The sequence below is a fragment of the Canis lupus genome, chromosome 38 (assembly GCF_048164855.1).
Source record: "Canis lupus baileyi chromosome 38, mCanLup2.hap1, whole genome shotgun sequence".
NCBI classification, from domain to species: Eukaryota; Metazoa; Chordata; class Mammalia; order Carnivora; family Canidae; genus Canis; species Canis lupus.
In genome coordinates, this window is record NC_132875.1 from 2,003,738 (window position 1) to 2,109,280 (window position 105,543).

General features: G+C 49.2%; 4 protein-coding genes across 8 annotated transcripts; 2 read left to right on the forward strand and 2 right to left on the reverse strand.

Annotated features, from left to right (window-relative positions):
• Positions 1–4,888: 4,888 nt before the first annotated feature.
• On the reverse strand, positions 4,889–11,139 carry PEX19 (peroxisomal biogenesis factor 19). 2 transcript variants are annotated; one of them, XM_072814684.1, is made up of 9 exons: positions 11,014–11,098; positions 10,150–10,454; positions 9,624–9,733; positions 9,034–9,199; positions 8,278–8,363; positions 7,422–7,583; positions 6,448–6,624; positions 6,171–6,215; positions 4,889–5,996 (listed from the first exon to the last, which is right to left on the reverse strand). In XM_072814684.1, exons 2-9 carry the CDS (start codon positions 10,196–10,198, stop codon positions 5,913–5,915), a joined length of 879 nt encoding a protein of 292 aa, XP_072670785.1. In that variant the 5' UTR covers positions 10,199–10,454; positions 11,014–11,098; the 3' UTR covers positions 4,889–5,912. The 2 variants fall into 2 exon arrangements, with proteins under 2 accessions (XP_072670785.1, XP_072670784.1); XM_072814683.1 differs by lacking the exon at positions 10,150–10,454 and having other exon boundaries at positions 11,014–11,139.
• A 3,036-nt stretch (positions 11,140–14,175) lies between these two features.
• Positions 14,176–56,807, reverse strand: COPA (COPI coat complex subunit alpha). Of its 4 annotated transcripts, none has more exons than XM_072814559.1 (33): positions 56,654–56,807; positions 53,938–54,051; positions 53,686–53,759; positions 49,665–49,745; positions 47,397–47,473; positions 46,597–46,706; positions 40,897–41,006; positions 39,025–39,124; positions 38,361–38,496; positions 37,749–37,831; positions 34,730–34,880; positions 33,704–33,770; positions 32,516–32,591; positions 30,529–30,611; positions 29,739–29,878; positions 29,094–29,179; positions 28,840–28,978; positions 23,770–23,932; positions 23,521–23,667; positions 22,200–22,389; positions 21,987–22,082; positions 20,747–20,835; positions 20,435–20,558; positions 19,291–19,380; positions 18,998–19,107; positions 18,526–18,603; positions 18,291–18,359; positions 17,588–17,724; positions 17,183–17,369; positions 16,988–17,098; positions 16,510–16,671; positions 15,679–15,873; positions 14,176–15,405 (listed from the first exon to the last, which is right to left on the reverse strand). In XM_072814559.1, exons 1-33 carry the CDS (start codon positions 56,691–56,693, stop codon positions 15,346–15,348), a joined length of 3,675 nt encoding a protein of 1,224 aa, XP_072670660.1. In that variant the 5' UTR covers positions 56,694–56,807; the 3' UTR covers positions 14,176–15,345. The 4 variants fall into 4 exon arrangements, with proteins under 4 accessions (XP_072670660.1, XP_072670657.1, XP_072670658.1 ...); XM_072814556.1 differs by having other exon boundaries at positions 28,840–29,005; XM_072814557.1 differs by lacking the exon at positions 56,654–56,807 and adding an exon at positions 55,924–56,052 and having other exon boundaries at positions 28,840–29,005.
• Positions 56,808–56,836: 29 nt separating this feature from the next.
• On the forward strand, positions 56,837–71,673 carry NCSTN (nicastrin). Its single transcript, XM_072814561.1, has 17 exons — positions 56,837–56,992; positions 58,367–58,471; positions 62,734–62,857; positions 63,350–63,471; positions 63,896–64,041; positions 64,705–64,855; positions 65,082–65,191; positions 65,538–65,690; positions 66,344–66,448; positions 66,608–66,685; positions 67,381–67,553; positions 68,877–68,979; positions 69,069–69,164; positions 69,419–69,506; positions 69,726–69,880; positions 70,106–70,318; positions 70,878–71,673. The coding sequence occupies exons 1-17, from the start codon at positions 56,908–56,910 to the stop codon at positions 70,998–71,000; spliced, it is 2,130 nt and encodes a 709-aa protein (XP_072670662.1). The 5' UTR covers positions 56,837–56,907; the 3' UTR covers positions 71,001–71,673.
• A 9,111-nt stretch (positions 71,674–80,784) lies between these two features.
• On the forward strand, positions 80,785–82,105 carry NHLH1 (nescient helix-loop-helix 1). Its single transcript, XM_072814601.1, has one exon. The coding sequence runs from the start codon at positions 81,548–81,550 to the stop codon at positions 81,944–81,946; it is 399 nt and encodes a 132-aa protein (XP_072670702.1). The 5' UTR covers positions 80,785–81,547; the 3' UTR covers positions 81,947–82,105.
• Positions 82,106–105,543: the final 23,438 nt, after the last annotated feature.

Below are 105,543 nucleotides of genomic sequence, written 5' to 3' on the forward strand. Positions count from 1 at the left end.
AGAGAAGAGTCCAATGCTAATAGGTGGATAAATAGCTCCATCTCTGCCAATAAAGTGATTTGAATCATGAGCACACTGTGCAAGAACCAAGAACTGGGCTAGGTGAGGCTCCTGACTAAATTATCCTGTCTCTCTGGTTATTAGTTAACACTTTTCTGGTGAATACTGTGACAAGTCCCACTCTCACAGCCTCACCGAGAGGCTCTTCACCAGACCTTCTTGCACATTTTCTTATCTTGTACCTTCTGGGCCCTTGACCAACCAGCCCACCAACTGATTCATGTATACCCTTGCCTTAGGCCACTTCTCTCTTTCCCAAAGTGGATGATCAGCTACATTGCCTAAAGACCTGCGGGTTGGGGCGCCTGGGTGACTCCGTTAAGCATCTGCCTTTAGCTCGGGTCATGATCCCAGGGTCCTGGGATTGAGCCCCAAGTTGGGCTCCCTGCTCAGCAGGGAACCTGCTTCTCCCTCTGCCCCTCCCCCTGTTCGGGCTCTCTCTCAAAAATAAGTTAATTTAATTAAAAAAAAAAACAAACAAACATAAAAAGACCTACTGGTTGAGAATTTCTCCTCACTGACTTTCAAGACCACTCCAGATGGGGCTGTTGAGAAGCAGTAGTCCTTATTTGGATTGCCCTTACATATCAAACCAACTCACCCACAAACCAGACCTAGATTTTTTTCCTCCTCTGTCAAATGGTTGTAGGAATTCTTTTTTTTTTTTTTTTTTTTTTTTTGTAGGAATTCTTATAATGCCACAGGCAGGAGCTGGGACAAAGCTATCAGTGCAACAGATGTAGGTAATATGGAGGTCTGGGGACCCTTGTTCACCAAGGATAAACTTACTTGTGCCCACCAAGTGTGTTTGGGCTTCTTCTCAAATGTACCACTTCCACTGTAAGATGGATTGCTATTGTACCCAATCTTATGACTTGACTGGTCTCACAATAACCAACTGGTTATATGGCCAACTGATCAAAGTCACTTGACATTTTGTGGTTAGGTACTGACTGAGTCTCTATCAGGGCCTAATCATATGCCAGGAGATGCTTTTCAAATGATGAAACTTTCTTTACTGCAGACAGCATAACCTTATTCCAGAACCCTAGAGATCTATGCTGGAACTCTCCTACTGTGGATTGCCATAGAATCCACACACCTTCTTTCCCTACCACAGATAACTCAGTACCATAGAACTTTCCAAGCTATTTGGCCCATGCAGCAGGGCTGCCTGTATCTTAGCCTGGATCTGCTGCAAAGGCTGATCTTGTAGTCCACATTCCCAAGTACAGAATATGGTGTCTCCGAAGAGGCCTACCAAGACACTGTGCTTCTTTCTTGCAGTAAAGCACATAACATGCAATAACTTAATCTTTACAGAGAATGTCCCAGAATACTCCAGATCACTGGACTCCTAAAAACTTAACCAATGTGTAGGACCCTGTAGTTTCACAGGATTTATCTTCTACCCTCTGGAGTCTATGTGTCACATCAAGGAATCCAGAACACTTGACACTGCTTGTTCATCAGGTCCGATTAGCATATCCTTAATTCCTGAGTGGCGTAAGCTTAATAAAGCATACAAATGTGATATTCTGTAGAATGTCCAGCTCCCTTCGGACTACACTGTGTCAAAGGGGGAGAATGGACAGAGCTCTAGTCAGGATTGTGAGTATACACTGGTGGCCACCACTTGCGAATGCAAACTGCTTCTGATACTCTTTAATGGGTACTGAAAAACACATTCACTGGAACACAGAGTCAGCAAACTTTCTGCAAAGGGTCAGACGGTACACATTAACTAACAACCGTATACCTGTGACAAAAGCTGTAGTACTTTCTCTAGTAGAGAAAACACACCCAACACAATATTGCAATTGGGACAACTACCTACTGTAGTTTGCTGTAGTCCACGGCAATCCAGTAGTTACAAGAGCCAGACAGGTCAAACTAAAGGAGGCAAAGATGGAAACCCACATCCCTGCATCCTTCTACCTTTTTAAGCATTGAACTAATCACTGCCATTTTCCCCAGAATGCAATATTATTTTTTATTTTCTATCTTGCCAGAGTGAGGGTACAGTTTCAGGGACTTCTATTGGGACTTTCTACCAACTGCCAAATATGTCCATTCTGATTATACATTTGGAAACTGAAAAGATGATCATAAAGTGGTTTTTTGGACCCACTGTGAGACTGACTTGGGCAAGCACTCCATTCTGATCCCATATTTCCCTGCTGCAATAGGGATAGGGTGTAAGGAGGGAAGAGCTGTGGTGGTGCTAATTTAGGTCCCTGGGTATCAGAGTTAAATCCCAGTTTTCTAACTTAAAAAATCTAGTAATCTTCCCCAATGGTTAATTAAGTATATGGTTCTTTCAGACGATAGGTTGAGTCTGAAAACTATCCTAGGCATAGGAAACAGGCAAAGAATTTTGATTTTTTTGTTGGAGTTACTGACCTCCTTCTGTTCAATCATTCTTCATCTCTCTTAATTAACTATAAATCAATACATTCCTTGGCTGTCCATTTATCTGGTCCCTACAACCACCCACGTTCCATTAGCCATCTCCACTTTGAACACATTGCCCTTTTGGGAATCCACCCACCCTGCATCTGAGAGTTAAGTGTTGCCACTTGGCCTCTGCTATGCCAGGATCCTATCATCCTCACTGTTCTAAAGGAAACCAGTTTTTAAACATCCCCTTCCATCAGCCTCCACCCACAGAGCCACTTCTAAACTTCTCAAAGATGCTGGTGACCCATTCATTAGTGCCTTTCCTTAAAAAAAAAAAAAAAAAAATTTGTCCCTAGGCCTTCCTGTGGAACATGGTCAGTGGTGGGTTTTCCAGCGTAATATACATTCATTCTTGCATGCCCACTTCCTCTAAACCTTTTGATGATTTCTTATATGGTGTATCATCTAAGCTTCATTTACTGCAAGCTATCATTGTTTCCAAGTTCCCCAAAGCCATCTCAACAGCTTATTTATAAGCACTTCTTGGGGCCCTTGCTAAAATATCATTATCACAAATTCTATATGAATTCAATTCTTAATTCATTAAACCATCCAAACAACTACAAATTTATTATCTAACATACAGAATTTCGGAACAAAAAGGCACCTCCTTTAAAGTTTGCGAGTGGCATAAAAACTCCATATACAGCTTAAACCTAAACTCTGTGATGGCTATTTTTAAGCAAGAGAAAAGGCTAGAAAAATACTATAAATATCTTTACAGTGAAATACCTTGCCAAAGAAAAAAGTTCACTAGGAGCAATCCTCAAGTGAGAGAGAACAGGTACAGAAATGTATCAGTGCAGCTGATGGAGCTATGGAAACGGGGGGGGGGGGGGGGCAGAGCAGTGCTACTCAAGATGGTTCAAGACTTGTACTGGTCCATGAACACTTTTTTTAACAGTCTATGAGATGATGAGTTAGAAACTGAGTGTTTAGAAACCTTTGAGCATTGTGACCCTGCTGTAATATCCAGATGCCTAATCACTGGATTTCTCCTGAAAAGGGTGCGGTCAATTCAGGTGTGGCCAAGCCTGCGTAGTGGGCTGTGTACCGTGTGAACTGCACACTTGTCACAGGCAACAGGAACACATCTTAGGGTACAAAGGACTGGATATTTATAAAGCAAAAAGCCTGGTCCTTTACCACAGACAGTTTGAGAAGGACTGCTCTGTCCTTTCATGAGTCCCAGAATCACTCAAATAGTAACTTTTGGAACAGAGTGTAAGTGGAGGTCAATTTGCTTATGTTCAATGAAATGAAAACAAATGGCTTGGTAACTAAAGTAAACTGGACTAGGGCATCTGTTAGATTCCTGGAGGAAGCCCTGACTAGGCCAGCAGGAGTGACAATTGGTAAAAGAAAACTGCCAGTATGGTAGGCACTTGGTTCAAGGGACAGGGTTTGTTCTTCCCCTTTCCTCTCTATCCTCGTCCACCTTTTGGCTAGAGCTAGGAGAGAATTTTGGCCATTGAGGCCCTGTGCCCACCATCGCAAGTCCACCTACACTGCTCCCACCTCCTCCAGAGTAGAGGAGTCTCAGCCTGGGACCAGGACTCTTCCCTACTCTGATAAGGTACAGTAGCAGGGGCAGCCTGGGTGGCTTAGCAGTTTAGCGCCGCCTTTAGCCTAGGGAGTGATCCTGGAGACTCAGGATTGAGTCCCGCGTCGGGCTTCCTGTGTGGAGCCTGCTTCTCCCTCTGCCTGTGTCTCTGCGCCTCCCTCTCTCTCTCTCTCGCTCATGAATAAATAAAAAAAAAAAAATCTTAAAAAAAAAAAATAAAAAGGTACAGTAGCAGGACTTTCCCAAACAGCTTGAGGCCCTCACAGTATTTCCTTCCTTGCCAATACCCTGGAACATGCAGGATCATTTTAAGGGGTGAAAAGCTTAATCTGAGGTAAGTGGCATGTCAGGAGCACAAAGTGTCTCGGGCTGAATGTACACTTGCTCTGTGCATTATCTTCCAAGTGCAGAAACGGGATGCCAGCTGGTCTGACCAGAGTATCCACTGACACGTGGCAGCCAAGGTCCATGGACTGGCTCCCCAAGAAAAGGGCAAGGTCAACTCAAAAAAAAAAAAAAGAAGTAATAAAAAAAAAAAAAAACCATGTTAACGATATATTACTAACAATAAGAATACCAAACGTTAGGGTATGGTACCAATTGAAGGGCTTCCCAGATTGAAACACCCAGAGGGAATGAGGCAAGATGGCGACTCAGTCTCCATTGCCAACTGAGGTGCAGACTGAGCTGAGGAAGGGGGGTGGTGGTAAAAGCCAGAACTAGCAGGCAAACATTCCTCACATGGCAGCTTACAGAAGGTGAGGAAGATCAGAGAAAGACCTGAATGAAAAACAGGCCACACTCTTCAATCAGAATATTTATTAGTCAAGAAAAAGGACCCAGGCTGCACCCCACTCCCGTTCCCAAGTCACTTGCTTAATCAAGGGACAGGATTCAAAGAAATCAGAGGTCTCAAATAAGCCAGAACATACCTGGATCTGGGGAAGAACAGTCATTCATTTCCTAGACCTGACACTGTAATTATATGTTTTCCAGGGAGAGGGGCCAATGAGAGTGGTGGATGGCCCTTCTTTGTCACAGCTTGGGTTCAGAGAAGAGTTGGAATAAACAGGTATTTAAAAAGAGAGAAGAGGAGGAGGCAGGGGCGCAGGAAGGTCAAGGGCTGGTTTCACCCAGATCACACAGCATTGTACAAAGAACCAAGGTAGCACCTTGAGTTCTCGGGCTGGAACAAGGAGCTGAAGGCTCAGCACCCAGAGAGAGGAGAATCCCAGGGCTTCTCTTTCAGTCCTACTGTGATGAGATGCAAAAGCCCCCACCTCCGTTTCCTTCACAGAGTTCACAACGGTCTGTCCGAAGGCAAGAGGGAATGGTGACAGACCTAGAGCCCCAGCCCAGGTGAAGTTTCTCCCCATTCATTCCCAAAGGCCCTGCCCCAAAGAACTAGAGAAATACAGAGTCCCAGGACTCTGTCTCTGCTCCCCAGGTCCAAGAGGGAGTAGAGACAAGGCACGAAGACCCTGGATGCAAAAGTGAACATTTGTGTGGCCATATATAACATTATTTGGGAGGGAAGAAAGTGCATGCCCCACAAGGGGTGCCTTCCTTCATCTGGTAGGTAGCTGGGCCTTTGCTAGCAGCAGAAACCACATGGATGGGGCTCACAGAAATGGCCTGCACAATAGGCCTTATTACTAGAAAGAGAGAGTAAAAGCCTCAGCTGGTATGGCACGATCTCAGCTGGGATGACAGAGGGAGGAGGGCAGACTGCTCTCGCAGATGACACTCCAGCCTCAGGTCCCAGTGGTCCTGCTGACTCCAGACGTTCCCCAGGGCTGGGAATCAGGGACAAAACACGTGTTGTGTTTCACATGATCAGACACTGTTCGCCATTGGCACCTGGTGGGCCTGACAGATTGAGGGCGTCCAGGTCAAAGTTGAGGCCAGGAGGCTGGAGAAGAGACGGGGGGGGGGGGGGGACTGAGATTACTGTTCTTACTTCAAATGAGAGCTTCTGACGGTACCTCCCCTGTAGCCATGGTGATCACCTCACATGCAATCATTAACAATTACAGAATTCCAGAAACTTGGACTCAGATTCAAATCTAGGGAAACATATACTCACCATCTCCCCAGCCAGCTCTTTTGGAGGATGGCCCAAATCCTGTAGCTGGAAAATAAGAGGAATTTGAGAAAGAGAAAATCCTGGAAGACAATACAGCACACCAATTAAGAATTTGAGCCATAGTCTCTCACCTTTCTTCTGAGGACCAGGCTATGTGACCTCGCTTGGGCACCCTCCTCCACCCAGGTGTGGCAGTGCGGCATGCCTCCCTGATACCTCCTCCACTGAACACCCAAACACACAGCACCAGGAGACAGACGGCAAGGGGAGGCCTTACCTGCTGCATAAGATCCAGCACTAACTCAAAACGAGCCTTCTGAGTGGCCTCACTGTCTGTGGGGGTCTCTGCCTCAAACTGTTCACATATCTTGCCCATGACGCTATGTTGCTCCTGATATTTTTCAAACTGTTCTGGAGGAAGAGATTCCCGGTGACTCTGCAACCATTCTGGATACTAAGGAAAGAGAGAATGGGTGGGGAAGAATTAATGAACAATAGCCTGGGAAGGGCAATTAAATATAAAAAACAATATAACTTGAAGAAACGAAGAAAATATTGAGGAAGGAAATACTAAAGAAGCGAGTACAGTGTGAGAAGCAGCACTGACTCCACCCACATCACCTGGCTGTGCTACCAGGAATATTTGAGCCCTTACAGGTCATATGTGATCTGTCACATATCCTTTCTTTTTTCTGTTCTGACTTTACAACCTTTAACTGTGTAAGAACCATTCTTAGCTTGAGAGTTGGATTTGGTCCACCCAGACCCTGGTCTATTGTCTCCTGGTCCACACTGTTCACATCACACTTGACCACACGTGGCACTGAAGAGCTACTATTCCTGTATTTTGTTTCTTCAGTGAAACCGTAAGCTCTTTGACAGCAGGGGCCATCCTTCACACTACTCTTAAACTGTTTGTAGCATAAATCAGTAAATCCTCAGTGAAACTTTGTTGGAGAAACAAATGAAGTTATTACAACTATGTAAGAAAGGGTTGGTCAGCAACAGTCTCAAACCAGATTACAGGAACGAGAGCTGAAGGACTTCCCTTTCTATCTTAAACATCTTCGGTGTGGTACCTTTATTCCCAGAGACACAGCTCCTCCCAGCTCTCCTGCTCCAAATAAACAAGAGTGAATGGATCATGCACTGGAGTTACTCTAGCTCTGTATGCTCTAGCAGACAAAGTAGCCCACAGGGGTTGATGCAATGGAAAACAAAGAGGGAAAGCAGAAATCTAAGTCCACAAACCTTTTCTGTAATCTCCTTCAGTGACGGGTACAGCACATCCTTGGACAGTAGGTTCTGCATGATACTCTGCATAATGGGGAGAATGTTCCCTTCCCCATCCCCTTCGTCCATGCCCAGCCCTTCCATGGCCTTGGTCAGTTCCTCCTCTGACATGCCTGAGTTCTAGAAAGGCCAGGAGAGAGGTGAGCAAATACAGATAGTCCCTAACTTAGGACCATTTTTTAACTTCATAATGGTGTGAAAGGAATGCACATTTAGTAGAAATTGTACTTCACATTTTGAGTTTGGATCTTTTCCCAGGCTAGCGAAACACAGATGATACTCTCCTGTGATGCTGGGCAGCAGCTGTGACTCCCAGGCCACCACGTGATCACCGGGGTCAACAACCGATGCACTAACAGCCATTCTATCTGCTTACAACCGTTCTGTTTTTCACATTCAGCACAGCATTCAATAAATTACATGAGATACTCAATACTTTATTAGAAAATAGGCTTTGTGGTGGATGATTCTGCCCAACTCTAGGCTTGTGTAAGTGTTCTGTAGTGTTTAAGGTAGACGAGGCTAAGCTGTCACGTTCAGTAGGGTAGGTGTATTAAATGCATTTTCAACTTATGTTATTTCCAGCCTATGATGGATTTATCAGGCTGTAGCCCCATTATAAGTTGAGGAAGATCTGTATATTGCCTTCTTGAGATGCTTACCACCCTTTCAGGTGGGAGAAAACGATTTACACTTGCAACAAAACAGTGTGGCAGGAACAGACTTTAGATGCTACCCAACAAAGTCTGTCTTTTGAGACTCTGCTGCTGATATGCCTGAGGGGTCCCTCGTGGACCCCACCCCTTTCCCTCACCTGAAGATCAGTAGCATTTTTGGCAAGTCCACTTAGTGTCTCCTTCAGGCAAGACGTAAATTCTTGTTGGGATGTCGCATCACTGCCTAAGAAAGATCAAGAAAGCCATATTAGGGGACACCTGGTGGCTCAGCGGTTGAGCATCTGCCTTTGGTTCAGGGCGTGACCCCGGGGTCCTGGGATCGAGTCCCACGTCGGGCTCTCTGCAGGGAGCCTGCTTCTCCCTCTGCCTGTGTCTCTGTCTCTCTCTCTCTCATGAATAAATAAATAATCTTAAAATAAAAAGCCATTTTAGATTTTAACTGTCTGCTTACCCAGACTGACTTGGTTATCAAGTAGATATAGATATATCTATAGATATATAGATATAGAAGATATAGAGATCTTCTATATAGTAGATATAGATACAGAACATTTACTAGTGGATCACTAGCACACCAATCTCTTGAATCTTCTGTGATTCCTAGTCATTTTCATGAAGCTACATGAACTGCGCATGTCAGTTTATTCTCCACGATGACACCCACAACACTACGACCTTTAAAATGGTCAGTCTTCAGTCATCTTTTCAATGTCTTTTCAGCCTCCTCCCTTTCATCATACCACGTTCCCATCCCTCTTCCCACCTCCCGGCCCCTCCCCACAGCAGCGATATGATGAGTGCTATCAGCTTTACTAAGAGACCTAGTGTTCTCAGGCAACACAGATGTCAGGACTTGGTTCACAGAGTTCCAGCCCTCTGGGCTGCCTTCTCACCCACTCTCCCTGCAGCCTCTGAGAGCTTCTGGAACTGCTCCACCAGGTGGGGCTCTTCCTCAGCCAACTCCTTCATTGCCTTCTCGAACTCTGCAGTGGCTTGGGAAGCCAGCTCGCTGTCGAACAGTTCCTGGAAAAACTTCTCTTGGGAGGCGAAGAGGGCATCCTGCAGGGAAGGGGTGGCCAAAATGCATCTCTTATTTGGCACCCCTCTGACACAAGCCACAGGCAGTGGCTCTGGGAAATGCAGTGCTTCCCTCCTGCCCGCCTCCACTGGACATTCTAACTACCTCTCTTAAGGAGAACAGTAAAAAAGGCATCTGGCCACTGAGGAAAGGGTATATATAGGATGGCATTCCCAAAACAATCATGTAAACCTACTCTTTTTTTTTTCAAAGAACTGCCTTGAGAACCCACCTCTTCATCATGGAAAGTCCCTGTTTACCAGGACTAAGGCCTGCAAGAGCACTCAGCACTCTAAGGCCGAGGCCTCCTCCCCCCATCCTCTCCAACCCACAGGGGCCTGCCCCACGTCTGCTCAGAGATGCACGCCCATCCCCTCCCATCCCTTAAAAGGGTGGAATTTATACTTTGGCAGTGTCTCCTGGCGATCTCTTCTGGGCCCCCGAAGCATCAGGGGCCGTGGTGGTAGGAGGGGGTGCTGGGGAGGGTTTGGCCTTATCGAAATCATCAAGAGCACCTTCAGAGACAAGAGACACAGTGTGTGTGTTGGGGGGTGGATGAGGATGCAAGGCTGCGGTGCGGGGGGGGGGGGGGGCGCGTTCTGGGCAAAGCATTAGGAGAACAATCAATGTGCCAACCTTCCTAAAAAAAAAATTTTTTTTTGAGTCTCCCTCTCCTGGCCCACCCTTCAATCAGCTTCCCCACCTCCCTCCTCATCTACCCACCCAATTTATGGTGATCAACGGTAAAAGGAATCCCTTAGGGTGGAAGAGGAGGCATCTCTCCCAGAGCCGGGAGGAGAGAATTAAGAGTTGTGCAAACGCATCTCCCACTACACAGAGGCCTCCTTGCCACACTGTAACGATTTCCCAGAAATCCCATATAAACGTCTAAGGGCAGAGAGCACACATGTCCCTCAACCCCTGGACTCACTCTGGAGACCTTCAGAGAATGATTTTTGGCAAGGAAGCGGCAGCCACATGATGTTCCACCCGGCGTCCCCTGGGTCCTGGTGTGGCACAGACTTGAGGGCTAGCACACCGGACTCCCCGGAGGGCACTGAGGTCTCTCCTCTTACCCTCCGACTCAGCCCTGCCTCAGCCCTGCCGGGGAGGGGGGCGGAGCTCCCGGAGTTCCCCGCAGCCGGCTCGCCCCTGCAGAGAATGTGCCAATGCACAGGGCCACCTGGCGCTCCTCACCGTGTCTGACCGTCCTTCTGTCTGCCCACGTCTCTGTGACTGGGCAGGAGACAGAACGTGTTCACCTCTGCCCTGAACACCTGAGTCCTCACCGCCATCCCGCCTGCCAGGCTGGGGGAGGAGGGGAGGAGGAGGGGTGGCGGGCACGACACGGGCCCTTGTGGGCAAGCAACCACCCGAGGACGGGAGGGCCGGGGCGGGCAGGAAAGAACATGCGGCCTGAGTGGGGGCGCGGGGGCGGCTCTGACGTGGCGAAGGGCAGGTGAGCGGCGGCCGCCGACCCCAGGCGCCGAAAGCCGCTGCCGGCGGGAAGTTCGGTCCCGGCACCTGCGCGGCGAGGCCAAGGCGGGCTGGGGTCGGGCCGTCCCGCGCGCTGCCGCTCCCCCTGCGGCCCGGGCACCGCCGGTCTGACCCGCCGCCGAGGACGGAGACCGCGGCCCGCGCGGCCCAGGGGCTCGCTCCGGGGTCGCAAGGAGACCCGCCGCCCCCGCCAACCCTGCGGGAGCCTCCCCCGCCCCCAGGACCTCGGGGCTCGCTTTGCCCCGGAGCGAGCCCTCACGACCGCCCGCGTCGGGCCTCTCGTCCCACGAGCTCTTACTTTCCAGGAGCTCTTCCAGTTCCCGGTCCGCGTCGGCACCGGCAGCACAGCCCTCCTCGGCGGCGGCCATCTTGCTCTGTCCGGCTTGCCGTAGGGGGCGGGGCTCCGCGGCGCTCGGCCCGCCCCTCGCCCCGCCCCGCCCCGCCCCCTCGGGCAGCCAATAGCAGAGCGGGCCGGTGCGGAGCCGCCATCTTTAAAGGGACAGGAAGCTTCGTGGGCTTGTGTTGTTGTTTTCGGTGTGGGTTTTTTTTTTTTTTTTTTTCCCCTTCTCCTCCTTTCTGGCCGGGAACCGTTGAACTAACGGCATGGGTCACTTAGCAGCCCGGCTCCCTTTACCGCCGCCTCTGGCACTCTCCGGGAAGCAGCCGTTTCCTCGTCTCGCCCAGGGCACCCGGCGTTCGGGCCGCTTTCCCCCGCGGCCTGCCCGGCTCCCCGCCGCCGCCCCGCCCCGCCCCGAATTCAACCACCACGCGGGCCGGGACTCGCTCACTGCGGGGCCCTGGCGCCCTGCACCCCGCCCTGCACCTGCCCGGACCCCGGCGGGGCGCCCCCTCCCCCCCTCCCCCCCCCCCGTTCCCCAGCGGCGGGGCCGGGCGGGACCGGACGATCCAGGCCCGGCAACTGGGAAGCCGGCGCCGGCGGAGGCAGCCCCGGCAGGAAAAGCCAGTGTGCGCGCCTGGACCGAGCCGGGGACCCCGCAGACCCCGCAGCGGCGCCCCGGCCTCCCCCGAACCATCTCCTTTGCTCAGAACCCAGCGCCCAACCCAGGGATGCTGGGGCGCTCGCGTGGACGCAGGCGGACACCTGCCTTCCCTGCCGACACAGGGCGCCCCTGCCTCAGATGGAGGCCTGCGTTAGCACTTTGGGGGCATCCATTGCCTTTGGGACCCCGTGCTGGGCTCCGCGGACGTAGGGGGGTGGGGACCGCTGCTCGGGGATGAGGCTGGAGGCGGCCCGGACCGGCACACGGAGGTGTGGTGCCAGGTCCACGGCTTCGGAGAACCGTCGAGTGCTGCGGGGCGTAAAATGGGGAAATCACATCTAAATGAAGTCCCTTGGTGGCTTTCGTCCTTGGCTTCCCGAGAACACGCTGGAATGTGTGTCGAGCACCAGCTTAGGTACTCTCTGCTTCCCAGACAGGGCGCAGACTTTTTTTTTTTTAATTATTTCATGAGAGAGAGAGGCAGGCTCCCTGCAGGGAGCCTGACGTGGGATCTGGGACTCGTTCTGGGTCTCCAGGATCAGGCCCTGGGCCTAAGGCGGTGCTGAACCGCTGAGCCCCCCAGGGATCCCCCAGACTCCTACCTAAATCACACCTGTGCAACACGCGCTGTATTGTTCCGCCCCAAGGGCTGTGACTGAGGACAAAACATCCTGAACCCAAAGTCAGCTGAGCTAAGTCCCAGTCCCAATTCTGTAACCAACTGCTTTTGTTCAAAACCCTTCACCACTCAAGACCTCAGATGGCAACTACGTAACGTTAAAGTTCTTTTCAATTCTAAATTTCCATAAGGGATCCCTCTGATTAACCCCTTTCTCCCCAACACCTGCAGAATCTATCCCAGGCTTCCTTCCTTCAACTCCAAACCACTTACATGTATCTTTCGAATGTGACTATAGTTACATCAATCATGTTACAGGTATTTCTATTGGTTTCACATTAATGTGGTAACATTAGCATGTTAATAAGCAAAGTACCAGAAATAAATGAGAACATGAAGTTGAAAACAAGCACGATTCTTCCTTTGCCTCATTTCTTAAACTTGCTCTGCTTTTCTCTCACTAGGGATACTCCTAAAACCTCATCTCCACATTTATTCATCACCTGCCTTTCTAATGTATACTGAATACTGTTGCAAAATAGTATTTTACAGCATTTTTTTTTAAAAGTAAGACTCCATGCCCAGCATGCAGCCCAACACAGGGCTTGAACTCACAACCCTGAGATCAAGACCTGAGCTGAGATCAAGAGTTGGACCCTTAACCAACTGACCCACCCAGACACCCCTACAGCATTTTCTTTATACCATCCTCTCACTTAAGGACTTAACGGCTCCTCATTGTTTATTGCCCAACTGCAAATTCTTGCCTGATATTCACAGTTATTTTACATTTATCCATTTTGTTTCCCCAACAACTTGAGCTTCAGGAAGCATAGATTGTCCTCCTTTTGTTATATCCCTCAGTTCAGAATAAAGTTTGTTTGTATCAGAGTTAGTTTTGAGGGGATCCCTGGGTGGCTCAGTGATTTAACACCTGCCTCTGGCCCAGGGAGTGATCCTGGAGACCCGGGATCAAGTCCCACATCGGGCTCCCTGCATGGAGCCTGCCTCTCCCTCTGCCTGCGTCTCTGCCTCTCTCTCTCTCTCTGTGTCTCTCATGAATAAATAAAATCTTTAAATGAAGTTTTGTAATATAACTTTTAAACTTATAAAAAGTGTTTTGTGGGGTTTTTTTTGCCAAAATTTATCACCAACTTGCCTCTGTTTACAGAAAGAATGTTGACAGCTTGAGAATGTCATCAAAGCAGTATGCAAGTTCTTGAGGAGGCAAACTTTGGGGATACTAAGTTTAAGCAAGCAACTTTTAAAGCTAAAAAACACCAAGCCCTGTGTTCTTTGACGCAGGATTCCATTTCGAGGAGATTGTCCTACAGACACACTTCCCTAAACTGTACAATGTATGTTAAAGTTACTCATTGCAGCACTGTTTATAATAGCCAAAGATGGAAAACAATCCAAATACCCATCAACAAAGCAGGCAATTTACATAAACCACAGTAAATCATACAAGGGTACACTAGGCAGAGAAGAAAAGCAAGGGAAGCTAATATACGATACAAATATCTTAAATATGGTACATGATAAAACTAACAAGGTGCAAAATGATTTAGTATCGTGCTGCATTATGTAGAGCAGGGGAGCAGTGAAGAACGTATTTCTATCTGCTTGTGTATAGATAAACTGCTGGTACGTACAAGGACGCCCAAAGAGCAGCTCCTGGGGGAAGGCGACAGGAACTGGGTAGCTGAGGGAAAGAGTGGGAGAAGGATGTCACAATACTTATTACCTTTACTGAGTTTTGAATTAGATGAATGTATTTTATTGAAAACATGAGTTTAAAATGAAAAAAGGTACAAACTGTAATCACAGGCACAATATATCAACTCTATCCAACTGTAGTCTTATTTTATTTATTTATTTATTTATTTATATTTATGATAGACACAGAGAGAGAGAGAAAGAGGCAGAGACCCAGGAGGAGGGAGAAGCAGGCTCCGTGCACCGGGAGCCCGACATGGGATTCGATCCCGGGTCTCCAGGATCGTGCCCTGGGCCAAAGGCAGGTGCCAAACCGCTGAGCCACCCAGGGATCCCCCAACTGTAGTCTTAAAGCCACAAGCAAACTACTGTATTGCCAATGTAACCACTGTAAGATAATACAACGTATTGTATTACTAATTAATATACACATATGAATAACCTGTAAAACATCTAGAACAGCTCAGTAGGTACTGGCTGTAACTAGCAAAAGGGGGAAGGCTGCCCTCAGTAATGGAACAGGGGAGCTACTTGTTTTCTACACTCTCAGTTTAATATGTGAATAATATATGCTTTAAAAATGGGCATTTATTACTTTTTTAATTAAAAAAAGCTATCTGCTTTGGGGAGGCAGCTACATGGAATAGGAACATGAGGGTGTCTGAGAAACAAATGGGGTCACAAAATTCTCATAAGAAATTTATTAAGGATGAGAAACAAAACACAAGAACAATGGGTATAGAGAACAAATCAATAAAAGGTGATATGCATTTTTGGAAAACAAGTTTCTTCTCACATTTTAAAGTTTCTGGGCACACAGAGGGTACCTGCCTGGAAGGTCCAAGATAAACGGGGGATGGCAAGAGTTTGCTGTGGCTGAGCAAAAGATGGGATATTATTTATTTATGACACCCTGCTTCTTTTCAAAAGAAGATACAAAAAAAAAAAAAAAAAAAAAGAAGATACAAAGGTGATGGGGAGGGAAAGAATAAATGCTGAAGGAATTTAGTAAGCAAATGCGCATCACTGAGTCTTCATTTATTCCTTGAAAGATCTAAGCCGGGAAGGCAAGACCAACTGTGATCATAACTGTAGTCACCTTGAGACAATGACAAATAGTGTAGACATTTTGATTAGTCATAGAAGACGAGAAAGGGATACTAGGACTTAGAGCAGGTGATCTAAATGTCAATAATTTGAAGGGTAATTGAGGAAGAAGGCGCTAGAAGGACAGAGATGCTGCTTCTCCGGAGGAAAATATGGTGATTGACCTGCACACACCAAAGGGGCCTCAACGGAACTGCAAAGGGCTGATCCTTAAACCAATGACGTCTCTGCCAATCTCTGTCACCTGCGGAAAAGGAGACGGAGGGAAAAGTTAGGGATCTGTGAGGGCGAGAAACCCAGAAAGCTTACTCCCTCCGGTCCTCAGGGAGCACAGGAAAGTACGCTGTTAATGTCTGTGACTCATCAGTAAACAGCAGTGGGAGTAGCTCAAGCTTTCTTCAATACTGCTGCCCCAAGGAGCTCGAGGCAAATCCAGGAGAAAAAAAGGACCAACATGCCTCTTTCTCTTTCCTCTTCTCTCAATGGCGCGGATGCACTTTTGGAGGATGGTACTTACTGTAGTGACCTTGCAGATTTGACCCTTGAACTCAGGGGAATAGCAGGCCCCGCTGAGCGGACATTTCTCTACTGGCTTTCCACGGTAGATGGGCCGGTAGGATGCAGCACAGATGTCAAAAGGGTTGTGCATGTCATAATTGAGCTGGTAGGCATCCGTGGGGTTCTTCTCACAGGCAGACAGAATTTTGCGGGTCTGAAGGAAGGGAAAAAAGATTTTATTTAAGACGACTGCAAGTTGCACACTGCAACTCAAATGATCTCAGCGCCATGCTTTAGTAGTTTCTTTGATTCAAGATCCAACTGCACCAAGTGAATACAGAATATGTCTTTCGTACAGGACATATGTGAGGGGTCACAATCACCATTCCTGCCACGTCAGGATTTCCCCTTCTCGATAACAAAGCGGTTCCACAGATCTAGACCCATATTCCTCCACCCAAGTCTGAGAAATATCAGGGTCAGGACTCTAAGGGTTAAGATTGGCTTCCATTACCCAAGAGGAATGCTTTTAGTGAACACAAGTGCTGGCACGTGTCGGGGGGTGGGTAGCAGTGGTGGTACTGGGTGGCAGAGCTTAGGGACAGGAAGAGTGGACTCTACTGGTAGTAGGTCCCTCTTACACCTGCACCGTGTCTGAATGAGTTAGAAGTTCACTTTCCAGGAACAGAAGGAGGCACCCGTGCCACTAAGGAAAGAGAAGATGGCATTGTGTTGGTTCCTTTTGTGGAATGTTGCTATTCAGTGCTTTGTTTCAGAGGCAATGGCCTTGGCCCCTCCACATAAGAGCAAATCTGGTTCCTTTATGCTTATGGAATGATTTCCCATATACCTGTTGAGCCACCTCTGGCTTGGGCCCCAGTTCCAATAGGCGCCGAGCAAAGGTGGCAGCTGTCTTAAAGTTCTTGAGCTTGAAGAAGAGGTTGAGGGCCGTACGCAGCACCAGGATCATGTGCACAGGCTGCAGGTTTGAGTGGGTGAAATAGGCCGCCATCTGGTGGACAGAAGGAGGGACACATGCCAGGCTGACGCTACAGCAGAAGTAGGTCATTTACAGGCTGCTGCCGGTGCATTAAACAGGATACACAGCAAACAAAACTAGGACTATACAGCAGAGGAGCTTCTGCCCCTTGGGTATGGAGGACTGAGGGAATGAAGAAGCGCAGAAGATACATCCTCTCCTCACAGAAGTGAGCCCAAATCTCTCGTTCTCCCCACACTGAAATCTGGGTTTAGAATTCAAGAATTCAAATCTACTGAAGGGGAAGGGGAAGACGCCTCTGTACGGTGCAGAGGCCCAGAGATCGTACCTCACAGATGCGCTTCTGCTGTTCCAGAGTCTCCTTGGGCAGCTTCTTCCTTTCTATCTCCATGCACAAACCCACGATGTACTCACGGCAGATGGTGATGAGCTGCTGGGCCTACAGAGAGGGGCGAAGCAAGGTCACGGTGCAGAGGCCAGGATATGAGGGTGCCCAGACTGGGACAAGCGGTGCCCCTCCTACCTCTGCAATTTCCTGTTTGTTGTCCACAACAAGAAGAGGCACGCTGAGAAGAATGGAACGGAACTTTTCCACAGCCTCCTCAAACTTGCCGACCGTGGTGAGCTGGTAGCAGAGCTGCAGCCGCTGAATGAGGTCGTTAAGCTTCAGGCCCACAGCCGGCACACCATTCTTCAGGCCTGCATCCTTCCTGGGAGTTTGGAGAAGTAGGAAGAAGAAAGGACAATGGGAAACCCACTCGGCTCAAAGGGGAGCAGGATGCAGATGTGTAAACCAAACCTCACGGGGCTTCCAGCCCTAGTTCTCTTCCTACTAGGGGACCTCAGCTCTGGGGCTTAACTGTTCCCCAGGCTGCTGTCTGAAATACCTCCCCGAGCTGGAGACAGCAGCTAGCAGCAAGGGCCTTACCAATTGCGATGAGGATAGCCATACATGGAGGGCAGGCAGGGCAGGGCCTGATAGGTGGTACGGCCGCGGGCATATGTCTGCAGGAACAGTTGCTTGTAGGGGCCGAACTGGGTCACCCCCACCTGGTCGTGAAGAAGCTGGAATACAAGAGGAAAGAAACACAAAAATTGCAATCCCACCACTGAAAAACTAGCTGACTTTAGGCAAGGTACCTAACTTCTCTGTACTCGTTTCCTCACCAGTAAATTACACTTAATTATAGGACCTGCCTTATTTAATAATACCTATAAAGTAGTTAGGGTAGTGCCTGACACACAGCCAACACTGAGGAAGCATTCGAGGCTACTGCATTTGTAGCTACTGTTAACTGCCATCATAACATACAGCTTAGTGTTCAAAACCCACACCTGTTCCTTCAGGGGTGCTGATTTCGCTGATGTGAGCCAGAAAGCAGACTACACATGAGGGGGAGGTGGTTGCGAAGACCCACCTGAAGAGATTACTAAGCCAAATGGAAAGCATGGAAGGGGAAGGCCTTATGAGGCAAGTTTCCTTAGGCAACACCAGGGTTCCCATGATAAAGACACACCTCTGCCCTTGTGGATATATATTAATTTCCACTTGGTGAAGATGAGTCAACCGTCTTCCTGGGGACCCTGAATGAGGAACACTCAACAAAAGCCAACGTTATTGCAAGACTTACCCGCATGGCTGTTTCAAAGGAGCCTGCCAGGATGTGATCAACTGGAAGCTGAGAGTTATTGCACCAGATCTAACAAGAAACGGAAAACCCAAGCCAAGTGAAACTTTGCCCTTTCTCCTCCTAAACTATCCAACTCTGTCTCTAGAGCAGAGGAGTACAGATGCTCTTGACACACTAACCCGGCAGGGCCAGCTCATAAACAGTCATGCCCACGAGGCCGTGCCTCCCTGCTTACCTGAGCTGGGCTGGTTCCCTTGGTGGGGGGTACAAAGAACCCATCCTCAGCACCCCCAGCTGCCCCAGGGGGTATATCCTAGGCAAAAAACAGGTCAGTCATCTTATAAGCCATTCAAGCACTTTGTCCTGATAAATCTAAACATAGCCCTCTGCCTTGTTCCCAGCCTCAACTGCGGAGGAAGGGGGTGGTTGTGGGAGAAGACCCTCAAAATAGGAGCAGCTTCACCAGCAAAATGATACCCCAAAAGTTCCAATTCAGACAACAAAGCCTGCTGCCTTTTCATTAACTGCTGTTGGCACAACCTAATTACCTCCTGCTTTCTTTCAAATTGAGAGACAAGCATCAGATCAGGAGGGTCTAGACCCCCCTCCCTTTCAGGAGCCTCAGGAAGGGGGAGAGGGGCAGTAAGGATACCGGCTTGCACAGGGAGAAGCAGAGGGACCCTTCTAAGGGTGAGAACCCCACGCACCAGCTCAGGAGGGAGCTCCAGGTCCTCTTCGACATCCCAGCCGCCTCCTTCTTCCTGTCCCTTGCCAAGAGCATCGTCCCCCAGACCTTCTGTAGCTTCCACAAACCCGTCTGTAAGAAAATCCAGGCTCAAAGTGGATTTGCAAAGTGATACAATCTTAGCCCAAAGAAATCACAATGCTGGGATCTTTGTGGGTCCCATGGTCTGGAACCCTGGGACCAGGGTTCACCCCATGACCCAGCCCCTGTCCAGGCCACCATCCTGCTAGGAGAGTCCAAGAAGCACACTCTTACCTTCATCCAGCTGCAGCTCTGCATCCTCTCCCCAACCCTCGGTGCCAACAGTGTCTATGTCAATGTCAGCCGCCAGTGCTCCTCCCTTGCCTATGGAGGGAAGGAACAAAAAGGAGCTGGTTATAGCCAAGCAAGTCTGAAATCTGGCTTCTTCTACAGGCAAGCTGCATCCTTACCAACGCAGGTGCCAAGGCTCTGTCCACTTAACGTTCTTATTTTTTATTTTTGTAGTATATATGCTATGCTAACTTGCAGTAGGTTTCAAAGTGAGAGGGAATAGAAAAAAGATGGAAACAACTGGCCTTCCTGCTCCCAAACCCTGCCTCTAAAACCATTTTTTTTTTAAGATTTTATTTATTTACTTGAAAGAGAGAGTGAGCATGTATACGAGCAAGGGGGTGGGGCAGAGAGAGAGGGAGAAGTAGGCTCCCCAACTGAGCAGGGAGACCAATGCACGGCTCAATCCCAGGACCCCAGGATCATGACCTGAGCCAAAGGCAGGCGCTTAACTGAGGCGCCCCTCTTAACCCACTTTTTCCTTAGCAACTCTTAGACTAAGTTTCCTGCTGAGATCTCTGCTAAGCTACCACCACCACAAGTGCATACGGGGCATGGGGACACAGGGTTGGTGAGAGATGGAGGAACAAGCAGGACTGGGCACAAGACGCCCAGGAGTCTATCGAGGCTGTCAGCCAAGAAAAACAAGCCAGTAGACATATCCAAGAAAACAGGAGCAGGTAAGGATGGGAGTGGTGGCAGGTGGTAGCACATGTCTGCATACACCCACATGCCAGAGCCTGAGGTCATTGCCCTGATGCCTTAAGACTGCACATCATGAATGACGAAATACTGATTGGGACTGAGTGACCACATGTACATGGAAAAGCCTGAAGATGCACCTAAATGTTCAGAGTGGTGTTGGAGGCCTGGACTAAGACACAACATTCTTTTCTCTCTTTTCCAAATTTTAATGATCTCATAATGCTCCTACTTCATTTTTAAAAGCAGGTACCACAGCTCAGATTGGAGGCTCAGTGCTCCACAACGCTCACACAGAAGAAAGGACAGAGGAGCTGACGGCACTCTGTAGGCAGCTCTTCACAAAACAAATGACTACAAAAACACTACGGAAGGGGGCACTTACCCTTGCTGGCAATGGAGCCTTCAAAGAAGCCTTTAGATACAGTCAGTAAGGGCCAATTGGTATCCAATGGCATGATAGGTGCAGGTGGCTGGAGCAGCTTGGCATTAGGATCAATGTCTGGGATCTAAAAGGCAGAAGATTAAAAGCAAACAGCTCTCAGGAATCATGTAGGGAACGTTACAGAGCCTCCCTTGATCTCATTTCTCTGCCTCTCCTGGTAACCAGGTGGGAGACTAACGTCTCTAGATTTAAACTGTCCTGAGATCTCAGAGTTACTCCTATAACCAGACACTCATGTAAATAAAGACTCACCGTCTCTTTCTCTGGGTCAAATGTCTCCTTCAGGCTCTCAGCTTCTTCATCTAAGCCGTGAGTGGCAGCTGTGAGATAGGCCAGTGACTCTGCAAAGAGAGACTTGTGGCAGACAGCCTCCAAGATGTCCCCCAGCAATCCCTGCCTCCCGGTATTTAAGCCTGTGCAAAATCCATCCACCCCCCACCACACACACACCTTAAGGGTGGAACAGACTTGGTGATGCACTTCTACTGAACAAGACACAGCAGAAGTGATGGGCTGTCACTTCCAAGGCTAGGATACAAAGCCCGTGGCCTCCACCCGGATGCCATCGCCGGCTCGGAGAGAAACCAACTGCCATGCTGTAAACTGCCCTAAGGAGACGCCTACGTGGCAGAGAATTGACACTTCCCAGCCAACGGCCCACAAGGACCTGAGGCCAGCCTGCAGCCATGTGGAGAGTGTGGGAGGGGGATCCTCCCCCACTTCAGCCTTGAGATATCTGCAGCCTGGCCAACACCCTGACCACAGACTCCTGAGAAACACTGAGCCAGAGGCAACCAGCTAAGCCATGCCACAGAGATAATCAGCATTTGTTGTTTTAAACTACTCAGCTTTGGGGTAATTTGCTACACAGCAGTAAGGAACTAATACAGTCGCTTGTCCTTAAGCTCACTCATCAGCGCTGACAAGAATCTTGGAATCATTCCTGACTTCTCTCGTCACATACCTAACCCTTCAATAAATCATGTTGTTTCCACATTTACAACATACGCCAAGTCTGACCCCTTCACAGCTTAGCACCTTTGTGCAAATCACATCTTTCACCTTTCTTTTTTCCTAGCATATCTTAAACGCTAGTATTGTGCTTGGTACACTCTGAGTTCTCTGAAAATATCCCTTCAATATACAAACAAATAAATAAGTAAATGAGTAAAACCTCCAGACCTGAAGCAAAACGATAAAATTTTAATGGCATCCAACTATTTACTAATGTCTCTGCTTCAGGACCTTTTAAAACCTCCTAGCTCTACATGACTATTAACTGTTTTCCTAGGAGTGCTTGGTCAGACTGAATACTCTGGCTGTAGCCCCACCTGGCTCTGAAGAAATGTTCTCCGAGCAGGATGGGAGCATGCTTCCTCTCCTGGAAAAATGCACAACAAAGGGAAATACCTCATCCCTACACCTGGTAACTCACCACGAAGAGAAAATACTAAGCCCCAAAAGAGCTGATGAGTCCCGCGTGCTGACTTACTCTGCCCACAGTTCTTCAGGATCCGCACCCGCTCAGACACGTCCCCCAGGTAGAGGGCGTTCTGATAATGGCCACTCATGTCCTTTCGGATCTCAGCTGCATCAAGACAGGAAGAGATACCATGTTAGCTCTTTTAAGTTTTCATGTTCCTCTATTTGCCTTCCTCCCTCCCCCAAGGACCACTCTTCCCATCCTTAGTTGCTGGGGACTCACCAATCTTCATCATCTTGCGAAGTTTCTCTAGGTTGCCAGTGATGAGGTACAAGAAAGAAAGTTTGTCAAAGTTCTTGGTGCGCTGATAACACATTTCTACAATCTGGTGGTTCCCCTGTAGCAAGGCCACTTCTCCTAGCTTTTCCCAGCAGTTCTTGTCATCCAGTGCTTTGGCTGCTTCCAGAGCAATCTAAAGAATCCCGAGGGTCAGAGTTAACAGGTTGGCAGATACTGTGACTCAAAACCAGGGACTACAAAGTATCTGCCTCTACATAAATTTCCCACAGGCTCTCTATAGCTGTAATCACTCCCAGTTTTCAGTTTAATTCTACTGAAAATTCCTACCACCACACAGAGTCCCTCTGGCTCCATGGAAAGAATCACATCACACTATCCTTCTCCTCAGCAATTTACTTTTAGGGGATCCCTGGGTGGCTCAGTGGTTTAGCGCCTGCCTTAGGCCCAGGCCGTGATCCTGGAGTCCTGGGATCGAGTCCCGCATCAGGCTCCCTTCATGGGAGCCTTAAAAAAAAAAAAAAAAAAAAAAAAAGATGTTTACTTTTACAGAAAATAGAACTAGAAAATTAACTCACCTAAGCCCTCCTCCCATTTAAAAATAATGCCTGTACACTCTAGGTCCCCACTTTTTTTTTTTTTAAAGATTTTATTTATTTCTTTGACAGAAAGAGTGCAAGCTGCGTGCAACAGGCAGAGGGTGAGGGAGAAGCAGGCTCCCCACAGAGCAAGAACTCAAGGTGGGGCTTGATCCAGGACCTTGGAACTTATGACCTGAGCCGAAGGCAGACACCTAACCAACTGAGCCACCTAGGCGCCCCTCAACAATTTTTTAAGATTTTATTTTATCGTTAGGCAGGCTCCGCATCCAGCCTGGAGCCCAACACAGGACTTGAACTCACTAAGCTGAGATCGAGTCAGATGCTGACTGAGCCACCCAAGTACCCCTCCAGGTCCCAATATATCATAAGTACTACTACATCTAAGCAGCCAATCAGGAAGTAAAAGGTGAAGGAAATAATGAGACTTTTCAGATTCCATGCTCTGTTCCTCCAATTCTAGAAGTTAATGAATTCAGAATGACTGATAATGATGACAGTAGCAATGCTATGGCAGAAGCAGAGACAGGAAGTAGCAGAGATGGGCAAACAGCAACAGGAAGACAGCTCTACCTAACAACTAAAAAAATCTCAAATTGCATCATACTTGCTGAAGAAGCGGCCTAGAATAATGTCCTCACAATGTGACCATAACCCTCTCAACCTTCTCTGCAATGACATGGGGCTCATGACCACGTCTCCCTCACCTCAATATTTCCACATTCGAGTGCCAGACTAAAGCGAGTTTTCTCATCCTTGACGAAATGCAGTGCCACTTCCGGGTAGCCCTTCTTCTGCAGGTAAGCAATGATAGACTGGCCTACTAGTTTGGCATTCCTCACCATGTGCAGTACCTAGACATTTGGGGTGGGGTCGGGCAGAAAAAGAGATCATGCAGAGGAAAAAAGGAGTGCCAGCCCTCTCTCACACCCCCCAGTGTGCACTCTCGTTTATACCTCATCATATTTTCTGTTGATCAGGGCCAGCTTGAACTTGAACTCAGTGGGATCAATGGTGAGCACTCGAGGACGACATTCCCGGTCCAGGCAATACACATTGTTGCCCTTCACCCGCGTAACATAGATTGGTAAATCCAGGGTTCGGATGATTCCATAGTCCCTGCAAACAGGAATTAGAGGGCACAAGTTTCAGCAAGTGATGGGGAAAACACAACCTGTAAGGACCTGGAACAAGCCAAGGACACAACTTTTCAGCTTGTCACTGCTCTTTTGCCAAGTGCTATTTGCACAATGGTATAGATGGGAAGCAAGTCAAAAAAGAACAGAACTAAATGCCACATTTACTTATTCTTTTGTATGAAGTAGGAAGAGATGGGGCACATTATATGATCTCCCTTCATAAGCTATTATTCTGGAAGCCAACAGACACGGCTACAGGAATCAGGCCTAAAGCTAAATCTTTTTTTTTTTTTCTCTCCCTAAAGTTAAATCTTAACTTCTAATATATAGTCACCGGGCCAGTTAAATCCTTCCTTGCAGCTACAAGTGAAAGTAGAAGAGCAGGAGATGCAAACTTCTGACACATGAAGAAATAAACAAAAAGCAAAAATATTTTAAATTGAACAAAAATTAAGAGTTTATCAAACTGGGACGCCTGGGTGGCTCAGTGATAGAGCATCTGCCTTCGGCTCGGGGCACGGTCCCAGGGGGTCCGGGATTGAGTCCCACATCAGGCTCCCCGCAGGGAGCCTGCTTCTCCCTCTGCCTTGTGTCTCTGCCTTTCTGTCTCTCATGAATAAATAAATAAAATCTTAAAAAAAAAAAAAAGTTTATCAAACTTATGGGCACAGCTAACACAATACACGACTGATAATCTAGGATGCTAAGTGCACACACTGTACTAAAAGAAACACTGAAGACTAATGAGCTCTACGTACATACATTAGAGAATCAATATAAGACAAAAAATTAAAATGTAGTGAAAATTAATAAGCACTTGGCTCAAAAACTTTGTTCTTTTAAGTTAAATCAAAGAATATACTTAAAAAAAAATGAAGCCAATCATAATTTTAAGAAATGGAAAACAAAAATACAACACAGAAGTTCAATAAAGGCAAAAGCTAAATAAAATTGATAAACCTCTCATTAGGCTAATTAAGAAAAAAGAACAGCAAAAATAGGAATGGAAAATGGGGTATTCCTCTGGCTCTTGTAGGATGAGGATAGGCATACACTTTTTTAAATGATCAAATTCCAAGAAAAGTAAAATTTACCAAAACTGACTAAAAAGAATTAGAAAACCCCATACAGTCCTGTAACTATTACACAAGATAAACTGAATCATAAAAAAAAATCTTCCTATAAAAGAAAGCCCCAGGCCTGGATGACTTCACAGGCAAATTCTACCTAACATTTCCGGAAAAAAAATTTTTTTAAAGATTTAATTTATTCATGAGAGAGAGAGAGAGAGGGAGAGAGAGAGAGAGAGAGGCAGAGACACAGGCAGAGGGAGAAACAGGCTCCATGCAGGGAGCCTGACGTGGGACTCAATCCCAGGTCCCCAGGATCACACCCTGGGCCAAAGGCAGCGCTAAACCGCTGAGCCACCCAGGCCGCCCCATCTCAGGAAGAATTAAATTGAAATTTATTACAAACTCACTGAGAGTTGTACTCTCTGTGTATTCTCATGAATAAATAAATAAAAAATCTTAAAAAAAATAAATGAATTATCCTCGGTAATTTTAGGAGCTTTTCATATATTTGAGTATGTGTCCTCTGTTAGGGCTACACATTGCAAATCTTAATGTCTCTTTCCATTCTGTAGCTTGTCTCTTGATTCTGTTTATGATACCCTTTAATGAACAGGTGTTCTTATTTTAATATTGTTGAATTTATGAATCTTATCTTTTATGGATATTAGGTTTTGTATTTCATGTAAGAAATCATTATCGACTCCAAGGTTATAAAGGCATTATTTTATGTTCTCTTGTAGAAACTTTATAATTCTGTTTTTATATCTAGAACTGTGATCTCCTTGAAGTTGATTTTTGTGTGGCATGTGAGGTACAGGGAGCTCAGTTTCACATTTTACTTATGGACATTCAGCTGTCCAATGTCATTTACTGAAAAGAGAGCCTTTATTCTCTAGCCCTGCAATGCCATCTTTGTCACATATGAATCATCTTTACAAAAATGCAAGGACCGGTTTCTTGTGCTGTATGTCTTCTGTCTTAAGTATTTAAAGCATTAGGAGTCTTCGCATCTACTAAAGCAACTCTTCACATCTTTCCCACTTTCAGTTTTTGAAGTTATTAGGCTATTTTCTAATTTTGCCTTGAAAAGGCAAATTGTCACATTTTTTTTTCCTTAAAAAAGTATGTTGGGGCAGCCCGGGTGGCTCAGCGGTTTAGCGCCACCTTCAGCCCAGGACGTGATCCTGGAGACCAGGGATCGAGTCCCGCATCGGGCTCCCTGCATGGAGCCTGCTTCTCCCTCTGCCTGTGTCTCTGCCTCTCTCTCTCTCTCTCTCTCGAATAAATAAATAAAATCTTTAAAAAAAAAAAGTATGTTAGAATCAGCCTGTGAAATTCCATGCAGAATAAAACAAACAAAACACACTATTGTGATTTCAGTTGGGATTGTATTGGATCTGTTTATCATTTTGGGCCTAGCTGAATCTTTGCAGTATTAAATTTCCTGATCTGTGAATGTGGTGTAGTAACTCTTCATTTATTTAGGTCTTCCAAAAGCTTTTTCAATAAAGTTTTTACAATTTTCTCCATAGAGATCTTGCATTTCTTTAGATTATTCTTAGGCCCTTGGTAATTTCAATGAGATTTGTAAGTGGATAGTATCCATTTAAGAATTTAATTTTCTAATTTTTTATGATATTTAGAAACACAAGTAAATTTTTAGGTTGATTTTATTTCAGAGACCTTGCTAGACTTTTGTCTTTTTTTCACAGATAATCATAGCATCTGTGGGTGATAACAATTTGTTTCTTCTTTTCTAGTACTTATACTTTCATGTGTTTTTCTTGTACTGACCAGAATCTCCAGCATAGTTTTGAATAAATGTGGTGATGGCAAATTTTCTTTTCTTGTTCCCAATTTTAAAGAGTGAGCTTTGAGATGCCTGGGTGGTTCAGTTGGTTAAGTGTCTGACTAATGATTTTAGCTTGGGTTGTGATTTCGGGGTTGTGAGATTGAGCACAACGTTGGGCACCGTACTTGGCTTGGAATCTGCTTGAGATTCCTCAATCTACTCCTCCTGCTTATGTGCCCACCCCACCCTCTGCCCGTAAACAAAATCTTTAAGAACAAGAGCGAGCTTTGAGTGTATTGGCATTATGTAAGCTTGTTGTAGATATCTTTAGAGATAGCTTTTATTTATTAAGGAATTTTCTTGCTATATTTCAGGTGAATATTGAGTTTTATTAGATACTTTTTCTGCATATGCTGACGTAATCATAGGATTTTTCTTTTATTGATTAGTGAATTAAATTGATTTTTTAAAAAATGTTAGACCAACATTGTATTCCTGATACATATCTTTTTTCTTTTTTTAAAAAAGATTTATTTATTTATTTATTCAGAGAGAGCGAGAGAGAGGCAGAGGGAGAAGCAGGCTCCATGCAGGAAGCCTGATGTCGGACTCGATCCCGGATCTCCAGGATCACACCCCCGGCTTCAGGCGGCGCTAAACCGCTGCGCCACCGGGGCTGCCCCTCCTGATACACATCTAACTTGGTCATGATGTTTCTGATACTGCTTGATCACCCATTTCTTTTTTTTCTTAAGATTTTATTTATTTATTCATAGAAACACAGAGAGAGAGGCAGAGACACAGGCAGAGGGAGAAACAGGCTCCATGCAGGGAGCCCGATATGGGACTCGATCCCGGGTCTCCAGGATCACGTCCCCCGCCATAGGCGGCGCTAAACCGCTGAGCCACCGGGGCTGCCCAGGATAATTCATTAAAAAAAAAAAAAAAAAAAAAGATAAAAGGCCTGAACAGAATTCACAAAGAGAAAATCCTGATGGATGGTCAGCTGAAAAGTTGCTCAATCTCAGGAATCAGAGAATAGCAAAGTAAAATGACAATGAGATGCCATTACACACCCATCAGACAGACACAAATAGGTGGCAAAGACACAAATAAGTTGGCCAGGAAGACAAGCAAGGACCTTTTTATAGTATGCTAGTAGACATGCAAACTGGTATAGCCACTTTGGAGTGCAGTTTCACGTTATCTAGTAAACATAAAGATACACATACTCTATGATCCGGCAATTCAACTCTGGGTGGACACTCTAGAGAAACGTTATGTGCATACGCACCAGAACATATAAAGAAATGCTTAAAAGAACACTGTTCATCATAGCAGCCAAATTCTAGAAATCACTCAAATAACCCTGTAGAGTACAACTGATAAACTGTGGTATGTTCATATAAGAGAATATGACACAACAATGAAAATAAATAAATTAGAGCTATAACATGGATGCATCTTACAAACAAAATAGTAAACAAAATAAGCAAAATATGGAACAATACACTCAGTATGATTTACATGACATTCAAAACAAGGCAAAATTAAGATACTATTTTAAGACACATATTGGGTGGTAAAATTACAAAGAATAGCTAGGTCAAAATTTCCTTAAAAATCAGAATAATGTGATCTTTAGGTGGGAAGTGGACATGGTTGTGATCAGTAACAACCACGTGGCCAAGGGCTTCTGGCCGCTGGCACTGCCCTAGCTCCTGACTTGAGTGGCAGGTACATGGACGTCCACAATCTGCTATTGTGGACTATATTGTGTGCTATAGCCCCTCTGACAATCTGCTATTTTCTACATATGTACTCCATGCATTTCTCTTTGAGTCATATGTCACAATTTTTTTAAGAGTTGAAAAAGACTGGTCAGCAGTGCCCAGTACATATGTGCCCGAGAACGATTTCCCACGAAGCAAGTTCAAGGAGGATTCAGTTACGTCCCTCGAGACAGGACAGTGATTTCAAGAGCTACCTTCTCCCTCTCTGTGTATCAGATAATTCACTTACCCGGTGGTGACGGCATATTTGATGTGGTTGCTTGTGGTATAGATAAATACCCCACTCTCATCCCAGGCCCCACTCTTGACGCGAATGTTCTCATGAATGTTACACAGAGCCTCCAGTTTGCGGTTACAGATCACAATGGCTGTAAGAGGCAAAGGGCATGAGTGCTCTGCTGGACAGGGTGAGTGAAGCAGACTGGCAGGGATGGGGAGGGAAGGGCTGATCTCTAAATCAGGGTGGATACAATGAAGACTTACCATGTTTGGCCAGTAGTGCTACATGGGACATGTCTGCAGACCAGATAACATATTTCACCTTGGAAATCTTCACAGAGGCCAGAGTTCTGGGGCAGAGAAAGGTGAATGAATGTGAGTAGACTCAATTCTCTCGTCCCAGGTTGAGACCTACATCCTTTTATCTCCAAATTAACATAAGCCCCAGTTTCTTAAAATAATGCCAAATGAACGCTCTCTGTATTGTAGCTGAGTGACTGAAACATTTTGGCTCACACTGTACACTTTGCCATCCCTCAACTCCCTGCCCCTCATTCCCACATACTACTAGGGATTTGTGTATGTCTGGGCTCACCAGTGGACTGTAAGCTCCTTTAAGGATAAGAATTGTGCTATTCATCCCTATGTGCCTATAGTTCTGTCTCCAAAACATTCTTTGTTCAGGTAAGTGCTCCAAAAACAGATAAATAAGCCCCTCATTGTAATGCTAGTGTGTACAGACAGGATGGAAAGTGACCCAGAGGAGAAAGTGGTGAAAAAGAGTCTTGGAGTTAGAGCACACAAGTGGCCAAGCCTAAGGTAGAGTCACTGGGAGGAAAACCTCCCACTACAGATGTCCACTCTCACCCCACATATGCCTATCTGCTTTAGGGGCACCTAACACGTTACCGCTTCTGTTGTACATCAAACAGCGTGATGGATTCTGCGTCTCGAAGTAGGAGATTGCCTGTGCCAGCGTAAAAGATCTCATCACAGTTGGGCACCTGTACCTTTTTGGTGATCTCATTCTTCAGATTCTTGATCAGAAGCTGAAATAATGATCACAGGTGGTGTTATCAGAAATGCACATTCGTAAGCTGCAGTTGACAATGTGCCTCAGCAACTGTTCCTTAGCTTCAAGAAACCAAGTCTGGGTCGTTTCCTATCCAGGTAAGTCACCACGCCGGGCAGACCACCCCAACCAAGACCCTCTTCAGGGGCCTTGAGAGCTTCTGTTTCTTCCCCCAACTGAAACATCCTGAGAAAACCAACTAAAGTCTGAATTCCTCCTTCAAACAGAGAACAGCACTTTTGGGGCTTAAATTTTTGTTACATATTTTCTTGATAGAGTTTTGGCTGTCTTGTTGAGGACGGCTTACATTTTAATACCAGTGGGAATAACTAGGATAAGGAAGAGGATTTACTCCTTGTCCAATCCACCTATTTCACATTTGATGGCTTTTGTCTTCTGTATTATCAAGAGTGATATTAGCTTGGTTCTCAAGCTCAGACCCACAGTGATCATCAACCCAGTCAAATCAATTTTAAGGTTTATTTCCTAAGGGGACTAGGGTATCTGCACGATGATCACAGCTCCCCAGGTGGTGAGCAGAGAAAAAACATGCTCTTTCTTCATGCAATACATAGACCACTGCTACCACACTGCCTGTATCAGTTTCCCCTTTTAGGCTTAACTCACCGAATGCATCCGATCTAGGACAGCAAACCGATTTCTAGCAACCCAAACGGCTGTCAGGCCTGAAGATCGTTTCCCTTCAGGAGCTGAGAACAAAACCAAAGGGTGGGAGCATGTGGTGAACCACTGGCAGGTGACAGAGTCAGGTGCCACGGAGCTGCCAGTCTTGCTGGCTGCCATGTTGGCTTCGCCAGTTCAGCTGCTTCCTAACTAATTCAGCTGTAACCTGAGGCTATTGTCAGTGACTTTCCCCACCAGTCCCCTCCAAACTCCAACCTCCACCCCTGCCAAGCCTCTTTTCTCTAGGCCAAGTGGCTGCATTTCAGCCAACACCATGTACTGGCAGAAGGACCGCCCATCTTGGGAGACAGCACACTCCATCAAGCTAACGAGCAGGGCCTTGCTGGCCAAGCCGCGGAGCGCTGCAAGCAGCCTGTCAGTGTCTAGGACCTCCTATCTCAACAAGCTGGAGTAGAGACAGAGCCCCCTCCCCAGGACGCAGCTGCTCTACTGCTTTTAACATGCAAATGCAGACCTCCGGGTAGAGCAGGGTGGGGCACAGCACTCCCCCAACTAAATCTTGACAGGCAGATGAGCTCTGTGTGGGCAGTATTTAGCACCAAGCTGTTGCTCTATAAATGTCAATCACTCTTATTACCCTGAAGAAAGTTATAAAATGCTCCTCAGTTCCCCAACATTTCACTGGCTGATGAGAATTCTGAATGGGCTCTCTACTCTTGGGGAAACTTCAACAGTCACACACAGAAGGCTGCACGAAATACTCTTTGATCTATAGCATCAGCAGAAAAGTAAACAAAACATGCTGGCCAGCCTTGCTCTGTACACCTCTCTAGCACCTGTGGGTGACAGGCAATTCTTATCACAACCAACACCCCCATTCTGCAGGGCCTAGGGACCCACGCTGAGTCAAGCTTTTGCTCTTTCTCTTCCTCTCTGCTCCCTGTCACCGGGCTGCACCTTTACTCCTTTACTATTCTCTCCCTTGAAAGAGGAAGAAAATAGAAGTGGTAGGAAAACAGAACTAAGATATTTTAAACTCTATTAATTGTAACAGATGGGGAAAAAGAGCAAGGGGGTGGATAGGGAGGGACTTAATCATAAAATTTGGTCAGAAATGACTTAACTGTTTAATTTATAGAGAAACTGATTTATGGATACCAAAGACTGACAGATTTCCCCTCCTCTCACCAGAACCACACTTTTTTTTTTTTTTTTAAAGAGTACATCATATTAGCAACACTAAGGACACAGTAGCACTAACAACAGGGACAGAACTAGCACAATGACTTCTCACGTTCTGCTGACAGGAGTCTAAAATATCATGGAAGTGTGCTAGTAAGGTGGGGACCCAAGGAACAAACCCTCTGTAAAGCAACGGGAGGAAGTGGACTGAAAGGAGCTTAGGCAAGACCTGTCCATTCTGAGAAGGCTGTCAGCGAATTCTAACAGGAAGGACTCAACCAGGGGTGGTGGTGATGGAAGAGGTAGACAGGGGTCTCAGCTGGATCCTGGGATCCCTGGTGGGGCATGGGGCTGCGAATAGCCTCATCTCTCTGACATGCAAAAGGATGCCAATCGGATCTGGATGTGGATGGGAGAGCATAAATCCCTAGTCCCAGGATGAGACACTGCAAGATTGGAACCACATTCTTAAATAAATGAAACTACCAGGGTGAAAGTCATATCAGCTGACAATAAACTAAGATAACATGCTGTGCTGAAAGAGAAAATGGAGAGTTTCTAATAACCAAATTATAAAAAATATATATCTAGCTGGAGTAATAAAATGGAGGAGGAACATGAATATTTCACACCATGGTCGCCTCTGATGCAACTGTCAGCGGCACCTGCCAACAGACATGAGTGATGTGGCCGCAGGCTGGGGATGGAAAGTGAAAAACCTGAAGAGGCGTGACGGCGCGGGAGACGGGAGCTGTGCGCAAAGCCTGCAGACACAGGAAGCACCTACCATCAGGATTCTGTGAGTCTGCATCCTTGGGGATGGTGTACAGGTCATAGGTACTGTTCTCTAAATTGCTGGCTCTCTGTAAAGGAGAAAGAAGTCAAATCATTAGCGAGGGGAACAAAGATAGCAGTTTATTCCGACAGAGAAAACTGTGCCATTGTACAACAGTCTGAAGCTATCCCTTCCTTTTCCTTCACCCAGAGGGCAAGCAAATGTTTCTACTGCTAAAAATTCTCAGGCTCAGAATTCACAGCACCTTATTTTTTGTATCCTCCAAAAACGCAGATGTTATTTGAAAGGAAGCAAGGATTGCTCTTGCCTCCAAAACTTAATGAACCAAATCCCCAGTATTCTGGTTGCTCTACCTGTGTATACTCATCAACTTAAAAATCTGTTCAAAGGAAAAAAAAAATCAAAGAAAAGATAATAAAGACAACTGTGAGGAAAAAAATGTTCTTAGATACTGAACAAGAACAGGGTTAGACTAGAAGTCATATGGGGAAAGACAAGTTTTCATTCTTTTTAACTTGGCAAACAGGGGCACTAAAAGTAAAATGTCATTTCCTTTTTCTCCCAAATTATATGAAGAAATGTGGGGGCTACCTGCTGGCCCTAAAGGCAACTCCAAGGAAAGCAACCCTCTTCCAAGTCAGCCCTACAATTTTTACCCACATGAAGGAATCAAGATAAGCATCATCTTTGCATAGAATATATATACTTGTAGTGATTTGGGTCACTCATCTTTTTTTTTTTTTTTTTTAAGAAATCCAAAGAGGATTTTCACTTTTTAAAAAAATTTTTTTAAATTTTTATTTATTTATGATAGAGAGAGAGAGGCAGAGATATAGGCAGAGGGAGAAGCAGGCTCCATGCACCGGGAGCCCGATGTGGGATTCGATCCCGGGTCTCCAGGATCGCGCCCTGGGCCAAAGGCAGGCGCCACCCAGGGATCCCTGGGTCACTCATCTTGATGCTCTGTTAAGTTTAGAAATTGTCAGACTTATGAAAGTTCATAAACCCTAACATGCTGGTATCACTGGAGTGGACCTGGTTTGAGCCTGTTCACTATGTTAGCTCTTTTAAAATGACCACTACATAGTTTCTAAACAGCCACTAGAGGTTCCCTAAAAGCATGAGAAAGAAAGTTACGGGAAATAGGACAATCATAAGAGGACACCATGGGTTACATACCGTACACAATAGGACTGCATTTTCTGCTGGATTGTATGACATATTGAACACTGGAAACTTGGAACCACTGGAGTTATACATGGAAAAAAAGAGAAAATAAGGAAGAGGAATAAGGACGGAAGAATGGAATTACTCCCAAAATTCCTACTTATCCAGTCTTTATACATATACTCATCACTTTTATAATCAGGAATAAAAATAAATATTGCATCTACTCTCTTCCTTCCTTTAACGCTTGAGGACATCCCTAACTCAGCTTTGACAAACAGTTTAAAAAAGGCAAACCCTACTACAAGCCCAATTATTCAACAGAAGGTAGGGTTAGCACTCATTCTACTGAGTGGGACTGGTTCCTCTTGGGTACAAATTCCTACACATAATTGCAGAGGACACCACAGAGTAACATGATGTGCTCTTTCTCTGGCTAATTTCTCCTGTCCCTTGGAGTGTTCACATAAACCCATCTTTTTATTGTAGTAATGCTGGAGGCTGGTTATCAAACCCTCATGCCAGAGTTTGCCACCATGAATGTTTCAGCATGCTGATGCAGCTGGCTTTCCAAGAGGACAGTTCTTTTTGCCAGACATCCCAGAGGTTATCGTATCTTCAGAGTTAAGAGCTTCCAGAGACATATATTCTAGTTTAGAGATGTGTGCATTTTGCTGGAAAGCAAAGAAGAGTTACAGAAATGCCAAATAGAGGCAAAAATGCCTGTCACCAAGTTTGGCTGCTCTCTACCAGGAAACTTTCTCTGGTTTGCAAGAGACCTGGCAGACAGTGGAAGTATGATCTCCTCTGCACAGGGTCACTAGCATTCTCATTAGGGAAACTCTCATTCTCCTCATGGCCTCTGTGCCTACCGTGCTCTTGGGGTTTAAACTGAGCAGTCTCCCCAATAGGGATTCAATCTGTGAGAGGAGAGGAGATCCAAAATGCAAAATGTTGTTGAAAGACAGAGTCCAGTTCGTAGCTATCACATCGTGGTGACAGATGAGGGTGTGGAGGGAGGGAACAGGTCTGATTTACCTCCGCAACTGCATCACAGCTACATCTTTGGAGCTGTTGAAATCCAACTGACGTAAGAATCGGTCTTTGACATAATGTAGCATATTGCCATGAACAGCATAGGCTGGCCGTTCCCGTTCTAGTTTAAACACGATCATGCCACCATCATGGCCTGGAGCACAGTGAGAAGAGGAAAGAATTAGCTGTAGGCAAGAAAGCTGGAAACAGGAGATACACAAGGACGAGGGCTGTATGTGTACTAAAAACAAAGATGCCTAAATGCATTTTTGCCTAAATTCTCACAGTTATTAGATTTCTTATTCAAAAAATCTGTGAATCCTTTCCTAATGCTTTATCATACTGTCACAGTTAGACACACCCTCCTCTGTGTTCTCCTAACACTCTGTACAAAGTTCCATTGTACCTAAGATAAACACATGGAGTTGCATCAAACTAAAAGGCTTCAGCACACTGAAGCAAATCATCAAGATGAAAGGACAACCTGCTGAATGGAAGAAAATATCTGCAAATCACGTATCTGATAAGAGGTTAATATCCAAAATACATAAAGAATGCAACTCAATATAAAAAAAGAAAACCACACACAAACAAACAATTAAAAACCAGACAGAGGGATCCCTGGGTGGCGCAGCTGTTTGGCGCCTGCCTTTCGCCCAGGGCGCAATCCTGGAGACCCGGGATCGAATCCCACATCGGGCTCCCAGTGCATGGAGCCTGCTTCTCCCTCTGCCTGTGTCTCTGCCTCTTTCTCTCTCTCTGTGACTATCATAAAATAATAAAAAATAAAAAAAAAAATAAAAACCAGACAGAGGACTCGAACAGACATTTCTCCAAAGACACAGAAACGGCCAACAGACACATGGAGAGATGCTCCACATCATTTATCATCAGGGAAATGCAAATCAAAAACCACAATGAGTATCAGCTCACACCAGTTAAGAACGGCTAGTTAACAAAATGACAAGAAATAACAAGTATTGGTGAGGATGTGGAGAAAAGAAAACTCTCCTTGTGCCCGGCTGGTGGGGATGTAAATTGTTGCAGCCCCCAAGGAAAACAGTATGGAGATTCCTCAAAAAATTAAAAATAGAACCACCATATGATCCAGCAATTCCACTAGTGGGTATCCATCTGAAGAAAATTAAACACCAGTTTGAAGAGATATATGTACTCCCACATTCACATTATTTATAGTAGCCAAGAGATATAGAAGCAATGGTAAGTTTCCACTGATAAATGGATAAAGAAAATGTTTTACACACATACACACACAAAATGGCACATTACTCAGCCATAAAAAAGAATGAGATCTTGCATTTACAACAATATGGACTTAGAGGAATTATGCTAAGTGAAATACTCAGACACAGAATGACAGATACTGTAAAAGATCACTAATATATGGAATCTAAAAAAAACCCAAATGAACAAAAACAAAAAAACCCAAAACTGAAACAGCACAGATACAGAGAACAAACAAGCTACCAGAGGCTGGAGGAGGTGGAGAGTGATCCAAATAGATAAAGGAGATTATGAGGTATAAATATTCAGTTACAAAATAAGTTAGTCATGGGGATGTAATGAATAGCATAAAGAATACAGTCAATGATACTCTAAGAACTGTGTGGCGACCGATGGTAACTAGATTTAATCAAGGAGACTATTTTGTCCCCTATTCCATATATCAATTTGTCGACTATATCAAATCACTATGATGTTCACCTAAAACTAATAAGATAGAGTATACTTGTCCATTATGCTTCAATTAAAAATACAAAAAACAACAACAAAAAAAAACCCTCTAGTATAGCACTGAACACCCTGCACTGTGATTGTTTAAGTCCACCAGCTCTACCGGTAGAGCTCCATTCTACCGTAATGGAAATTATGGTAATTTCCATCCTTCCCCCGTCCCTAGCATATAGCAAGAACATAAAAGTTTTTGCTGAACAGGGATGCTAGTTTAAAAAGCCTGTCCAGGGACGCCTGGGTGGCTTGGCGGTTGGGCATCTGCCTTTGGCTCAGGGTGTGATCCTGGGGTCTGGAATTGAGTCTCGCATCGGGCTCCCTGCATGGGGCTCAATTCTCCCTCTGCCTATGTCTCTGCCTCTCCCTTTCTCTCTCTCATGAAAAAAAAAAAAAAAAAAAAAAAAAGCCTGTCCAGTTGTTTTTTAAAAATATTTTGCTTTTTTCCTACTAGCATCATCAACCTCTGACCTTTGTCATCCTAGTCAGCTCTCCACACACAAACCAGCTCATTTACTTCCCTATCCAGTACCTTCCAATGGCTCTCCACCCATTAATAAAATCTTGAATCTGAGCCTGGCCCGTAAGGTGGAGCCACAACCGAGCCTGCTCTTCCGTCCCATGACTCAGCCTCCACTGGCTGTACCCTCCTGGCCTCCGATGCCACTCACACGGGTCCAGCACTGCTCACAGCACTGTCAGTGAGTGGGTGACCCCTCACTTCGTTCAACACCCAGTAGGAAGCAGCAGTGCCCTACATGCATCCCTCTTCATGCCCCTTCCTTTTGCCTTACTTTTCTCAAAGTATTTTCCACATTTGTTTTATATATTTACAGTTTATGGTCTCTCTCCCTTCACTACAAATCAAAGTTCCATAATGTCAGGGATACTGCTTGAGGCTGCTCTCACACCAACACCCAGACTAGGGCCTGAGGCTCCGTTTGTATCAGCTAAACGAATGACAGAAGCTCTGCCTCTAGCTTCTCACTTCCTCTGTCAGAGAATCCTGAGTGTCCACCACTGGCCTTCTAAATGATCAAACGTAATGGGCTTTATTGGCAAATGGATCCAGGTGGACAATGAACACTGAAAGAATGGTTCTCCAGGAAGGTAAAGGAGAGCAAAGGAGAAAAGCTTCAACTGCACAGCTCTGAGAACCCTCCTTCTCCTCCCCGCCATCCTGCTATGCATCAATCAGAGAAAACTAATGCAGAATCACTCTCACATCTTACAAACTTTGAACTCAAGGAAAAAGAGAAGAAATGGCCCTTACCTGCCGCAAAAAGGTTCAGATTAGGGTGGGCAGCCAGGACCCAGAAACGATCGTGGTCCCTGCGGAAGGTCTGAACCCCAGTCCTAGGAAAGCAAAAGGTACACAAATGAAAGAGTTCATTTCTGAGAAATCCTCAGCCCATCATATATGAGAGCACTGACTGTAAGCCAGCACACTGATTAAAGATTAAATCAGGGACAGCAAATTGCATATACTAAGTAAAGGGGAGTCTTGATAAATTCTACCAAGAAGACAAAGACCCTACTATTTTGGGATTTCAATTTCCCCTTATTCATCATGATTTCTTGTAATACCACCTTCATTCCATATAATACTACCATACATTCCTTCTGTAGTTATTTCTCTAACTACAGAAGAACACCCTTAAATTTGGAGAAAAAGAATGCACGTGGAGACTGTACTAGAGGGGAGATCTGTAAATGCTGGCTGTTGCTAGGCTCCTTAAAGCTTCCATTACATCGGACCTGGTGTCTCTATATGCTGAAGATGAAGAGATGCACAGAAGCTCTCTAATCTAACTTTTAGGACAGAATGAGAGAAAGGAGGGGCCTTTCCCTGGCTTTGGTCACACACCCATCAAAACCCCCTTACCGCTTGGACATATCCCAGACTCGGATACTCTTGTCCTCAGAATTGCTGAGGATCAGCTCTTGGCGAGGGTGGAAGACAGCACAAGATACATTGTTGTAATGACCACGGCAGGTGTCAACCTCCCACGCCTTTGACTCTGAAGGATGGAGAAGAATTAGATTACCACAACTCTCTACTATTACAAATCCAGGACTTAAAATCACAGCATCTGTCATCAAATGCTAGGTGCTACTCCAAAAGCTGCATCAGCAACTTCTCTCGAACAGAGTAATTTTCTTCATTTAAGCCTCAGAATCTATACATGTTTCTTTGTTCTTTCATTTGGACCTTCCTACCAGTGACAGCACCTCTTCTCCATCATCCTTTATCCTCTTGCTTACCCTGTCTTATTTGTCACCAGCTGTCATGATAGAACAAATATAAGCTCCATGTGTTTTAGTCACCATTGTAACTCCAAAGCAGGTACCCAATAAATATTTTTTGAATGAATGAATGGTTACTCTTAACTATGCTTAGACTCCTCAAAACTAGGATGCCTCAAAAACAGGAAAAAAGAACCTAAGGTAGGAAAATGGGTCACTAAGTGCAGAAGACCCAGCTACTTCACCTTGCTGCTCAGCAGTCAATTTTTTAGACACGGTGATTTGGTCACTGGTCTACTCACCATTCATGCGCCAGATCTTCACCTGACGGTCATCTGCTCCAGAGACAATAAGGGGCATAGTCGGGTGAAAGGCAGCCCAGTTTACTCCACGATCATGACCCTGTGGCAAAAAAGAAGTGGTTCTTCTGAAATGGCTTTGTACTATTACTGAAAGAAAATTTATGGGCCATGCAGGTGATTATAAAAAATGTCTGATTTTTGTTCTTCCTGTGAAAAGACTCAAGGGATTATGCTATTCTAAGATATAAACATGACAGGTACGTCAACCCATTCAGTATTACACCCAAATTTTCATGCCAATTCCCAAATCTTTCTACTCCCAAATTTAGTGTCATCTCCATTTGGGATATACTGCCTTGCTTTGTTGTCTACTTATATGTTATTTCCTCAACTAATTATTAATGATTAGTTCAAGGGATCCCTGGGTGGTGCAGCGGTTTAGCGCCTGCCTTTGGCCCAGGGCGCGATCCTGGAGACCTGGGATCGAATCCCACATCAGGCTCTCGGTGCATGGAGCCTGCTTCTCCTTCTGCCTGTGTCTCTGCCTGTGTCTCTGCCTCTCTCTGTGTGTGACTATCATAAATAAATAAAAATAAAAAAAAAATAAAAAAAATTAATGATTAGTTCAAGAATAAAAAACAATCTCATAACATAACAAGGAAATATGGTTGGGAAACTCTCAGATGAGTGAGGAAATATGCAAGGTCAAAACTATTTTCATAGTAACATTAAGATGTTATTTGCCTTTTTCACTCTTATTCTCTCCCAAGGATAAAGTTTTCCAGAGGCTACATGACATGATGTCATTGCTTTGATGGTTAACAGAATATGTGCTTAATATATTTTGTGTTTTTAAGTGTTCTTAGCTTTAATTTCAGATATGGTAAAAACTGAAAGATATAAACCACATAAACAAGAACTCTTTGAGGTCCTCAGTAAGTCTTAAGAGGATAAAGAGGTTCTCAGACCACAAAGTTTAAGAACTGCTTATTATAGGGGATCCCTTGTTTAGCGGTTTAGCGCCTGCCTTCGGCCCAGGGCCTGATCCTGGGGTCCCAGGATTAAGTCCCACATGAGGTCCCCTGCATAGAGCCTGCTTCTCCCTCTGCCTATGTCTCTGACTCTGTGTGTCTCTCATGGATAAATAAAATCTTAAAAAAAAAAAAAAAGAACTGCTAATTTTAATATATCTTATACTTCATTTATCTAGTTGTACTCAGCACTACAGCAGAATCATAGATAAGGTAGTTTCAAATCACCAGTGTTTCTGAGAGACTTCATGCTGTGGGCAAAGTCTCCTGGGTTCGGAATCCAATCCAAGTTCAAATCCTAGTTCTTCCATTTACTAGATACATGTGGATTTTGGTATACTGCTCAATTTCTCTAAGTCTCAATTTTTTTCATCTGTAAAATGAGGTTACTAATATCTACTTCAGAGGATAGCTGTGAGGATTAAATTAGATGTTTTTTTAAAATCTAGTTTCTTTCTCTAGCGCTTTTCTATTTTCTCACCACGCACACAAATTACTTACACATGGCTGGTCCTCAATAACTCCGATTAAATCCTCCCACCCCCCACCCCAACTCTCACAAGAGGCGTGTGAACGGACTCTGCTTTGGAATGGTGACGGAGCCTACGCCAGCGTTCTCCTGCTCTCCCCGCTGGGTTTAGGAGGTAATGTGACTCTCCCTTAGGTGGCACAGGAGCCTCCTTTCTCCTGGCTCACGGGATATTCTGCTTCCAGCGCCTCAAAACAGTGCCATTTCATAAGCACCACACAATTCTGTTGCAGGAATGAACAAACGAGTGGCATGCTGTCACCATTTCCCGGAGAAGAGCCCATGTGAGTTGCAGGCTGTGAAGACAAGTACCTCCAGCACGTGCTTCACCACTGCATCTGTCGTTCCAAATAGATCAACCCCAGTTATTCCTCTCACGTCGGACTCCACTGCACCAGGGGACAAGTTTTTTTTCCTTAGACCTTTGAAGGGATAAGGAGTGGGATGGAAGACACAAAATAGTGTTACCAAAAAGAACACAGTAAGAGAGGCACAGGAAGGGACAGGGATAGACTAACGAGAATGAAAAAGGAGGGGAAAAGAAATCTAGAGAGACTCAAGAAAGAAGTCAAGAGCTCCTATCTCTCTCTTTCTAAAAATGTTCCAGATGTTGAAGCACTTTCACTATCCTCTCTTTTCTTCCCTTGACACTTAACAGACCTGCTACGGTGTTTCCTCCCAGAGGACGACAATCTAAACTTCTAACACAGCTAACTTCCTCCGCAAGCCTTGCCTCAGGAGCAGCCTACTTGAGAAAATTTCTAGTCTTTATTGTTCTGGAAATGCAGACTCAAATGGTAAGCGTCCCATTTCCACTCTCAACTTTATGACAACTACAGCAACTTCTCTTCCATCACTTCAAAAACTTTTAAAAGAAAAGTCATTTGGGGAAGCCATGGCTCTTTGTTTCTCAAACCAGAAGCTGTTCGGCAATTCATGGGGAAGTTCCAGGGCAGGAGAGGAAACCAAACAGCTACCTTGTGGAAGAGAGTATAAAACTACAACTTTCGCAGCAAGTGTACTCTTCTATGTGACTCTTGGGCACAGAACAAAATGATTTAAACTATCATGTCCTTATGCACAACAGTACTTTATAAATGTATTCAACAAAAAGATTGCCAGATGAACGTAACTTCTTTCTTTTAGATCATGACTAATAAAATCTAGTTCAGGTACATATGTATGTATGTATGTATGTATAAATAACCATCGTGTCCTTTTAAGCTCTTACTTAAAAAGGCTATTTACAGATCTGAATACGTGTATTTTGCCAGTAAAACTTTTGGAGGCTAGTGTCACTGGGAGGAACTGCCCTTAATTTGAAAATAGAAAAAAGACACCAAGGTAAGAAGAATCGTATAGGACCCAAACTTACAACTCATCCACACCTTTTAAAACTATCTGTGGTACAGTCACAAGCAAAGCTATGCAAACAATACAACTGCTTTACACTGGAAAAGCATTCCGTGATTTTCAAAGTGCTAATATATGTTCTGTAATTTGATCCTGATAACAACCCTTGAGACAGACTAGCAGGTATGATTATATATAAATAGGAAAATAAAATTGGGACTAAAATTCTATCTTTTGAAGTATTTGTGGGGAAAAGAGGAAATTCAAGCAACTGGCACTTGTAAAATAAAAAGCAAGTATTCATCAAAATTGAGGGGAAAATAAAAGCCATCACTGAAAATAAAACCTAAGTCACTTTAAGCCTAAATTTTGGAATCTCTAGGGAAATATGAACATTTAAGAGTAATGATTATATTTATCTGTGTTGTTTTAAAATCACAATATTCATGTAAACTCTCTTCCAAGGGCATGCAGACAGCAGCATCGGAGAGGGAGGCCTTCACAATGGCCTGACAATGTTGATCATCTCGTCCTCTGTCCAAGGTGAGCAGTTAACAGGTAAGAGGAATAAAGCCACACTTGAACAAAAATGCACCCTCCCAGGCTTCATAAATACATTATCACAGGGATGTCTCTTCTCACTTACTTCGCTTGTCTCTTTAATAGGATCTGTCAATCTGAAACAGATTCAGAGGAAGGTGCAAAGACAGACACCTGTGAGGAACTTCACCTCTAATAACCTTCAACACACACACATTAAAAGGAAAGCCGTATGACAGAATGCAAGCCTCTGCTGCACTCGCTGTCACGACGGAGGGGGAGGGAGAGCAAAAACAGACAGATGAATAGTGACAGGCAGTGAAAAGATACTTAGAGAAGTATTTGAGCCTGTGACAAACATCTCGCTATGACTGAACGACAGATGGAAAATTTCTACAGCAGCTACTCAAATCCAGAGGGAAGGGAGTTCACTCTCAGACTGGACCAGTTTGACGCACGCTTCCCAACGGGGGCCAGGGGCAGGAGTAAAAAGAGAGGAATAAGGATAGGAATTGGCAGCAAATTAATACTTTTTTAGTTGTCATTTCAAAGATTAAGCCTAAATTACATGGGCTTGACATGCAAAGGTGTAAGCACATTAAGATCATTTTACTGTCAGTTTACTTGGAAAATCAAGCTAAAAAAAATAATCTATCTTCTAGAACTAGATTATAAATATATTCTCTTTTAAATACATGTTTTTTGCCAGGCTAACAGAAAAGATTCAGGTTAAGTAAGCCCTACAGGGCTCAATTCTCATGGGACAGATAACAAGAAGACAGGTTTTCTTTTAAAGATCTGTTTTCTCATTGTATACTGAGCTCCAACAGCTAGACATTCCGAACAATTAGGATTTCCAGCAGTCCTTTAAATGTGGGTATTCATTCTCTGACTCAGAACTAACTTTTCCTCTCTCAGAATTACTACTCTGGTCCCTAACAGACTTAAAAGTTAATTCCTCTTCCTGTGTTCAGACTTATTTGAACCCAGGCAAACATAACTCTGCTAAAAAGAGTATGCTGATTTCCAGAAAAGGAAAGAATAAATGCAAAAGTCTAACTTAAAGCTCCATTTGGCTAAAGACTAAAACATCTTTTACTCTGATTAAGGCGTTACTGGAAGTCAAGAGAGTTGTGAGTAGAGAAAAACACGTAGAAATGGTAAAGAGAACATTAACCTTAGTACAGCAAGTTAGTGCAAAATTCTCAGCATCACACATGCCAAACAAGTACAGCTACTGCAATATTATTATATAGTGACCCAGGCACTGCACACATTCAAGAGCAAGTGTGACCCACAAGCAACTGGGGCCACACTCCCTCTCTTCTCTAAGGTCCTTAATTCTGATATAAAAATGATCTTCAACCTACAAAAGCAAAGAAAGGATTTCTTGCCTTGGGCATTTCAGGTTATCGGTGAGAATCCATCCACCCAACTGCCCCAATCGCTGTAGCGTGGGCCACAGGTACCTGCTGTGCTAGCATCAGGTAGCATGAACAGTACTCTCAGAGGAGGGCAGTAAGAGGCCCTTCTCAGCCCAGTGCTCTGAGGAAAGAATTAAGTCCTAACGGCCAAACCATCCCTTTTATGTGTGTGATGAGTAAACTTCTTTATGATCTGCATTGCCATTAGCTATACACTGTTCTCATAAGAACTGAGAAAACAGCCACTCAAAGTATTTGAGTGGTGCTTTCTTCTGTCACGGAGCTCTGGCTGGGAAACGCTATTCCAAAAACTGGCTGCTAATCAGCAAGAATAGCATGAGCCAGATCCAACCCCACCAGGCTCCTATATCCTGAGACAGAGAGGGGGCTTTGAATGTGTGCACAGCAAAAAAACATGGAAAGCCACAGCTAGGTTACTGAGAGAGTAAACAAGGAGCTCCCTGGCACTAGCGGTGAGGAGAGAGCACAGGCTCGTAGGGCCTGTGCTTAACTCCTGTCGGCAAGGCTGGTCACATCTGGGTGTACTTCAAAAAGCCTCATCAGTCTGACGAAAAACTGCAATGGCAAAAACTCTAGTGGAAAGAGTTCAACTTTCCTATCTCCAACACAGTCTTGTTGATACCATTCCCTTCTAATTCCGACCCTCTGAAAACTGCACGAGATTCTAGAAATCCTAAGATGAGAGTCATCACAATGGTTCATGGGGACACAGGACTCAAGACTGTCATCCCTGAATTCAAGACCACACCTAACATACACTGAATTTTTGTCAAAAACTCTTCTCATGGTTGAGAAGGAAAGGGGGCTGGAGAGATATGTAAGAGCACTTGGGCCACCTAAATTAGTTTTCAGCTCTTCAGATCTCTGCTGCACCAAAATACATAACCATCAGAAAGTCAAAAAGTGAAAAAAGAAAGAACCCAAAGGTTCTGCTCTCCCACCGTCCTCCTCCCTTGGTTGCTCTCTTGCTGCATGAATCTTAACCAACTACTATTACAACATTCCAAGTGCTGCACCCGGAAATCCAGATTTCTGACTTGCTATTCATTTGTGGCTTATAAGGACAGCAAGTACCATACTGCTCTAGCCCACCCTCTCATCTTGGCCACACAATTCAGATGCGTGATACCTTTACCACCATAAAGAACCAGGCAAGGTGGGATCCCTGGGTGGCGCAGCGGTTTGGCGCCTGCCTTTGGCCCAGGGCGAGATCCTGGAGACCCAGGATCGAATCCCACATCGGGCTCCCGGTGCATGGAGCCTGCTTCTCCCTCTGCCTGTGTCTCTGCCCCTCTCTCTCTCTCTCTCTGTGTGTGACTATCATAAATAAATAAAAATTAAAAAAAAAAAAAAAAAAAAACCAGAACCAGGCAAGGGCCTCTGAAGGGCCTTCCTTTTATAGAACGAAGCAAGTGTTTTGCAGTGTAGCAACTGACCTTCCCCAGAACCCCAAACTCTGAGAATTCCAAAGGCAATAAACAAATAAAGGAGACAATTCAACAAGTGATAAGGCAGATTTGACTGGGCAGGAAACCACAGCACTTAGGAGTTCCTTTTCCATATTCCAACCGTCCACAAAGCACTTCCAGGGAGCCAGCCGGCCTGACAGCTTCACAAGGGCCGTCCTTCCCTCAAATTTACAATCTCAACTTAGCAACTTCTCACATTTCCTCTCCATAGCACTAAACATACAAATCCTTATCCCAAAATCAAGATACATAAACTGTGAAAAGAGGGATTATCCCTACTATCCAAAATGTACAAATCTGGATGCCTGGGGGGCTCAGTGGCTGAGCGTCTGTCTGCCTTTGGCTTAGGGCATGATCCCGCAGTCCCAGTATCGAGTCCCACATCAAGTCCTACTTCTCCCTCTACCTATGTCTCTGCCCCTCTCTCTGCATCTCTCATGAATAAATAAATTTTATAAAAAAATGTACAAATCTATTTTAATTTCTAGAAGTCTGCCCACTGAAAGGTGTTCTGGACATAAAAATCCCACCCTCCCCTGTACTCTCTACACTAGAAGAAAGAGAGGGGTTTTCCTATTTCTAAATGAGCCCACATGACCCCAGAGTCCTGTTTCCAGCACTGAGCTATTCCTAAAATTCATTTTTGTGGAAGATGCATTTCTTGCTTTATTTTACTGGAAAGCACGAATCTTAATCAAATACCCCCAACTTGGGGATCCCTGGGTGGCTCAGCAGTTTGGTGTCTGCCTTCGGCCCAGGGCGTGATCCTAGAGTCCCAGGATTGAGTCCCTCATCAGGCTCCCTACATGGAGCCTGATTCTCCCTCTGCCTGTCTCTCTGCCTCTCTCTCTCTCTGTCTCTCATGAATAAATAAAATCTTAAAAAAAAAAATACCCCCAACTATACAGATTCTATAAACTATACTAGATATGGTATCCACAAACTTAAACTACAAACTGTAACAAACTACAAAGTGAAATTTTCTTCAAGTTAAATGCACTTTCTAGAGCAGCCACTTTTCTCCAGAATACTAACATAAAGAACAACCAAAAGCAGATTTAATACCCTCATAAGCAGAGATACTATTATACAAGAACAGAATAGTCTAACTTTTCCTGTTCTAAGCCAACTACCCTCACTATTTTCAGCAATTGCAGTTTTGCGTCAGATGTGATGAGACTGTCCCCTGAACTTGGGCAGCTCACCAGAAATATCCCAAACGCGCACAGTCTGGTCCAGGCTGGCTGACACAACCAGGTCTTCCGAGGGGTGAAACTGAGCACACATTACATAATGGTTGTGTCCCGTTAACACACTGCAAGAAGAAAAAAGACAATACCAAGTTAGAGGCAGGACTCAACAGAAGCCTACACACACAGATAACATACCCAAGTATTCTTGGAGGCAAAGGCAAGTCATCCTAACAATTCTGAATCAGTAACAATAAACAAGGTCAGCTGTTTTACCAAAAGTCCTCTTTTATCCCCGATGCTTCAGTATTTAAATATTACCAATTTCAAGAGAAGTGAAATTGCACAACTCTCCTCTCATGTTAAAGACGTTCAAAGATCAAAATAAATGGAATCTAGTAATTTACACAAAAAACTACCAGTTACATTTTGGTAGGATATCCCTCTTAAATGGCATCATTTTCAATGGTCCTTATATCTTCATGGAAAGCTCAAGGCCTGAACACAAAGCAGAATGGAGGTCTAGACCTTAACTCAGATTTCATAGGAACAGAACTGAAAACCAGCAAAAACCTAGTGCTATGACCTCCCTTCTTTGGCAAGAAACGATCAGAAAATCCAGATTCATACATTATTAACAAGATTGCCTCTGTATTTATCATTTTGTACGTAAAAGCATCCTACAGGGACAATCAGGAATTAATCGGCAGGCAGGGCCTACTGGGAAAGGGAAATGATTGCTCTGAAGAGAAAAGCTCATTATGAATATAGGAGGCAGAATGAAGCCTCTCTCTCAGCTGCATCTTCTGCTTTACCAGACACAGGTTCTAGACTGCCAGTTCCACACCCTGATGGTCTGATCATCCGAGGCGCTCAGAATCCAGGGATATTCCTAAAAGATAATCCAGACAAAGGGTTGTTTTGCTTTGTTTTCAGACAAAGGGTTTTAACACTAAACAAACATGTACTTTCAGGCTCTGAAACACTCCACTACTGGGTGTCTCAGCTGAACCAGCAAAGGGATCCCATCTTCGGATTCACAGCCTCGCTGTGTCCCCCCCACCATTCTACCAGCTTCTCCCACAATGGCACTTTCACCTGGAGATTTCAGAAGAGAAGTCAGGCAAAAGCATAAAGGATTCTGAGAGACAAATAATACATACCATACCTACTTTTATTTATATGTGTGTGCATAAATGTATTTCTATTTATACACTACTAGTCCTGTAAATTAAGATCCTTTGAGAGGGTCTTCTCTAACTCTAGGATTAGAACATTGTTATTTTTATTGCTTTATTTAAATTCAATTAACTAACATATAATGTATCACCCAATTACCGCATACCCCCCCCAACAACCCTCATTTGTTTCCTATGATTAAGAGTCTCTTATGGTTTGTCTCCCTCTCTGATTTCATCTTGTTTTATTTTTCCCTCCCTTCCCATATGATCCTCTATAAGAAACTTCTATGATCAGATTTCTTGTCAGACCATCCAGTCTCAAAATATTCCCATCTCAGGAACTGAAGCAGAAAATAACATGTAAAAACAATTGGTTTGGTTTGGTTTGGTTTTGAAGTAGGTGCCACACCAGTGTGGAGCCCAATGTAGGGCTTAAACTCACAACCCTGAGGTCAAGACCTGAGCTGAGATCAAGAGTCAGCCACTTAACCGACTGAGCCACCCAGGCACCATCTTCAAGGATTTTTATGGTTTCAGGTCTCATGTTTAGGTCTCTAATCCATTTGGAGTTTACTTTTGTCTATGGTGAAAGGAAATGGTCATGTTTCATTCTTTTGCATGTAGCTGTCCAGTTTTCCCAAGACCATTTGTTGAAGAGACTGTCCCACTGTATATTCATTTTTATTTTGTCCAAGATTAATTGACCTTATAATTGTGTGTTTTACTTCTGGGCTCTCTATTCTATTCCAATGATCAATGTGTCTATTTTTATGCCAGCACCATACTGTTTTAATTACTACTACTTTGTAATAAATTTGAAGTCTGAAATTGTGATACCTCTAGTTTTCTTTTCTTTTCTTTTTACCTCTAGCTTTCTTTTTCAAAATTACTTTGGCTACTCAGGGGTCTTATGTAGTTCCATACAAATTTTAAGATTGTTTGTTCTTGTACTGTGAAAAATGATGCTGGTATTTTGATAGGGATTGCATTAAATCTTTAGATTACTTTGGGGAATATAGATATTTTATTTTATTTTTTTTGAATATAGATATTTTAACAGTATTTGTTCTTCCAAACTATGTGCACGGAATGTCTTTCCATTTCTTTGTGTCATTTCCAATTTCTTTCATCAGTGCTTTATAGTTTTCAGAATATAATTATTTTGCCTCTTTGGCTAATCATTCTCAAATGTTTTAGCTATAATTTTACAATCATTTTACCCTAATTTCTTTTTAATATTACAAAAAAATAAAGTATACTTAGAAACTCTTATTTCATTACATTCTAACTTAACTCAAGAGACTTAAGGTTTACTGAGAATAAAAACAACAGTATAAATTAAATCTAATAGCATAGAATTATAGACTGGATTAAGAGGCTGGAATCTCTAATCTACATATAAATCAGTATCTGTCTTCTAGGATATCTGACAGATCAAGGAGGGTAGAAAGCCTGGCTAGAGGAACAGCCTCTACTATAGCCTAAAATCCTAGGATAGAATTGATTGTTAGTGCCTCAAAACATTAGCTCATCACAATGGCATCTAACCTCTACATCCCTCCAGACCCACCTACTTAATAACACTCCACATGGGATTAGTCTGTAAACTTTCGTTCACTAGCTCAGGAAACCTGAAATCAAATCTCTACTTTTCCCTATAGAGAACCAATGTCTTCCTTACACAGTCCAATGAATCCAATTAAGTTAAATTCAATATAACCCTGAGTACCTCCTTTTGCAGAAGGAAAACAAAGCAGAAAGGTCAACACCACACAGAGTCTAGAAGAGCCACTTAAAGAACTCCAGTAATTCTGTTATCAAAGCATGGCTTCTTGAGAAGTAGAAGATTCCCACAACGAAACTGAAGAATGCTCTACAACTAGAGCCACCATGGCTACTTACATGATGAAAAAATGTGGTGCGAATGTAGTCTAAATGCCCAAGCAATGTGAAGAGACAGCGCCGCAGCTTGTAATTCCACACCTGCAAAGAGAAATCCAAGTAAGCAATAGTATATTGCTTGGGGAGAAGCCATCTCTATTTAATAACATGAAACAAGAGGTTTATCCAGGGCTTAACTTTTCTTTCTACTGCATAATTGTGTTCTTAGCTTGAACACTGACCCCCTAGTACATTACCTACTACCTTAGCTCAGGATGAAAAAAGTAGGACAAACACCATGACTCTAAAGGAAACAATAATATAACATATGGCATCATCTTCACTTAGACTGCTAACTTGGTGGCAAATGATGACCATATATTCATGGTCTGTACTTGGCAGACAGACTTTAATTCGTCACTATGGAAAATACTACATCGCTCAGCTAGGATAAGCTAACCAAAAAGACATCATATTCAGATATAAAGTTGAGCCAACTACCAAAGTAGCAGATATCAATGCACATAACTGAGGAAGATGCTAAACCAGGACCAGAAACCTAAAAGTATGCACTCCCATCCAGAAAACCACCCAAAAAGCGCACAATTACGAGACCAGTTGGCTTTTTGGCTTTCTATATTTTTAACATTTAAAATTTTCTTATAATCTACCATCCCTAAACTAACTAGTTACTATTTTTACTTAAACTTTCAGGGCAGCCCAGGTGGCCCAGCAGTTTAGCGCTGCCTTCAGCCCAGGGCTTGATCCTGAAGACCCAGGATCAAGTCCCATGTCAGGCTCCCTGCATGGAGCATGCTTCTCCCTCTGCCTGTGTCTGTGCCTCTCTCTCTCTGTCTCTCATGAATAAATACGTAAAATCTTTTTAAAAAATTTTTTTTTCAATTTTTTGGGCAAATTACAAAAGGTAATACCATTTCCTGTAACAAATTCAAACAACCTGAAAGTATGATTGTCCAAACGAGAATGTGAAATCCCTAAAGGCAGAGTCCTTGTCCACCATGCTCAGCACTATTTCCCTAGTACCTAATACAGCAGCTAACACTTAGAGGAGGTGCTCAACAGGTATTTGTAGAAATGAGAAAAGAGAACACGAAACATGAAAGTATCCCAATACTTTCACTGTCATCTGCTGAATTATGTATAAATAAAATACATGTACCCAATGGAGTTTGAGTGCCACACAGAAATTAGATCATATCATAAATACCATTCTCTTAACTTTTTTCCTCCTTACAGAGTTCAGTGTCCTAAACTTCCACATTTCCAGCTTCAAACTATCTTGACTCCTTTATAGTCCTCTACCAAACTCCAGAACATGAATTCTTATAAAGACCTAAAGGGTTTTTAAACTCTGGCTATCTGTGGCTTCCTGTAGTAACACCGCACACCTGCCAGCTAGCTAATTTCTTTATTTAATGGCTTTACTGAAATAATTCAAATCCCCCCAAATTTGCCCATTTAAAATATAAAATTCAATGTTTCTAGTACACTCAGAGCTGTGCCACCATCATCACCACCAATTTTAGAACACATTATCATCATCCCCTTCAAAACAATACCCTATAGCTGTGACTCCCCATTTCCTTCCAACCCCTCCAACTTCAGACAACCACTAATCTACCTCCGTCTCTACTGACTTGCCTATCTATGTGGACATTTCATATTAATGAAAAATAATCCTCTTTTAAAAATATGATTTTTGGGGAAATCTTTTTCCTTAAATGTCACCCAGTCTTTCCTTTCTTAAACAGATTAAAGGAACCCAAGTTAACCATTCTGGATAGTCAATGGTCATCAATATAAATAACAAATACTTTATTAAAAATATTACAATAAAGTGAAATCCCTAAGAGCTTTTGAGGTCTCTATCAGGTGGTTTGAGCCTCCACTAGCTGTGCCCAGGATGCAGGGCCAAAATCTAAGAAACAGGACTGTCCTTCCTATAATCCTAACACCTCCTTTCTCTGTGGGCAGCCCTCACTTGTCATGCCTGTCACCTCGGTTCTGCTGTGTAATCTAAAGCATAACCTTCTGAACTGGCTTCTGAAAAAACTGTCAACTTTTTTCGTGAAGTAAATTTCACTAGTTTGATTGGATACACATGCTTTAATGAAAACATCTTGTAAAGTAAAAAGAAATTTTTGATTTTTTTTTACATATTCCAAGCCTCTTGCTCTAGTTTTGCCTTTATCAGTCAAGCTTCTTCAAAGAATCTCCTATATTCTGTTCCCTCACTTTATGTTAAGGTGCCGGATCACTAAGATCTTCCTAATTAAGCAATCCAAAGGTTATTGGGTCCGTATCTTATTCCGACCACTTTCTCCTTCCCAAAATTCTCTCTTTCCTTGGCATCTCACAGGCTTCTGCCTGTTCCATCTCCAACCTCTAAAATCATTCTTTCCTATACAACTCTACTTCCTCTAGCTCTTAAATGACAGCTTATCTTCCCATTCAACATAATCCCAGAGGGATACCTTATACCACCTCTGCTTTGGCTCACTCCTTCACAATGCCAGGTCCCAGAGAGGACTCCAGCACAGGTGCATTTTTCCCCTTACATACCTTAAACTCATGTTTCAAGACAGTATTCATTACCCATCTGCTATGGACTGAATGTCTATGTCCTGCCCAGAATTCTTACGTTAAAATCCTTCCACCCAATGTTTAGGAATGAGGAGGTGGGGCCTTTGAGGAGTGCTTAGGTCCTGAGGGTGGAGCCCTCCTAAAGGGGGTTAGTGTCCTTATCAGAGAGACTCTGCAGAGATCCCTCACTCTTCCTCCATGTGAAGACACAGAGAGAAGTCAGCCATCTGCAACCTAGAAGAGGGACCTTACCAGAAGCTGACTATGCTAGCACCCTAATCTTGGACTTGCAGCCTCCAAAATCGTGAGACGTTTCTGTTGTTTATAAGGCGCCCACATTGTGGTATTTTGTTACAGTAGCCCCAACAGACCAAGACACCATCCTCTCTCCCAACACTCCAGAAACTATATCTCCTTGTTTTTCCTTTCCTGATGAATGGCACCCAGTGACCTAGGCTAGATATCTGCAATAAATTTCATCTCATTTGTTTCCCCCACCATCCCTCCAGCAGACTCACTGATGCCGTTCCCTAAGCTCTCATCTCCACCTCTCCATTCTGCAACGCTACCTCCTGAGGTCAGGTCCTGCCCAACTACCAACTGGGTTATACAATGGTCTCCTAATTGGCATCTTTGCCTTGAGGCTTGTCCACTTCATCCAATCCTTTCTCTATACTACCACTCAAGCAATCTTTAAAAAAAACGAATCTGATGTCGCTTCTCTACTTAAAGCCCTATAACGGCTCTTTGTTATCTATATGATGACACCCAAACTTCTGAGCACTGCAAATAGGTACCCATGATCCAGCCCCTCTCATCTTCTGGCCCTTATCTCACCTTTTCTTCAGAGTTTATTCACACAAAATTACTGTTTCTCATATGTATTCACCTATGTATGTCACCTATGCCTTTTTGTCTTTGGATGTGGACTGTCTTTCCCAATTTCACTTTCATTATCTATTGTATCACCCACCAAACTATATGTCTATTATTTTGGGTATATGTGTATCTCCTCCATTAGGATAAAAGTTCTTGAGAACAGAGATCATTTAATTTTTGAATTCCCAAAAAATAATACAGTGTCTGGCACACAGTAAGTATTCAGTAAATGTTTGCTGGGTAAGGGTCCCTGATAACATCAGAAGCCTGAGCTTTGTATGAATGACATCCTGGTTTTAGTCCCTTCCATAATTGCCAAATCCCAAATCCTATCCTTACTCCCAGTCATAACAGATCCCTTGTAACTTAATCTTTTTTTTTTTTTTAAGATTTTATTTATTTACTCATGAGAGACACACAGAGAGACAGAGACATAGGCAGAGGGACAAACAGGCTCCCTGTGGGGAACCTGATGTGGGACTCAATCCCGGAACCCCAGGATCACCCCCTGAGTCAAAGGCAGACGCTCAACCACTGAGCCACCCAGGTGCCCCTGTACCTTAATCTTATAGTCATCTCCTCCAGAGACAAACAATGGCTGCTGCTTATGGAAGTCAATCCCTCGTACTGGACCTGGGGAAGAAAGCAGGCAATATATGTTTAAGAGAGCTGTATAATCTCTAAGGTAATTCTTATTCAGGAGTTTTCAGATCCAGTCCTTCCATATTCTTTAATCTTAAAGCTTAAACCACTCCAGAAGACAATAAATACTTATAGTTCTTTAATTTTCTCCAAGAAACTGTTATCTTACCATCATGTTCATCAAACTTGTCAATAAGGGTACACATCCGGTAGTCCCATAACTGGATGACCCCATTGTGTAAACTGGTCAGGATCCAGGGTCTTTTGGGGTGAAAACTGAGCCCTAGGGAGGAAAAAACAAACAGGGAATGATCCAATTAGCTAAGTATGGGCCACAATTTAGAGAAGAAAACAAAGAGCTCGGTTAATCCTAGGAATTCACTGGATGCCAGACGTTATGAATTTTATGCTGTTAGGCACTGGATTTTTGTTATATTCCCTTAAAGACAGATAAACTTTGTTTTAAGATATTGTGAGGTTACTTGTTTTATAGTGTGCTTTTAGTTTTGTTAGTGTCGTCCGTAAGAGCCTTTAGTCTAGGTCTAATTTGGAACCACTATTAAGGTGATAGCACCCGAGGTCTCGAGATGACGCCTTGCAGTAAGTATCAGGAGGCCTTTCCATTCCGGCTAGCAGGAACACAAAACTATTCCCAGCTCTAAGAGAGTTCAGGGGATTACTCTGCCTTCTCTCCAAAGGTTCCTTCCCAGGCTTTGGGTCATTTCCTCACATGCATATGCAGATTAGGACTCAAAGGCCTGCAGAGGGTTCCACGTGGTATTTGCTATTCTGTCCAGCAAATTATAGCTGTCCTGACCTCCCTGAACTCTAAACTGTCTCCTCCATGAGGTCACAGCGCTCTTCCCCCTCCCATATGTCACGGCCTGGAAACTCTCCAGGTAGAAACAATCATAGGAGTCACCTTATTTCTCTTCTCTCAAGAATCACTCTCCTACACTGCCTGTCATACCTGAAAACCTTTGTTTCACAATTTTGTTTAGTTGTGCAGCTGTTTAAAGGTGAAAAGGTAACTCTGGTCTCTTACTCCATCACAACTGGAAATGGAAGTCTACAGAAGTAACAACTGTTAAGAGTCTGGAGTGTATCCTTTCAGATTTCTTTTTTTTTTTTTTTTTTATTTATTCATGAGAGACAGAGACAGAGAGAGAGAGAGAGGCAGAGACACAGGCAGAGGGAGAAGCAGGCTCCATGCAGGGAGCCCGATGTGGGACTTGATCCTGGGTCTCCAGGATCACACCCTGGGCTGAAGGCAGGGGCTAAACCATTGAGCCACCCAGGATCCCCTCCTTCCAGATTTCTAATGCAAACCTTATCATTTTGTGAAAATGGAAATATGTTGTGCCAATGTCTTTTCTTGCTTAGCTATATACCCTGGATCTCATTAAGTATGTATAAACATAACCTCATTCTTTCTAACAGCAAAACACAAATGTGTAGCACGTTTTATTTTTATTATTCTTTCTTTTCTTTTTTTTTTTTGTAGCACATTTTAAAATTATTCTAGTGACAATGGATCCCTAAAGTAGGATTGAAAGTAGGATTGCTCAGGAATAGCGAACGTGCATTTAACATTTTTGTAGATACTACCTGATTGCAAAAAGACTAGGGGTTTACAGTCTCACCAGGTTTTCAAAGATATGAATCTGCATACGTCACTGAACCCAGGTGTTAATTGGTTATTTGTTGTTTTGTTTTATTAACCTAAAATTTTAAAAAATATTTTACTTATTTATTCATGAGAGACAGAGAGAGAGGCAGAGACACAGGCAGAGGGAGAAGCAGGCTCCATGCGGGGATCCTCACGCGGGACTCGATCCCAGGACCCCGGGGTCACACCCTGGGCCGAAGGCAGGTGCTGAACCGCTGAGCCCCCCAGGGATCCCCTGATTATCTTATTCTAATTCTCTCTGTAAGAGAAAACTATTTGCATTTTAGGGATGAGAAAGTAGAGGCTCGGGAACCTTAAGTAGGTCCCCCAAGATCATACTTCTTGCTGCGGGATGTTCAGGATTCCAGAGCAAGCAAGCCAGCCCGTGGGACTCCAAACACCCACGCTCCCATACACCTTGTTCTACTGCATCTTACTAAATATTCCAGACGTACGTACATACGTTTCAACATCTCAAGACCTTACTTCTGTGTCCTTCCCCCTCTGACATCCTAAGGGACCGACTACTGCGACTTCGGCGACTCCGGCCACTCCGGCCACTTTGCCCGCAGCCTCCCTCTGCTAATAACTCAAAGCCTGGGCGTTGCCATTATTTAGGGAACAAGAATGAAGACGCCGCGTTAAACTTAAAGGTCGGATTAACTTAACAGCGGACAGTACTCGGGGATCCCTTCGCGGTTCATCTGAAGTTCTAACTGCAGGTGTCCACGCGGCAACCGTACAGACTTCACCGGGGTCGCGGGCCTCGCAGGAAACCACGGTCCGTGGGAGGCACCGGACTTGGACGTGGACGTGGACGTGGACGTGGCGCCGCCGAGCTCGAGCAAACGCTGAACCTGGATGCGAGCGGGACGCCTGCAGGCCCGGTCCCTACATCGCCGGGTCACCGCAGGGTCACCGCAGGGTCATCGCCGGCCCGGGCGGCGGGAGCAAAGCCGCGAGCGGCGGCCCCAGGAGGGGGGACCCGAGGGGAGCACCGGGGGGCACCGGGGGGCACCGGGGGCAGGCCGAGGCGGCCTCGGAGGTCAGCCGCGCGCACCCCCGGGCCGCTCCGGAGAAAGCGGCAGCAGAAGCCCCGCCAGGCCGGCCCGCCCCGCCCCCCGGGCCCCGGGCCCCGCTCGGCCTCTCTCGCCCCCCGCCACAGCGCCGCGGCCCACCCCCCGCGCCCGCAGCGCCCCCGGGCCCGCGCCACTACCTTTGACCCGCGCGCTCTTGGTCTCGAATTTGGTTAGCATTCTTCAGGCCCGCCGCGGCCGGCCGCCCCCGGCTCCCTCCACGTCAGCGCCGCTCCGCCGCGGCTCCCGGAAGCTCCGCCGACACGAACTTCCGGTCCCAGGCGCCCCCACCCACCCCACCTCCGGACCACAGAGACGGCGGCGGCCTAGAGAAGCCGGCCGCCCGGAAGGGGCGGGGCGTGGCGGGGCGGCTTCCGCTCGGCCCAGAGGCAAGATGGCCGCGGCTGGGGGCGGCTCCGCGGCCGGCCCGGGCAGTCGGAGTCCTCTCCGCCTGGTGTCCTTCTGCGTCCTGCTGGCGGGTGAGTCCTCCGCGCGCGAGCTGCGGTGCGTGCGCAGAAGCGCCGGGATGGGCCAGGCCGCGAGCGCCGCCGGCCGGGCCCCCCTCTGGTCCCCGCGCCCTGTGAATCCTCTTTCTCTTTCGTCCCCGCGACAGACGTTCCCCCCGATTTGCCTCCCCCCCAGCCCCCCGCGGCGCGCCGTGTCTCCCCAGGTCCTCCCCGGGCCTCTCCCTGGACGTCCTGGGAGCGTCTCACCTGAGCGCTCCCTCCACCTGCACCTCCCTGCACCTCCCTCCTCCTCCCTCCTCCTCCCTCCTCCGCACCCACCTGTCAGCCAGGACAGGTGTGGCTCCAGCTGCCGCGAGAGCTCGGGGGCCGCTCGAGGTGGACGCGGCCTGGCTCTCTGCGTGCGGTGCCGCCGAAACCCGCGTCCCTGCGTTTTGCCTTCGTTTGTCTCATCAGTAAAGTGGGACGAAGGTGGCCGTGGCTGCTCCTAAGCGCTGAGACCGCGGAATAACGAACGAACGACTCAAGGAACTGGAGGCGCTGGAGGCTTGGTTTAGGCGCTCGGATGCCGCGGTGTAGACCTTGCTGGGTGGGTGGGCCAAGCCCTAAGATGCAAACACTCCTGGATGCGACCGACCGTCACTACCTGCCCCCAAACTCGCGCTGTCTCTGAAGATTCCCGGAGGAGAAAGGATAGTCGGTCGCCCCACCCCGCAGCCACATACCGGGGACCGAGGGCTGGCACACCGACTGGTGGATCTGTGGCAGGAGGTTGCTCCCAATTCTGCCCAGATTCCTGCAAACATGGCTCAAAAAGCTTTTTTTTTTTTTTTTTTTTTTTTTTACGATTTTATTTATTCATCAGAGACACAGAGAGAGAGAGAGAGGCAGAGAAGCAGGCCCCATGCAGGGAGCCCAACGTGGGACTCGATCCCGGGACTCCAGGATCACGCCCTGGGCTGAAGGCGGCTGAGCCACCCGGGCTGCCCCTCAAAAAGCTTTTTATTGTAATCTCCATTCTTGGCCCTGGCATCCTTTTGTTAAGTAGGTAGATACAGACATACAGGATAGGAAGCAGAAGCGTGCTGGCCCGTCCGGGACCAGAAGCTGGTACATCCTGAGGTTTCGTGCTTCTCCTTTAGGAAGTGAAGCTTGCTTGCTTTTAGCTTTGATATCAGTTGCCCTAAGTGAAATTTGTAATGACTCTCTGGCACCCAGCTGGGTGCATTCATCCGTCCCCCCCATACCGCGTCCAGGACATGAGAAGAGTGGACATTAGTTAGCCCCATTTCAGAAAGTGTGATATACCCAAGCCGTACAGCGAGCAAATGACTTGATACTGGCAATATCTCTCGGTTTTTCCTAACTCTCTTTTTATCTTCCTATCAGGTTTCTGCAGGGGCAATTCAGTGGAGAGGAAGATCTACATCTCCTTAAATAAAACAGCTCCTTGTGTCCGTCTGCTCAATGCCACTCACCAGATTGGCTGCCAGTGTGAGTTGAGGTTGGATTTGTGTTTGTGGCCATTGGTATTTCTGTGCCCTCGGTATAAAGATCTAGGTTTTTTTTTTTTTTAATATTTTATTTATTTATTTATTCATGAGAGACACACATAGAGAGGCAGAGACACAGGCAGAGGGAGAAGCAGGCTCCATGAGGGAGCCCGACGTGGGACTCAATCCCAGGACTCCAGGATCACGCCCTGAGCTGAAGGCGGCGCTAAACTGCTGGGCCCCCTGGGCTGCCCAAGATCCGCGTTATTGCTTCAGAGTCTCAGCACACAAATTAGTCCACGTGTGTAGGAGATGATAGAGAACCGTTTGTCAAGTCAGGCAAGATAATGAGTAAATGCTGCATACTTAAGCTTCTTCTAGAGCATCTCGTTTAACCACCTCAGCCCCATGGAGTAGATTCACTTATTAGCCCTGTTTTACAAATCACAAAACTGAAACTGAGAGAAGTTGAGTAACTTTTCCAAGATCATCATGCTATTAAGTGATGAAACTTGGAATTGAGCCTCATGGTCCAAGTTCTAAGCCGGGACTCTTAACCATCCACTAGTTAAGGTAGAAAACTACTGTCTTCTAAGGAAAAGGAAGCCTCGTATATTATGGAGCCCACTGTCACCAGCACTCTGAATAATCTTTTTGGAACCAAAATGGGCTTCGTTAAGGCAGTGGACTCTTTGAAGAGAAGACGTTGAGAAAGCCAAACAGTTGCAAGAGGAATTAGTAAAGCATTTAGATTTGTCTTTATGCCTTTATGCCCAAAACAGGGCACCGTGACAATATGGTTATAAAACTATGCAAGGGGAGAAAGCCTGATTCCTCTGCTGCTTCACCTGCTGTCTTCAGTCTTCAGATATTGTTCTTCTGTGAATAGTTGCTCTGTCAGAATGTAATTGGGCAGTAAGCAGGAAACTTAGAGTCAGGTCTTGGCTGCCTTTTTTTTTTTGAGAGAGAGAGAGTCCATAAGTGGGGTGGGGAGCAGCTGAGGGAGAAGGAGAAGCCGACTCCCAACTGAGCAGGGAGCCCAACATGGGGTTCAATCCCAGGGCCTTAAGATCATGACCTGAGCCAAAGGAAGACCCTTAACAGAGTTACCCAGGCACCCCAGATCTTGGCTGCTTCATCATTAAATTGGTTACGTATGAATTTCAATACCTGTAAAAAAAGCTAAAATACATGTGCACAAAGCTGAAAGTCAAACTACCTTGTATAGACTCTAATTGATGATGATGCATAAGCAGCGTGGTCCCAGGAGTTCTATGATTGCCTGAAACCTTCCAGATTGGTAGGAGGATACACACTGGGGAGGACCCATCCTTCCCAGAGCTGTACTCTGTGTTAATTGTGCTGTGTCCTTGTCACAGAACGCTCTGGAGGTAGATTAACTGGCTCCAGACAGTTCCGAATAAAATATCCGGACATCATTCTTTTTTTTTTTTTTTTTAAGACTTGATTTTTTTTAAATTTATTTATGATAGTCACAGAGAGAGAGACAGAGACAGAGACATAGGCAGAAGGAGAAGCAGGCTCCATACACCAGGAGCCCGACGTGGGATTCGATCCCGGGACTCCAGGATCGCGCCCTGGGCCAAAGGCAGGCGCTAAACCGCTGCACCACCCAGGGATCCCTGGACATCATTCTTAAACTGGATTTGTGGGTGGAGGAGAGCCAGGTCCAGTGTGGGCTGAGATCAGACTGCTGGGCTTGCTGGAGCTCCACTCTCCTGCCAAAAGGCTAGGGCCCCCATCCTCCCAGAGGTGTGTGCTAAGATAACCTCTTTGGAATGAGTCATTCTGCTTCATGTTCTTAGAGCAGCTCTGTAGGAAGCAAAGCAGTAGCCTGTAGAAGTAAGCCAAGTGCCAGTACGAGAAACGAGAGGGGTGGGGTTGGACTCTGGCCACTTCCTCATGGAGAGCTTGTCTCCTTTTCAACTTCTTTCTAAGTCTTACTTCACATTTGTCCATCCCAAGCAAGCCACACCCTCTTTAATTAGGATTGCTAGCACAATAAACTTAAGGAAAAAAGATGTAGGTCTGATTTTCTAATTATAATGCTCTGCTTCTCTTGGCTCCTTTTATTTATTTTAAAGATTTTATTTTGAAGTAATCTTTACACCCAACATGGGGCTCCAGCCTCCAACACAGAGATCAAGAGTCACATGCTCTACCGGCTGAGCCAGTCAGGTGCCCCTTTTGGCCTCTTTAAAAGTGCTCAGAGGAGGCTTTATGTAGGTTTCTTTCCTTTCCTTCCTTCCTTTCCTTTTTTAATCTGCCTCCACTATATAAGATGAATAAGGCCTGAGAACGTTTCTCCTCATCAAAGGCCCAGAGAAAGTGAGCAAGCTACTCCAGACTACACAGTCACCAACTGCAATCCAGATTAGAATCCAGGTGTTTCATTCCAGCGTCCTGGCTCGTCTTCTCTGTGTGCTCCTTGGGCCTGCAGTGATACACATTGTTTTGCCTGAACAGCTTTTCCTTTTTCGGTGATTCATGTGGCAAGGACTGTTGCCTTTTATTGAAATGAGAACTGCCATTTCATAGCTAGATCTTTATTGTAGCCAATCCACATTCTGATATTCCTCTTAAGTTTATTATTATCATCTCTCATGAACTTATTAGGTACTTATTCTGTGTAAGACATAGTTGAAGGTTGGGGACTTGCTTCCATGTCTACAGTTTACCAGTTTCCACAAAAGAAACCTACTTGGCTGGAGGTCAGAATGTGGGTAAAGTTTTTGTGTCGTGCCAGTTAGAAATATTTCACGGCCTTGACCTAGAACCATAATTCTCATGACTGGCTTCGTATAATAACCATATGGGGGCGCCTAACTGGTGTAGTTGGTTAAGTGTCAGACTCTTGGTTTTGGCTCACATTGTAATCTCAGGGCTGTGAGATTGAGTCCTGTGTCAGGCTCCACGCCCAGCGTGGAATATGTTGGAGATTCTCTCTCTGCCCCTCCCAGTCATGTGTGCTTGCTGGCTCTCTGTCTCTCTAAAATAAATCTTTAAAAAAAAAAAACAAAAAAAAAACCTATATGTAGCAACTTTGGAAAGTGCACATACCTTGGCTTCAGCTTTAGAGACTTTAATTTAGTAGATCTGAGATGAAGCCCAAGTACCTGTTTTTTTAAAACTCCACAAAATGTTCCACAACCAGAGTCAAGAATTACTGCTCTAAGACAATATGCAAATAACACATCCAATTTTCCCTGGGTTGAAGGCTCATGGGGAGACCGTAGAATGTCTCTACGTGAATCACTAGGGACTTGACAGGCATTCAGGACTGTGAACCGCCCATCCTCTACTGCAGTGCTTCCCAATCTTTGTCATTCTTGAGACACATAGAAAATGTTATTTGTGTGGCATCCTGGCATATATGGAAATGGATGATATTTGTAGGGCATCCTGGGGTAATGGATGAGTCTGCTGGGGGTGACCAGTCTAGGGCCTTTGGAAAACCTAGGTCCCCAGAAATGAGGGGGAGGTCAGTATCATCTCATTGCTAATCTAGCAAAGCCCATCAGTTGGGAAGCCGTCTTCTAGAGACCTCAAAGTTCTTGATTAACCTTACCTAAAACTGGCTAAAAGCAAGTAAAGTCATTCCCAAATAGGGCAAAGGAATGGAGACCCAGGGGGCATCTGGCTCAGTCGGTTCAACATCTACCTTCAGCTCAGGTCATGATGCCAGAGGCCTGGAATTGAGCCCCACGTCATGCTCCCTGCTCAGTGGGGAGCCTGCTTCTCCCTTTGCCCCTCCCCTGCTTGTGTTCACTCTCTGTCTCTGTCAAATAAATAAATTAAATCTTTGGAAAATAAAAGAAGCCAAAGGAGTCTACATATGTGTTCTCACAAAGAAGATTCGTGCTAGAACTTTGAACTAGATTTAGGAATCTAGAACCTGCCATTTCCTAGAGAAAATACAGGTTTGAAAACTTTGGTGTCTGCTTTCTAGAAATTTCAATGTATGGCCAAATGAGGTTGAAGGAAGAGGGCAAGAAAACGATCGTACAACCTTTCTGAGATTTAGCGAATGAAACCTCTAATGAGTAGACTTCTTGGGCTCTCTGGTGGCCCTCAGACAGAGCCGGGTGACTCAGCCTTCAGTTCAAGTCTAAGGCTGGCGATGGCGGCATTCATCCAACGTCCTGTGCCACGTTTGGGGGATAAACGATCTGCAGAATCAGTGAAGCAAAGTCAAAATCGTCAGCTGTGAGAGCTTTAATGTGACCCGTTCCATCCTGGCAGCTTCCGTCAGCGGGGACACGGGGGTCATCCACGTCGTGGAGAAGGAAGAGGACCTGCAGTGGGTGCTGACCGACGGCCCCAACCCTCCGTACGTGGTTCTGCTGGAGGGCGCGCTTTTCACCAGGTAGGGGCTGTGTGTGGCTGCTGGGAAACCATGGCCAAAGAGGGGAAGATTTGAGGGATTGTCCTCACCCCTGTGAATGGAAACATCCTTTGGCTGCCCAGCTCTGGTCGGGGCAGGGGTGGGAGTGAGTCGCAGGAGAAAATATGCACTTGCAAAGGAATCATCTTGGTGACCTTATAAATAGAGCTCCAGGGAGGAAGGAGGGGTCCATAGGGTCCCTCAGAGATTAAACCCTGAGCTCAGGTTGCATCATAGTCCTCACTTAGGAGTTAGAGGCGGAGAACGCAAGAAATGAGTCAAAGGTTGTGGGGGGGTTAGTTTTTTTTTTTTTATGTGTATAGTTGACACACAGTGTTACGTTAGTTTTAGGCAGACAAGGAGTCAACAGGTTGGATTCCATTAGTTCCCCATTTGTTTCCATCCTTGGGGGCAAGATATTGGGCCTCTGATAACCTGTCCATCTTTCTTCATGGTGTTGCCTCCCTATTCCAGGAATCTGATGGAGAAGCTGAAAGGGAGAACCAGCCGAATTGCTGGCCTGGCAGTGTCCGTGGCCAAACCCAGTCCCACAGCAGGCTTCTCTCCCAGTGTGCAGTGTCCTAATGATGGGTTTGGTAAGAGCCCCAAAGGATCAGGGGACCTCCTGTCACCCAGAGCTCGCTGTTGCTTCGGCCTCATGTCTTTGGAGGAGTTGAGGGCATGCGTCTGTCCGTGTGCGGTGGGGGCCACTGATTCCCATATAGAGGATAGTGTTTCTCTGTGCCATTCATCCCCTCACTCTGGCACTTCCCCTTCTTTCACTTCCCTTCTATCCTCCTTTTCTGTCACATACCAAGATCCCTAATCACCCAGCCTCGGGCTCCCTGATAGCTTTGTCTGATTTACTGTAGGTGGTGACAGGTTGATGCTTCCTTCCATGAGTCACCTTTTCCTCCGAGACTCTTGGTCAACCCTGGTATCCTACCTAGCCTTTCTCCCTCACTCAGTCCCTAAGTGCTTAGTGTCCCAACAGCCTGTCCTCCCCGTCCACTCCTTCAGGCGTTTACTCCAACTCCTACGGACCAGAATTTGCTCACTGCAGAGAAATCCAGTGGAACCCCTTGGGCGATGGCTTGGCTTATGAAGACTTCAGTTTCCCCATTTTCCTTCTTGAAGATGAGAATGAAACCAAGGTCATCAAGCAGGTATTGACTGCCAGCTCATAGCAATTGCAGTTGCACAGAGAAGTTTTGTAGGCTCTTCGCTTGTTGGGAGGGACCACATCTACCAGCATGCCCTCTGGAAGCTGCTGCAAGAAGAGCCACCACATTTATTTTTCTCACGTTTTCTTTCCCATTTCTGTCCTGCCTGCTCTTATGGTGTTGACGGCTGGAAGAAAATGTAAACGGTGTTTGATGTGAAATAGGTGTAGAGCCCTAGTTAGGAGCTGTGAACATGATAAAAAGACTAGGAATTGAAGATTCAGTTCAGACACTTCTGACATGCTTTTTAGTTGCAGTAATCTCTGATCCTGGTTTAGCTTCTTGGTATTTACATGCATATCAGTTAAGAGGTTTGTTCCAAAGTTACACTGCTCTTTACATCAGATCACAGTAGGAACCTGGGCTGGGCCGTTCGGGATAGGGTTGTGTCATCTGTCCCCAATGAAGTCATGGAGTCTGGGCCCCTTCATGCCTCTTGGTGAGGTTTGCTCTGGGGCCTCATATACCCTGGTTTTGTCCCAAGACAATGGAAGCTCAGGGACAAATGTGAGGGTGGCATCGGGAAGATGGAGCCAGGCCCTCCTTCTGGGAAGTGTGGGCGGGATTCCACGCAAGCTGCCTCAGTGGGCTCCATCTCCCTTCTAGTGCTACCACGATCACAACCTGAGTCCAAATGGCTCCGTGCCCACCTTCCCGCTGTGCGCCATGCAACTCTTCTCCCACATGCATGCCGTCATCAGCACTGTCACCTGCATGCGGCGCAGCTCCATCCAGAGCACCTTCAGCATCAACCCAGGTGGGACGGATCCGAGGCAGGGCAGGTGTCCTGGGGGAGCAGGGAATGTCGGAGGGACAACCTCAGGGAAGGAGAGAGCATGGGCAGCGAGCGTGCGGTGGGAGAAGCAGAGACGAATCTAAATAGTAGGGGAGATGGTCCATGGGGCCTTGGGCAGCAGTGTCTTCCAGGCCCCGTGTGTGCTGCGGTCTCCCTTACTTCTGTTGTCTCCCTGTGTCCTGCTCAGAAATCGTCTGTGACCCCCTGTCCGACTACAACGTATGGAGCCTGCTTAAGCCTATAAATATATCTGGGGCATTGGAGCCTGACGACAGGGTTGTGGTTGCTGCCACCCGGGTGAGCATTGGCCGCAGGTCAGGGTGGACAGGACAGAGCTGGCGGACAGCGGGCGGCAGGCCTCTTGTAGGCACGCCAGCTCCCAGAGTTCTGCAGTGGGGGGGGCTCCCATGGAGAGGAGCCAGGGGACCTCCCGTGGAGAGGGGTCTGGGCTCATCCCAGGGTACGCGCGTTCTCCTGGCTGGACGGGGCTCGGGGGCTGGGGGGGCGCCTCCCGTGGAGAGGGGCCTGGGCTCATCCCAGGGTACGCTCGTTCTTCTGGCTGGACGGGGCTGGGGGCCTGGAGGGCCTTGTCCTAATTGTCATTATCACAGCCTTTCTCCCCTGTCTTTTCTGCTGTGCCCAGCTGGACAGCCGTTCCTTTTTCTGGAATGTGGCCCCAGGGGCAGAGAGCGCCGTTGCCTCCTTCGTCACCCAGCTGGCTGCCGCTGAAGCTTTGCAGAAGGCCCCTGATGTGGCCACCCTTCCGCGCAATGTCATGTTCGTCTTCTTCCAAGGGGTATGGGCTCTTTGGCTGGGGGGTGGGGGAAGGCGGGACCGCGGGCAGGGTCATTGTAGGCGTGGCTATTGTTTGAGGAAGATATGGGCATTTGACCTTGGCAGAGAGCTCCTGGGTGTGTCTCCATGTGTTTCCCAAGCTGAGTCCATATTTTAGGAAGCCTTTGCACCCTGACCTGCAATCGTGCCGCAGCCAGTCTCCTCACTCCCCTCCTGGTGATCTTTTGGAGGCAGCCATTTACTTTTATTTTCTGGCCCCTTTTACTGCTGTTCCCACCCAAGGGCCCTGAGGCTCCTGCCTCTCCCCACTGCCACCACAGCCTGGCCCTGGAATCAGGGAACAGCAGCCGTGGCTGAGTCGGCGGAGGGGAGGGTGAGGCTAGGAGCAGACACATGACAGCTGATGTTCGCCTCGGGCCTGTGACAAGGCTGCCCTCCTCCTTTCTGGGCTCGAGAAGTCCTGTGATACACACGTGTGAGGGAGAGTCACAGCTGGGAGGCAGGGTAGGGAGGAGGGTGAAGTCACGTGACTGCCTGAGCCGACATGAGGCTGACGCCTTTGCGCCTGGAGCCTGGGTGATCTGGCCTCCGGGACGGAGCCTGCCCTGACCCTTGGGCATCTCTGCTCCCTTTCCCACCCATCTTTACTCTCAGGAAACGTTTGACTACATTGGCAGCTCAAGAATGGTCTACGACATGGAGAAGGGCAAGTTCCCTGTGCAGTTAGAGAACATTGACTCATTCGTGGAGCTGGGACAGGTGTGCAGCACGTGTCCATCTCCCCCTTCCCTCCTCCTTCACGTCCCGCTGCTGGGGCCACACCTCTCTGCTTGACCTTTTTCTGCCCTCACTCCTCTCTTCCGGGTGTGGGCCACGGTGGACGCAGGTGATGACTCTTGCTTCCTCATCTTCCCCCAGGTGGCTTTGAGAAATTCACTAGAGCTTTGGATGCACACAGACCCCATGTCTCAGAAAAACGAGTCTGTACAGAATCAGGTAATCTGAGCATGCTTCCTCACTTCATGTTTCAAAAACTCAGAATACGGGCACCCCTTGCCCAGGCCCTGTCCCCCCACACTCCTCAGCCCCCAGGGCCTGTGAGGCAGGACCTCGGGTTAGGCAGCCACTGAAGGATGAACAGCGTGGCTGTCACAGCTCCTGGGGAGGAACTGGAGCTCAGCCCGTGTGTCTGCGTCCCTGAGACAGGCAGTTCTGCCTCGGTACCCTAGCAGTGGATGGGGGGTGACTAGCTCCTTTCTCCCTGCGGCCCCACGGGTCCAGTTGTCCAGGCTGCCCAGCCCGTGTCCTGGCTGTGTTAGACTCTGCACCCGGATCGTCCTCCACATCCTCGCTACATTCCTCTCAGGGTCTTGCTTTAGGCCTGTTTTTCTCCCGAAGTGGTCTTCCTGCCATTCCAGTGTCCACATCCACTCTGCTCTGGGCTCCCCTGTGGCATTCAGTGTAGTTTTGTGGTATCAACGTCCTCCTCCGATTCTGCACAAGTAGGAAGTTGAGCATCTGTGAGGATGAGACTGTGAGCTGCAAGACACTCAGCCTCGACCCCAAAGGCTTGAGGAATGGGGGTGCAGGAGGGCTGTGGGCAGCTCCCCAAGCTGGGGACTTGAGGTAGGGGGCAGGGTGGGCCTTGAAGAGACCCCCTCCAGCCTCCCTGTGCTAATCCCCCCCACCAGGTGGAGGCCCTCCTGAGCACCCTGGAGAGAAGTGGTGCTGGCGTCCCTGCCGTGGAGCTCCGGAGGCTGAACCAGTCCCAGCCCCTCCCACCGTCCTCCCTGCAGCGCTTCCTTCGGGCCCGGAACATCTCCGGCGTCGTTCTTGCGGACCACTCCACGGTCTTCCATAACCGGTAAGTTACCCAGGCTGCGTTCTTGTCGTTCTAGGAGAGAATAGACTCGACTCTATTCTGAGGTCTGGGGTCCGTAGAGGGGAAGAGTTCTGTGTCGAGAAAGATCACCACGCTCCCCTGTCCAGATGCCGGGTCAGTTGTGTTCTTGGTCAGTGGCCCGCTCACATGTAGGCAGGTTGCTGTCATCTGAGAGAACAGGCTCCCCGCCCAGCCTTCCCTGGCACAGAGCATCCTTGCTTGGCCGGCCTCCCCAGCTCTCCCGAGGCCTGGGTCCCTGGGGCCGCCAGCAGAGGGCAGCATCCCCAACAGGAGCGCCCGTGGCTGGAGGACGGGCTGCCGCTGGTCTGGGGCCGCCTGGAGCGCTGCACTGTCGGCAGACAGTTTTTGTACTCTGCTCCATAGCATGTTCTTGTTGTTGGGGTACAAGTGTCCCCTACAGATGAAGGCACTCCAGAGATAAGGGGGGAGGCCTTGTGGGTCCCTCTCTTGGTTTTGGGCGCCCCAAGCTGCTGCTAACCTAAGCCTGGAGCTAAGAGGGGACTTCTCACTAGGGCTAGACTGCTAGGCCCCCAGCTTCCCTTCCCTCTGCCAGGAGTCAGATGGGTTTCTGAGTAAAAATGCGAAAGCTCTGGTCCTCTGACCCCAGCCTAGCAGCACCTTCCCATCCGCTTAGGGCAGGGATGCTGCGGTACCCGAGGCCAGCCCTTTCCTCCCTGCCTGACCTCTGCAGCACTTTGGGGGGCGGGATAGTCCTCATTTGCAGACATCAAGCCTGGTTCTGTGCAGGCCGGCAAGGACTGGTGCTGAAGGCTGGGAGCGCTCCTCCTAGCTTCCTTTCTGAGACCCGCCTCCGCAGGGCTCCCCGAGGAGCATAGGGTGGCTGACCCAGCGCAGTGTTGTGCGTCTGGGAGCAGACCCCTCATCTCCCTCTGCGCCCCCCTCAACGTTAATGTTCATTGAAACCGTCAGGAGCTCAGGTGATGGGGGCGTGCCCCCGAAAGTCCTCTCCGCCATCCTGCGGTCTCCAGCCCAAACAGTGCGGAAGCGTGTCTTCTGGTTGGAGATCTCCCAGGCAGGGAGACACCCGCAGGGATCTATGCGCCTTCCCACCTTGTCTGTCAGGAAGGTCCTTGTGTTTCCCTCTCTCCTCCCATCTCCGGTCCCCACGCCGTCTTTAGTACGGAAGCCTCATCGTCTCTTCCTTCCCCCTGGCAGTTGAAGAGACAAGCAGGCTCCGGCAGGAAGGGCCTGTGGGGGAGGCCGGGCGGGCCGCCCAAGTGTGGCCGACGCTCACGCCGACGTTCACGGTGGCTCTCCCGGCAGCTATTACCAGAGCATTTACGACACCGCAGAGAGCATTAACGTGAGCTACCCGGAGTCGCAGAGCCCTGAGGAGGACCTGAACTTTGTGACAGACACTGCCAAGGTAGCCCCTGGGCTGGGGGCGGGTGCGGAGAGCACGGCCGTACCGAGGTGAGAAGAGGTGGCCATTCAGCGCCCGCTCACCTGCCGCAGGCCCTGGCAGATGTGGCCACGGTGGTGGGACGTGCCCTGTACCAGCTTGCGGGAGGAACCAACTTCAGCGACACCATTCAGGCCGACCCCCGCACGGTAAGAGCATGGACCCTGCCTCCCCTCCGGCTCCTCCCTCGTCCGCTGCCCCATTCTTTCTGTCACTTGCCTCTTCTCCCAAACGTGAGAGCCCAGTGCAGATCCCCAATGCCCTAGGACCCCTGGCTGGGCCTCATCTGTGCCCTGGTGAGCCGGCCTTGCTTCCCCAGCTCCCAGCCCCCAGCAGGGTCTCCATGGAGAACTCTCCCTGGGCCCCGGGGCACAAGGCTGTCTCTTCTCACTCCCGATCCTAGGTCACCCGCCTGCTCTACGGCTTCCTGGTCAGAGCCAACAACTCCTGGTTCCAGTCCATCCTCAGGCAGGACCTGCGGTCCTACTTGGGTAAGCACCTGCTGCAGGAATGACCCCTCAGCCAAGGAGGGGATTTTGTTTTCCCTTGTCTCCTTTTCTTCTCCCCTGTTTTTTCTTTCTCCTGATCCGTGTGGGATCCGTTTTCCTGATCTTCTCTGTGGCTCCTGCCCACCGTGGGCTCTTCTTCTGTCTTCCGCCCGCATCCACCTTCCACCCCCCAACCCTCCCTTCCCTGCGGTCTCCGCTCAGGGGACGGGCCTCTGCAGCACTACATCGCCGTCTCCAGCCCCACCAACACCACTTACGTGGTCCAGTACGCCTTGGCAAATCTGACTGGCCAGGTGGTCGACCTCACCCGAGAGCAGTGCCAGGATCCAAGTAAAGTTCCCAATGAAAACAAGGACGTGAGTGGTAGTGGGTGTGGGAGGTCCCCCCAGGGCCCCTTTCCCCCAGGGAGGTCCGAGAACATCCTAGGCCCAGAGGGCCCCAGGGGGCTGGGATGGAGAGGTGGAGGGATGCAGCCCTTTGGACTGGCTTGCTGGGGAGGCTGCAGCCTGGGTGGAGGCCCCCCGTGCCTGGGGTGAGGGAGGATCGCCTCGGCCCCCACCATGGCCCGCGTTTCCATGCAGCTGTATGAGTACGCGTGGGTCCAGGGCCCCCTGAATTCCAACGAGACGGACCGGCTGCCCCACTGCGTGCGTTCCACAGCGCGCCTGGCCAGGGCCCTGTCCCCTGCCTTTGAACTGAGGCAGTGGGGCTCCACCGAGTACTCCACGTGGACCGAGAGCCGCTGGAAAGACATCCGGGCCCGCATATTTCTGATCGCCAGCAGAGAGCTGGAGGTGAGCCGCAAGGGCCCTGGAGATCGGAGGTCGCCTTACCCTGTCCTCTGCTGCCTCTTGCCTCACACCCCCTCTTTTGTCCCATCTGCCCCACATTGCCACAGAAACCTCCCGCAGCTCTGTCCCCCGTCAGCCCGCATGCCCCATTAGGAAGCCCGTTTCACACAGTTCTGGTGTGCATGCATGCCGGAGACAGGCTCCCAGGAGGTGCGCCTCACCCCGGGCCCCCCACGGCTCCACTCCCAGCCAGCATTCCCACCTGCCGGCGCTGGGATATGTGGGATCCCACAGCTACGGAGTCCGTGTCAGGGGAAGTCAGTGATGTAACAGCCTCCAGAGAGTCAAAGCCGTGGGTCCTGACTTCAAGATGCTTAAAATCTAAGACAAGGTGGAAGGAAGAACAGGGATCCCTTCTCTCTCCAAATGGAGAGACTCAGGCTCCCTGTTGGGAAGATGTTACTTATGATTGCTCAGGACTCGGTGCTTGGAGCCAGCTCCAGAATTTGATGAAAGTGGGTCGAGTTCTGAGAGCACCTTTGTCCTTCCCTGCCCCCCGCAGTTCATCACCCTGATGGTGGGCTTCGGCATCCTCGTCTTCTCTCTCGTCGTCACCTACTGCATCAACGCCAAGGCTGACGTCCTTTTCATTGCCCCCCGGGAGCCAGGAGCTGTGTCTTACTGAAGAGGAACCCAGCTTTTCCTGCCAGCTCCCCCATTGAGGTCCTGGATCACTTGTCCCATGGGGACATAGCCAGTAGTTTGTCACCAGAGCCTCCGTGGGCTTGCTCAGCCTGCAGTCAATGTAAAGAAGTGGAATTGCCCAAAAGAGATGGGGAGGGAGAAACAAGTCACCTGTCCTCTCCGGCTCCCCCTTCCCGGTTCCCCTGGGTCCCACCCCCGCCAGGATCTGGGATGGCAGAGAAGCTTCTTGCTCCTGTTGGACTGCTAGCTGCACACCCTGACGACCTCCTTACGGCCCCTCTTCTGCCCTTTCCATCCTGCCCAGGACCGCCCCCTGCTCCCCACCCTACCCTGTGCCCAAGCATTTCCTGTTTCCTGACCGGGAAGGACAGGAAGGCCGAATGCCTGGAACAGACTCCAAGGAAGCCCTGAGGAGCAGGCCTGGCCATCTGGGCCATGCCCGCTGCCTCCCTCCTGCTGTCCTGTCTGCCGACCCCTAGATGGCACAGCCGGGGGGGCGCTGCTGGGTGGGTGTCCCACCGCCTGCCCACAGTGCCCAGTTGTAATTTTATTAAGCTGTAATATCTATTTTTGTTTTGTGTGTGTGCGCGCGCATGTGTATGTGTGTAAATATATAAATAGCAACTTTCATTAAAACAGACTGTCCCACGTAACCCGGACGCATTACTGTTCCATGGGCTGCTGGGTGCCCTGGACTGCAGGCCCTCTCTGGGTCCCCAGGGGCCCAGAGGGTGAGGCTCTGTCAGGAGCGGTGCATGTCCTGGAAGCAGGGCTCCCGGGGAGCCTTGGAGCCCCTGGTGTCCCTCCTGTGAGAGCCACCAGGTGTTTGACAGGCGCCCCTGTTCAGTGTGAGACGCGGGGCTGGGGGACAGAAATGGAGGGAACCAGCCCGACCCTGAGTGACTCGCGGTTGGGGTGAGGGGGGGAAACAGGTGCGATCCCGTGTGATGGCGTGCGATTTACCCGAGCGCGGAAGGATTCGGGGCACATGGGGGGCATTCGAGTGGCGGCTTGGAGTTCAGCCGTGGAAGCACAAAGCCTTGAGGGCGCAGCCACATTTGGTGGGAAGGACAAGCTTTTCGGGGCGCGGCAGGAGTGAGGCCGGGCCAGGGGGGCCAGGGGCGAGCGGAGGCATTGGGCCTGCTGCTGCGGGCGGGCGTCCTGCAGGCCCAAGCCAGCGAGGCTGCGACTCCCCTCGACAGAGACCCTGGCGCCTGTTCTGGGTCCTCCTGGGAGCACAGCTAGGGTGGGCGCGTCGCCGCTCAACGACGGGGAGGCCTGCTCCTGACCCAGGCTGAGCGGCGGATTTTCCCTCGGGCCCCTCCGGCCCCCCAGCTCCCCGGGGGGGGGGCAGGTCTGGGCTCCGGGATGTGGCCACGAAGCCTGCCCCCCCCCCAGGCCCAGGCCCGTGCTGGCGGCGGGCAGGGCGCAGCTGCCACCGGTGCCGGCCGCCTCCGCGCCTCCCGCGGCCAACAGGCGTCCCGGCGGGCCGGGCACTGAGCGCCGCGTCCTGGTCCTGCTGGCAGCTCGGGAAGCACAGGCGGGGTCCCAGCGTGGGGGCTGAGCAGGGTGGGCGCCGTGCCCACCAGCTCACTGCTGCCTTCCCTGCCACCCCCCCACAGCCCCCCAGAGACCAGCGATACGCCGGGCTCTTCCCGTGGCTTCTGGGGAGGCGAGCTCTGCAGAGGGGCACAGAGCCCGGGCTGATGCCCTGAGGGCCCCTTTTCTGAGACCTGGGTCCAGCTCCTGCCCGGGGCGACACCCCATGGGACTGGCTGGCAGCAGGTCAGGGCCACAGGCTGAGTCCTCACCTGGCTGCCCCGCCTCGCTTGGGGCCTGGCACAACCCGGGCAACATGTGTCCCCTCCCTACGCCCACCGCCCACCCACGGGGGCTGACTTGCTGACCCCTGCCCCAGGGCTGCTGTCTCTGCCTCCCGCAGCCCCTGTCTCCACGCCCAAGGCTGCCCTGACAGCTGCTGTTTCTCCCCCGGCTTCTCTGAGCGAAGGGCCTACTCCCGCGGTCCCCACATCTGGGTCACCACTCCCGAGGGCACAGCCCGCGAGGAGGCGTTTCATCCAGAGTCTGCTGCTCGCCCGACATCCCACCGTATTCAGCAGGACTCTGTTTCTTCACAGAACCACAGAAATTGAAAATGCACGGTCTAACTCGTTTAATAAACAGAGGGAACCGTTTGCCAGAGGAGTGAGTGGCTCGCCCAAGGTCACAGCAAATTAGAGCTGAGCCGAGACTAGAACACTTCACGTGCACTGGCAGGCACGGCAGTGACGAATGTGGATCGAGCTCGGCTGTGGGCAAGGGCGCTGCCCCCGGGTCGCAAACGGCTATGATGAGATCCTGAGATCCGGCGCCTTCCCTGGGATGCAGGGCCTAGACGGCAGGTGGGAGGCCACACCAGACAAACATCAGGGCAGCACGTGCCCCATGCACAACCCGCACTAGGACCAGGTTCTAGGTGAGCTCAGGGTGCAGAAGGTCGGCTTGGGCCGGGCCCACTGTCACCGGGGAGCTCAGGGCCACTCTGTGGGGCCACAGACAGGGCATCCTGGCTCTGGGCCTCCCGTCCCCTCCATGCCGCCTGCACTATGGGGAGGTGGACTGCGCGGCTGCGTGGCTGCTGTCCTGGGCCCTGCCGCTTGCTCGGATGGCAGGATTAAAAGGCTCATCAATTGTTGGGGCACCAGGGTGGCTCAGCCGGCTAAGCCTGCTAAGCAGCAAACACGTTGGGTTGCAGCTCAGGTCACGATCTAGGGTCATGATCTCAGGCTGGTGAGATCCAGCCCCTGGTCGCTCCGTGGGTGGGTCCGTCGGTTGGCTCCATGCTCGGCATGAATCTGCTTCTCCCTCTGCCTCCTCAAGCTCTTTCTCTCAAATAAAGAAACTCTTAAAAAAGAAAAAAGGGGGTTGATCAATTCTTGAACTTTCTAAGGTAGTTAGGAAGTTTTCCTTCCGGGGGAGAGGGAGGCCTGGGGGGCACCTATGTCCTGGAACCCCGGGACCCAGAGAGGAGTCTGGGGGCGGGGTGGGATTGAAGCTAAAGTGACTCTGAGACTGGGCATCCCATCCTGGGACCGAGCCCCATGCAGGCTGCGGTTCAGAGGCGCCTCAGGTCTGACCCCTCTCCCCACCTGAAGGCACATGCAGAAGGGGCAGGGGGCCCACAGTCCCGCGTGCAGACGGGTGGAGACAGGCAGCCCGGAGCCCCGGCCCCCGCGTGGGCAGGAGCGCAGGGGCCACTCAGGAGGCCCAGAGATGATGCAACGGCGAGTAAGTCTCGGGCTCCTGCGGGCAGGCTGCGCGGGGGCGGGGCCGGGGACCCTGGGGTCCCCTCCTGCCCACCCCTCCAGAGGGGACCTAGAGAGCCGGCGGGAGGGAAGGAGAAACGGGGCTGCAGGGCCACCTGCGAAGAATAAAGTGTTCAGGGAAACAGGAAGTGGGGCGGCCCGAGCCGGCAAGGGGACGGGGACGGGAGCCGAGGGGGGGACGGCCGGCGGGCGTGGCTGCGAGGGGACTGGGCCCGGGGCTGCTGGTGACAGATGGGTGGACACAAAGAGCAGAGCTGCGGGGAAGACAGATGGAGGGGGAGGGGGAGGGGAGGCTGGAGGGGCAGTGGTTGGAGGCCCTAATGAGATTGGAGCTGGGCTGGGGCTGAGGAGAGGTGAGCGCGGAGGCGAGAAGAAAGACGGGGCCGCCTCGGGAGACAAAGGCAGCGAGGCCGGGGGCCGGCGGCGGGCGGAGCGGGCCGGCGGCCGCGGGAGAGGGGGGCCTCCAGCCGGGCTGGCCGCCGAGAGAGTGACAGATTGCGCGGTGCACCCGAGTGGAGACCCGCTGTCACCTTCCCGAGGCACAGAGAGGGGAGCCGGGGGAGGCCGGCGGGACGGGCCGGGCGGGGGCCCGGGGAGGTGAGAAGGGCCGGGCGCCCCCGGGAGCCCCGCCGGGAGCCTCGGCCCCGCCGCTCCGGACCCACCGGGACGCGAACCGGCTCTCGCGGCGCAGCGCAGCGGGGCCACTGCCGGGGCAGGTCTGGCGGTGCGGCGCGGCGAGGGTTAACGCCGTCTGCTCGCCCCGCCAGCCGCTGCCTGGGCGGGTCCCCAGGGCTCCCCACATATGTCACCCCCTCTCCTGCCAACGCCACTGCCTCCCAGCTCCTCCAGGCCCTCCCCACTCCGGGGGCGCCCTCCCCGCACTCCAGCCTCCAGCCGGCCTCGCCCCCAAGGCTGTGCCCCGGGCCAGGCGGGGCCACCCGAGGAAGCGACTCCCAGGGCCCGCACACGCAGGGCGGCAGCGCACCCCCGCCCAGGCCCCCGCTCCAGGTCTGGCCACCCTCAAGTCGCGCCCGGGTGTCGGGGTGGGGTGAGCACGCTGCCCGGCACGTCCCCTGTGAGGGCGACAGCACCTCCCCATGTCGCCGGGGACTAGATGGCCTCAGTCAAGATCAATGAGCTGGCCAAGGTCACCAGGCTGGGGACCCAGGTCCACAGGCTCCCAGTTGCCTAGAATTATTCTTTGCAGCAAGGGCTCCGCGCTCGTGGCTCCCGTTGACCTCGGGCCTGCCTCCCTCTTGGCGACTCCCCGGAAGGAACAGAAGTTGAATCCCTGAGAGAAGACAGGGGCCGGGGGAGCCCAGGGTCTGGGTGACGCGCGCGGGCCCCAGGGCAGGCCCCAGCCCCTCAGCAGCAGCGGCCCTGGAGAGGGGACAGCTGGGGGCTGGCTGGGGCGACGGGCTCTCGGGCCTCACTCATCAGAGCCAAGCAGCCACAAGGAGGGAAGCCGCCGGCCGGTCCTCCCTGCCTTCCGCCCCCCACCCCAGCAGCCCCCTGCTTCCCTTCCCCCACCCCTCGGGTCCCAGGCCTTGTCTCCCGTCCTTGGCATTTTTTGTTCCCTCACCACCTCGGTGGCTGCCTCCTCCCGTCTGCATCTCCCCAGCACCCTGCAGGGTCATCCCTGACTCCCCGGGTCTCCCCCCCCCCCCCCCCCCGCACCCCGGCGGTTCCCCGGTGTCTCTCATGTCCCCCTGCCCACCCGCCTCCCGCGCGTGTCACCCACCGACAGTGCTCGCACCGCCCCACCCCTGCCCGCTCCCCTCCTCTCCCCCCCACCCTGCGCTCTCTCCCTCTCTCCTGGGTCTCTCCGTCTCCCAGTTTCTTGGACGGGGCTGAGGGCAGGGGGCGGGGGAGGTAGAGTCGCTGTTGCTGGGGGCTCATTAGGTGGAGATTGGTTTTTAATCAGCACCATGGCAATGATGATGCAAGATCTGAGCCGCCACCTGATCCCCTGCCCCCGGCCCCCTCGGCAAGCTCCTCTCCCCTCCGGCTCGGCCCATCTGCTGGCGCCTGGGCACCTGTCTGGGCCTGCCCAGGTGGGAGCTGGCTCCTCCCAGACCTGGGGCTGAGGAGGGTGGGGAGCCCGGGGAGGATTCGCAGGACTCCCCTTGGGGAAGCCTCGCCCGCAGAAAGCCCAGAGGGGGTGGATCAGCAACAGGGAGAGGCGATGCCGCCAACAACCTGCAGGTGGGCTGTGCCCCTCCTAAGGGGGGGCGCCCTTTATGCGGTGACTCAATCTCCACGGCAACCTAAGAAGCAGCTACAGTTGACCCCATTTTACAGACAAGGACGGCTGAGGCTCAAGGGGCTCTGGCCCCCGCAGCAGCCCGCTGCCCCGCGAGTGCTCCCAGCCCCTCCACCCTGGAAACTCACTGGCGCCTGGGGAAGACACCCCCTGGCCGGGCCGGGGTGAGGGGGACAGAGCTAGACACCCGAACCCACCCGCACCGCCCTGCGCTTCCCTCGCTCCCAGCTCCTGCCGCCCTGCAGCACACACGCACCCTCGCGCTTGCACGCGCGTGCACACGCACACACGGGCTGCAGGCAGCCGGGCTGCCCGCGTGGACGTCATCGATGCCTGTTTGCAGACAGTTCTGTCGCTGCTTTTCCTGCCGCTGTCTGCTGCCCCGGCACCTCCCTGCTGCCGCCCGCCACGCCTTGTCCCCGTCCTTCCTCCTCCCTGGGCCCTTGCTTTTCTCCCAGGAGCCCCTCGTCCCCGGGGGGGGGGGGGGCCGCCCAGAGAAACTCCTGGCGGGCTGTGTCAGGAAGACGACCCCGCTCCTCTGGGCGCCGGGGTGGGAGGGAGAACAGGGCTGGGATGGAGGGCGTGGGGGACCGAGTCCCCGGGGGACGGGCACGGGGGCAGGGCCCCGGCAGGAGCCAGGGCAGCCTGCCCACGGGTCCGCGGGCACCGGCTCGGCGAAGGCGGAGAGCTGGGCGACAGCGAGGCCCCTCGGGTCCCCTCCGGCGTTTGGGTGCTGCCCGCACGCACTTTTCTAGCTTTCCCTGTGCCGGGCTCGGGGAAGCCTCCCCCGGGGTAAGGACGAGGGGGAAGGGGCCGCCAGAGTCACGCTGGGCCTCAGAATGGGCCCTGGGCTCTTAGCTCTGGCCTGCTGGGGGCTGTGTCCCTGCCGCCTCGGGTGGGGAGGACGGGGTTCATCTGTGATCCTGCCCTGGCTCTCGCCCCAGCCCCACCCCTTCCCCCGGCTCTCCATTTCTTGCTTATGAAATATGCATGGAGAACAGATGTCCCCGCTCCCCTACTCCCTGCCCCCCCCAGGGCCAGCCCCCACCCCCAGCTCCCCGGAGGTGCGGTGGGGGGTGTTCCCAGGTCCCCCTGCCAATGGCTGCCCGGCCTGGCTGTTTAATATTGATGGCGGGGGGGCCGGGCCAGCCAATGGAGAGCCGGGGGTGTGTGTGTGTATCTCCATATATATACATAGGGCTGGGCCAGCTCAGGTGTGTATGCGTGTCTGTGAGTGCGTGCGGGTGTATGTGTGTGTGTTCGAGTGCGCTGGCCCCGTACCTGGCCAAGCCCTCCCCCTCCCCCTGGGCCCTCAGTCCCCACCATGTGTACCCCTCTCATCTGCCCCGGAGCCTGTACAGCCGCGCCGCGAGGCCGCCCCCGAGAGCTCTAGAAAGCTGGTCACTAACTTTGCAGACGGATGAGCTCTGAGCAGCCAGAGGAGCCTGGGGCCGTCAGCGCTGCCCCCTGTCCTGCCAGCGTGGATCCCCTCCCAGGGTCTTCCTAGGTAAAGGGAGAACTGTGGGCTGGGGAGGGGTGGGTGAGCCCCCTCCCAGCCCTCCCCAGTGCCTCGCCCCTGCGTCCCTGCACGCCCTCTTCCCCATTCCTCCCCTTGGACTCTCTGCGTCTGTCCCCAGTCCGGGGGCGGGGAGCACGGCAGGCAGACGTGGGGCTGGAGGTCCTCCCCGGCTGCTTGGGATTGCCGCTTTCCCCATCCTTGGAGCCTGGAACTTTGGGACCAGAAGTGGCTGTGGGGTGAGGACTGAACGGGTAAACAGAAGCTGCTGCCAGGACTGGAGCTGGGGGGAACAGCGGGGCCAGGTGGAGGTGGGACGGGGGTCACACTAGGGTGTGGCGGGGAGGGCAGGGCAGGGCCATCAGAGGGGAAGGACCGCCGGCCCAGGGCAGGGGCAGGACCGCGCTGTGATAGCCGCGCTTGAGGCCCGCAGGATGGGCAGTCGGGACAGTGACCACGTACTGGAAGGTACTGCCCCGGGGCTTGTCACGCTGCTGTCATCCCTCTTGTTCCCTTGGAGCTGGGAATGCGCAGCGTGTCCTGAATTTCAGCGCTGACCACCTTCTGTTTTGTGTGATGGTTGTGCGTGTGCGTGTGCGTGTCAGACGAGGATGCCCCCGCACCCACCACCCTCCCGCACTTAGTAACCTGTCAGCTACAACTGAGCCTGTCTCCCCTGAGGGGGTGGGGACCCCGGGGAGGAGTCCAGCAGGCAGGAGAACCAGGCTGCAGGGGAAGGGACGGCAGCTCAGCACTCCTGCTTCCTGGGCTCACGCGAGTGGCCCACTCTCCCCGCTCAACACTTCTCCCAAGCAAAGCCTTTCCCAGCCCCTTGCCTGCTGCCTCACCCTAACCTCCGCTGGCCCCAGGGACAAGCAGACCTTAGCCAAGTCTCCTAGAAGCTGGCACATCCCCCCCCCACCCCCCACCCCCCGCTGCAGGCCACATCTGAACTGATGCTGGGCTGTGGGAGGACTCCAGGATTCCTTCCCCTCATCGCCTTTGTGGAGTCCCCAAGAGCACCAGGGAGTGGCAGCCCAGGGCTGAGGGTGTTGAGGACCGAGGGAGAGGCCGGCTGACCCTGAGCAGGGCATCGTGGTCAGAAGAGATACCATCCCTTGACTCTAGTGGACAGGGCGGTCGGATCAGGTGTCGCGGCGGTCATGCTGGGGGTGGGGGCCGGCAGAGATGGCGCCGGGGCAGCTGTGCCGAGCTCCATATGTCCCAGTCCACCCTACAATGGGCAATCTGCGTGCGTATCCCCTCCCCCCCCCCAGAGGCCGCGAGGCTGGAGAGGGGCCCTGGGAGGGAGGGGAGGCAAGGCCACAGCTCTCCCATCACAACTGGGGCAGGTGTAGGGGCACGGCCAACCTCTCCTGAGCTGTGACCCCAGTTTTGCTCAGTTATTTTTTCTTTCTTTTTATTATCATAAAATATTTGTATGATGGTTAAAAAAGCAAAACAAAACATGGAACATAAAATGTACCATTTGAAGTGCAGAGTTCAGTAGTGTTAAGTATCCTCGCACGGTGATGAAAGAGATTCCCCAGAACTTTTTCATTTTCCAAATCTGAAACTCTACACCCTTTGAACACTTCCCTTTTCCCCCCACTCCCCTCAGGCCCTGGGAACCACCATTCTGCTTTCTGTTTCTGTAAGGCTGACTGCTTAGACACCTCAGATCCGTGGCATCATACGGTGTTGGTCTCTTCATGACAGGCTCCTCTCTTTTAGTACAATGTCCTCAAGTTGCGTCTATGCTGCAGCATGTGATCAGATCTCCTTCCTTTTTAAGGCTGAATAATATTCCACTGAATGTCTCCACATCTCTATGTGGCCAGCTGTGGATGGACGAAGATAACCCAGCTGGGTTGTTTCCGTACCTTCGTTATTCTGAGTAGCACTACAGTGACATGGAAGTGCAGATTTCCTCCTTTTTTTTTTTTTTTTTTTTTTGGCTACTATCCAGAAGTGGGATTGCTAGATCATCTGGTAGTTCTATTTTTAACTTTTGGGGGAAGCCTCCATTAGGTTTTCCATAGTGGCTGCACCATTTCACAGTCCCACCAACACAGCACAAGGGACTCGGTTTCTCCACGTCCTCACCAACACCTATTATCTTGTCTTGTTTTTGTTTTGATGGCAGCTGTCCTCATGGGGGTGACATTTTAGCTCATGGTGGGTTTTTGTTTGTTTTGTTTTAAAAAGATTTATTTATTGGAGAGAGAGAGAGAGAGAGAGAGAATAAGCAGGGGGAGCAGCAGAGGGAGAGGGACAAGCAGGCTCCCTACGGAGCCCAGCGGCCTGGAGCGGGGAGCCTGATGCGGGGCTTGATCCCAGGACCCCGGTATCATGACCTGAGCCAAAGGCAGAAGCTTCATCGACTGAGCCACCCAGGACCCCCTCTTTGTGGTTTTGATTTGCTTTTCTCTAGTGATGAGGATGTTGGGCATCTTCTCATGCCTGCTGGCCATCTGTGTATCATCTTTGGAGAAATGTCCATTCAAGTCCTCTGCCCATTTTTTAATCGAGTGGTCTGATGTTTTGTTGCTGTCGGAGTTCTTTTTTTTTAAGATTTTATTTATTTATTCATGAGAGATGAGAGACAGAGAGAGGCAGAGGGAGAAGCAGGCTCCATGCAGGGAGCCCGACGTGGGACTCGATCCTGCGTCTCCAGGATCACGCCCTGGGCCGAAGTCAGCGCTAAACCACTGAGCCACCCGGGCTGCCCCAGAGTTCTTTATAATATTCCAGATACTCACCCCTTATCAGATGCATGATTTGCACGTGTTTTCTCCCGCAGCTCTTGCCTTTTCACTCCCCTGCTTGTGTCCCTTGACTTGGAAAACTTTTCAAGTTCGACAGAATCCCATTTGTCCACTTTTGCTTTGTTGCCTTCCTTTGGGCGTCCTAGCCAAGAAATCACTGACTGCCAAGTCCGATGTCAGGACGCTTCCCGGTGTTTCCTTCTAGGAGCTGCCCAGCCTGGGGACTTTAATCCTCCTGCTGGGTTTTACCCTCCCCCGCCCCTCCTCACCCCTCCTCCTTTCCTGTTGCTCCCTTCTAGGATTCTCTCCCCTTCTTACCATCTTTCCTCCTTCCTACGCCTTTGCGCCTGTCCACCGGCCTGTCCCCTCGGCGCCTTTCTGCTGTTCCCCCACTCTTACAGCACCCTCCTCTGCTCCCCCATCTGCCGAGCTGCCCCTTCTTCCTCCCTCCGCCCCAATCAATCCCCCCTTCTCTCCTCCAGGCTCCGGACTGGACACCTGACCATGGGACCTTGAAGTGGCTCTGACCTCCTCAGCTCAGTGGCCGACCCCAGTCCCTCAGGCCCTTCCTGCCCCTCCCACAAGCGGCTCGCAGGCTCCCAGCGGGAGGGGTGGGGAGGGGACCCCGATCTTCCTGGGCAGGGGCCTTCCATCATGATGCTCAACTCAGACGCGGTGGAGCTGGACCTGCCTCCCACCCACTCCGAGACCGAGTCGGGCTTCAGCGACTGCGGGGGCGGGGCGGGCCCCGACGGGGCTGGGCCTGGGGGTCCGGCTGGCCAGGCCCGGGGGCTGGAGCCGGGGGAGGCGGCCCGCAAAGACCTGCAGCACCTGAGCCGCGAGGAGCGGCGGCGCCGGCGCCGGGCCACAGCCAAGTACCGCACAGCACACGCCACGCGGGAGCGCATCCGTGTGGAAGCCTTCAACCTGGCCTTCGCCGAGCTGCGCAAGCTGCTGCCCACGCTGCCCCCCGACAAGAAGCTGTCCAAGATCGAGATCCTGCGCCTGGCCATCTGCTACATCTCCTACCTGAACCACGTGCTGGACGTCTGACCGGGCCTGCCTCCCGCCTCCACGGGCCCCTGCACCCGGCGCGCGCACCCAGTCCCCCAGGCCCCCGGGGTGCAGGCAGGGCGCCCTGGGCTGGGGCTGGGGCTGGTGGAGCACGACCTGGGCTCACCTCGGTCCTGTCCCCACCCCCAAGGCGATGCTCGGTACCTCCCACCATCTGCAGTGGGCCCCCCCACCCCGCCACCCCCCCCACCCCACCCCCGCTGGTCACAAGTGTTTGCCAGGGTCCAGTCCTTGCAGGGCCTCCTAAGCACCCCCCCTCCCCGGCTCTCTCCAGGGCTGCCCCCTCTCCCACCCAGGACCCTGTCTCTGTGTCCCATCCCTTCTCTGCCTCTCCTGCCCCTGGGAGGGAGGGAGGGGGCCTGGGCCCAGGAAGGGGGCTGCTTCTCAGACCTCTGGGCCCCACGCTGCTGGCCAGGGGGGACAGGCAAGGCCACGCAGGGCTCTCCGGAGCAACAACTGCCAGGGGAGGCTTAGTGGCCGCGAGTGACGGGGAGTTTTCTCTCTCGGAGGCTCAGCACATGCAGACCTCGGATCTTACTTGGTACTGAGTGCCTTGTCCTCTCTGAGCTCCCTGCCCCCTCCCGCCCAGCCTCCCAATTTTCTCCCTCCCTGTGTGCAGCCACAGAAAGGAAACCCTAGGTCCTGGAGGATGGATGCTGGCCCCGAGCTCAGCAGAGGGCCCGGGCAGTGGGGGAGCCAGACCTCACAGCTGCTTCCTCCTCCCAGCCCCCTGGGAACAAGCGCAAAACCCACAGGGCTTCCTCCCTCAGCTGCAGGGGGGATGCTCGGCTCCCTGGGACCTAGGGCCAGTTCATTTGATATATACTTTTTCCCTTCCTTCAGCTCGCCTTCAGCAAAGGAAGACACCCCCCATCCCGCTCCCCACCCCCAGGCTCTCTGTATCCCCCCAATGTGGCTTTGCCCGTCTGCTCACGGCAGCCCAGGGTCAGCAGTGGAATGAAGGGCCGAGGCCCGGCATAGAAGAAGTGAGCCCACTGCCCTTCCCACGCTCCCTCCTCCCTCACACCAGACTCTGTGCTCTACAAGGATATTATTTATTTACGTATTTATTTATTTATTTGTCTATTTATTTACTTATTTATTTATAAATATTACTATTTATTGCCGAGTTGTGCACTTTGGGGTAGAGTGAGGGAGCTCCTGGCAGCCCTAGCTGGGCCTCTCTTGCTTCCTCCCTGGTTCTCCTTCCTCTTTCTTACTCCTTCTGCAACTCCAGGAGTGTGTGTGGGGAGATCCTCTCTGCTCACCACACCCACACCTCTTCCTCAGATCCACATGTCCGGACACCCAGTCCTCTGGGATGGTGCCCCTGCCCCAGCTCCAGGGCTCCTGGGCCCTTCCGTAGCTCCCTCCCCCCCAGACAGTTCCACCCCGTCCTGCCTGCCTTTTTCTCTCTCTGGCCCTCTCCCATGACCTCTCACTTCTTCCTCATACCCCCAACAGTGGGCCTCCAGGCTCTGTGTCCTGTGTCCTGTGTGTGAACCCCTCCCGTTGCATTTCCAATTTCATACAAAAAAAAAATTAAAGTGACCTCGTTCTAGCACCAGGTATGGCTGTGGATCATTCGATTGGGTTGGGAAGCTAGCCTAGGCATGGAGGGTCCTCGGCTTTGAAGGCTGTTTGATGGGGCCCTGAGAGCTCAGCGTGGTGGGTAAACGGGGAGAGAGTAGGAGGGGCCACAGAGTAAAGAGGTTGCAGGGAAGGGTGTAACACACTGGTCCCAGTCCCACCCCACCCCCCAGGCCCATGTCCCTCCATCTTGGTATGCACTGGGTGCCACTTTCTGGCCCTTCTGATATTGCGCTTCTGCTCTGCTCTCTATGGGCCTGAGAAAGAGCTCGAGTTCCCAGTGGAACCCAAGTAAAACATGTGTCTGTAAGTCCATGCTGCTGGGAAAAGCCATGACACGAAGCCTCTCCTCCACGTTGTCTGTGAGCTGGGTGGGTGCCCAGAGAGGAGGTGGGCCTCGTCCAAGGTCACACAGTCAGGCAGGGACAGAGGTCAAGTTCAAACCTCGGTTCCTCCTGTGGGGCCCTGCAACGCCCTGCTTCCCTGGAGTGACCCAGGCCACCAGGTGAGAGTCCGTGGGCCTCACAGTCTAACAAGAACGTGGATAAACGAGCGAGTATTCCGTTTGGTGGCCAAGATGGCAAAAGGTCTGGAGACAACCGTGCAGGAGGACAGCTCCCCGGAGGATTCAGCGTCCTCCCGGTAGGGGCAGGAGGCCCTCACCTGCAGCCGCGGGTGGGGAACAGCCCGGGCCGCCCTGGGGAGCCAACCACACCGGCGGGAGGACGTTGCGGGAAGTGGATTTTAACTCTAGGAACAACCTCTCAACCGGTGCGGCCATCGGGCGGCGGAAGTGCCGTGGGGCCAGGAACCAGGACCGGCTGGAGCAGCGACGGACCGAGGCAGGCGGACATTCCTGGTGGCCTGGTGGTGGGGCTCGCGGGTGGCTGGGGTGTGACGGGAGCAGGGGGGCAGGACCACCCCGCGCACCCCTGCCCTTGCCCGTTGGGCTGGAGGAGGTGCTGAGCCCGGGGATGAGGACACAGGGCGGCGGGTGGCAGGGCACGCGGGCCCTGGGGGGTCACTGAATCCGGCCCCTCTGTTGTGGAGGCAGGTAAGCGGACCCCCGCTGCGGGCGGCCGGGCCTCCTCTGCTGGCCCGCGGCCCCCTGCCCCCCTTGTGGCTCGGCCCGCTGGAAGGCAGCCGGGCTCCCGGGCCCTGTGCTGGGGGCTCCCTCGGGGCCTGGGGCGGGGAGGGGCGGGGCGGGGAGGGGCGGCTGCAGCTGTTCCGGCAGCTCCAAATTTCTTCAGATAATCAATTGGCCTCGGCTGCGCTCTGCTCCGCGGGACCGACCGAGAAGCTGGGGGCAGGGGCTGCCTGGGAGATGGAAGGACCGACCGACGGGGGAGCCCGGGGCTACCACGCAGGGAGGGGGGGAGGAGGGACTGTGGGAGGGCCAGGCGTCCCAGCAGGTGGGCCGGTGGAGGGGGGACCCGGACCGTCCCCCCAGGCTGCCCTCGTCGGGCCCTGCCAGCCCCCGCCAGCCGTCGGGCTGCCTCCTAGCCACGGACCCCGGCCTCTGCCCTCGCTCAGCAAGGCCCCCCAGTTGCGGAGCCCCCAGCAGGCCCAGGGGCCTGAGCGTGAGGGGGCTCTCGGCCACTCCTCCCCGTCCACACGCACTCACACTCGCGCGCACACCCCCGCACGCTGCGTAGGCTACCGGGCATATGGGCTCTTTGTGCCACACAATGGACGCCCTGCCTGTGCCCCTTCCCAGGCTGGGCACGGGGGCTCCTCCCTCTCGCCCACCTCCCTCCCGCCCGGGTCCCCTGTCGTCCTGGCTGGGCCTCCCCCCTTCCTCTTTCTGCCGCTCGCTCCCTCCTCGCGTCCTTTCCGGAGCTCGTGGGTCTGGGCGCAGCCTGTGCCCGGGAGGAGGGAGGTAAGGGGCGGCCACGTCGGAGGCTGGTCTGGGAGGGAGCCGGGAGGAGGGAGGCGGCGCGGAGGCAGCAACAGCGCGTCGTGATGGAGGGGACAGCAAGGCCACAGCCCGCACCACGGGACCTGCATCCAGACTCCAGGTTCACCTCACTCTTTGTGCCGTAACAGGCCGACCGCACGCCCTCCCCGGGTCCAGGTTCCTCACCTGTAAAGTGGGGGGCATAGAAAGCCCTGCCTCCCAGGGGTGTTAGAGGATGAAATGAGATCCTCTAAGCGGCACAGCAGGGGGCAGCAAGTAGCACGGGCGACCTGTACTGTTGGACAGTTGTGCACTGCACAGGGTGCCAGGCCAAGGCGGTGAAGGGGCCTGACATCCAGCCAGAGCCACGGGTCCGCCCTGGCGCCCGTGGGGGTACAGCATCCCCCCCAAGAGGGGGCGCCCTGGAATCAAGCCCGGGTGTGGGTTCCCCACGTTCAGGAGTCCAACCAAAAGCTCAGCGTCCCGACAACCTTGGACACCAAGACAGAGCGGGAGGGGACAAGAGGCTGGGGGTGGCGGAGGGGGTCCCGAAGCTGGGTCTCCTGGAAGGTGAGCCTGGAGAGCTGAGCCAGGAAGTGGGCTAGGTGCCCGCGGGGGGATGGGGTCACCGTTCGCGGGGTGGGGACCCGGCTTGTCCGCCCTGTGGCCAGCCCGACGCCCGGTTCCCGGCTCTCTAACGATCGCCTGTTGGACACCGCCCCCTGCTGGAGGCCAGCGGAGCCGTCCCGCCTGCCTGTGGGCCCAGTGTCCCAAACCGCGGCCCCCCAGGTGAGGACAAAGGGTGAGGGTAGGGGGGTGGGGGGGTGGAGGGGTGGGGGGGGGCTGTGACGGGAGCCGCAGTTGGAGGGATGTTCTTGTCAAGAGTTTCTGGAAGGTGCATGGGGACTGGAGGGAGGAGAGGGCCTGGGGGTCACGGGGGTCTCGTTTAAATGTGTTAATGCTGTACCGGTTCCCGGGGGATTTCTTCCTGGCTGTGTCCGTGTCACTTGGTGCGTGTCCGTGTGCATGTCCATGTGCATGTCCTGGCTGTGGGGCGCTCGCTGCTTCTGCGCACTGCCCTGGGGCACAGGTGCACTTGCTCCTGTGTCGGGTCACGGAGGAGTGAGGGTGCCTTCCAGGTGCGGGACAAGCTGGCCGCGCTTTCCTTTCCTCCCCTCGCCCCACGCGGCTCTCCACGGGTGACAGTGATTGGCCGGCACCTGCCCACCTGCCCACAGCTCAGAGCCTTGCTCTGGCTCTCCGTGGGGTTCTCGGGGCCCCCTAAGCTGGGCCTCGGCTTCATGCCCAAGTGCAGGGGGCGGCGGGGAGGGCCCTGAACCCAGAGCCACCTCCCTCCCCTCCATCCCTACTCATGTGGCGCGCCTACCTTTGCCTCCTGTGACCCGTGTCTGTCTCCTCCGTCAGCCAGTCCCATGTCATTCAGTGCACCATCCGCTTAGTGACCGGCCAGCGCGACCCACTCTAGGTTCTGAACCACCAGACGGCGCCCTGGGGGGCGCACAAGGACACCCGCCACCATCCCGTGCTACCATCCAGCGGAGAGGAAGGAGCCACCCACCGGAGGAGGTGCTGGTGAGGGAGGGGTCAGGTCCCATCCGGGTTGGGCTCTGGAGACGGGAGGGGTTGGCGGTCCCGAAGGTGTTTGCAGAGATTCTGTGCCCCGGGGCTGTGCTGCCGAGTCCCCGCCCCCCCAGTCTCCTCCTTCTCTGGACGGGGCACCCGCTTCCCCAGCTGCAGGAGCGCGACTCCCTGCTTGTGCCTCCTCAGGAGAGGCTGGGAGGAAGGCAGCTGCCGTGTGAGGCCGTGCTCCCTCCCTGGAGCAGTCGCGTGCAAGGACTGTTGGGGGGGGTCAGAGTCCCTGGACGGCCAAGGGCTGGCTCGGCTGCAGGCCCCCAGCGTGCCGGCCAGGGCATCGCATCGCAGCCTCCCCCTCTGCTCGCTGCAGCCTCTCTTACAGCGGACAGGTGCTCCAGGTGTTCCCGAGAGCGCACCTGACAGGCCTCTCCTGCCCCAGCCTGAGACTGTTGCCCAGAGAAGCTACCCCGCGTCACGGTCACCACCATCACCGTGAGACTAGCTGCCCAGAGGGATGGGCTGAGCCGAGACCCGCGGGAGCAGTGTTAGGAGGTCACGGCAAGGTCACGGCAAGGTCAGCAGGCGAGACGGGAGCGTGGACTGAAGCGGTGGCAGAGGGAGTAGAGAAGAGAGGCCGTGGACGAGGCTTGTGGAGCAGAGTGGGGGGCGCGTTGAGCAGAGTGGGGTACAGGGATCCCTGCGTGTCTGTGGACGAAGTGCTCCCCTCCAAAACGGACCACAGAGGAGGAGAGGCTGGTGGGGAATTGTGGGGCTGCGGTGGCCGTGGCGGGGACAGTCCAAGGTGCGCGGGACAAAGGCCTGGGATGCCGTCATGGGGCGGGTCTGGGAGGAAGCTGGCTCTCTGGGTTTTTGCCAAACCGCTGGACCTGTTTCCTAGGACGCCTCCCAGAAATCTGCAACGCCTATACCCCAAAGGGGCCTTCCTCTCCTCTCGTCCCTCAACCCCACTTCTCCCGGGGTGTTCCTCACACAGATCAGTGACACCCTCCACATTCAGGCGCCCAGGCTGCACACTTGTGTCCCTCTACTGCCATCTCCGACCCATCACCAACATCGACCCATCTTCTAAACCCGACTCCCAGCTCTTTCTCTGTGTCCACCCGTCTACCCTTGCTCTCCTGCGCTGGTCTCCTCGCCCCTTGGCTTCCTCCCTGACATCTGCCCTCCAGACCCTCCGTCGCAGTGACCCGCCCAAACTGCAGATCTCATCACAACGGTTCTATACCCGCATTCTTTTAATGGCTCCCCATTATTTCTCAAATAAAATCCGAATTCTTCAACGTGGCACGGAGTCCCTTTGGGGAGCGTCTCCTGCTGGTCTGTCTGCCCCCCCCAACACCACCATCCAGCTTCCCACTTTGTGCTCTAAGGCTCTAGGAGTCTGAAGCTCTCTGGCACACTCTGTATGGTTCCCCACTTCCCGGCCTCTGCTCACGTGACTCCTCCTCCTACCTTACCTGCTGAGGTACTCCACGGGGATGCAGAGGGATACCATGACTTGGTGTGCCTTCCAACTGCCCCATGCTCAGCACCTCCTGAGCCTCTCAGCGTCTCTTAAGACTGCCCTCCCCACCTTGAATTGCACTGAAATCATCTATCAACTCCCATGTGGGTTTTAGTGTGACCTGGGTTTGAACTCCTTGAAATCTCTGAGCAACGGTTTCCTCATCAGACATAGCATGTAGAGCCCTTACCCAATGCTAGTGCATAACAATGTTCAATAAATGGTAGTTATATTGGGATAATCATCACTTTCATTACTTTGCTCCTCAATTTGCTGAGTTGTCCCAATGTCCACCTGTTGCCATTTTTAATTTTTTTTTTAATTTTTAGAAAAGATTTTATTTTTCAGTAATCTTCTCTACGTCTGACATGGGGCTGGAACTCACAACCCTAAGATCAGGAGTCACACAGTCTACCAGCTGAGCCACCACCTGTTACCATTTTACCTTGAGAATATGTATTTGTTCATATATTCCAGTCCTTTTGACATTTCAGATGGGGTTCTTATAAGCTATTTCTCCAGAAGCTTTGCCTTATCTTATCTTTTTTTTTTTTAAAGACTTTATTTATTTATTCATGAGAGACAGAGAAAGAGGCAGAGACACAGCCAGAGGGAGAAGCAGGCTCCATGCAGGGAGCCCGATGTGGGACTTGATCCCAGGACTCCAGGATCACACCCTGGGCCAAAGGCAGGTGTTAAACTGCTGAGCCACCCAGGGATCCTTTTGCCTTATCTTTTCAACTTTACTAGAAACCATAGAATTTCTTATTTTATTTATTTGTTATTTATTTATTTTGAGAGGGACAGAGACAGTGTGATCTGGATTTCTCTTTCTAAAAAAATGTTTCAAAAAGTACCAAAGTAAGATATGGCCTATCCTAACAATTTCAAATAATACTAAATTATGTAGAGTTAAAGGGTGCCTGGGTGGCTCAGTCATCCAACTCTTTTTTTTTTTTTTAAATTTATTCATGAGAGACACAGAGAGAGAGAGGCAGAGACACAGGCAGAGGGAGAAGCAGGCTCCACGCGGGGAGCCCGACACGGGACTCGATCCTGGGACTCCAGGATCACGCTCTAGGCCGAAGGCAGACTCTAAACCGCTGAGCCACCCAGGGAACCCCAGTCATCCAACTGTTGATCTCAGCTCAGGTCTTAATCTCAGTGTCAGGAGTTCAAGCCCTGCTTTGGGCTTCATGCTGGGCATGGAGCTTACTTAAATATATATATATATATATATATATATATATATATATTAAATATATAATTTTTATATAAAATATATAAATTTTTTTAAAAATATATTTTTTACCAGTATATTTGGTATATATATATATATATATATATATATATATATATATATATTTGACCCCTCCATACCAATTGTGTAGGTATGAATTGAACATCCCTCTGCAAAAGTAAATTCATTATTAACCGTTTGGTCTGTATCCTTTAAGACTTTACATTTTGCAGATACATATAAATGTACAGATGCATGCATTTAAAATTATATTGTACATTTACCATTAGAATTTTTTTAAGATTATTTATTTATTCATAGAAACACACAGAGAGAGAGAGAGAGAGGCAGAGACACAGGCACAGGGAGAAGCAGGCTCCATGCAGAGAGCCTTATGTGAGACTCGATCCAGGGTCCCCAGGATCACACCCTAGGCTGCTGGCGGCGCTAAACCGCTGTGCCACCAGGGCTGCCCTACCATTAGAATTAAACTTAATATGTACTGCTAACTTACTTTTTTAAAAACAATTCGTTATAAACATCTTTTTTGTATCTGTACATATAGACTAACTTCACTTTTTAAACTTCTCCATGGGACATATGTATTATAATTCATATAACCATCCTCCTGCTGCTGGACATTTAGGTTAATTCCAGTCTTTTGTTCTAAATAATGCTGCAGTGTACCGCACTGTTCTATGCATATATAGTTGTATACTTATGGGAGAATTTTAGGAAGGTAGATTCTTAGAAGTGGAACTGCTGGATTAAAGAGAATAGACCTTTAAAATTTTGGTAGATACTTCCAAACTTCCCTCCAAAAAGTACAGTACTTCCAACCACACATGAGAATCTACATTTTTTCACATCCTTCATAGCAATGAATATTATCATTCTTTTAAATTTGTTCCAATTTTTTTAAAGATTTTATTTATTCATAAGAGACACAGAGAGAGACAGAGACACAGGCAGAGAGAGAAGCAGGCTCCCTGCAGGGGGGCCTGATGTGGGACTTGATCCCAGGATCACGCCCTGAGCCTAAGGCAGATGCTCAACCACTGAGCCACCCAGATGTCCTAAATTTGTTCCAATTTGATGGGCATAGGGAATATTGAATATTTAACTAAGGTTTTCTTTGAGATTGATAATAGTTTTAAATGCTTCTAAGATGCTTGTATTTCTTCTGTGAATCACCTTGTTCATATCCTTGGTCTCTCGAAAAAAAAAAAAAAGGTTTAATTCATCTTCTTCCTTTTATTCTACATTTTTTCTTTAAAAAATACAATGTGTTTTAAGTAAAACAATGCTTTTGTTCTTTTGTTTAGCTGGTATAATGAATTAAACCCCTCAGTTCTTTTTTTTTTTTTTTTTTTTTAATGATAGTCATACAGAGAGAGAGAGAGAGGCAGAGACACAGGCAGAGGGAGAAGCAGGTTCCATGCACCGGGAGCCCGATGTGGGATTCGATCCCGGGTCTCCAGGATCGCACCCTGGGCCAAAGGCAGGCGCTAAACCGCTGCGCCACCCAGGGATCCCAACCCCTCAGTTCTTTAGGCACACTAAATAATCCATCCACACCTCCCTTTTTACTATCTTCTCTTTTCCCCTCCCTGTTCCCATGTTCCTTGCCACCGCTGCCATAGGCATATATTCATTTATTGTCATCTTTTTTTCACCCTAGATCAACCCACACACACCCCATATGTGTATCTCTGATCAGTACATTATTTTGTGTGTTTTGGATTTCAGGACAATCCTGTGGAATACTATCTTATTCTGTTCCTTTTACTTTTCTTTTTTCTTCTGACTAAATATTGTGCTTTAAAATACTATCCTGGGGAAGCCTGGGTGGCTCAGTCGATGAAGCGTCTGCCTTTGGCTCAGGTCATGATCCCGGGATCCTGGGATGGAGCCCTGCCTAGGGCTCTCTGCTCTGTGGGGAGCCTGCTTCTCCCTCTCCCTCTGCCTGCTGGTCACCCTGTTTGTGTGCGTGCTCTCTCTGTTAAATAAATAAAAATCTTTGAGAAATAAAACACTATTCTGCTATTGCTATGGTATGACTAAGTCATGGGATGAAAGGCACAGCATACGGATCATAGTCACTGATATTGTAACAGGGCTGTAAGGGGACAGGGTGGCTATACTTGCAGTGCGCACAGTAGGTCCAGACTTGGATCACTATATTGCACACCTGAAACTAATGTAACATTGTGCAGCAATCATATTTCAATAAAAAGACTGAAATATCGAAAAAGCCTCTACTAAGGCTTTTTGTCCTCATTTCTTGCTGCTTGCTGTGCCCTCCCCTGTGCCCCTCGTAGCCATGCCTTGCAAAATTGGAAGAAATCAAGGACTCTCTGTTCAGCGCCAGCCTTAGGATGCCAAATCTGTCAAGATCAAGAAAAATCAGGATAATGTGAAGCTTAAAGTTCAGGGAAGCAGATCCCTTTATACCTCGGTCATCATGGACAGAGAGAAGGCAGGGAAACCAGAGCAGTCCCTGGTCCCCTTGCTCCGGCAGTGAAGGAGCTCAAAGGAACCTAGCCGCGGATCTTGCTGCAGGGTTTCAGGGTTCTGGTCTGACGGAGCTCAAGAATGAGCTTGGGGCTAAAAGGGTGAAGCAGAGTGAAAGTTTATTAAATGAAGGTGAGAACAGAAAGGAAAGAAAAGAGCTCTCTAAAACCAGAGGGGCGCAGGAGGGTTTGTCACTGAGGGCTTTTATGTTCTGGCTTTTATAAGAAACTGACCAGGGAACTTGATAAATTTCTTGTTGCTATCATGGGGGGGGGGGTTGTGAGTATCATGTCTATATTTAGGTGGATTTGTAACTATCATGAGAACAAACAGAGGTGTTCCTGTAAATATCATGTCTATTTCTCTACCTCTGGGATTCCTTGAGCCTGGTTACAGAGTCCCCTGTGTGACCCTAGGCAGTGGCCCCCTACCTGTCTCTCCCCACCTAGCCTCACCTGTCCCTTCCTCAATTTGAACTGTCTTAAAATTTTAAAAACTCTTTGAAAAACATACACACACACACATACACACACACACACACAAACTTCTACTCCACTTTTATGTATGAGATGGAATTTATTTTTTTAAATTTTTTTTGAGATGGAATTAATAAAAATTAATTATTAATTGTTTAATAAAAACAATATATGGTCATCAGGCTCCCTGCATGGAATGGAGCCTGCTTCTCCCTCTGCCTGTGTCTCTGCCTCTCTCTCTGTTTCTTTCATGAATAAATAAATAAAATATATATTTTTTAAAAAAACAATATATGGTGAACGAGTACTTTTTTTAATCTACATATACCTTGTGCATGTTCTACCTACCGTGTGTGTATTATCCAAGGTTGTTTCCCAGTTTTTTGCAGCAATGAGTTTCCTTGAATATATCATTTTATGTATCCTTTGTAGGGTTATTTTTGTGACATATTCCGAGAAGTAGAACCAGATTACAGACACTTTTTAAATTCTTTTTATTTATTTTTTTCAGACACTTTTTTAAAAAGATTTTTTAAAATTTATTCATGAGAAACACAGAGAGGCAGAGAGACAAGGGCAGAGGGAGAAGCAGGCTCCCCAAGAGGAGCCTGATGCAGGACTTGATCTGGAACTCCAGGATCACACACTGGGCTGAAGGCGTCGCTAAACTGCTGAGCCACCCAGGCGCCCCAGTTTAAAGACACTTTTAAGTTGCTCTACGGGACCTATCAGTTTAGATTCACACCAGCAACTCAGGATTATCCTGTTCCCCACTTCCCCATGAGCACGTGATGCTTACCAACTTCTAAATTTTGCTACTGCTGTAGTTGTATAGGCATTTTTTTTTCCTCTTTGGTTTGATTTTGGGGAATTTTCTTTTTTATTATTATTATTATTTATTTATTTATTATTTTTTGGGGGGGTAGTTTTCTAATTGATTGTATGATCTCTAGAAATATAGGACGGTAGGATCTGTAGGATTATGTAGGTGTTTTGCCATGCAGACTTTTTTTTTTTTTTTTAAAGATTTTATTTGGGGATCTCTGGGTGGCGCAGCGGTTTAGCGCCTGCCTTTGGCCCAGGGCGCGATCCTGGAGACCCGGGATTGAATCCCACATCGGGCTCCCGGTGCATGGAGCCTGCTTCTCCCTCTGCCTATGTCTCTGCCTCTCTCTCTCTCTCTGTGACTATCATAAATAAATAAAAATTAAAAAAAAATAAAAAAAATAAAGATTTTATTTATTTACTCATGAGAGACACAGAGAGAGATGCAGAGACACAGGCAGAGGGAGAAGCAGGCTCCATGCAGGGAGCCTGACATGGGACTCGATCCAGGGTCTCCAGGATCACGTTCTGGGCTGAAGGCAGGCGCTAAACCGCTGAGCCACCTGGGCTGCCCCCGCTGAGCCACCTGGGCTGCCCATGCAGACATTTTTAATCAAATTTATCATCTTTTCTTCTATGGCTTCTGTATTTTAGGCCTTGGACTTCCCTACTTCAAGAGAAAAGAAAAGAAAGAAAGAAAGAGAGAAAGAGAGAAAGAGAGAAAAGAGAGAAAGGGAAAGAAAAAAAAAGAAAGGAAGAAATTCCATTGCTTTTGTCAACCAAAAGGAGAGGCTGTAAAGCAACCAAAAGCATGTATTTGGGGTCTTAGGGATTGTAATTCCCAAGGCACAAGGCTTGGAATTGATCGAAATTGTGTATTCCCAATTTTGAGAGTGGCCTGCAGGCTTATAAAGACAAAAGCCACAAAACTTGTTTTGAAAGAGTTACAATTGGTGCTGCAGAGATGAATTTAGAAATACATGGCTGTTCGCTAACAGGTGTTACATTCTCTCTATTTCAGTCTGAAGTAGAAGGATGTGTTCCAGGAGGACCCAGGTGCAAATGACAAGTTGCAATGGACAAAAAATAAGAGTTCATGATGTTCCAAGAATTGAAACAGGAGAAGCCACAGGCCCTGCTTCCCCAGTATCTTCCTTAGCCTGTTCTGAATGACTTTACTTCACTTAGGAACTTTCTTTCACAGTCTCTTCTAATATTTCTATTATTATTGCTTTGGGGTTGTTGTTGTTTACCTTCGGCCCTTTGTTCTATCTGGATTTCATTAGACATAAGAAATGAGGTAGGAACCCAAGTTTACTTTTTTCCAAATAGTTACGCAGTTATCCTAATACCATTTGTTGAACAATCTCTTTTCTTTATTGAAAGAACAATTTTCTTTGATTTGCAATACAGCTATATATTATTTCCTATTTCCTTTTCTTTTTTTAGTTCTGAGAGTTCTTTATATAATCTAAAACAAGTCCTTTTTTTTAAGATTTTATTTATTTTTTCATAAGAGACACAGAGAGAGGCAGAGACTCAGGCAGAGGGAGAAGCAGGCTCCCTGCAGGGAGCCCAATGCCCAGCTCTATCCCAGGACCCCAGGGTCACGACCTCAGCCAAAAGCAGACAATCAACCACTGAGCCACCCGGATGCCCCACAAGTTCTTTATCAAATATACAACGTGCAAATATTTTCTCCCAGTTTGTGACTCATCTTTTCACTTCTTAAACGAATCTTTTGAAAACAGAAGTCCTCAATTTTGGTAAAGTTAAATTTATCATTTTGTATTTTGTGAAAAAATTTTTTTAATAAATTAAGTTTTTATTGGTGTTCAGTATTTTGTGAAAATTAATAAAGGGAAACTTTATTAACATGGAATCCAGAGCCTAGAAGGGGGAGCCATACCACTAATGCCAAATACAAGAAGAATTGTCCATTAAAGGTCCCAGCAAAAGGGTCATCAATAGGAAAGAATGATCAATGACAGGCCCCAACAGGAAAAGTTGTACATCGAATCTTCTACAAGAAATCACCCACTACTACAGCTCAGCCAATCTGTGACCTTCATTGCCCGCAACTCTTACTTTCCTTTCATAGACTTTGAATCAAAACAACACCTGCCAACTTCCTTCTCTATAAAATAACATTCCTCTTCCTTGTTGGGCTTGCCTATGATTTGGAAATAGTTTGAATGTCCCCAATTTCAATTCCCTGTTATTGAGTAAGCCCATTTTTTTCTGGTAATATAACTGACTTTTATTTTTAAGATTAATTATCTTTTATGCATCATGCTTTTAGTGTTGTATGTAAGAAATCTTTGCCTAACTGAAAGTTGCAAACATTTTCTCCTATGTTTTCTTCTGGAAGTTTTTTTATTTTTTTTTAAAGGTCTCATTTATTTATTCATGAGAGACACAGAGAGAGAAACAGAGACCCAGACAGAAGAAGAAGCAGGCTCCCTGTGGGGAACCAACGCAGGACTCAATCCCAGGACCCCGGGGTCACGACCTGAGCCAAAAGCAGATGATTAACTACCAAGCCACCCACCCACTTCTGGAAGTTTTATGTTTTACATTTAATTTTATGATCAATTTTGAGTTACTTTTTGTGTATGATGCCAGGTATAGATTGATGTTCTTATTTTCCTTCTTCCTCTTATTCTTTTCCTTTATTTTATTTTATTTTATTGACATGTAGTTATCCAACTAATCTATATTGAAAAGGCTATCCCTTCTCTACTGCTTAGCCTTGCACATTTGTCAAAAATCAATTGACCATATGTATGTGGATGTATATGAACTCTCTCTTCTGTTCCATTGATCTTTTTTTATGCCTATATTATACTATCTTAATTACTGTAGCTTTATAATAAATCTTGGACTTATACAAGTCTTTCATTTGTTTTTTTAAAGATTTTGTTAATTTATTCATGAAAGACACAGAGAGAGAGAGAGAGGCAGAGACACAGGCAGAGGGAGAAGCAGGCTCCATGCCGGGAGCCTGACACGGGACTCGATCCCGGGAATCCAGGATCAGGCCCTGGGCTTAAGGCGGTGCTAAACCACTGGGCCACCTGGGCTGCCCTGTGAGTATAATCTTATTTGTAAGTAGGGTCTTTGCAGATACAGAGTTAAGATGAGGTCATACTAGGTAGGGTGGGCCCTCAATCCGTTATGATTGGTGTCCTTATAAGTCTGAAACTAGAGGGACAACCCCGGTGGCCCAGCGGTTTAGTGCCGCCTTCCGCCCAGGGCGTGCGTGATCCTGGAGACCCGGGATCGAGACCCACATTGGGCTCCCTGCATGGAGCCTGCTTCTCCCTCTGCCTGTGTCTCTGTCTCTCTCTCTGTGTCTCTCATGAATAAATGATTAAAATGTTAAAAAAAATGAAACTTGGACACAGACATGAAGAGAGGGGAAAATGATATAAAAACCCACTGGTAGGGGATCCCTGGGTGGCTCAGAGGTTGAGCGCCTGCCTTCGGGCCAGGGTATGGTCCTGGAGTCCCAGGATCGAGTCCCACGTCCGGCTCTCTCCCTCTCTCTGTGTATCTCATGAATAAATAAATAAAATCTTTAAAAAAAATAAACCACTGGGAAAAGACAGTCATGTGACAATGGAGGTAGAAATCGGAGTGATGCATTTAGAAGCCAAGGAACACATGGATTACCAGAAGATACTGGAAGCTAGGGCACCTGGGTGGCTCAATAGGTTCAGGTCATGATTCCGGGGGCCCTGGGATTGAGCCCGATGTTGGCCTCCCTGCCCCACAGGAGTCTGCAGTCTGCTTAGCCCTCTGCTCCTCCCCCACCCATTCTCTCTCTCTCTCTCTCAAACAACAAATCTCTTTAAAAAATGGAAAAGAGGGATCCCTGGGTGGCGCAGCGGTTTGGCGCCTGCCTTTGCCCCAGGGCACGATCCTGGAGACCCGGGATCGAATCGCACGTCAGGCTCCCGGTGCATGGAGCCTGCTTCTCCCTCTGCCTGCCTCTGCCTGTGTCTCTGCCTCTCTCTCTCTCTCTCTCTCTCTCTCTGTGTATTACTATCATAAATAAATTTAAAAAAATTTTAAAAAAATGGAAAAGACACTAGAAGCTATAAGAGGCAAGGTGGGATTCTTCCCTCTATCCTTTAGTGAGAGTATGGCCCTACCAATACCTTGATACCAGACTTCTAGCATCTAGAACTGTGAGAGAATCTATTTCTGCTGTTTTAAGCCATTCTAGTTTGTGAGATTTTGTTATGGCAGCTAAGGGAAACTAATGCCACTAGTAGGTAGGAACACAATTGATTTCTGCATATTGATCTTATATCTTGAAAACTTGCTAAACTTAGCTGTTAGATCCAATAACTTTTTTGTAGATTCCATTGATTTTTCTGTATAGATGATTATGTCATCTCTGAATAAAAACAATTTTATTCTCCCTTTCCAATCTGGATGCCATTATTTATCTTTCTTGCCTTATCACACTGGCTAAAACCTCCAGTATAGGGATCCCTGGGTGGCGCAGCAGTTTAGCGCCTGCCTTTGGCCCAGGGCGTGATCCTGGAGACCTGGCATCAAATCCCACGTCGGGCTCCCGGTGCACGGAGCCTGCTTCTCCCTCTGCCTGTGTCTCTGCCTCTCTCTCTGTGTGTGACTATCATAAATAAATAAAAATTAAAAAAAAATAAAACCTCCAGTATAATGCTGAAGAAAAGTGGTGAGAGCAGATATCCTTGCCTTGTTCCTCATCTTAGGAGGAAGGTATTCAATCTTTTACTATGATGTTTTTATTTTTATTTTTTAAAATTTTATTTACTCATGAGAGATACAGAGCGAGAGAGAGAGAGAGAGAGAGAGAGAGGCAGAGACGAAGGCAGAGGGAGAAGCAGGCTCCACGCAGGGAGCCCGACGTGGGACTCGTGGGACTGGATTCCGGGTCTCCAGGATCATGCTGTGGGCTGCAGGTGGCGCTAAACCGCTGCGCCACCAGGGCTGCCCTACTATGATGTTTTTATATGATGTTATCCATATTTGTGTGTGTTTATAGATGCTTCTATCTGGTTGGAGAAGTTTTCTTATATTCCACATTTGTTGAGAGGTTTTCTCTTTAATCATAAATTTGTATTGGATTTTCATCAAATGTTTTTTTTTAAGGTCTTATTTATTTATTCATGAGACACAGAGAGAGAGGCAAGGACATAGGCAGAGGCAGAAGCAGACTCCCCATTGAGCAGGGACTCATTGAGCCCGGAGCCCAGTGACATGGACCTTGATCCCAAGGTCCTGGGATCATGACCTGAGCAGATGGCAGATGCTTGACCAACTGAACCACCCAGGTGCCCTTTTGTGGGAAGGCTTTAACTACAATTTAATCTGCTTAATAGCTATAAGGTAATTCAGGTGATCTATTTTTCTTGAGTAAATTTGATATTTTATTATTTTCTTTTTTTTAAAGATTTTATTTATTTATTCATGAGAGATACAGAGAAAGGCAGAGACACAGGCAGAGGGAGAAGCAGGCTCCCTGCGGGGAGCCTGACCCGGAGCTCGATCCCGGGACTCCAGGATCACACCCCGGGCCAAAGGCAGGCGCTAAACTGCTGAGCCACCCAGGGATCCCCTATTTATTTATTTTTAAAGGTTTTATTTTATTTATTTATTTTTTAAGTTTTTATTTATTTATTCATGAGAGAGAGAGAGAGAGAGGCAGAGACACAGGCAGAGGGAGAAGCAGGCCCCACACAGGGAGCCTGATGAGGGACTTGATCCCAGGTCTCCAGGATCACACTGTAGGACCGAAGGCGGCGCTAAACCGCTGTGCTATCCGGGTCGCCCTAAAGATTTTATTTTATTTTTATTAAGATTTTAGTTATTTATTCATGAGAGACACACAGAGAGAGGCAGAGACACAGGCAGAGGGAGAAGCAGGCTCTACACAGGGAGCCCAATGTGGGACTTGATCCCTGGTCCCCAGGATCAGGCCCTGGGCTGAAGGTGGCGCTAAACCGCTGAGCCACCTGGGCTGCCCTAAAGATTTTATTTTAAAGCCATCTCTACATCCAATGTGGGACTTGAACTCACAATCCCAAGATCAAGAGTCCAGTGCTCTACCAACTCAGCCAGGCAGGTGCCCCTCAAATTGTTATGCCTTCTGATGAATTGACCTGTTTATCATTATGAAATGACCCTCTTTATTCCTGGTAATACTCTTTGCTCTGAAATCTACTCTATCTAGTTTTAATATAGCCATTCCAACTTTACTTTGATTAGTGTTAGCATGGTAAACATTTTTCCAGCCTTTTACCTCTAACTTATGCATGTCCTTATATAGTGAAAGGGGTTTCTTGTAGGCAGTATATAGTTAGATATTGCTTTTATGGTTCAACCTGATAAACTTTTTTTTTAAAGATTTTATTTATTTATTCATGAGAGAGAGAGAGAGAGAGAGAGAGAGAGGCAGAGACACAGGCAGAAGGAGAAGCAGGCTCCATGCACGAAGCCCGACGTGGGACTCGATCCTGGGTCCCCAGGAACACACCCTGGGCTGAAGGCAGGCACTAAACCGCTGAGCCACCCAGGGATCCCCAAACTCTGTCTTTTAATTGGTGTGTTTAGATCATTTACATTTAATGTGATTATTGACAGTTGAGTTTAATTTTCCATCTTGCTACTTGTTATCTATTTGCATTCTTTTTTTTGCTTTTCTGCCTTTTTCTCAATAATGTAAATCAGTGAAATTCAAAATATAATATATGGTAAGAGAGGTTCAGAAAAAGGCTTGGGATTTTACAGATGGAACTGATAGTGTCAGGAATGGCTTAAGAGAGAAAATATCGTTTGAACTGGACCTTGAAATATTTTGGATAAGGGTGTTGGTGGATGGAAGGCATACCATGTTGAGGCAATAGGACAAGCAAAGGGGATGGAGGCAGGAAAGTATGTGCTTGGTTCAGGAAAAAAATAGATTATCCAGATGGTCAGAGGAAGATGGCAGGAGAAGATGTGGAAGGTGCTTGTGCTGTTGCCAGCTTCCTATGGACATCCCCACCCTGATGGCCTGCAGATATCTAAGACTGCCGTCAAATGAAACATACTATCTGCCTTCAAACCTGCTCTCTGTCAGTAGCCCATAATTTGATGTGTGGCATCACCATTTTCCTTTACATCTATACCAGAAGCCTCTGAGTCATCCTAAATGCCTTGTTGTTCCTCAACTCTGTCCATCCCACCTGCAGGTCACCTCTCAAATTTGAACTTTCCTTTCTCTCCCCCTGGTCTTGGAGACAGCACTTCCTTGCTGTCATTCTTGTGCTCTCTCTCTCTCTCTCTCTCTCTCCCCTCAATTACTGCGTTAGCCTTCTCACTGGTCTCTCCATTTCCAGATACTTCTTCCTTCACACCATCTTTCACACAACCACTAACTCCCTGTCACCCTGAAAATGGATGTGAAATTCTACATGTGTTTTTTTCTGGGGGACACTTGTAGCTTTCCTTAAAGTCTCAAAGACAGCGCCGTCCACAGAAAGCTAAGCATGACTGCCTGTATCTTTATTTCAAATGAAACAATTAATGCTCAGTTCATATAGTGCAGTTGACAGACTACTGAACAAGAAGTCAGGAGCCCTAGGGCGCCTGGGAGGCTTAGTCAGTTAAGTGTCCGACTCTTGACTCCGACTCAGGTCACGAGTTCAGGATCTCAGGGTTATGAGCTTAAGCCCTGCATCGGGCTCCGCACTGGGTGTAGAGCCTGCTTAGGATTCTCTCTCTCCCTCTCCCTCTGCCCCTGCCCCTGCCCATGCCTCTCTCTTCCTCTCTTAAAAAAAAAGAAAGAAAAAGGCAAGAGACCTAGGTTCTAACTCTGGTGCTGCCACGAGCCCGCTATATGATTTGGGGGCAAAGTGTTACCTGCTGTGCACCTTTTCCTCATCTGTAAGATAGAGAACAGAACAATCTCTTCCAGTCTCAAAATAAGATTATTTTATTACTTACAAGTGGTTCCTTTAACATCAAATATTCCACAGTTTATTTCCTCTTGGGCTCTTCTCTGTTCTGATTCCACCAGACAAACATTTACTGTCCTGTGCCTCACTGAGCTAAGTTCTGCTTTAAAGAATAAATAAAGCCCTGTTTCTTCCACTTCAGAGACTCACAGACCAGCTGGGAGGACAGCTATGTAAATGAGAAATTACCATACAATGTCATAAAATGCAGAGCTGGGGAGCTCAAAGGAGGCCCTCTGGGGGAGGGGCATCTAAGTTTGCTTGGGAAAGTAGGGGAGGCCTCAAAGAGGAGACCCCAGCTAAGTCTTGAGGGATGAACAGAACTTTCTAAGCAGAGAAGGAGGGGGGATGACATTTTAGGCAAAGGAAACACCATCTGAAGGTAGAGGGAGGCAGTAATAGAGTCTCAAGTGGCAGAACAAGGATCGTTTGAATATGTGTCGGTTGAATGCTTGGGTTCTGGATGCACAGGAAGTAACAGGAGAGAAGGCTGGAGGATCGTGATCAGGTGCTCAGGGCCCTCGCACGGAGCGCCAAGGAGTTTTGACCTCATCCTGTAGACAGTGGGGGACCCTTGGATTGGTTTTGGTAGGGAAGTGACTGTCTGATTTCTCTTTTGGAAAACTCACGTTGGCGGTGGAAAGGAAGGTGGATTCGAAGGCCACGATACAAGTTTGGAAGTGAGAAAGGCCTGAATAAGCCAAGGGGGTGGAGGGTAGAGGGAAGATAATCTGTTCCCTTTAAACCTGTTATACCCAAAGAAGAGCCTAGTTAAAATGTCCAGCAGGGTGCTGGAAATACGAGCCTGGTGCTCGAGGAGAGATCTGGATTTAGGAGCATTAATAAGCAAGCAGTGATGGAAGCCACGAGAGAGGATGACAGTACCTTGGGAGAGCCTGGAGGGAGAGGTGTCAAGAGGCCAAAGGCTGGGTCCGGGGAAATATCAGTGTTTGAAGTCAGGAGGACAAGAGATGGGGAGGATGAGTGAGATGCAGAACGCCAAGAAGTGAAGGGAGGAGGAATGATGGGGATGAGGAAACTGTTCTTTTAAGAGGGTTCGAGAAGGAGGGGAGAGCAGGGCTGCAGCAGAGAGAGCCTGCAGAGTGGAGGGACCTATTTTACGTTGTTCTGCCAGCGAGGCAGGGATGAGCCAGGAGGCCCAAGTCAGACACAGGAGAGACTGGGGAAAACAGATGGACGCGGGAGAGGACGGCACCTAAGGCAAACCTGCAGGAAGTGGTCCTTGGCAAGGGACGTGGGGCATTTATTCTGCCGAGGAAGAAGGAAGGGAATCAGGAGGAGTTTGATTTCATGGTTCTCATGTTAGAATCACCGAGGTAACTTAAAAAAAAAATGTCGATAGTTGGGTGCACCTCAGAAATTTCTGGTTTAATTACTCTGGGGTGGATCCTGGGCATTGGTATGTTTCCAGAGCTTCCCAGGTGATTAAAATCTGCAGTTAAGGTTGAGAACCACTGGTTTAATTGTAGGTAACTTTTTAGATTGGTGATAATAGGATGGGATTTGAGGAAGCTCGCACTTGATAAAGGTCGGATGATAGGGGATGGTAAAGATTCGGGACAGGTGAGAACTAGAGAAACTAAAGCCAACTTAGTGGGTTATGTGCCGTCCACGTAGAAATGAATGAGACTCAGTCCTTGTTCTCAAAGAGGCCAGGAGCGTAGTGAAGAGGGAAACACTCCCAACAACCCTACAGTATCACAGAGCTCTTAACCAGTTAAGAGGTTTTTCTATTTTGTTCTCTTTCTCACTAAAAGTGAAAAAAAAAAAAATCCAGCTGTTTCACAGTATAGACTGGAACCGGAAATACTTTTGTAAGCATTGGGAGTTGCCTTTCTAGGAAAGCGGGTGCTGGTGAAAGAGCTCTCATTATCCTGGGAGATAGAACTGAGCCCAGTTTTTTTTTTTTTTTAAAGATTTTATTTATTCATGAGAGACATGGAGAGAGAGGGAGAGAAGCAGAGATACAGGCAGAGGGAGAAGCAGGCTCCATGCAGGGAGCCTGACGCGGAACTCAATCCCGGGACTCCAGGATCACTCCTTGGGCCGAAGACAGGCACTAAACCACTGAGCCACCCAGGGATCCCCATGAGCCCAGTTTTATCAGCAGGGCTATAAGAAGACGGTGGTTCTGGCCGGATGTGGGCATGACTGCGGTCACCCGGACCTGGGAGTTGGCTGAAATGGCACATCACTCACATTGAAAGACTGCCATGGCCATCCTGCCAGGCTGTGGAGCCTCTGTGTTTAAGCAAGGCACAAAGGCTACCCCTTCCTCAACAGCGGGGCTGGGAAAGTGCCCTACTTTTCACCAGAGTGGAAGACCGAACGTTTGCCGGTGTGGTCTAGGCCTGACTTCAGAAACGGTGTCATCTGCACCGGAAGCAGGCCTTTCTCCTGGCTGGGATTTTCTTTTCTTTTTTTTTTTTTTTTAAGATTTTATTTATTCATGAGAGACACACATAGAGAGAAGCAGGCTCCATGCAGGGAGCCCGATGCGGGACTCGATCCCCAGACCCCAGGATCACGCCCTGGACCAAAGGCAGGCCCTTAACCGCTGAGTCCATCCAGGGATCCCCCTGGCTGGGATTTTCTTTAGTGAATGTCCATCTCCACTTTGTGAACCTTTTGCACCCTCTCTGGAGGCGTAACCTCCAGGGCCCCGGAGAGGCCTCTGGTCAGCCTGTTTCATTCCTACACCTCGGGCCCATGAGGTGAGAGGAGCTGAAAGATCTTTTACTGAGGGCTCTGGCTTTTGGCTAGAATCCCCTTCCTTCAGCAAGATTCTAGAAAACACTAGGAATCTTCTGAGGTACACAACAGAGAGGGGAAGTTTGGGAATTGACTGGGGCATGATGGGTATGGGGAGGGGGTGCCTTCTGTTACCTTATTAGTCCCATTTTACATAAACAGGAATTGAGCCGGAAGAAATAAAGAAACCTGCCCATGTCCTCAAAGCTAAGAGCTGTGCTTCCAAAGTTCAATCTGTTCCACTCTGCTGTCCTTCAGGCTCCTGACCTCCCTCTGTCGCTGTGGGCGGGAAAATCCCAGTTGGATGTCACCTCAGTGTCCTCTTCCCTCCTAAAGAATTAGGCTGGGTCCCTTGGGCCTTAGGATACATGGCCCTCCTCTTTGGATCGCTATTCCTTCCCTCTGTGAATGAAGGATGTGTGAGATCCACGTGGGTTTCCACTCCAGGGGTGAGCGTGGCAGGCGCCCAGAGAACTGCCGCGTGGGACGTACCGCCCCGTTATACTTAGCAGTGGCCCTCTCCTCTGTGATCCAGGGCTGCTGTTGCCGGGGTGGCGCTGAAAGCCTCCCCGTGGAGAAGAGGAAGGAGACCTGCAGTTCATTTCCGCTCCATGCCTGAGATTTGCTAATCCTGAAGACTTACGTGTTGACGTCCTGATTTAGGCTTTGGCTTTAGGTGGGGCCAGTGTACAGAATTATCTGTAATTCCTGTGTGAGAAGCCCTGTTTCTTTTTTTCTTTTAATATTTTATTTATTTATTCAGGAGAGACACAGGGGGACAGGCAGAGACCCAGGCAGAGGGAGAAGCAGGCTCCCTGCAGGGAGCCGGATGCGGGACTTGATCCCCAGGCCCCCGGGTCACGCCCTGGGCCAAGGGCAGGCGCTCCACCGCTGAGCTGCCCAGGAGCCCCAGAAGCCCTGTTTCTGGTTCTTTGGGCCTTTTGGAGGTTTGTGAAGCAGGCTAGCACCGTGACAACGTATCTCCCACTAGGCCTGCTGGATGTTCTGGGGGGCGCGGCAGCTAGTGAGGCCCCAACACCGTGTCAGTTATACCCTCGCTGCCTCGCAGGGCAGGGCGCTCTGGGCAGCGCTGGGAAGGCCTGAGCCTGCTCTACACCCGCTGCCCCCCACCTCGTTGCAACCCCCGTCC

Bases quoted from the DNA above. Each gene is read 5' to 3' on its own strand.
- PEX19 (XM_072814683.1), bottom strand. From the start codon at position 11,083: ATGGCCGCCGCCGAGGAGGGCTGTGCTGCCGGTGCCGACGCGGACCGG. The intron at 6,625-7,421 runs GTTTGTGGACTT...CTCTTTCCTTAG, and splicing joins TGAAGGAGATTACAGAAAAG to TATCCAGAATGGTTGCAGAG. The intron at 5,997-6,170 runs GTGAGTATATGT...TCTCTTCTCCAG, and splicing joins AAGAGCTGGCTGGGGAGATG to CCTCCTGGCCTCAACTTTGA.
- COPA (XM_072814556.1), bottom strand. From the start codon at position 56,693: ATGCTAACCAAATTCGAGACCAAGAGCGCGCGGGTCAAAG. The intron at 32,592-33,703 runs GTATGTAACCCA...TCTCCTTTACAG, and splicing joins ATGCAGTCCTATTGTGTACG to AGAGCCAGCAATTTAGAGAA. The intron at 16,672-16,987 runs GTACGATCTCTG...TCTGTCCACCAG, and splicing joins AGCAGAAGCGCATCTGTGAG to ATGGCGGCCTATTTCACCCA.
- NCSTN (XM_072814561.1), top strand. From the start codon at position 56,908: ATGGCCGCGGCTGGGGGCGGCTCCGCGGCCGGCCCGGGCAGTCGGAGT. The intron at 63,472-63,895 runs GTAAGAGCCCCA...CCACTCCTTCAG, and splicing joins GTGTCCTAATGATGGGTTTG to GCGTTTACTCCAACTCCTAC. The intron at 65,192-65,537 runs GTGAGCATTGGC...TGCTGTGCCCAG, and splicing joins TTGTGGTTGCTGCCACCCGG to CTGGACAGCCGTTCCTTTTT.
- NHLH1 (XM_072814601.1), top strand. From the start codon at position 81,548: ATGATGCTCAACTCAGACGCGGTGGAGCTGGACCTGCCTCCCACCCAC.